The 144,179-nt window shown below is 38.3% G+C and overlaps 9 protein-coding genes and 1 long non-coding RNA gene across 15 annotated transcripts; 2 read left to right on the plus strand and 8 right to left on the minus strand.

Moving 5' to 3' along the window:
* Positions 1-12,498: 12,498 nt before the first annotated feature.
* On the minus strand, positions 12,499-14,910 carry map1lc3c (microtubule-associated protein 1 light chain 3 gamma). The gene is made up of 4 exons (XM_060884909.1): positions 14,750-14,910; positions 14,605-14,660; positions 13,696-13,802; positions 12,499-12,891 (listed from the first exon to the last, which is right to left on the minus strand). Exons 1-4 carry the CDS (start codon positions 14,853-14,855, stop codon positions 12,702-12,704), a joined length of 459 nt encoding a protein of 152 aa, XP_060740892.1. The 5' UTR covers positions 14,856-14,910; the 3' UTR covers positions 12,499-12,701.
* A 2,896-nt stretch (positions 14,911-17,806) lies between these two features.
* strn (striatin, calmodulin binding protein) lies at positions 17,807-69,920 on the plus strand. Its single transcript, XM_060884932.1, has 18 exons — positions 17,807-18,182; positions 44,072-44,175; positions 47,844-47,917; positions 48,171-48,252; positions 52,672-52,848; positions 53,047-53,182; positions 53,300-53,462; positions 55,369-55,476; positions 56,179-56,322; positions 56,514-56,650; positions 57,490-57,665; positions 57,761-57,808; positions 58,764-58,885; positions 58,975-59,142; positions 60,359-60,505; positions 61,306-61,407; positions 63,383-63,469; positions 63,588-69,920. The coding sequence occupies exons 1-18, from the start codon at positions 17,970-17,972 to the stop codon at positions 63,755-63,757; spliced, it is 2,358 nt and encodes a 785-aa protein (XP_060740915.1). The 5' UTR covers positions 17,807-17,969; the 3' UTR covers positions 63,758-69,920.
* Positions 69,921-72,081: 2,161 nt separating this feature from the next.
* Positions 72,082-79,619, minus strand: opn6a (opsin 6, group member a). Its single transcript, XM_060884955.1, has 6 exons — positions 79,165-79,619; positions 78,332-78,537; positions 76,615-76,714; positions 75,848-75,952; positions 74,506-74,729; positions 72,082-73,083 (listed from the first exon to the last, which is right to left on the minus strand). The coding sequence occupies exons 1-6, from the start codon at positions 79,292-79,294 to the stop codon at positions 72,589-72,591; spliced, it is 1,260 nt and encodes a 419-aa protein (XP_060740938.1). The 5' UTR covers positions 79,295-79,619; the 3' UTR covers positions 72,082-72,588.
* Positions 79,620-80,948: 1,329 nt separating this feature from the next.
* eif4a3 (eukaryotic translation initiation factor 4A3) lies at positions 80,949-86,112 on the minus strand. The gene is made up of 12 exons (XM_060884944.1): positions 85,827-86,112; positions 85,146-85,218; positions 84,766-84,832; positions 84,603-84,665; positions 84,396-84,528; positions 84,223-84,303; positions 83,977-84,118; positions 83,338-83,476; positions 82,228-82,343; positions 81,794-81,901; positions 81,275-81,402; positions 80,949-81,135 (listed from the first exon to the last, which is right to left on the minus strand). Exons 1-12 carry the CDS (start codon positions 85,978-85,980, stop codon positions 81,119-81,121), a joined length of 1,221 nt encoding a protein of 406 aa, XP_060740927.1. The 5' UTR covers positions 85,981-86,112; the 3' UTR covers positions 80,949-81,118.
* Positions 86,113-87,811: 1,699 nt separating this feature from the next.
* Positions 87,812-90,722, minus strand: rpl37a (ribosomal protein L37a). The gene is made up of 4 exons (XM_060884968.1): positions 90,566-90,722; positions 89,329-89,457; positions 88,078-88,160; positions 87,812-87,977 (listed from the first exon to the last, which is right to left on the minus strand). Exons 1-4 carry the CDS (start codon positions 90,566-90,568, stop codon positions 87,914-87,916), a joined length of 279 nt encoding a protein of 92 aa, XP_060740951.1. The 5' UTR covers positions 90,569-90,722; the 3' UTR covers positions 87,812-87,913.
* A 774-nt stretch (positions 90,723-91,496) lies between these two features.
* On the minus strand, positions 91,497-104,357 carry pfklb (phosphofructokinase, liver b). The gene is made up of 22 exons (XM_060884982.1): positions 104,181-104,357; positions 102,275-102,348; positions 102,086-102,163; positions 100,978-101,167; positions 100,045-100,210; positions 99,543-99,587; positions 99,196-99,304; positions 98,951-99,046; positions 98,776-98,868; positions 98,283-98,408; positions 97,556-97,620; positions 97,413-97,476; positions 97,005-97,151; positions 96,846-96,916; positions 96,666-96,753; positions 96,413-96,565; positions 95,891-96,055; positions 95,643-95,704; positions 94,020-94,131; positions 93,697-93,796; positions 92,484-92,589; positions 91,497-92,359 (listed from the first exon to the last, which is right to left on the minus strand). The coding sequence occupies exons 1-22, from the start codon at positions 104,260-104,262 to the stop codon at positions 92,212-92,214; spliced, it is 2,340 nt and encodes a 779-aa protein (XP_060740965.1). The 5' UTR covers positions 104,263-104,357; the 3' UTR covers positions 91,497-92,211.
* Positions 104,358-105,224: 867 nt separating this feature from the next.
* cfap410 (cilia and flagella associated protein 410) lies at positions 105,225-109,026 on the plus strand. The gene is made up of 7 exons (XM_060885010.1): positions 105,225-105,390; positions 105,629-105,647; positions 105,742-105,788; positions 105,917-106,146; positions 106,222-106,369; positions 107,391-107,478; positions 107,661-109,026. The coding sequence occupies exons 1-7, from the start codon at positions 105,314-105,316 to the stop codon at positions 107,796-107,798; spliced, it is 747 nt and encodes a 248-aa protein (XP_060740993.1). The 5' UTR covers positions 105,225-105,313; the 3' UTR covers positions 107,799-109,026.
* Positions 109,001-116,286, minus strand: orc2 (origin recognition complex, subunit 2). 2 transcript variants are annotated; one of them, XM_060884994.1, is made up of 17 exons: positions 116,084-116,286; positions 115,857-115,962; positions 114,494-114,643; positions 114,274-114,360; positions 113,227-113,319; positions 113,087-113,115; positions 112,934-112,991; positions 112,605-112,795; positions 112,363-112,461; positions 112,158-112,267; positions 111,930-112,062; positions 110,961-111,057; positions 110,677-110,823; positions 110,336-110,507; positions 109,784-109,845; positions 109,514-109,632; positions 109,001-109,329 (listed from the first exon to the last, which is right to left on the minus strand). In XM_060884994.1, exons 2-17 carry the CDS (start codon positions 115,951-115,953, stop codon positions 109,246-109,248), a joined length of 1,728 nt encoding a protein of 575 aa, XP_060740977.1. In that variant the 5' UTR covers positions 115,954-115,962; positions 116,084-116,286; the 3' UTR covers positions 109,001-109,245. The 2 variants fall into 2 exon arrangements, with proteins under 2 accessions (XP_060740977.1, XP_060740982.1); XM_060884999.1 differs by having other exon boundaries at positions 116,046-116,286.
* A 2,509-nt stretch (positions 116,287-118,795) lies between these two features.
* Positions 118,796-141,711, minus strand: ldb1b (LIM-domain binding 1b). 5 transcript variants are annotated; one of them, XM_060885030.1, is made up of 11 exons: positions 141,245-141,711; positions 124,148-124,250; positions 123,456-123,500; positions 123,276-123,360; positions 122,522-122,624; positions 122,211-122,383; positions 121,629-121,751; positions 121,424-121,507; positions 120,999-121,122; positions 120,513-120,661; positions 118,796-120,375 (listed from the first exon to the last, which is right to left on the minus strand). In XM_060885030.1, exons 1-11 carry the CDS (start codon positions 141,270-141,272, stop codon positions 120,145-120,147), a joined length of 1,248 nt encoding a protein of 415 aa, XP_060741013.1. In that variant the 5' UTR covers positions 141,273-141,711; the 3' UTR covers positions 118,796-120,144. The 5 variants fall into 5 exon arrangements, with proteins under 5 accessions (XP_060741013.1, XP_060741021.1, XP_060741029.1 ...); XM_060885038.1 differs by lacking the exon at positions 141,245-141,711 and adding an exon at positions 133,170-133,328; XM_060885046.1 differs by lacking the exon at positions 141,245-141,711 and adding an exon at positions 128,908-129,305.
* LOC132855831 (uncharacterized) lies at positions 140,117-141,238 on the minus strand. The gene is made up of 2 exons (XR_009649378.1): positions 140,671-141,238; positions 140,117-140,554 (listed from the first exon to the last, which is right to left on the minus strand). It is a non-coding gene; the product is annotated as an uncharacterized LOC132855831 (long non-coding RNA).
* Positions 141,712-144,179: the final 2,468 nt, after the last annotated feature.

Raw genomic sequence — 144,179 nt, forward strand, 5'->3', positions numbered from 1 at the left:
CCTAGAAATAAAATCCACCATGATTCATGCACAGCTGTCATACTGCACCATGTGACTTCTGCATGCCTGTTTCAGCTCTCTGCCTGTTCCAAAACCTCTGAAACCCAATCTCCACAGAGAGTGTAGGAGAGGAAGTATGCAGTGTATGTGTGTGTGTGTGTGTGTGTGTGTGTGTGTGTGTGTGTGTGTGTGTGCGTGCGTGTGTGTGTCACAGAGAATGAGAGAGGAGGGGGTGCCCATTGAGAGCTTTGGGCTGAACTGGAAGACAAGGGCAGCCTTTGTAAAGGTGAAACATGTGAAGCTAAAGACTAGCCAGAAGCTTCCCCCTTTTTTCAGAGTGAATTAGAATGTAACCCAGAACTGAACCATGGCCATTCTTAGAAAAACAGCCAAATTAGAGCAGCATGAAAGACTAATGCCTAGCAGAATCTCTGAGGATTCACTATCCCTGCTGATAGCAAGGCCATTACGTGCGTACAGAACAGTTCAGAGCAGTCATGGCTGACATTAAGGTCAGATTTCCCTCTTTCTAAACTCGGCATGTCCTAAAAAGCATGTCTCCCAGTGGAGCTACTGACCTGGTTTGCAGTATCTCTTGATGTTTCGTGTGAGGAAAGAAACGCGATGTGACTGGTAAAAAAAACTAACCAGTCGTATATGTTCTTGATGCACTATGCTAACCTAAGCAGCGAGAAGCTGATGTGTTGTTATCTTTGACATTACAAGGGAAATAGGATGAGGGAGCAGGAAGTGCACACAGACACATTTACGAGCCCCTTGACTTGACAAACACAACACTGTGTTAATAGAGATTTCCCTTCTTCCTTTTGTAAGACTGGAGTCTATGTGTTTTGAATCAAAGTTTGGTTGAAATTACTTCATCAAATGCATGTGTAACCATGTTTGTATGTGCATGTGTGTTTTATTGTGAATAAATAGCATAAACTGTATCTGAGTTTGTTAAATGTGGATGTGGTTGTCCTCCGGTGACTTCGTTTATTCTTGTATATATATGACTCATTTTCTGAGTTTGTTCATTTTGCTCTGTTTGTTTGTGGCTGTGCACATGTGTGTTTATCTTTGTGGCTATGAATGCGTACAGGAGTGTATGCAAGCACTATGGCAAGTTTATTCCCCCCTGTTTGTGTGGGCGGGTGAGATTTTTGTCAGCACGATCTCTTTGCACGGTCCGGGCTAAACCTGAGCTGTTGAACCTCCAGACTGCAGTGAAAAACTCAGACGACTCAGTGTTTTCTTTCTTGGCATCTGCAACACGTCTGATTACACAATTATGTTTTTTTCTTTTCTTTCTTCTCTCTTGCATCATTGATGTGGCTCAGCGAGTCAAGCACCAGGACAGATTCTGTTTCTTGATCATCATGGCAGTCTCTCCCTGAGCTCAACTGATTCAATTAAAAGCTCTAAATAATTGAGCTAATGGCGAAACTGAAGCACTGCCTCGTGGGAAGCGCATGACATCATAAGTTACAGAAGAGAAATAGGACACGGTTGTCCCGGAGACCCAGCTGCCTGTTTATGTCCCGGTCAGTTCGTCGTATCTGATTACCTAACAACCCTTGCTCCCTTTGCCTCCTCCCTTTCTCAACTCATCTCCTGCCTTGCAGAAAAATAGTGCCCCAAATGTGGGCAGAAAAAGAGTGCTCTGCTATGCTGGCTGCATAAGAAATGTTTTCTGGCAGCCAGGTTATAATCAACAAGGCTGTAATTATCATGGTTTAAGCCCCCAGGTGATATTTACAACTTACATCACAACAAACAAGCAATATCATAATGCTGTGTTCAAATCTGATGTGAACATTTCTCCTTATGTCCCTTTTGGTTTTGGCTTCATTCCACTGTCACCATGATTTTGCCTTTTCTGCATTATAGACTTAAATGCTACATGCTAATTAGACAAAATTATTACTTGAGGTGTAGCTAGTCATACATAGTTTTACCTTAGTAATTCACCAACACATGACATTCTTGTCTTGTTCAAGCTTTAAATTTCCTTGTCTGTAAACAAAAAGCCTTACAATGCTAGCTTATAACTAGCTAAATCAATATCTTTAGTTATTATCAAGTCATTATCCATATTTCCCAGTGTTCTCATTACAGTGTATTCCTACACTATGTTTTCTAAGTGATTTACTAGCAATTCTGAGTTAAATTTTTATGTTTAACATTTTCTATGTGTTTTATGTCTATGTGTTTATATTTACTGAAAACGATACATGCTAGCTGGACAAAATTGCTAGCTTCAGTCATTAATTCTTGTTGCCCATAACAACAGTGAAATTCCAGTGTAACTGTTGTTATCAAGTCTTAGTAATTTACCAGCACGTCTGAGGTAAATGTTGACATTCCAGAAATGTTTGTCCTGTTTAAATATTAACTATGCTGCTGCATTGTCTGAACAAAGCTAACTAGTAACTACTAGCTAAATCATGAGCCTCAATCATTATCTAGCTCATGCTTGCTTTCTATAATATATAGTAGTTGTATATTATATAAAATACTATCGTGTAGTATTTTCCTATTAATTTAACAATACATCTGAGGTAAATGTTGATTTTCCTACACATTCTGTGCTGTTAACTTGTTTGTATACCTTGTTATGTTTAAAAGGCTAGCTTATAACTAGCTAGATTTTTAGCCTCAGATATGGTCCTAATATTAATATCAGTTTCAATATCAAATTTCCATTGCTATCGTGACTTTAAGCTGTTAAATGTCTGTTCCCATTTCCAAAGCATAAAATTTAATGAGCTACATTTGAAAGCCCCACACTTAACAGATATCTTTAATATGACATAATACATAACACACTGTTTGTTAGCATTTACATTTAAATACTTGACACTTTCTTTGTTGGTAAAGGGTAAAATTAAAGCCATCCTTGACCTCTGACCAGTGAGGAAAACCTACACGAACATAATGACCTCATTATGAATGGAGGTAGTTCTGACTCCTCGCTTCCCCCCTTTGATGTCCATCCTTTTATTTTCTTTTTTTTTTTCTTTTTCTCTTGCAACAAGGAGAAAAGCAGCCATTCAGTATTACATCCTCTCATATCCTGCTGACTATTCAACCTGGTACATTAATATAGAGTAGTTTTATTATCTACAAACACAGAATGTCGGGTATAGTGAGGTGTGGATGACGTTAGCGCTAATGTTAATTATAGACATGTGTTAGGACTAGAACTTTGATACAGACCTATATTATTGTGTTAGACTGTGCTCTATTCATTAGCCAACCGAGGGGATTCAATAGGCACCATTAACCAAGCTTGAAGAGTTGAACAAGGGAAGGATTGTGTGTTTGTGTGTATGTATGTTTGTGTGCAAGGCCTTTACCTGTAGCTTCTAAGCCAACATGACAGACCATTAAAAATTTGTTATACAACCAAACCATTAGTCATATTTCCACATCTACAGTCCTCTCCTTTTCCCACAACCTAAAAAAATTAAGATAAGAGGTTCAGGGTTCAATCTTACACCCCAGACCCATAAGATCACCCTTTGAGTATATTCATAAAGTTCAAGCTTCTGAGTCCTTAGATGTGCACTTTTACAGGAGAGCTACATCCATTAACCTAATGCTTTAGCCACGGGTATTAGCATGTTAGGCCTGTAAGCGCCAATGGCGCCCAGTGAGACACACTGCTTTCATTTTCTCTGAGGGTTTGATGACATGGGGAGAGATTTGTCACTGCTGAGGCCCATATCATGTGGGAAGCTTCGGGTTTACTGTAGCCACTAACATGTGACCAGAGCAACTGAGACAAAGGGCCTCCTCTGAGGTCAGCATATGCAACACAGCTTTCACATGCAATGCCTCTTGGTGAAATTTAATATCAGGGGAAAACCTAACGTTACACCCACACATGCACAGAGAGATAGAAAGTATAAACCTTATCCGTGTGCCTTTTTCTTTTTTTTTCTTTTTTTTTTTTTTTTGCTTGTGCTTGGAACAACATTGCCCCCTCGAGGTGGACTCCCAGCCAATTTGTTTTCCTCATTCTTCCTGTTTAACATGCTTTTGACCACAGAACTGGTTTTGTTCACTTCCTAAAGCCTATGGCAAAGTCTATGGTGACTAAACTGTCACTGGATGAGTGAGTATGTGCCTGTGACACTGTGTGAATGGATGACACATTGTTCAGCTATGGCACACACTCCAGATTTTTCTCTTCTATCCTTTTTTTTTTTTTTTTTTTTTTTAGGCTTTTGCAGTGTCCCAATTCCAAAAGCTATAAAAGTTCAGGCAGCCTTTCGGTGGCTTTTTCTCATTTTGAGCTTTATTGAATTTCCTTTCACACTTACTAATGCTTTAGGCATGGGTGGTTATGTTTAGACACCATCCATAATTACACGGAAAGCGACTCTGTCAGGAAGGTGCAATTACCAGTGTCATCTGTGCATACAGTGATTATAATACAAAGGTGAGTATAAATAGCACAGTGCCTTACTAATACTCACTCTGAGGGCTTAAAAACAGAACTGATAAGACCCACCTCCAGAGAGAGTCTCATTTAACCCCGGCATCCATTAAATAATCATGTGTTCCTTCTATAGTCCTTGAGGGAAGATTATGAAATATTCATCTTTGTTCTACACAGGTGATTTGTCAGGAAAAAAAAGGGGGAAGACAAAGAGAGCGCTAATCTCATTGTGATGTTGATCAGACTGAAATAAGCAATTATTTCCCAATGTCTATGGTTAATCAATTTTTAATATTGCAAATAATGTCACCAGAGGTTGAATATCTAAAACAATGTGTAGAAATATGTTGTTTGTGGTTACACCTGCTGTCTGTTCGTCTGAACAGTGCTGACAAAGCTGAGCGATATAAGGATATTAAACAGATCAAACCTCACAGGTGCCCTGCGATGGGTTGGCACTCTGTCCAGGGTGTATCCTGCCCAATGACGCCTGAGATAGGCACAGGCTCCCCGTGACCCAAGGTAGTTCGGATAAAGCGGTAGAAGATGAATGAATGAATGAACCTCACAGGTATCATCTGTTCTTTTATAACTTTGTCTTCTGAGCCTTTGAACCAGTTGTTTTTTCTGTGGTAATTCATTAAATTCATTAAAACTCTGAACTGAAAATGTTTTCTGGAGGTTGTAGTTAGTGTCCAGTATTTTGTTTCAATAGCTAACAAATTGAAAAAATGGGTGTGATCATTTTGGCTATTAAATTAATATCGAAATCCTCTTCATGTCGACGTGGGATTGTTTATGAGCAGTTAGCTAATGGTAGATAGAAGTCACTTGCGAATTACAACTACTAATGCAGTACTGTACTGTAGACAAGTCAGCATTATAACATGAGCAAGGCAATGAGAAAAGTCTCAAACGCAGTTTATTCAGGTAGGAAGCTGAGAAAATGACAAGCTATGTCGTGGTGGTGGATGTGTTTGTATCCCACATTATAAACCAACTAGCACAAAATAGTCTACTGTCCTGTGGAGAGAAGCTCAACCACTGTTCTCATGGCAAACAGTCAAACAAAGGTGCATATTCCAACAGATATATTCCCCATTAGCTTATTTAGTGAATTACATGTTTTTATTAATTTGTGTGTTGTGTGATGGTTTGTTTGTTTATTGGTTGGTTGGGTGGTTGATATGTTGATTGGTTAGTTGGTTGTTTTGTTGGTTTATTGAGTGGTGGGTAGGTTGATTGATTGGTTAAATGGTTGATTGGATGGTTCATCAATTATTTTGTTAAATAGTCAGTTGGTTGTTTGTTTGGTTGATTAATTGGTTAGTTGGTTGGTGCGATGAGTTGGCTGTGACTGTTGTACCAGTGCCATGTTTTTGAAGATATGGGCATTAGGATATTTACACCATATTGTCTACTCCTAAAAAGGTAAGACAGGTAAGTATTTTATAAAATTAACTTTGCATCATAAATGGCCATACAAGTTATTAAAAGCAAGAGGGTATCTATCCCAAACTAATATATAATTTTATAAACATTTCTTGTAAGATCAGTGAAGAATATAAACAAAGAGAATAAGCGTAGAGTACACGTAAAGTCAGTATAATCCTCAGTTATAATAAATGTTTACATGCACAAATTATTTTATATCATTATTTCTTTGAAATTGAAAGATATTATCTGCTGGAATAATGTGGTAATGTCAGTAAGTGCACTCACCAGGCCTTGGCACACCACACTTCCTGTTCACACTACAGGAAGCAAGGCCTGGGAAGAATTGTCATGTTTGATGGATGGATGTGAAATGTGAATGGAGGACAGAACCACAAAAGATATTCTCAACCTAAAGTATTAAATAAATTATTACTGATGAAGGGATTCTTTTCCATCTGGTGTTTGTACAGGTCTTCAGCTACTTTAAAAGAATTCTACTATCACTTAAAATCCAGTAATAATTCTGTACTAGAACAAATTCCTCGTTTGTGAAAACATACTTGGCAATAAAGATCTTTCTGATTCTGATTCTGATTCTAAATTCGCAAGCAAAAGCAATTCAGCAACAAATAATACTTTATAGCATTCGCAAAAAGGAACTGCATTAAATTTAAAGGAAGACCTGAATCATTATACTCTGTGTCATATAAAAGATTTTAAAAGCTATAATAAGCTAAATGAAGCTATAATATAATTAAAGTTGTATAACAAATGCTAACATTAAAGTCATTTTAATGCAAAATTTTCTTATTTAATAGACACAAAGTATTATCATTATATTTTAGATAAACGTTAAAATGTCACTTGCCCTCTTAGCAGGATTATTCAAAATTAACTAATTATGTGGAATTGTGGTAATCTACTTAAATTCACTTAATTAGCATTATCTTTTATATCCAACTGTCCAACAACTAGCAGTGGAAATTAAAATATCACTGCATCCACCTCAGTGTTATGAAGCCTTGCAATTAACAGTTGTTTTAATATAAAAGACTCTTAAAAGTCTTAATATTTGATTGTTTACATTATACATTTGTACATTATTTTACTTAGATTACTAATACGTGTGTAGAAATTATTAATTTTCCTTGCTAATAACAATCAAGGAACATATAACATCAGGATTCATACAGTTAACAGACGAAACAGTGTGATTGAATGATTCATTATTTCAATTGTCTGAAGGATTCCTAGTCTTATCAGTCTTTCACCTCAAAGCTAACACTAGATAATTAGCATTCTAGATAATGTGTGAATTTTAAAATGTGGAAATGTTTAATTAGCATTTTTTTGGTAACAGCCAGAAGTAAAGCTGTTCCTTAATGATAGAAGGTTTCTAGTTTCTAGACATGGCAAACTTTTTTTTGTCTTACTAGATTTAAAAAATATGACTGTTTATTGCTGTTAAGCTATTAGAGATAACAGCAAACACACAACATTCAGCAATCAACAAACATTTAACATAACAAATAAATAAAAAGCATGATGTATTATTCTTTAATTTAATTTGTAATTAAAAAGATTTTGCTGTGGTCTAAAACAAACAAAACATTCATGGATAATAATCACAACACCCTGTTGAATTTTGGGTCACTTTGTAATATCCATTGAAATTCATTTGGATTCTTGTCTTGGAGCTGAATCCATTGTTTGCGTGTTGTGAGACACAGATGTTTTCCTCATTGTTGAGTTTGAGAAAACTAAATATACTTTGATTCCCAAAACACACTGAGTCATTTCCAGACATCAAGGCAGGATTGTGACTAGCTATTACTGAATCAGAGCATGGCATTTGAGTCACCAACTCTCTTTTCTGTGGAAGCCTGCTGAAAAAAGTGACATAGTCCAGGCAAGAATGCAATTAAGCTGATGTACGGCAGGCAGCTTGATTATATTCAGGATCTGTTCCAGCGGCTTGAGAGGGCGTTTTTATGCTCCTGCCAAAGAAGGCACCCCAAAAGAAAGAGCTCTAATGAGAGCTAATGTTTTTGCCAGGTCCAGCTGAAGCACAGAGGCTTCATGAATGACCATGCACACAGATCTACTGGTCTACTGCCACAGGTCTATAACTATAACTAAACTCCACACACAAATTACAACTACTTATTAATTACATCTTCAGCTCATTTTTTTCCCTCTCGCCTGCTGAGAGGCCTAAGTGAGTCACCTTAGTAATGCATATCCTGTTGGATTCTCAACAGAGTATTCTCACAAGCTTCCTGAGAATAGTCAGTTATTTTTAGCTGGACAGTTTGAGTTTGTTGTAGCACTGCATACGAATCCATGAAATAACTGTCAGTGTACTCTCTGCCCCTGGTTTGAAGGGTTGGCATTACTGTGCTGGCAGCCTGTTAATTATGGCACTGTGTGTGCATGGCTGGCACCCGGGACAATTAAGTGTTTGTCTTCAGACTGGCACATGGGGGGCAGCAGGTTTCCCTTCACCTGTCAGAATGCTATTAGCAGCCCATACACTCTCAGGGCAGAGCTAAGCAGAGCCAGAGGACATGGAGGGTGAATACAGCAACACCACTGATTAGCATGACATGTTTGAGACTATTATTAGCACTCGACATATGCCATTGACATCGAATTCAAAACTTGTGTGTAAATGTATTCTGTGTATTTATACATATTTTTGCGTCAAATAAATGTTATCTGTCATTGTCCTGGCACTGCAGTGGGAGTAATGGAAGGATTACGCTACTTTCTCGAAGATGGCTGACACCTGCTACAAGTTTCAATATATCCTTTGTGAATAATGCAGGAAGACTTTGCAATATTCTGGCTATGCAGTACAAAAACACAATTTTCCACAAATAGGACAAGAAAAAATGCCAAAAGACATTTACTTCTTAAGATTTTGTATTTTCTTCTTAAGATTTTGCTTTAAAGCTTTGAGGCTGATGTAGCTAAGAACTAAAGGGGCTTTTAACATTAGTTTCAGTAAACAGCAGAACAAAAATACAAATTAGACAGCATTACAATCATTACAATACATCTATAATTTACTAACAAATACATTAAAATGTGAAATTCTGACTTTTCTTAACAGATTTTGGCCTGAGGTTTGTACTTATGGTGTGTGATATATGTCTAGTGTCTATTGCCTGTTAGCAACACATTCACATCAATAGCAAGACAAATCTGTTAGGGTAAGGTCATGTATTATAAGATGAATGATAAGTGTTCAAAATTCTTGATGTCCTACTGCATTCAAGCCAGTAAAACCTTTCTTTCATTTCCGCAAGGAAACAAACACACACACAATCACTTTCTGCTTCTGTTGTCTGTCTCTATGTGTAATATGTACTTTGATTAGATAGTGTGTGCTTAGAATATAAATGTTTAGTTTCTTCCCCGGAGCCATATTTGGAAGAAAAAAAAAAAGGATGATAGTGAATAATTCACCTTGTTCACATTCAGTAATGTATTTACTGCATAACATTACAATCACTGTTGACTTATTTATGGATGTGTCTCTACAGCAGACTAATATTCAATTCAATTAAATTCAACTTGTTTGTATAGTGCTTTTAACCACTCACATTCAGTATAGAAACAGAATACAAATTTAAAGTTTAAAGTTTAAAATTAAGTCTTTTTAATGTTTAAAATTAAGACTCTATCCCTATTGAACAAGCTGGAGGCGATGTTGGTAAGGAAAAACTCCCTGAGATGATATTAGGAATAAACCTTGAGAGGAACCAGACTGAGAAATGAACCTCATCCTCATTTGGGTGACACTGGAGAGTAAATAATGTCAGTGAAAATAATGTCCTTTCTACAACAGTTTGTAGTTGAGTCAAATTAAACAACCAAGAGCTCCTGAGGAACTAACAGGTCAGTGTAGTTTAGAGGATCCACAGACCCAACACTGATTCCTTCCTGACAAAGTCTTCAAAGGATTGCTGATGAAGACCCAACCATAAAGCTGACTAACAGAAGAGTGGTTGAGTCATTTGAGCTACTAAGAAGGCGTGACAGTCTGTATCACAGCTGTACTCATGCTGTAGGAATCTATAAGCTGAGTAAGAAAGAAATCAGCTCTAGTCTTCCATCTTCTTCATATTTTTTTTACCACCAGTTGTGGTGCTGTTACACAACACAAATTGAGTCAAAAATTCTCCGCCTTATGATAATATGTTGAATGGCAAAAACTTCATACTTAGGCTTAGCTCTCTGTGCTATTTTTTATACTAGCTGCCTTTGGATCTAGTGCATAGTTAAAGAAGCAAACCTCAAACTTGTCTTAGCTCCACTAGTTTTGGGTTAAGTGGAAAATGGTGTTCAATTTATTTTTTGGCTAAAATGTCACCTTAAATCTTGTCTGTTGGTGCAGTTTTCAGAGGTGCATTAAACTGTGATCACCTCATCATTACACAACCAGACCTAACCATCTCAGTATTGACTCACTGGTCTTTGGCTCCCGCATGGCACCACTCTAAACACACCCGCTGCAAGACGGGGCTCATTTTGGCTGAGGATAATGCTGACATGGCCTTGAATATGTTGCTGGGTCAGCAGGAGTCCTGTGGAATACTGTTGATAACAGGAAATACGGCGCAAGGCAACAGACACGGCTATGTCACGCTGGTTTAAGCTGGACACATGGCATTAAAAGTGGAAGTTTTAATAAGTGATTTACTTATAATATATACACAACAACAAATGTGTACTACAAACATGTTCTATAAGCTTATAGGTATACATATGACTGGAGTATTTTCCTGAGGACACATTACAGGTGTTTGTGTAAAACAGAGATGCCTTTCACTAGTATTGAAGCCAAATCATCACCACCATCCTCTTCACAGGGAGTTTTATTGCGACGCAACAGCGCCACCTGCAGGGTTTTGAATTCACTCACAAATTGTCACAAATAAATCAATAAAGGAGCAAGTAGTATTTTAAAAGCTGCAATTAGAAGGTTTGTCTCAATTCCTTAGACAGACTCCTTCATTTTTTCCAATAGAAATATTACACACAAATCAAATGATATTAACTACAGATAGATATAAAGAAGACCACAGCAACCCGCTTTATTATAAAAATCACTACCAGGTTTGGTGAATTTATGTTCGGTTCAATTCAATTCTATTTACTGTCTATAGCACATTTAAAAAGACTAACTCAAAGTAGCATGACAGAAATCCAGATGTAGTTTTAGATCTTGAATAAATAAAAACATGGTAGCAGTAAGCAAAAGCTCACTGAGGTTTCTCTGAGAGGAACCAGAATCAAAAGGCCATCTTCTTCTGAGATTAGAAATCATTTAGCCAGTAATGATTATAGGAAAGATAAGTGTGTGTGTGTGTTTATTTTTTCTTCGCTCTTGGTCTTTTGAGGGAAAATGTAGAAGAGAAAATCTTGCTGAATGTGGTACTGGCTATGATGAAACTCAGGCTGTTAAACAAGCAACCTTAGCACAGGTAATTGCAAAATTACTAAATATGCTGACATCCACATAGATAAAGCTGAAGGGAAATAAGGTGCTGAAAAATATCACTGCTGTGGTTTTGCCATATTCATATTTATTTGTTGAAGCATTTCAAGCAATGTATCATTCAATAAAAGAAAAAAAAAAAATAACCGTGTTACTGCTTAGCAGACTGAATATGGTTTAAACAACACTATTTTGAATATATTATATACGTTTTCTGAGAAACTGAGGATTTATTAGTCACCATAAACTCAAAATGCTTACATTTCAGTCCCTTTAGCAAAATTAATTCAAATGCACAGACTGATGTGAGTGCGCAAGTTCTTTCATGAAACAAATTTCTGGAAATTGAAATCCCTAAGTGATCATGTAGAGTTAGACATCTTTGCAACTTACATTTATGCATTTCTTGATGCAAGTGAAGTGTAGACATGTCTCTGCCTTTTCAGTTATCCAAGATGTTATTTGACATGCAATTTACTATTCATTTTTATAGACATTATGATTGAAAGGTGAAAAAGTTCATTTAAGCTCAGAAACTTCGTGTTTTAAAAATACACCTTGTAGCTTTGCTTATTCCTCATGAATTCTCAAGACATTTCTTCCATCCAAACATGCTGAGCCCTTCTGTACCTGCATTTCAGTTTAACATGTTATGGGAGTCTAAATGTTTTATTTATATATATAGTTAAAATCAACACTACTCTCATGAGTGACAAGCGCATGGAGAAAAGGCTTTTTGGGTCTTGTAAGCCCTAAATCTAGCTCTTCCATTACCGTATTTCTTTTTGTTTGATAGATTCAATTTAGTTTAACAGTTAACTAGCCAGTGGTCCAAGCTCACCATCAAGAGGGATAAATAAGATGGTGTATTTTCCATCCATTTAAGATGCTAGAAAGATCTGGGGATGTCTCAGATGCGTCCTCATGCATATTCAGCCAACCCAGCACTTTTAATATGGGCACAGATGTTCCTGCACCTTTAGAGTTTTAAATTTAAATACCCACACAAAAAAATAAAAACACATGTGGGTTTTTAAAAAAAAAAAAAAAAAAAAAAAAAAAAAGCTGTGTGGATGGAGACTCAGTTTGACACAAAGCTTCACTCTAGTTACTGACACAAGAATGACAAAATTTATTATTGTTAATTAAAATACATTCTCATGTACACACTGGCAAATTACAGAATTTTTAAAACTATACAAAAAAAAAAAAAAAAACCTCAACATTATGTACAAGCATTCTTAAATAGTTACCAGATTTTTTTTTTGTTTTTAAACACTGTCCCTTACCCCCCCACAACACGTCTGGTTATCATCTTGAGAGCTGATGCAACCTTTCACATTGTCCGAACATTTCTTGAGAGGCATAGGTCATGTAGAGAAATCCGTCCTCATCCTTGTGGTCCTTGTACACCTGTGCCATAGTGAGAGACATGCTAGCGATGCCTGCGTTGTTGATCAGCAGGTAAAAAGCCTGACTAGGCATGAGGGTCATCCTGTTTCTGAAAAAGGAGAAGCAGTAAAATGGCAGATCTGCAATGGAAAGACTGCTTAAATTTTTCAGACATGCCATTACTGTCAGATTTTTCACTTAGCAAAGAAAATAGAGCTTTAATAAAAACATATGGATAAAATTAAAATCAGAAGCATTGTTTTTTCGGCCCCTGAATGAACCTAAACATTTTTGGCATGAACAGGGCACAGACTGATCGAACAGAAAGGTTATTTAAAATTAATATATCTTCTGCTCTTTTCGAACTGTACAGCACCACTGACCAAATACCAGTTCCCTCAAGGGCTTAGACAAAATCCAAATGAATTGATAAAAGTAACAGCAAGCTGCACATGACAGGAATTTTTCCATGAGGACAATGCTAGATAAATGATGGCACTAATTCCAAGTAGCTTTTATACATGATAATTCCATAAAGCAGCATCCCTGTGTTTAGTTGCTCAAGAGTATCAGGAGTCATCTAATGTTTTGATTACCTACTGTGGAGATAAAAACTTAAATACACCATTACATACATTAAGTAAAAGGGGACAGGCCTTAATTTAACACATTCCCACAGAAACTCAAATCTACACTGTCCTTTATGCAACCCAAATTCCTCAGGTTCTTAATCATAAGCACTGGCATGATACCAAAGCTGCTGTGGGTGACTGGAGCTTTATATCTTACCAACGGATCCAAGGTTACAAGTATTCAAAACTCTCAAGGTTGGACAAAACTAATAAGCCTTTGAAAGAATTTAATTTATAAAAGAAGGGAAAATAAATAAATAAAAAAAAAAGAAACACCACACCTGATTATGGTGACAAACTGCGTCATGGTGAGCTCTTGTGGAACAAGAAACTTTGTTTTGTCCAGCAGCGGAAGGTATTTTTCACGATGATATCGTTCTATAATCACCTGAAAACAGCACAGCACTCATTTCAAATACACCAAAGGACAAGGACACACCCCCCCCACCACTACCTTTACATTTCTATTAAGTGACTTCAATATGCAGCTTTCTAAACTATAGGGTATTTATAGAAAATTTATTAAAAGAAATTCCTACCAGCCCTGAATATTCTAAAAACTAACCTGTCCCAAACATTTCACATTAGTAGCACAAATTCTGTAGCGAGAGCTCAAGCATAATCACTTGTGTTTGATGTACCTGTATAAATGCAGAAATTTCAAGACCTGGTTGAATTTGTTATTCAACATCTACAATAGAGAGGCTCAAAATGTACATTAAGCCTCTTTTCACATAACTTGATTTAAATATATAAATAAAAGGTCAGTGATCCAAAAGTGGCACAGATGGTCCTTTTGATGGCACCACCCCAGAAACAATGAGATTTACAGTTTGGTACCTTAAATCTCCAAAACAAAGTGTAGTGTGCTATAAAAAAGGTAGTGTACTCTTTAGTAAGTATCCTTTAAATGAAAATGTGGGTATAACGTGCCATAAAACTGGACCTGAAGGTTTGCTAATGCTCATTTAAAAGCTTTAAACATTAAGCTAATTGAAGAGACATAAAAACATGGCCTATAGTAAAAATGATTTTTTTATATATATATATATGCCTTTAATTACACCTAAACTTTGGTAAGAACTTAAAAAAAAGGTAGAGAAATGAAGGGAAAAACCAACAAAAAAAAAACCAAAACAAACAAACAAAAAAATAGGCTATTGATAAACAGACATCTATCATGACCTTACCGGAACTTTGGTTGGAAATTTGGTCCTGATTCCAGCCACTTCCTGTTTCCTCGTTGCTGTTGATCAAAAAAATATAAACAAATAAAGAGTCAAAAAGAGGCTACAGATCCGTGAGACAAATTAAGACGTGATAGATGCAGGTTACCAAAGCTTTTCCTCTGTTTGAAAGGCTTAGGGTGCTGGGCTTTCTCAAACGGAGCCATGGTGGATGTTTTCCCACGGCCTCTGATCCGCTCACACTGATTGCTCATGAAGCTGTAGCTAATTAAATAGCGCACATCAGGTGACGCAGCTGTACCTGATCCTTCCCTATTGCTCGGCTCCCTGCTGTCTTATGAGCTTGGATGATTTGTGAAAAAAAGATCTAAACCAGGAAGTAAAAAACAAACTGAAGTGTCCACCAATTATAAGTGTCTACCAATTACTAATTTCTAGTGTTGTTTACCAATTATGTTATAGTTTGCACTTGCGTCAGTTACGTTTTGTATTACGACAGTGTTGTTGGGATTTGCCTTATTTGTTGGTTAATTTATTTGTTTGTGGTGTTCCTGTGAAATATTTAGCTGTGTGCTAGCTGTGTGCTAACACCCTTTTATTAAACACCATTTTACAGAAATTATTCATTTTTTTATAGTGGCCACACCATCATCTTGCATGTTATTGGGAAGTGGGAGGAAACTAGAGAACCCAGAGAAAACCCATACAGACATGAGAAGCTTTTCAAAGACAGGAGCATAGTAAAGTTTTGAACCACAGAACACTGGATCAGAGAGGGGGCAATACCACCTATTGCTCCACCATGCACAAGTCAAGTCAAGTCAAGAAGCTTTTATTGTCATTTTAAACATATATAGCTTTTACAGTACACAGTGAAATGTGACAATGTTTTTCCAGGATCATGGTGCTACATAAAACAAAGACAGAGCTAAGGACTTAGTAAGTAGTCCTAGCCACATAAAGTGCAACTGTGTGATCTGGTGCAAACAGTGCAGGACAAGACAGAAAGACAGTGCATGTCAAGACAAAAAGACGGAAAGACAGTGCAGGACAAGACAAAAATACAGAAAGACAGTGCAGGACAAGACAAAAAGACATAAAGACAGTGCAGGACAAGACAAAAAGACAAAGACAGTGCAGGTCAAGACAAAAAGACAGTGCAGGACAAGAAAAAAGACAGAAAGTGCAGGACAAGGCATAAAGACAGTGCAGGACAAGACAAAAAGGCAGTGCAGTACAAAAGACAAAAAATACACACAGTGCAAAGGAAAAAATACAAGACATTACACAAAAGTCAATACACAAAAACAGCATTGACCAGTGTAAATACTGTATGTTTAATCAATTCTGTGTGTGCAGAAATACTGGAATGAACACAGTATTATAAAAGTAGTTGCATGAGGTAATGTAAAGTATTGTGCAAAACAGCAATCAACTGAAATGTGAGACAGCAAATGTGAGATTGCTATATTAATGAGAACTTCATCGAAGGAGTTATTTATGAGATGATGACTATGATGGTGTTGATGGCAGCATTACCAGGAATAAAGATTTGGAGCATTCTCTGTTTGAGCAGGGTGTACAGATGTAACAAATTCAACTTGCCCTTTCATTATAACACATCTAACATAGCACTGAATATCATATGTAAATTCTGATTATTCAATATGCAGATAATTCAGTGTGTATTTTTTCCCTTAATGCTAACAAACACTATTATGAAAAGAGTCTTATATTTTAGTGCAGATATGTACATATGTGGTAATAATGATGTATAAAATTTCTGCCCTATTGATCACAAGATTCTTTTGGACCTAGAATCAAAGGAGTCATTTATGAGATGATGACTATGATGGTGTTGATAGCAGCATTACCAGGAATAAAGATTTGGAGCATTCTGTGAGCTTTGATTCGATGTCCAAAAGAATCTTGTAATCATCAGTGACTATATTTTGGAAATTTAAGCTGTAGTCTAATTATATAAATCTATTGCCAGTACATGGGGAGCACGGTGGCTTAGTGGTTCGCACGTTCGCCTCACACCTCCAGGGTTGGGGGTTCGATTCCCACCTCCGCCTTTTGTGTGTGGAGTTTTCATGTTTTCCCTGTGCCTCGGGGGTTTCCTCCGGGTACTCCGGTTTCCTCCCCCGGTCCAAAGACATGCATGGTAGGTTGATTGGCATCTCTGGAAAATTGTCCGTAGTGTGTGATTGCGTGAGTGAATGAGAGTGTGTGTGTGCCCTGCGATGGGTTGGCACTCCGTCCAGGGTGTATCCTCCCTTGAGGCCCAATGATGCCTGAGATAGGCACAGGCTCCCCGTGACCCGAGGTAGTTCGGATGAGCGGTAGAAAATGTGTGAGTGAGTATTGCCAGTACATCACACATTGATATGTACGCCCAATAAAATATTATGCAATATTTACTCAGAGGCCAATTTATTAGATATACCTAGAGTGTAGGTAGTTAAATAAAATATGTGATTAAGACTCGAGTTTCTGGTTTCATCCTTAGTGAAGATTAACTAGTTACTGAAGATAAATGAACTCTTATGCAGTCATACAGTTGCACTTTGTGTAAAAATACAGTTGCTGAGTATCTGTTGAAGTAGAAAAATTTGCCAACACACTCTGTTGTGCCCTTTAAATTGACCTTTACCAGTTTTTTCCATTAATTCTTAATTTCTATAATCTTGGAATATAATGATTAGATTATCATATAATAATTTTTAAATTCAATAAATAAATTCATTTATTTTCCTTTATGTATTTATTTATTTGTTTGTTTGTTTGTTTATTAAGAAATAATACGCGGTATATTTTACTTTTGACTTTAAAAAGAAAAGAAAAGAAAAGAAAAGAAAAGAAAAGAAAAGAAAAAAAAGAAAAAACAAAAAACAAAACAAAACAAAACAAAAAAAACACTTAAATTTGAATGTCCAATCCGCATGCCCCATCATGCAAACAAGTGCATTCACCTTCGATTGGCTGTTTACGATCGAAATGATTTATGACCACCAATCAGAGCGGAGTATGTTGACAGATCTACGCTTCTGTTTTGTGTGCGTGAGGTCGCTTGCGAATTACCAAAACAACACTCTGTTATGCACTACGTAGGGCGCAGGAATTAGTTTATCATCCACACTAGGAAGTGCACTTATGTAGGGAGCAGGGGGGCGTTTGTGATGTAGCCAAGCGGACTCCTGGGTTCGAGTTGTCCAGTAGAGAGAGCTGTTTGTGTCGGTAGTGTGTTTTTCCTCTCTGCTTAGCTGAAAGCGGATATTGTAAAGTAAAGTGAGAGACAGAGAGAAGCTATAAGACGGAGTTGTCGTGTCAATCTGGGTGAACGGATCTCCCTTCCCGGCCTGGCCATGGACGAACAGGCGGGTCCCGGTGTGTTTTTTAACAATAACAATAACTCGGCTTTGGCCGGTGGAGTCAAAGCAGTTCAGCCGGGCGACGGAGGCGGAGAGGCGGCGAGGGCGCAATACAGTATCCCGGGGATCCTGCACTTTCTGCAGCACGAATGGGCCCGTTTCGAGGTGGAGAGAGCGCAGTGGGATGTAGAACGGGCCGAATTACAGGTAATTCTCTTCAGGATATATGTCTGAATCTGTTTTGTTTTATTATTATTATTATTATTATTTTGCGCAATGATTCCGTGCTCGTTTGTTTGTGTGTCTGCACTCATCAGCACCTTCCTCTCAGGCTAGCGTTAGCTCGGGGAATGACAGCAAAACGCAGCACACCTTCACACAGCACTGAACTTTACATCTGCCAGCTTAATGCGTGGTGTTTCACTGTCAGACATCAAGCCTGGATGATGAAAAGGCACGAATGAAATCGAGTTGCTCACATGCAGAATTAGGCCTTGTAGAACTTCTCATAAGAGCTGTGAGATGGAAGAGCTGTTGCTGTTCTACAATTCAGAGTCCAATGGGATTCTCAGAATCAGAGTGATGTCTGATAGAGAAGTATGAATATTGACACAGATGTGATCATTTGCTCCTAAATAACAACCTCCAATACCACATGATTCTATGTGAACTAAGCTGAGTGTACATTATCAGCATGAACTGGACATGTACACACTATCATAGAGATATCTGACATTTCCCTGCACAATAAGTAACCCATATATATGAGTCTAAGGATGGCTGACCTGCCCTGTCGTTAGAAATGACTGCAAGGTGCTATGAACTCCACACACACACACGCACACAAAACTATTGTTATGTCACAGCAAAGCAGTTGTCAAAGAGCACTTCAGTCCTTCAGGCACTGAGATACACACCTTCCTGTTCCCCAGAGTATACGCTTTTCTCACAGTGCAATTCACTTCACCTTGTGCTCATTCGCTCTCGAGTGTCTGTCCTTGCGCTCTTTATTAAAGTCAATTTAATTTCTGTGACTGCTTAAGTATAAATCTCAGATGGAGGAGCGCATTGATTGCAGCACACGCAACAACTAACATCAACGACTAATTACAGCCGTTCATAACAAAGTATTAAAAATTCGTACTTCTGCTCTGTCTGTAATGCATATCTACAATTTGTTACAAAGTTCACATAGCTAAAGGCCTGGCTATCTGTCCACTTGGATGTCAACCCATCACAGGGCACAATCTAACACACACACACATGTATATACTCAAAAACATACAGTCAGTTTAGAGATGCCAGTCAGCTGACAGTGCATGTCTTCGGACTGAGGGTGGAAGCCCATTGAAAACATGCCAGCTACACACACACACACACACACACACACACACACACACACACACACACAGTGCAGAGGCGGGAATCGAACCTCTCAACCCCGGAGATTTGATACAACCATACTAACCACTAAGCCTCCATGCCTTGTTATATAAATATATATAATGTGAGTAAATACTCAGCATGGCTTAGTTCCGCATTCATCCCAGAGGCATAACTGATGGGGTGTGGTTTGGGTTGGAACCTCCACTAAACTATTTCATGCTAGTTTCAAGGTTTATTCACAGGTGCTTAGCATAATATGCAAATCGCTGTTGGTTGTGTTGGTGTTTTGCGACTGTAGACGTCAAACCAGCACGTTATCAGTTACAGCCTACTGTGGTGAGAATCTCTCTGAGCCAATCAGGATTAGAGAATTTGTTTTCCTGTTTCTGTTTGAAAGCTGCTAGCTACACTCTAAACTCTGTAAAAATACTTAAGGAGGAGAGAAAGAAGCGCATATCTCAGTCCCTCCTGGATTTCACAAAATCAAACAAACTGCAATATTTGGCAAAGCGCTCAATTTTTTCAAAATGACACGTGTCTCTTCACTGCTAAGAGTTATTTGCAGTTTCACAAGGTCACTGTAAAATAAAAACTCCAAGCTGCATCACAAATTCTGAAGGGAAAAAACCTGCAAAAGCATTTTTAGCTGCAGCAAGCACAGAAAATTTCCGGAGGATTCTGATATCTGTTTTTTAATAAAAGCATGTTATGTTAATCATTTTCTGTGGAAATGCAGTAAGGTATTTTGTTTCATACACAATTAACAATTAATTAATTAACATGACATAAAGACCCAGAACTCCATCACGCACCCAATCAACATAATCGTGCCATTTTTCCTTATCAGAGTTCAAAAATATTCCTCGCTATGCCACCTGATGGATGATTTTTTTTTTTTCCTTTGTTTTTTCTCCTAATCTCAGTACGTTGATAATATCAGCGGTCTGACTGTCAGACCAGGTGACGCTCTGCACCGAACAGATAACGATTTCAACCGTGTAAGCGAGTCCTCCATGTTTACACGTGTCCGGTGTGTTCGTGACATAAAAGACGCCTGAGGGTGGGATCACTGACTGTCAGCTCTGCACTGATACCACACCAGAGTTAGTTAGGTGATTATTTCACACCGAAGCTTCAGAGATGTTGAATTACTGCCATGTAGGGAGCGTTTAAGCTGCAACCTTCCCAGTAAATGTGTTTTATGCCTGTAGTCACAGGCAACGGTTCTCTGCATGTCTGCAGCTGCATCTTGTTCTGTACTGCAGCTGTATCTGACGTTCTGATGTAAAGTCCAAATGTTTATTCAACGCTGAATTAATCACGTGTTTTAAGCACATCAGTGACCTTCAGGATTTATTATTATTATTATTTTTAATCATTCTACAAGGGAAGGAGGAGCTACAGTTACAATTGGAAATTGCTTTAAGTCCATGCAGACTGTTTTTATCCACCTCACTCTAGATTAAGTAACACTTGTCCGTCCCCCCGACAAATTCCAGATGATCACGACAAGAAACGGACAGCAGGCTGCTTTCTCCTGTGTGTGTGTGCACGAGAGATATGTGCCAGCGCGTTTGAACCCCCGCCCACTCGCCCACAAGAGCAGTTTGCTCTGTCAGGGGGGAGCCTTCGATTTTCTCATTCGGTGTGAAAGATGTCACTTAATCACTTATAACTCTGAAACCATTACTACATCTGCTCTTTCCAGAGCTGCGTGTTCTCCACACTATACGCTGGTTATTATGGGACGAATAGCTTTAACCCTGACTACATGTTCGTGATTGTCTGGCCAGAGGATTATTGATCTAGACGTGACGTTATTTTATATGGCATTTAGATCTACAGAGCATCGGTCAGATCAGATCAAATCAGATGAGAGAGAGAGAGACTGACTCGCTTTGTTTAGATTATTTTAGTGCTTTTTGTATGGAGATATGCACCAGGAGTTTCAGGATTGACTCTGCAGCAGAGGATGGTCTCAGGTCTCGGTGGTGACTCATCCTCCAGCACTGCACTGCCTCTTTCACTCCCTCTCTCCCCCTCACACGCTCGCTGCCTTTCTCTCCAGTACATGTGCGCCGATAATCAGTTACTGTACATGATGCATCGTGATCCGTAGGGAATAAAAGACACCGGGACATGCTATTCAAGGAAAATCATCAACGATGTGGAGGTGAGGCCCAAACATTAGAGAAGTCTTATCCCTTTATGAGCAGGTCCTCCTTTCCTCGTCCAGTGACAGAGGGAGAGAAAGGAAAAAGGACGAACAATGCAGGACAGAAAGCAAAGGTGAATTCATAAATAGCACAGTGACCCAAACTCATCCCCTGTGAATTAAAACCTCAGTCAGGACTTAGTAAATGAAAATATTATGTAGAATGATCTAAGTGCCACTTAAAAAAAAAAAAACTGACATATTCTCAAGAAAATCTATCAGGAAGAGACAAGTTATGTTCCTGATGATGCCACAGCTGTCCAAGAGAGCAGAATTGGTGGAGTCTGAACCCCTGAGGTACATTTACGTCATTTGGCAGACTCCCTTATCTAGAGCGACTTCTGTTTTACCTCATTTTTTAAATACAACTAAGCAAATGAGGGTTTAAGGGCCTTGCTCAATGGCCCAGTGGTGGCAGCTTAGTGGACCTGGGATTCAAACTCACAACCTTTAAACATTTACGAACTTCATCAAGATTTGTTGTTGTGCATTCTGAGCTGCTTTTCTCTCACCATGGCTGTAAATAGTGATTATTTAGGTAATTTTATGCTTCTTGTCTGCTCAAATTTGTCTGCTTGTTCTCCTCTGATCATCTGATCTTTGTCAAGTTGAGAGAGGGTAAAAAAAAAATAAAAGTTCAACAGAAACATTGAAACCAGCTTGTCTGGAGCCAGCAACCATGCATGGTATTAGAGGGAGAGAGAGCGAGAGGTCAGATGTGAACAGATCTGTATCTGCATGTTTTTTTTTTGTTTTTTTTTTTGCATCACACTACTGCCACACGATCAGCTGATTAGATAACTGCATGAACGTGTGAGTATATTAGAGTTCCTAATTAAGTGGCCGGTGTGCAGACAGGTCACATGACGCTGAAACTCAATTCATGTGCCAGTGATGTAAAGTTCTCTGTCTCTCAGAGCAGTGTGATCTGTGCAGTGTTGTGGTGATGTTGTTGCTGCAGGCATGACTAACTCTCTCCTTCTCTAATGAGAGTTCCAGCCTTTGGAAAAGTTTGTTTTTCACGTTTGTGGGTGTGTGTAATGCGTACCTGCTCCAACAGGTTTCTCTCTCCCTCTCTCACACACTCACTCTCTCTTTTTTCCGTCTCTATCTCACTTTCTCTATCTTACATTCTCGATCACTCTTTCAATTTTGCGCTCTCTCTCTCTCTCTCTCTCTCTTACTTGTTTACTTCCCTTCCTCCTGTGTATAAACCTGTACTCTTTAACCCCTGTTGATTATATAGTGCCACATTTTTTGTCTTGTTTAGCCATAAAGTAGGTGCAGTAACTTGGACTGTAAAGCCATATCTATAGCAGGAATCTTTGTAAAATTTGAAAAACGCCTTCTGGTCTAGACAACACGACTGAACCAACAAGTGCCTTTTAACACACAGATCAGCCATAACACAACAACAAACCACTTACAGGTTATGTGAATGATCTCGATCCAATAGCAACTGACAAGGCAGCAAGGAAACAGTCAGTTCTCAAAGCAGGAATATGGGCAAGCCTACGAATCGGAGCGACTTTGACTAGAGCCTAATTGCGCTGGCTAGACGACTGGACCAGAGCATGTCCTACATGGCAGGTCTTGTGGGCTGGGAGAGTGTTCAGTGCGCATGTGTGACATTAGCAGAAAGCGGTTTTAACATTGACATGGAGGATAAAAACAAAGAAAGAAAGTGAAGAAAGGCTTACGATAAGGCAAGAAGCAGGACCCGTGTTAATATAGGATCAGCTTTCAACTGAAGGAGCGGGAAGCTGGCCGCATATTCACAGACTGGAGTTTCCCGAGTCAATAACTCCTGAGCTAAACGTTGTTACTACACAAATAACACCTCTTTTCTATCGTATTAATGTAGAGAGGCAGCCACAACCCAATTTTGTTAGTAACAGCGTTTAGCTCAGGAGTTATTGACTAGGGATACTCCAATCTGTCAATATGCGGCCAAATGAGCGCTGCAACGAGCGAGGTAATCAGCTTGCCAGCATTTTTTGGATATTATAAGTCTGACTGTAGTCAGACCAACGTCATCTGCAAATTATGCAATAGCACTAAACTTGCAGTAAATTCTCAGGTTTCTCTATGTTTATATTTAACACTTTGCACTATTTTATTACACTTTATTAAGCATTTCTTACATTTTCTTTTATTTTGCACCTTAAATGTTAAGAGATAATTGTTAAGTGTTCATTGTGACTTTAGACTTATGTTTACGTTTAATTATTTGAGTTTTCCTGGTTGTTGACATTTCTGTCTTAATAACTGAGGGGGGATTATCAACAGAGGAAGGTTAAGTTTAAAATAAAAATGTTTAAATGTAATATATTTTTCTCCTGGTCCTTATTTTAAATGGATCATAAAAATATCAATAATTTTCGATATCGACCGATATGAAACACCTGATATCGTGATACAGTTTTCAGCAATATCGCCCAGCCCTATTGTAAGGTGTGTATGATGCTGGAATAATCACATTCCCAAACACTACTTCTATGTATGCTCGAATGATAACACTACAGCACGAATGATGGATTACTATGATTACATGATATTATCATAATAATAATAATAATAATAATAATAATAAAATAGATTTTAAAAGTGTATTTGAAGCGCAGTTGTGTATGCAGTGATGGTTTTTGTCAGAAGTCTTCAGGACAGACGAGTTTATGCTTTCCGGTTTCTCAGTAAAATCACAAGCTCCTTTTTTTTTTGGTTTCTCGCAGTCGTAAAATAAAAGCTAGAACAGGAACTAACTTGTCGCTTGGACGATTCACAACATTAAATCTACATTAAATCTAACTCAAAAACCCTTACAATTAAATGTTGTAATCCTTGGCGGGTGTAAAGCTGTGGTATAAGTGGAATAACACTCTTGTATAACTCTTATATAAACACGATGCTCCTTAGGGTTTGGCACAGCGGCATTGTTCCTCCGACATGTTTTTATTTTATTTTTTTTCATTTAACCACACAGTCTGTTTTAATATCCCTTTTTATCTCATACAGCGTCGAGCCCTGGTGGTTTAGCTTTGAAAGGTAAGCAGCAAAACAGGTTCTATTTGAGTTGGATTAAACTTTAATGGCAGGTAACAGCAGGTGTCACAGCCAGTAACATTACCGTCTAACAGCTCCAGGATTTGATCCTGAGCTTCGCTTACTGTCTGTATTGAGTTTCACATGTAGGCTTCTTCAGGTCCTTTGGTTTCTTTTTTATCTCTCAGAAAACATGAGTTCATATATTTCTGCCACAGCTTTAATGCTCTCAGGATAGACTTCACATGCTGCACAACTCTGACTGAGTAACTCTTATTCAAGAGGTTTGAACTAATGTGTTTATTAAAAAACAGTCATAAAGACCACCGATCTAAAGCGTTAAACAAACTCAGAAATGGATCCTGCAGGAAGCTTTTCTAACTCATCACTTCTGGAGTGGAGAACTGATCCTCCTCAGCTTTCACTGGGACCATGAGCTTAGAAGACAATCCACTGGATCAATATTGCTTTGCCTGTTTAAAATAGCATCCGATTCTGTGCTCCTGCTCTAGCTAGCTTCCCACGAACAGTTGACGCATATGGTACACAGAACTGGAAACACTTCAGGAGTTTTTAAAATCGTCCTCTGATTTGGATTTTACAAGATTTCTGGGTGAAGTGTGTTTTTTAAGCTTGTGTGTGTGTGTGTGTGTGTGTGTGTGTGTGTGTGCGCGAGAGTGAGTGAGTGTGTGTGCGCGAGAGTGAGTGAGTGTGTGTGCGCGAGAGTGAGTGAGTGTGTGTGCACGCGAGAGTGAGTGAGTGTGTGTGCACGCGAGAGTGAGTGAGTGTGTGTGCACGCGAGAGTGAGTGAGTGTGTGCACGCGAGAGTGAGTGAGTGTGTGTACGCGAGAGTGAGTGAGTGTGTGTACGCGAGAGTGAGTGAGTGTGTGTACGCGAGAGTGAGTGAGTGTGTGTACGCGAGAGTGAGTGAGTGTGTGTACGCGAGAGTGAGTGAGTGTGTGTACGCGAGAGTGAGTGAGTGTGTGTACGCGAGAGTGAGTGAGTGTGTGTACGCGAGAGTGAGTGAGTGTGTGTACGCGAGAGTGAGTGAGTGTGTGTACGCGAGAGTGAGTGAGTGTGTGTACGCGAGAGTGAGTGAGTGTGTGTACGCGAGAGTGAGTGAGTGTGTGTACGCGAGAGTGAGTGAGTGTGTGTACGCGAGAGTGAGTGAGTGTGTGTACGCGAGAGTGAGTGAGTGTGTGTACGCGAGAGTGAGTGAGTGTGTGTACGCGAGAGTGAGTGAGTGTGTGTACGCGAGAGTGAGTGAGTGTGTGTACGCGAGAGTGAGTGAGTGTGTGTACGCGGGAGTGAGTGAGTGTGTGTACGCGGGAGTGAGTGAGTGTGTGTAGGCGGGAGTGAGTGAGTGTGTGTAGGCGGGAGTGAGTGAGTGTGTGTAGGCGGGAGTGAGTGAGTGTGTGTAGGCGGGAGTGAGTGAGTGTGTGTAGGCGGGAGTGAGTGAGTGTGTGTAGGCGGGAGTGAGTGAGTGTGTGTAGGCGGGAGTGAGTGAGTGTGTGTAGGCGGGAGTGAGTGAGTGTGTGTAGGCGGGAGTGAGTGAGTGTGTGTAGGCGGGAGTGAGTGTGTGTGTGTGCGCGGGAGTGAGTGAGTGTGTGTGCGCGGGAGTGAGTGAGTGTGTGTGCGCGGGAGTGAGTGAGTGTGTGTGCGCGGGAGTGATTGAGTGTGTGTGCGCGGGAGTGATTGAGTGTGTGTGCGCGGGAGTGATTGAGTGTGTGTGCGCGGGAGTGATTGAGTGTGTGTGCACGGGAGTGATTGAGTGTGTGTGCGCGGGAGTGATTGAGTGTGTGTGCGCGGGAGTGATTGAGTGTGTGTGCGCGGGAGAGTGAGTGAGTGTGTGTGTGCGCGCGAGAGTGAGTGAGTGTGTGTGTGTGTGCGCGCGAGAGTGAGTGAGAGTGAGTGAGTGTGTGTGCGCGAGAGTGAGTGAGTGTGTGTGCGCGAGAGTGAGTGAGTGTGTGTGCGCGAGAGTGAGTGAGTGTGTGTGCGCGCGAGAGTGAGTGCACAATTGTTTTGAGTTTTTTGTTTGTTTTAGTTTTCAGCAGCACACCAAAATGTATCACATGCAACACAAACCACTCTAAAGCATGTTCCTTCAAATTACTGTCTGCTAGAAATGTGTATTTTATCCAGATGAAACGTTCATCGCGTCTGGATCACACACACACACACACACACACACACACACACACACACAAACCCTTGAGATCTGCTGCTGATTTTCCTCAGACAGAGTTGAGACAGTTCAGAGTTATTTGCCTATTTGTGGTTTTGCTTTTGTTGAGCTCAGTTGCAGCTCTTCTTCAGGCCAGAGGACAGGAGGTCAGATGACTGTTGTAAAAACATGGAAAGAAAACAGCTGTGGTTGTGTGGATGACGGTAGACCAGGGACATAACATCCTCTTGCATTGTGCTTCGTTAGATCAAATTGACCGAGACATGAAGAATCTTTAAAGGCTTTTTTAAAATCCCTGCCTATAAAAATCACTATTTAAAAAGTCCTGCATGTTTGAAATAACATTTTAAGCGCTTGGCAGTCCCGCGTCAGCAGCCGCTTCTTGATGTCTCGCGTGGGCACCGTCTTCAAAGGTGTGATTCATTTAACACTTCAATGTTGATTTGAATTGCAAACCTGAACCATATCCTACAGATTCTTATTTTCTTGTTGCATATTTAAAAAGATGACACATTGGGACGCTTCCTACGCATTAAAGTACCAGACCCCAGAGCATCCACTTCCACAGAGACTGTAACCCAATCCAAACAAGCAGTTTAGGGTTTCTGGCTCTAATTTGTACGCTATTAACTGAAGATCCTTTAGAGATATGATCTAAGCCATTAGCAGGTGTGTGGTACAGTGTGCAACATGTAGAAATATCTGCATTATTTAAAAAGGAATTGTGTACAAGTCAGCCTCCTGGCTATAATAACAGTTTACATGTTTGATTTTTCTAGTGGCATTGGTTAGGTTGTAGAATTCAAAACCTGATCTTGTTGTCTAAAAGGACTGATGTTTAGTTGTATAACGCGTGTTGGTCATTGCAATCCAGATCTCTCAGTATATCGGTGTTCACAAGTGCAGGTGATCTTGCAAATGATCTTACATGAAACATTAACGTGTTAACAGCAAGCTAACCAGCTAACTATCTTTTCTATTCTCTAATGCTGATGAACTTCTTAAAACAAGGATTAGTATGGCCAGTGTTATAGATACAGAAGTACTGAGTCTATAACCTCATTTTAAACAGGAATGGTAGTTTAGTGAATAGGACGCTGGACTGTGAATTGAAAGGTTGTGTGTTCAAAACCCATCCCTGATACGAACCCTGGGTCACTAAGCAAGGCACTTAACCCTGACCTGCTCAGTTGTATAAAATAAGATGTACACAATTCTGTAAAACTGTCAATAAAACTGTCATTTTAAGCTGGGAGAATTTGCTCTGTTCACAGAGTGAGCAGCCATATTGGTTTGACTGATCAGGGAAGGGCTTGTTGACTACGCTAAGTCCACCAGTTGAAATGGGCCGTTTCGCTGGATTGTAAGCAGGGAATTACAAGCTGTAATGTCAGTTCGCATGCAGCATTGTACGGGTTGTGCAGATTTGGACCTCTGGTATTCCAACAGTGCAGCTGTATTACATACATAATTTACACATTGTCTTAGGGCCTTTTTACACCTGGTCACTTCATGTGTTTTCTCTGATCCGATAGCTATCTGAATTGTTAAAACTGTTCCATTTACATTAGGCCACATACAGTAAATGCGTCTTGGCGAATCGGATATCAATCCGATCTTTCTACTCCCGCCCAAAATGCAAATATATTTGACCTCATTTTTGGGGTAATTAAAATGGAACACGCTTTGGTGTATGCGGTTTTCAAAATACAATCAAAAAGAAGACGAAAAAACTTGTTACGACGGTTATGCTACAAAAAACAGCGTTTACTTTTTTTTTTTTTTTTGCTGTGTTTTCGCTGGTGACAGCAGTGCATTTTAAGACCCAACGAGACACCTGGGTGAAAGATCACTTGCGAGTGACGTACTTCTGTTTGGGAGGAGTAGAGCGCAGACGTATGTAGCTTGAACAACCACATTCATTTACACCTGTCCAGTTTCATCTAAAATGCGTCCCAGACCACCTGCTGATGTGGTTTGAACGATCGGATTTATATCCGTCTCGAAATCGTTTCGGAGGGCATTTAGACCTGGTCTTTTTACGATCGGATAGCTATCGGATTACAGAAAACACATGAAGTGACCAGGTGTAAGAAGCCCCATAGTTTTGCATGTATTATTAAACCCATACTGGGTGTATTTATATTATATGCATGAAGTGGGAAAAAATCTGATTTTGTGCTCACATGAGAATTTTTAACGTATCAGTGTTGAGCAGTTCAAGACTGGATGAATCATTTCTTTTCTCTTTTAACATCAATCTCTACTTTTCCAGCTTGATTTCCAGTTAATTATTTTCCAGTAAAAGTATATCAAATGTGTTTTTATTCCTTTTATTATTATTTTATCCTTTTATTTCTTCCACTTATTATTCATTTATTCCTCTTATCATTCCTTTAATCCTCTTACTGAAAGCAGAACATTCTGGGTTTTTTTATGCTGTCACGCTTTTTATTATAGTTATATTTTACAAAACAAGTTAGTTATTACTTAAATTATAACCAGTTGTTACCTTCACATGACTTAGAAATGACAAAGGGCAAATTTCACAGTCCTGAAGGGTCCAACTGTACACTAACTAAACATTTCCTTAAAGAAAGCCTATCCATAGCAACAGTTACGTATTTCATTCTTAATAAAACGATAATTAAAAATAATCCGTCTTTTCTCTCATGCACTTTTGAGTTAATGAAGAAACTATAATGTATTAGAACAAGTGCATTTCTATAAACTCATGCTTTGCCTTGCAGTTACATCTGTTAGCTTCGCTGTTCCACTTAATTAATGATCACTTCAGGTTAAAGACTTTCCCCAGTGCTGTGGTGTAATGTTTAATATCAGAACAAACCTGTTGTGAGGGAATACATCTGGATCCTTTAAGAAAAAAGTTGGAGCAACGTCTAAAATGCAGACAGTAATTGGATGGAGTGGAGGGCTGCTGTCTGTATGGGGTCTGTAAACTTCACACTAAAGTGTCCTAAAGTGGAGATAATAGTGGTTTGAGGGTGTAATTTGGCCTCCAACTTGATGTGCTGAAAATGCTACTCACAGTAGTCTCCAGCTGGAAACAGAGCTCTTGTGAAAGACTTAAATCTAGTAGCTAGTTATGTGCTCACTGATCGTTTTAGCATCTGCTCTACACCTGTTTCAAATGTGTGGACATCCTGTGTGTACTGACGAGGACTTGGCCCAGTTGTATGTTTTCCTGCATGTTCATTGTAGGAGGTATGTATGTACTTGGATGCTTTTGCAGCATGCCGTTGGTCCATTTTTCCACCTGAGAGAAACTGGCAGCTCTGAAAGAAGCTCTGATTGTTCTGTAATGACTATTGGTGAGTCTCCAGAAAAACCCTGGTTGGTGAAACCTTCAGGCTATAAGATCCTTTTTCTCCAGATCACAACAACACACTTTAATGTGACTGTAATTCTGGCTGTAAATCAAATGATCATTCATGTGGTTTAGTGAAGTTTTGTATAAGGAGACATTTGCTTATGGAAGGAGTCTCCAGTGCCTGTGTTTTGTAGCAGTCAAGTTTTTCAAAATTGGAGGCAGGTGTACATCAATACCCTTCTCTGTTCTGGTACCGAGGTGGTGGAGTGAACTTCCCCTAGACTTCAGAACAGCCAAGTCACCGTCTTCAAACCACAGGTGAAGACCTACTTTTTCCTGAAGCAATTAAACTAGTGCTAACTAACTTTTCCTGTTTGTTTAGTTATTTTTTAATTGCTTTTTTCTCCTTAACAAATTTTTAGACTCATGCTTTCCTTAGTCTGAAGTAGCGAACCAGTCATTGATGAATTCAATGATGGAGGCTTCAAAGCACTTTTGTATGTTACTCTGTATAAGAGTAAATGCCATAAATGTAAATGTTATTGAGGAAGCAGTGTCGGGGTTTCGTTGTGTTTGTTGCTGTTGTTTTGTCATTTGGTCTTGTTAAGAAACAACTATATATCTGCTATTACATAAGCAATAACCGGAGTGAACTTTTGTGGACGTTCCAGAGCATTAACTATAATTTATGGATTAAAAGTACACCGTTTTGTTCATTTATATGAAAAAAGTGTACACTAGACATCAGGATATGCATCACCATTTCTAGCATAAACTCCTGATAGTTTTCTGACTGTCAGGAAGATAATTTAGGGGCAGTCAGAGTCACAGCTGGTACAGAATACTGAGCAGGATATGACCAAAATATGCGCTACCCTACAGTGTGAACATGTGAAGTTGGAACGTTCTACCAGCGATTCGTTTCTATCGTAATACCACCAGAGATTATAACGTCTTCCTCCTGATAGAGTTTCATTCTCTGGTTGTAGTAGAAGGTCCAGTAGTAGTATTAATATCTTATACACATTCAATGGATGAAAACCTCAGTGGATCTGCTCAATAGCCAGTGAAAACTGAGATCATGATGAAATGGATAGAAATGCAAGAAGATTTTTACCAGAAGGCAAAAAATGGAATTTGCACCTGTTTTGTGTGCACATGTTCAGCATTGAAAAGGTAATGTCATGTCTACTTATAAAGGAACACTCTGGGCTTTGAGAATTTGTAGTTTTTCGTAAGTATTTCTGTTTTTCCTTCTGGGGCAAAATTTTCATAGGAAAGTTTATAAAGAAATAAAAACTGGGCTACTGTAAATTGTAAAATGAAACCCATTCCCAAGATGCTAGGTGCTTGGTCCTAACCCTCTAAAATAATAAGATTTATTTTAATTAAGGTGAAGTCTTAAATTTAAAAAGAAAAAATCAACAGTGTCCTGACTCATTTTATGTCAGACTTGCATGGATCAAATAATTAATTTGTTTATACTGTTTGAAACTGATTTTTTTGTACTGGTTAAAAAAAAAACAAACAAACAAACATGTTGGCCAGGAGTCTTTATTATAGCAAATCAAAAGCATTTACATGGACAAGGAGAAAAGCTGGGTTGCATTTGCCTTACAGATTGAACCAATCAGGTGTAACCTTTACATTTGTTCTGCTGTCATCATATCCTAGTAACGCTGTGTTTTCATGCAGGTATGGACTTAGCAAATGACTTATTATTCTAGTGGTAGGAAGCGTTTCTGCTTATTTGACGATCGTTATTATTTTCCAGCTCTTCTAAAGAAGCATCCTTGTTAACACCTGCAAAGAAAATGGATATTGCTATTATGCTATTAAGCAACATTTAATTAAAATGCTTTAGGCCAACAGGGTGGATGAGATTCTTTTCTGTCTCTGAACTGTTTCCAATTAGCTAAAGAAGTCTCATTTGACACATTATCATTGTTTCTTTCTTGTTTTTGTTTTGCATGTTGTGACATGCTGTTGTTGCGTTGTGTTGTGTTCAATTCAGAAGGATAAAAGTTGTTTTGCATTAAAAAAAACTGCTTTGTTAGCATTCACTCTTTTCATTTAGCCCACACATTTTAATCAGATATGAAAAGAACATGCTTTGTAATTGACACAGATAGTATCGGTGAACAAACCCTTGTCACTCTTGTCAGCTTCACCTCTCTGTTTTCTGTTGGTGGAATCCATATGGATAGACTAGTTCTTGAACTGCTAAAAGTGATTGAATCCATCATAACCAACATAACTAAAGACCTCAGAGCCAGAACATTTCCAGCGATAGCAATTTGACCGCATGCTTAATTTCAAACCAGCTTCTTTTAGCTACTATGGCTAAAGGTAAGTAGCTAAGTAGCTAACTAAGTTGATATGACCATGTAATAAGCTAATTTATTTACTTTAATTGACTAATATGACTGGCTGCTAGAGTTAATTTCACTGTTGGAATTAGAATCAGATATTTATAGTTTAAATAATAATAATAATATTAATGAAATAATAGTGAAAAAACCCCCTGCATGAAGGCTAGACCTTTTTAAATACAGTTATGCCTCGAGATACGGGTTTAATTCGTTCCGTGACCTTGCTCGTATCTCAAATTGCTCGTATCTCAAAGCAATTTTCCCCATTTAAATTAATTGAAATCCCATTAATCCGTTACAGCTCGCAAAATTCCACTCCAGTTGTTTTGTTTGTGTTTTGAATATGAAAAATGTACAGTACCTGTATTTATAAATGACAAATATTGTATAAAACTGGTTTTACTTTACGGAAGATGCACACGGAGGTTGAGGGAGGAGTAAACAGGCGGAGGAGTTAGGAGGAATTTTGTCTCGTACGTACACTTTCACTTTTGTTCACTTGCTCGCTACTGTACACTTTTTGTACAAAAATTTGTTCGTATATCAAGGCAAAAATTTGGTCAAATCACAGCTCGTATCTCAAAAAATTCGTATGTCAAAGCACTCGTATCTCGAGGCATCACTGTATATTTATTGCAGAAGAAAAATTGAAAATAGCACCACAGGGGCATAAGAAATGTAGATACATATTAGCACATGTTATTAAGTGTTACATAGAACTGCTTTCTGCACTAAAATCAAACAAAAATCCCTGAAGTGTGTATGTGAAGCACATTTAGCTTTCTCTTATTTTGCAGTATTACCCTAGCTAACGCTATCTAAACACAACACTGCTAAGTGTTGTTTTCTCTTCTCAAGTAGCTGTTTTGCTTTAATACCTAGCCACATTTGCTAACAATGAGCATTAGATAACTTTAGGCTGTTTATTTATTTGTTTAGACCAGTAAACAAGGTTGCTAGCATGTTAGTATTGAACTTTGTAAACCTGTAGCCAGGGTTGCTAGCGTGCTAATATTAGACTAAGTACGTCAATAAAATTGAATGCATATAGTGTCACCCAAGACAAGAAACCAAGAAATATGGGTGAATAAAAATTAGAAATAAAATATAAAATCTCTTTAATGTTGCCACTGTGTGCCCATTAGATGGTGGTTAATATTTTCTAACATTTATCGTTAACATATTTTCAGTTCTTTAGACCTTTTCTTGAAGTCTGCTTTACCTTAAAACTGAAAGAACCTCAAGATCAGTTGCAATAAATCAGGCTTGCAATTCAAAATAGCAAACTAGCTGACAGTCTGTGAGTTATTCAAGCCCCTCTACCCACAACTTGTTCCAGTTCTCCACTTTACTAACTCCCATACCCACATCATGTCTGCAGTCGATCAACACCCTCCCTGTGCCATGTTGCTTTTGGAATAAGTCCCTTTTTCCCTTCCACACAGTGGAGCGCTGTGTGTACACACCTCACCTCATCACGTCTCTCTAAATACTTACACAGTAAACCACACACACACACCAATGACCATTTATTGATGAGTTTGAGATGTAAGATGGCATGTGGATGTGACACAGCCACATAAACAAACACCTGTTGGAACAAACGATTGCATTTTAGCATTTAACTGCAAGCGGTTTCAGTTGAAGGGGCTCGTTTATACGAGATGCTACCCAAACGTACAGGGCAGATGTGCTGTGGATTTCATCAAACACACTCTCAATAGTAGAAGTGTGTTTGGATTCTGACATAGATCCAAAGTATTGCGTCTTTTGTTTACCTGCCCCGCTTTTTACCTTGTTTACATTGTACTCACAGCAGCATTTTTTGTTGGGCTGAAGCTCTGACTGGTGGATCTGCTTTATTTTACTCTTCAGTATAGAACTTTACTGTTAAGAACATTTCTACAATCAGCATTACTACAATTACAGAAATGATGTTACTGTTGAGGGGGCAGGTGGCTTAGTGGTTAGCACGTTCGCCTCACACCTCCAGGGTCGGGGTTCGATTCCCGCCTCCACCTTGTGTGTGTGGAGTTTGCATGTTCTCCCCATGCCTCGGGGGTTTCCTCCGGGTACTCAGGTTTCCTCCCCCGGTCCAAAGACATGCATGGTAGGTTGATTGGCATCTCTGGAAAATTGTCCCTAGAGTGTGATTGCGTGAGTGAATGAGAGTGTGTGTGTGCCCTGCGATAGGTTGGCACTCCGTCCAGGGTGTATCCTGCCTTGACGCCTGAGATAGGCACAGGCTCCCTGTGACCCGAGGTAGTTCGGATAAGCGGTAGAAGATGAAGGAATGAATGTTACTGTTGAATTCTCAAATCTGATTGGGCAAAAGTCGTTTCAACTGCGAGGCCAATCAGAGTTATCGTTTCTATAGTTACAGCTAACACATGGCTTGTAACGGCTATTTTATTATTTTAACCTTCTATTTTACAAAGAAAACTATAATCGTTGACACGGTAACATTTTCTATAAGGAAATCATTTATTTATTTAAACTTTAGAACAAAAATACTGACATTGAGGACTCCTTCCATAATCAGAGATACAGCTGTTGTTTTCTGTTTATTTTTCCATTGTTTGTGTGTTTGGTGGACTACTTGTCAGGCAGCCACATTACAAATATGTGAAGCTTTGTGAATCATTGCTAACTTGTTGGTACTACAGGGGTGGCAGGGCTGAGGGGTATACAGGGGAAAACAACATACCTGTCAGGTTTGCTGTCATCTACAGGAGCTGGGTTGTTTCTTGACCTGCTTCAGTATCGGACTGTTAAATCAGTAGTGATGTCTGGAGATGTCTGAAGGCAAGATGACCACTCCTTTAAGGAGAATTGAACTTGAGTGGCTTGTTCAGTTGACCAAAATAGACACACGGTGCACGACTGATACAAATGTCACATGTACTATTCTTCTGGCATGTGTTTTTTTTTATCAGCTAATTCCAGTTTTCCATCCATTAAATCCTTATTATTTGACAGCTATCCACCTGAGAGGGTGAAGGCTAGCAAATGCCTCTGTTCGATACATGTGAAGCTAGCCAATCATATCATTTCAACCTGCTGCTCATCCTGCACCACATTGTAGCATTACCCACTCTATATTGTATTCATCCCCTTCCGCATGTTGTTCAGTTCAGTTCAGTAATTCCTCGGTTGGGTGTGATCGACATGCAAGAATCCATCCCTTCCACCCAGGCAATGTGGCCTACTTTTCCCCTTTGGTTCTCTGCCATGGATGGCTGTGGCAATGTCTGGAGTTAATCTCACCCAATCTCACAGCAATGAGAAAAACAATTTTCTCTTTCCCCCCATTCAGGAGAGCAAAAATCTCTGCTCTCAGTATGTTCCTGTATTCATCTTCGGTAAATACTTTATTCTGGTCAGGGGTGCACCGGACTGGGAGTCTGTCCCAGTAACACTGTGAGGCAAAAATACACTCTAAAACACTATATAGGGCTCTACGTCATTTTTACACTGCTTTACACTTCGGGTCATGTAGAGTTTCCAGTTTACCGTACAATATGTTTTTGAAAGGTGGTAGGCAACCCAAGATCATTGAGGATACCCAAGAATGCTGAGGAGCCTCAAGAACATGGAGGTGATCCAATAATGCTGTAAAGACATAGAAATGCTGTGGAAACCCAGGAGCTCCGAGGAGACCCATGAACGCTAAGGTGACCAAGGAACTCAAAGGAAATCCAAGAACATGGAGTAGACCCACACCTCCTAATTTGAGGATTGGTCAGAATTAAGAAAATGAAATGAAATTTTAGTCGTCAGATATCAGGCCACTGACTTTGACCTGATGGTTGTGTCTGAGTAGCAGCGCTATAATCAGACAGGGAATTTCTTCCTTGTTTTGCCTTGTCTCTGGTGGAGCCTCCTCTTCTATCCCAGAGATTCTGTTATGTCTGTGTCTGCTTTAAGACTTTCCCCTCTAAGCCTGTCAGAGATATTCTCATGGGATGTGCGTGGGTTTGGACTACGTCACTGTGCTATTCCTGTTGCTGAATTTACCCATGTTGTTTCTTTCTCATCTCTCAAATCTTTTTTCACTTTCTCTATTCCTCAGTCAATTCAAAGGGAAGGCATTCTCTAATCTGCATGCTGCTCCTCATCCTCCTCCTCCTTCAGCTATTAGTGCAAGTCTGTGATCAAATAGCTATTTTAAGGCATGTATTGTGAACGTTGTTATTGCAGTAGATACTCCTGCTGTATTTGTGTGGGATTTTTATCAGCTTGTGCTTTTATATGTATTGGACTGTAATTAGCTCGTTTTCTCTGGATCATTGAGAGAGAGGATTTTTTTTAGAGCTCTTTGATTCTTTTTCAAGTGAAATGTAGACAGACAGACAGAGAGACACAGACAGACAGAGAGACACAGACAGACAGAGAGACACAGACAGACAGAGAGACACAGACAGACAGAGAGACACAGACAGACAGAGAGACACAGACAGACAGAGAGACACAGACAGACAGAGAGACACAGACAGACACAGACAGACAGAGAGACACAGACAGACAGAGAGACACAGACAGACAGAGAGACACAGACAGACAGAGAGACACAGACAGACAGAGAGACACAGACAGACAGAGAGACACAGACACAGACAGACAGAGAGACACAGACACAGACAGACAGAGAGACACAGACACAGACAGACAGAGAGACACAGACAGACAGAGAGACACAGACACAGACAGAGAGACACAGACACAGACAGACAGAGAGACACAGAGAGACATAGACAGACAGAGAGACACAGACAGACAGAGAGACAGAGAGACACAGACAGACAGAGAGACACAGACAGACAGAGAGACACAGAGAGACACAGACAGACAGAGAGACACAGACAGACAGAGAGACACAGACAGACAGAGAGACACAGACAGACAGAGAGACACAGACAGACAGAGAGACACAGACAGACAGAGAGACACAGAGAGACACAGACAGACAGACAGACAGTGAGACACAGATAGAGAGTGAGACACAGATAGAGAGTGAGAGACAGAGAGTGAGAGACACAGAGACAGAGAGTGAGAGACAGAGAGTGAGAGACAGAGAGTGAGAGACAGAGAGTGAGAGACAGAGAGTGAGAGACAGAGAGTGAGAGACAGAGAGTGAGAGACAGAGAGTGAGAGACAGAGACAGAGAGACAGAGAGTGAGAGACAGAGACAGGCAGACAGACAGTAAAGGAAACAAAGAAAGCCAGATGGTGAGAAATGCCCATAGATGGACAGTAAGACAGAGACAGATGGACATACAGGCAGGCAGACAGACAGAAAGACGAACATAGCTGGACAAAGTAATGCAGATAGAGAGGAAAAAGAAGCAAAGGATAGATGTAGGAACGAAAAGACAGACATGCAGACAGAGAGAGGGACACAATCACAGAGGCAGATAGAGAAAAATGTGCATAGACAGACAAAAAGATTCAAGAAAGAGACTTAGATTGGGTAGAGACAGACAGACAGAAACAGAGAGAGAGGCAGATCATTGAACAGCAGTATTATTGAGGTCCTCTAAACTCATCTCTACTCATGAGTGGAGATGCAAATGATTTAGCAGGTAATTTCTTCAGAGGGAACTTTGGGGAATTTGAACGTGTCCAGTGCATTATTGCACACACGTGTGTGCGTGTGTGTGAGAGGCTTTGGAGGCTGTATTAAGAATCTGTGATGCTGTTTCTTGAGATCCAGTGCTCCACACACACAAGTTGGCATGTTAACAACCACTTGTGTGCTGCTTTCTCCCCATTGACCAGACGTTCAGCCTGTCAGCAGGAGAACTCGTGGAGTATGAAACATAATCCTTACGGGAAAGCATTTCTGATTGCTCTAATGTTGTCTGCTTGTTTTACAATGCGAACATTAAAGGTGCAGTTTGTCATTTTTAGAGCCTTCAGCTGCCTGCAGAGCGAATCATCATGCAGTGAAAACATTGAGAATCCTTCCCATTTCTCTCAGAATGAAGTCATCCATCTTCTGGTGCTGCTTCAGCCTCATGTGGTGGTGTTTTTGATAAGAATAAGAGTTTTGCCTAGAGCAGTAGCTAGTATTCTATATATATGTGTGTGTGTGTGTGTGTGTGCGCGCACACATTCACACACAAATTCACATACATACATATAATACATATATGTGTGTGTGTGTGTGTATATATATATATATATATATATACGGAATACGGAAACCTCATACAGTATGTCCAAATTTTGTCAATTTCATATTTTTTCACATATCGATGCTATTGGTCAGTCCCCACGTGGGTCTGTTATTTTTACAAGTTATTAACCAATCTAAAGTCTTGAAAATAGCTTGCATTGAAAATAAAGTGCATTGCAGGTAAGGTACGGCGTTTTTTAATTTCCTGAAAAATAACGGTTTTGGAGATACGAGGATTCCGCCTGACAGCGACGAGATATATATACGTATATATATATATATATATATATATATATATATATATATATATATATATATATATATATATATACACGTGTGTATGTATATATATATATATATATATATATATATATATATATATATATATATATATATATATATATATATATATATATATATATATATATATATTAGTGTGTATACATGTGTATTTATAGAAAAGACAAAAAAGACCCAAGTAGCCACATAGTTGTTTGTTTACTCTTAACAAGTTAGTTATTTTTAAAATGATAATTTTATGTTGATAAAATGAAAATGATATTTTACAATGATAATGATAATTATTGTTTAGAAGTTCTCATATGTTTAAATGAGTTTCCTTTGTCATGTGGAAAACACGTCTATGACAAAGCATCGACACATCCGAGCCTTTCCTGACCTTGTAAAAACAGCTATAGACATGTTTTCCAACCTTGAGCAGGTGTAGCATGCAGCACTTAATTGATTTGTTCCCCTGAAATAGACTTGTAGCCCCCTCTTCACTGGTGGAGATATAAGACAGATATAAGTCTCTTATAATGCAGTGCAACTTGTATCCTGGAGAACAAAGCAGTGACTCCAGAAATAAACGAGTCATCTGTATTCAAGTATACATTCATTTATACAGTACAGTTTATGTTGTAGTGAGAATTATGTTATCAAGAAGGAAATCTAGTTTTGTGCTTTTTTACACACCCCTATCTTTTTATAGAGCAGCACAGAAGAATTAAAGTGAGAACTGGAGTGGATCATTTGGGTTACCCAGTTTCCTCTGCATCTAGGCCACTGTTCATCCTGGAGGTTCCCTTTGAAATGCCTTCTGATTTCATCATTTACTCTCTCTCTCTGTCTGTGTCTGTGTGTGTCTGTGTGTGTCTGTGTGTGTCTGTGTGTGTGTCTGTGTGTGTCTGTGTGTGTGTCTGTGTGTGTGTCTGTGTGTGTGTGTGTGTGTGTGTCTGTGTGTGTGTGTGTGTAATGCATCTTAAATAACCACTTGCAATAATTTCTGCTCAAGGAAGGACATCAAGGACATTTATTACATCTGTCTTCTGCCACATTTCTTTCAGACAGGAATGTTTCCTGAATCGTACATTTTGTACATGTTATTTCAATCATGCTGTCTGCTAACAAAACCTATAGATGCACAGGCAGCGAAATCGCAATAGATGCAACTGCTCTCAAAGTGTGACCTTTATTTGTTAGCCCAGTGGTACAGAGTTCTACCATTTAGTCTACTAACTCTCTCTATATTTTCCAGCTAGGGCAGTGAAGCAGGCAATTCTTTGCTGTCCAAGACATCATATCATGGCACTTTCAACTGCGATGCTTGTTAATACACGGCATGAACAGCACCATAGTCACTGGACTGTTGAAAGTTTATCCTATTTTTAAAATTTAGAGTTTTGATTGATGCAGATAGTACTGAGTTAAACCAAATAACCTCATATGTCTGCTGAAAGGGTTCCAAATGTCTGCATGTTGGTCGTCTGCCATGTCAGTCACCTTCTGGGAAGTAGGTGGTTCTTGGCTGTGTTTATTCATGTAGCTCAAAAGAAGTCTGGCTTGTAAGTCTAAGCCTCATCTAATATAATAATACATAATATATAAAAAGGTATAATTATTCTTTATTCATATTTAAAATACCACAGCATTGATTCAGCCATTTTGTGAACACTGCACAACACTTAACATTTCACATGATACAACAGTTTCATTGTGCATATGAGCCTGTATTCCTTCAAACATTCATCTTTAAATGAAGGACGTCTTTTCATGCACGAATGCTATTATTAAAACGGAAGGTATGAACAGAATTAGATTAACAAATAAATGCACTGCCAAATAGATGATTTTTTTATTTGAATTGGGAACTCATTATTTAATCCAGAGTAGATTGAGAGCAGCATTAGCTAAATTTGGCTAAGCTCATCAATATTGCATCTGATTATATTTAATTAAATAAGAAAGTTTGATCGTGATCAAAATGCATTCATCTTGCAGTCCTAATGGGATGAGACTTATTCACGTTCAGCGTTGTGAGTGTATGATGCCAGCAAAGTGGACAATCATAGTGTTTGAATCTGAGTGTAACACAACTGAAATGGAAGAAAGATGGAGGGACAAAGACGTTTTTATGAATACAATATAGACTTCCCTGTTGCATATAGATACCTGTACAGCTATAAATCAGAGATGGAGGTAGCAGAGATGAGTATGATGAGGTTCTCTTTAGGAGTGACGAGGATGGACAGGATTAGGAATGAGCACATCACAGGGACAGCTCAGGTTGGCTGTGTTGGGGACAAGGTCAGAGAGGCTAGATTGAGATGGTTTGGACATGTACAGAGGAGGGAGATGGTTATATTGGTAGAAGGATGTTGGAGATGGAGCTGCCAGGTAAGAGGTAAAGAGGAAGACCAAAGAGGAGATATATGGATGTGTTAAATGAGGACATGAAGTTAATTGGTGTGAGAGTAGAGGATGCAGAGGAAAGAGTTAGGTGCAAACCGATGATTCCCTGTGGCAACCCCTACCGGGAAAAGCCGACAGAAGAAGAAGACCTGTACAGCAATAGCATGAAACATCAGAATGGAATAACGTGATCTCTGTGACTTTGAACGTGATATGGTTGTTTGGTTTGGTTTCAAAAACTGATAATCTCTTGGCAAAACTTTTACTCAGTCTTTTAAAAAGCCTTCAGCTGTGCAGTTAAGGTTTTATTATTGTTCTTGGCAGACCGGAATGGAACCCGAAGTGATCTGCTTTTTAGGTTGAGATGCTTTTCTGTTCATCATGGCTGCAAAGACAGGTTATTTGAGCTAATGTAAGTTTCCTGTCTGTTCATTCTTCTCTAACTGATATACTGTATATAATACAGTAAAACAGACTAACTCATTAACACCGCAGCCATTTGAATTAGCTTTTATCTCATTGACTGATGAACGATGTGGCAACTCTTCCAGTATTCTAGTGAAAGAAACTTATTTATTTTTTTTTTTAAATCAGTCAAATGTCAGTTAGTTCTGAAACAGTGAATCAGTAATACTCTCTGTGGCACTACACATGATGGAAATTAACTTCTAACCTTCTCTCCTCCCTTCTAAACTGTTTTCCACACAGATTTAGACAAAGATAAATCTGCGCTCCTATGAGATGATATGATAGAGAGTGAGAGAGAGAGAGAACAAGACTTGACACCAATAATGGTGTTTCATGGCGAGCTTTCCTGTTATCCCATTATTTTTTACACTAAATATATCATAAAAGTGATCTAGACTATTTTAATTTCTGTCAGGGTGCAAATATACGTGTTACGTAAGTGGTGGGGGAGTTTTTCACGCACTGAGGTGCTCTTGTTTTGGTGCTTGTCAAAGCGTGTGTATTGAATTGTCCACCAAGACATTTTTAACCACAACGTAGTTATCGCTTCCCATCCCATCTCCCTGACACGTGTAAGCGTGCATGTTTGTATGTCAAGGTGATTTATTTTTTCTCCCCTTGATGCACTCACATAGACTCCTAAGCACTCCGAAGTAATATCGCTGAATAACAGACTGTTCAGGGGGAATGAACTCTCTATGATCAAGTCCATTAACATAAAAAAGCAATAATCATCATAGATCATTGTGTTGCTGTGCAATTTTTTTTTAAATTAAAATAACGGAGAGAGACGTGCCAGGGCTTGGTGGTCTTGAATAGCTTGCCCTTTCACAGTCATGGTTTTCTATGCGTCCATTTACTGTAGTGCTCATCCTGTACATGGGGCCCTGGTGTCTGTCCCAGGAGATTTGGTGATGCACAGTGACGCACCCATTCATGCACTATGGACAATTTAGATATGCCAGATGCCATGTCTTTGGACTGGGAAAGAAACTGGAGTACCTGGAGGTAAACCCGGAAGGGGCAGGAATCAAATCCCCCAACCATATTTTCATATTTTTTTTGTAGAAATCTTTAATGAATGTTTCAATATAAAACTGATATTTGTAAATGCAAATAAGTGCCTGGGCCCAAAAGCCACATTAGTGCAGATCACAAAGACAAGAAAGCATAGAAATGGGCTTTAGCTTATTCCAGCAGCTCATTCAGTTACGTTTGTGTAACATGCAGTTCAGGATTGTAAAGATCATTTATGGGGTCTTTCTGGTGAGTTATTTTTCCAGTCCCAAAGATTTTTCCACCAAACACAGACTGACTACTAATGGTTTCTTTTGGATGTGGTGAGGATTTTGTTTGTTTTCACAAAATGGAATTATTGGACCTTGGTGTTTCGGATAGCAGTACAAATGGTACCACTTGTTATGTCCTGTTACAATAAAGCCATCATTTTTAAAAGAGCACTTCTGGATTTTTGTTATTTGAAAATACAGGAAAGGGAATTGTGAAACAATATGAAGATGGAGAAGCTAGTATATTATTTGACCGAATGTCACTTGGACACTTGTTAAACATCACATTCCAGATGTATTCTCCCTTTTGCTGTAATAACAACAAGCTCCACTCTTCTGGGACAGCTTTCCAGTGGATGTTGGAGGATTTGTGTTCATTCAAGAGCATTAGTGAGATCATGCACTGATGTTGTTTGAGGAGGCCTGGTGTGCAGTCGATCTGTGAGTTTTTCCACTCCAAACTAGACCAGACATGTCTTCATGGAGCTCGCTTTGTGCACAGGGGCATTGTCATGCTGGAACAGTGTTGGGTCTCTTAGTTCCAGTGAAGGGAAATTGTAATGCTACAGCATAGGAAAACATTATAGGCAAGTATGTGCTTTCAGCTTTGTGGCAGCAGATTGGGGAAGAACCACACCTGGGTGTGATGGACAAATGAAGGCAAAAAGATCTCAAAAAATTCCAGCATACAGTGAATAGGATAAACCCAGACTGGTCCAGATTAGTGCTAATTACAAATGTGGACATCAACATCACAAACACAGAGTCATAGTTTTAAACCCATGTCAGTTTCTCAAATTGCCAGTTTGGACCAGTTCTTTCATATTTATTATAAATCTGTCCTTTTTATTTGCGAATGCAAATTCACAACTTGAATGTACTGTAGTTGCCTGCATATGGTGTAAGTGCTAACAGTGTTATGCGTTTGTGTGTTTTCAGGCTCAGATTGCCTTCCTACAGGGTGAACGGAAAGGCCAGGAGAACCTGAAGAAGGATTTGGTGAGGAGGATCAAGATGCTGGAGTATGCTCTGAAGCAGGAAAGGTCTGAACACGACTCATGCTCACTCACATCCCCAGTGTCTAAGTTTGTATGTTGACTGAATAATGTGTTATAATAACTACAGCATGTAACTTTTTTGTTGTTGAAAATTTGTTGTTCAAATTAGCATTGGAGCTGTGATTAAATAATAATATGCTCCAGTGTTGCTGTAAGTCATCCCGACCTTTGGGACTTTTGGCTACTGCTCACAAGAGTGCGAGTCACAGCACTGTCTCTGTTGGGTCCCTTAACAAGACCCTTGTCTCTCTGCAGATATACTTGTATCCTGTCTTAGGGCCATTTTACACCTGGTCACTGCATGTGTTTTCTCTGATCCGATAGCTATCTGATTTGTTAAAACTTTTCCATTTACATTAGGCGACATAAATGCGTCTTGGCGAATCGGATATCGATCAGATCTTTCTACTCCCGCCCAAAATGCAAATAAACTTTTACTTTTTAATTTTTTTTACTAAACTTTCAGTTTGTGCTATTTCTGAAGTTTAAAATCTACCCCAAATATTTATTTTGTGGAGTATTTTGATTATTATATGTATATGAAGGTGAATGTAAATTCGTAGGATTTAATTTGATGCTCAGCTCATGACAGCAATCACAACGACGGCAGATGATTTTAACGGTTTAACAGAACACAGACGTCTAAATAAAATCGCTAAATGATGTGTAGTTTGACTTAAAAAGCAGACAAACAGGGACGTGCTGACTGACGCACCATCTAGTGATTTTTACATTTAATTATGCAGATGTACATAAAGTATGAAGACAATGGAAAGGGTGTGTGTTGAGGTGTCTGTGTGTGTGCGAGTTGCTTCATGTTTTGTTTAGATTTAGACTTGCACAGAAGGGTGATTTGAGCACAGATGCATGGATGTGCCTGTGGTATTAGTGCTGGGATATTGTACACATCCACCACGTTCAAGCACACTGTAATGTCTCTCAATATTCATCAACTTCCTGAGACTCCAGTGCTGCCTTAAAGCAGACCACAACCATTGATTTGACCATAGTCATTGCTTTTATATTTATTTATTTATTTATTTATTTATTTTATTTATTTATTTGCCCATATGTTAGCATATTGACTTGTGAATAGTGGGAAAAACAGCAAGCTTTTTATTACACTGTCTTTTATTTTTATTTTTTCTTTTATGAATGTGGTGTAATTTAATTGGTGGTGATGTGCTTTGTTTGAGGTTTGTGATTTATTTATCTTTTTTCTCTCCCCTCTGTGGATTAGTTCTCTTGTTCACTCGGCCTCTATAGTTATTTTTCTTTTCACATTGTTTTCAGGAGAGAATGAGTCATTCTTCCTCCCAGGTCAGGCTGAAATTATATATGTTCTCTATGATTCAAAGTTTGAACCAGGAAAAACGGTGACCACAGAGACCAAGCTCATGTAACAGGGCCTGCTGTGAAAATGGAAACACACTGCTCCTCAATGCTCTTACCGTCTATTTAGTATACTCTTGTTTCTCAGTTCTGTATCTGGCAACTCAACTCTTTGCACAGGACCCGTCCACATGCATAAAGCTATATGTGGTTTTCACTCCTGTCTACACGAACAGTGTAAAATTTCTCTTTTTACGATAACAAAAAAGCAATAAGTCTGTCAGGGACTGTACTGTTAGGTCAGACTGCTTAAGGATAACGTTTAATAGCAGGTGAATTGAATGGTGGAGGAGATGTTAAACTGAGTATCATTTTTATACTAAAAAAACAAGCACACGCTGTTCATACTGTATTTGTTGACTGGAATTAAAGTGGATCTACTGATTACTGTTACAGTTAATACAAAGTGTTTGTCTGGATCTTAGCAAAAATCTTAAACGTGGTAGATTCTGGTGTGACCCGATGGATGAATGGATGTGATGATGGATTGATGGATGGATGCATTGAATGGATGGATAGATGAATTACAGTAATGTCTGTATATATGTGGACATACCTTGGTGTTTCCTTGTTCTCCACAAACCTGACCCAAGTAATGGATGGAGAGCTTAACAAATAATTTGTGCATATACTCTCTGAAGTGCTCCATTGCTATGGCACAGGTCTCTAAGCTGTGGTAAAGAAGCTTTGGCTGGATCTGCTAATGTGCTGACTCTGGACTCCAAACACCCAGGTGTTCACATCTGTATGCAGCCACTTAATGTGAAGTTTTACAACGTTGAAAATAAAACACACAACGTGGGCAAATTTGTCTACCATAATGTTGTCGGTCATCTTGAACATTTTTTTTCTAGTCAAGTGTCAGCACCTGGTAGCCTTCTTCTGCAACATAAGCAAAACTGTGAGCATTGAGTGAGAGCATGAAGTGTCCAATAGGACACATATCGTCCTGAACAGCCTGAAAAAAAATGGTGTAGATTCGTGCAGCAATGTGTGCAGTGATTTGGGACGAACATTATTTCGTTAATAATCAGGGTTTGTACTCAACATCAGGCCAAATATCATCTTATAAAGAACACAAATATAACCTGAATAATGATATCATGAAAAAAATAGCTTAACTAATTATTCAACTCACTCACAATGCAACTTCCAGTCTCCTCTTAATGGCATTCGGATCTATTAGTTAGCAGTTACTGTCATTTAGTATTTCAGTACAGAGTTGAATTTTGAGAGCAATGTGCCATCACTTTTGCTTAATTCTTTAAGAAATAACATCAGCTGCCTTTTTTCACCACATCCATGATATTGGTGATACATATGCTGTGATTTAGTTACCAGCTGGCCTTCATGGAAATGAGATTATTGTAGTTTGGGTAGGAAGGTGAACGCTGGAGAGCATACCTGGTTGTAAATACAGTAAATAACATTTAATTGACGTAAATTAATTTTTTTAAACAATCATACACCACCCTGTCATTGCTTATTGTCCTGTTTTTATAGTTTGGCATCTAAAAGTGTGCCCTGTCATGTTTTAATCTTTATATCACTTAAAATCACTTTAAACAGTCATGAAATTTCTGTTTCTTTGATGTTCCTTTTTCTTCAAAGTTCTGTTAAGCTGCTGAGTAAATCTGCAGTGATGTATTTTATCCTATAATTAGCTGGAAGATGCTGTGATGTATAGGTTTTTACATAATCTGCTGAATCAGCTGCCAGAGACGGTGGTGCTTAAGGTTCTGGTCAGGCAAACAGAAGGTTAGACCCTTGAGTAAGACTTACTCCTTAACTGCTCAGCTCAGTTGCTCTAGATAAAAGGGTTTGCCAGATGAGTATGTGGTCCAAAGTCAAGTTGATATTTGATTTGTAAATGTGTGTAAATTCTTAGCAAGGAATGTGTTCAGTCATGAGCAGGTTTTTGCGTTCGGTCTAGTCCTGTCTAGTGTCTCAGTTCTGTCTAGTGTTCTGTTGCTCCTCTGCGGTCTGAAAGTTAGTCATCCCATTAACCACCAGCCGAAAGCCACAGACTCAATTTAATTAAACGTATATAAGTAGGTGCCATTATTTTTACACATTATTCATGTATAGATTTGTAAAATGACTTATCTAATGAGCACCGGTTGCTTTCCAACTGGGTTACACCGAGGTGCCATGAGTGTCACATTATATCTGCAATTTATAGATTCAGTCAGCTTGGGATACAAGTTAACACAAAGGTAACTTTTTTTTAACGTTTTTTCTTTCTTTCTTTCTTTCCCCAGGGCAAAATACCACAAGCTAAAGTATGGGACTGAACTCCTGCAGGGAGACATGAAAGCACCAAGCTATGATTCAGGTAGACTTGAACAATTGCACTGCTTTCACACACCACATGGGTATTTTTGTCCCCCAGGGACAACACCTGAGAGAAAGGAATCCAACAATATAAGAGGAACAACAGAGGAGTGTTCTTTATTTTCCTCTTTCAATTTCATAACTGGAATTGCTGATAGAAAAGCGATTCTTTGCGATACAAAATCCAACACATTAGTGAGACTGAGCTTGTGTTTGAGTTTTGCTTTTGTTTTTGTTTGTCTTTTTCCCTTCAGATGATGGCAATGAGAATGAGGCTCTTCCAGAACCACCTAACAGCCAGCTGAGCTGGAAACAAGGAAGGCAGCTTCTGAGGCAGTGAGTGATGCATACATAGATAAAACCCACACAGAAAAACAAGGAAGGCTGTCACTGAGACAGTAGTCTACACTCGCTTACATACAGACCCAGGCACATAGTGTAAGTCCACTCCCACGTAGAAGCATGCAGAGCATCGCACATACGCCTACACACACTCTGAAACGCACTTGGGTGTAGGCAGGGCTTCAGCAAACAGCCTCGATCTGGGTAGGCAGTTAAAGCAATTCACTCGTTATATAATGACGAGTGTCGATTGTTCCCATTCTTAAGCACTGTCATGCCTATGGAGTGTAAATTCTCTTTCACATCAAACAAATTATACAAAAATAACCTTTAGTGGAAAGGCTGCTAGAATATCTGATGAATAGCAGACAAAATGCGGTATCAACGTACAAAAAGCACATGTGCCAATGGTATGTGTCCTGTCTTTTTGGATACGATAAGCCATGCCTCCTCATCCAGACACTGCTAGGAACAAAGTCCACACCTTCTTTCCTGACACTGACATGCACAGAGGGTCTGTTCTACGTTACTGGACGCGATATGTACAGAGGACTGACAGACAGAGAGGCTGCACTTCCTATACTGAGACTAACCGGCCCAGTGGTCACATCTCCTTCACTGGCACTGACAGACACAGAGACCATTTCAATAGAGACAGAAAAAGACCGACTGACCGGCTCAGAGGCTCTAGATCCTTTACTGGTAGTAGCAGGTACAGAGGCCACACCTCCTTTACTGGTAGTAGCAGGTACAGAGGCCACACCTCTTTTACTCTTATTGGCAGGTACAGAGGCCACACCTCCTTTACTAGTATTGGCAGGCACAGAGGCCACACCCCCTTTACTGGTAGCAAGTACAGAGGCCACACTTCCTTTACAGGTAATGGCAGGCACAAAAACCATGCCATTTCCCGGGGACCGACAGATACAAAGGACACACGTCCTCCATTAGGACTGACAGGCACAGAGTTTACAACTTTTTTACTGGGACAGACACAGAAACCATGCCTCTTCCCTTGGGCCCTCCTTCACTTAGACTTACAGACTCCGAGGCCTTGCTTTCACCGAATCTGTTACACTACATTAGTCTATACTTCTGTTAAAAATAATTTTTTTCACTCTCTCTTTCTGTGAGAAGCCGTGTCTCACAGAAAGAGAGAGATTTCAAAAACGCCATAAAAGAATTGATATATTATACAATGTGTGCAGGAAAGAAAATAAATTTGTCCCCTACACTGACACTGGGTCCCAGCTGGATGTCTCAGTCCTAATAGCGCATCTGTATGCCTGCTGGCTAACTGATTAATATCTTTCAAGTAAGAAGAAAAAACACACACACACTCATAGAAAGTAAAGACAGCATAGCAAATAAAAACTGCATCATCACGTTTGGTCAGTTTAATCTGTCTGTATAACAAGGACGTTTCCCAGAGACAGCATGGGAATGCCCTTCACCACTGTCCGTCACGGACCACTGTCGAGCAACACAGTGAACATTAATCCAGGGGTTACAGCCTGCTGGTTTTATTAGTGCACACACGCACCGATATCTTGTTCTGGGTCAGAGAAGCTTCTAGTATCGTGGTTAATCTAACATGAACGAGTGCATTAGAGGAACGGCTCAATGTGTTTCACTGTGCGAGCCGGCATAGAGAGCAAACAACAGCATGTTCTATTCCCTTATCTCTTTCTTGTTGTGTGTCTGTGATACATGATATGCAGTGACAAGATTAATGCAGCAAAGCACAATGACATACCAACTGCACAATACACAAACAAACAATGATAAGCTTATAACAGGGCTGGTACAGTGACTTTGATGTTTTCACCATCAATCAGGCGTCGTCGAGCATCTTCATGGAAAATATTTCCTGAAACAAGAAAAGCTGCCAAACACCTCAGTGGCTGACCAAGGGAAACGGCCGACATTGGGGCACTCAGCGTTATCAGGAGCTAGCAAGTGAAACCAAACACTTTGAAAACTTTTATACTCGTAACTGCTGCTTATTCCGACTCTCAAAATGCACTCGAGGGATCCGCTTGGCACCATTAACTTCACATGGAGTGAAATAAACAATTATTAAACACAAGTTAAATAATATATATCAATACAAGTCATAACATCATTGCACAACTTGTACAGTTTGTACAAAGAAAGCTCTGTCAGAAACGACAGAAAACTCTGAATCACAAATCAGCAATAAATAATTAATCTCACAATAATGACTTATAATTGCTCAGAGAAGAGAGTAGACTGTGTTAGATAGGGTCATGAAGGGCAGTTCCATTATTGCTGTACAGCAAGTGTGTGTGTCTATGAGAGAAAACACAGTTCGAGAGACAGTGAAGGAGGATGAATGGTGGATTGTGTTGGGGCATTCAGCCTTCCTGTGCCCGGAGTGACTGGTACAGCAAGAGACGGAATGCTTCCCTTTCTCCTCCTTTTCTTTCACTTTTTTTTCAGCTTTTTCTCTCTTAAAGCCAGCTCTTAAAGATTCCGATCAAATTCCTCAGAGATGCACATCAAGCTGGAAGTTTAAGAGAGGTTTGTGTAGTTGGATGTTTTTGGATTGTTGCTAAAGCCATCTGAAGGTATGATGTGATGAGATTTCATTAAGGGAAATATAATGAATGGATTAAATCTCATTCTGATTCACATTTGTACTGTGTGTGGATGTTGTAGATGGTATATTGTTGCATGGGAACTTTGCAAGTGAGATGGTGCCTTCATCTTTTTCAGCAGTTTAGCGTTCTCTCTCTTTCTCTCTCGCTCTCTCACGCCCTCGCGCTCCTTCGTGGTTCTGTGACCTACATGTTCATAAAAGGTTATTGATCCTATGATAATAAATTAGTACCATATCAGCATTACAGCAAGATAAACAAATGTTTTGTGACTTATAGATAAAAGCTTAATGTTATATTTGTTTTTGACCATGATTATTGTGGTAGTTGAGGTAAAGGTGGTGGTGGGGTTTTCAAAAGTGTTGTGAAAACACAGCTGTGATAAATTAGTTTCCTGATTGATCAGAAGGTATTGATTATCAGCTTCTTTGTTTCTACGGAAACATCTTACACAGGGTCTTGTGGAAGACACTTGTAATTATTGTTATGGTGATGTTTTCTGTCAAGACTTGTTTTTGGAAGAGGTCTCCAGTGTCAGTTTTTTTTTTAACCGTCAGATGTAAAGCTGTTCTTTAAAGTTCTCCAGACCTGGAATCTCTTCAGGATAGACAACATCTGACTAGCTGTAGTTTTATCTTATTAACTTCAAGATGACACAGAGATACCGGTGAGAGAATGGCAGATTATTTAACAGACTGACCTGTTTGAAGCGATAACAGAAACTGACTTGTTTTTACAGGAATTTCACAATATCAAATGTAACTAGAAATGGATAAAGATATTTTTTTCATTCAATTTATTTGTGTAGCACTTTTGAACATAGTCTCAAAGCAGCTTTAGAAAAATAGAGAAACAGAATAAAAATCATAAATTTAAATCAAATTAAATTAACATTTATGCAGTGTTAAAAGAAGAATAAAAAAATTGGAGATGCCACAATGAATTCCCTGTAACAGCATGTCCTGTTGAGTTTTAGATACATTTCTTACACAGATATGACAATCACAGATGAATCACAGATTTTTTAGCTTTAACTTTATAAATATACTTTCATGAACAAGAAGTATGATGTCCTGCATTAAGGGGAAAATAACAGCAGAGAACCTGTTTAGCTCACTTACAAATGTCTGTGGGGCGGTTGTTGGGGCAGTCAGTATGGGCACAATGCCAAATATATTTTGTTGAACTCAATATTAAATTCAGACAAAGCTGTTTCTAACAAATTCTAACACATTATATGTTAGTCAGCAAAAGTAAATTTGGAAGGTTAAGTAAATGTAACTGGAACAACTCTATTCTTATATTGTTCAAGTGTTGGAAATTTGTAAGAAATTGATAAGAAAAAAGAGAAAATATTGGATAGACTTTCTTCAATTCTTCCATTTTAGACCATCAATATCTGTAGTCATGTATAGAGAACTTATTACTGTTTAATTTCAGAGACACCTGCCTTCATATTAAATTTTGTTTTTGTTTAGTTTATTAGAGCAGGTACAGGTAAAATTTCAAAACCACACAGAAATAGTGTATACATACATACATACATACATACATACATACATACATACATATACACTGTTGAAAACTGTTGAAAAGTTATCCTTCAGTGTCACTCACAACAAAGTGAGTGATAAATATATATCGACTTTATTTGTGTGTCTCTTTCATTATTATAGTTTTATTTATGTTGTTTCTTAGCACAGCCTACAAAATGTAGTGACTGTCACTTTAACCAAACGTTAAAAAAACAACTAGAACCAATCATGCATCAGAACACTATCTTTGTTGTTAGGTACCTTCAGGAGGTGGGCTACACGGACACTATCCTTGATGTGAAGTCTCAGAGGGTGAAGGCATTGCTGGGGCTGACGGGAGACAGTGTGGAGCGATCTGGAGACCGTAAGACCGAGCCCATGGTGAACGGCACAGAGCCTTCATCTCTGAAGGAAAGCACCACCAACATGATGGGGTGAGAGAGAGAAAGGCAGAAGTGATTCATACAAAAGTCCAAGAGGACCACGAATGGCAGAATGTTGTGGACTGTATAGTAGTGTTAAGAGGAAAATAAATCTAAATAAATAGTTCTAACCCTGGACCAGTAGCTTTATATAGAGATGAAGGCTTAATAAGGTGAAGTCATCTTCTATGTTTGAATTTGTCTTCTCAGGAAACCGGAAATGTCTGATTCTGCGACGGTTCTGGAGGCCTTCAAGTTCATTGAGAGCGCAGCTGCAGAGTTCAGTGATGAGGAGGATGACGAGGACAGTGATGGGAGGGAAAAAACCATCATTGACTTAGCAACAGTGCGTCTACACTGAGGACACTGCAAAGAGAGACATAATTATTATCTCATTACATAACCCAACAACCCACTCCCCTTCACTTTCTACCCCTCTCTTTTTTCTTTCTTTATTTGGCAGATGATGAGGAAGAAAGTGTCCCCATCTCCATCTTCTTCCTCGGCTGAGCTCAGTGATGACCCGGATACTGAGGAGGCTCTGAAGGGGTTTGACTTCCTTGCCAGCAGTGAGGACATGGAGGGCTCACCAGAATCTCCCGCCACCGGAGATGTGGTTGATTGGGGTAAGACTTCGACACGTGTCCTTGGAAGTTATCAGTAAATATCCATTCATTTTGCAAGTAAAGTGTGTTGTAAAGATAGTTTGCGATTCTTTTCTCAGAGCAGAAATGGCTGTATTTGGTTTGGTCAGACAGTTAATCATAACAAAGCTAATTACCTCAGCAAACTCACACTGAAGTGATTTATTCACATTCCTCAGCAATTTCCCGTTAATTTTTTTTTTTTAACTGTTTTACTGATAACACTTCTGTGTGTTTAGAGGTTCAGATATTTTCTGAAAGATCAGATTTAGCTATAATGCATATGCATTTCTGAACCTAATGTTATTGTGGGTATTGTGTATGGAGAACTTGGGTGATGTTCTTTCATGTGTGTCTGTTATAAGAGTAGAGTGTTGTTTTCCACAAGCTGTGTATTTTTGCTGTGACATGGCTCAGATACAGTAAAGTCTCTTGCTCTATCCCTTCAGTCTATAAGAGCCCTGAACTGAATTTCCTCATAGTCTACAGTCTCCCCACAGAAACTGTAGTGCCTTAGATAAAGAAAAAGCTGAGCCTGTATAAAGTGCAGCTTAATAATAATAATAATATTAAAAATTAATCTGTCTGAGATTGTCATGTGATGGCTTGGTGTTGCACTTTGTCAGGTAACAGCAGTGCTTTCGGTCATAGGAACATAAACAAGGTTGTGAGACTCAAATCGGAGTCACTGATTCAACTGAATCTTCTTCTAACAGCGCATCCCAAATAGTCGTATTCCTCCGACACGACAGCAGTTTTCCCATGATGCCATTTTCAAAATTAAAAAACATCATAATACGTAATACTTATTGTTTTCATTAATATCTACATTTAAGCTTTATCTCTGTTATTCTGACACTGGAGACTCCTTCTTTACTGTAAGTGTTAAGGGGCATCTAGAAGTTTTTCTCTTTTAAATAACAATTTTTTTTAATCTGTTTATTATTAGGCTGCATTCTAACATATGCTGATTTTATCACTATCAAGTCACCAGTCGCTGCACATTGACGTCTCCGGTAAACCTTCTTGGAGCTGGTTTCCATAGTAATAATGGTTATCAGCAGGTGGAGCAACTATTATTCTATATTAGTTCCAGAGAGAGTGTTTGTATTTCATCCCAGATGAAGGAGAAGCAGTGTGTGTTCGCACCAAGTCACTTCATATTATATAAGGTTAAGCTTTTCTCATCTCTGGATATGCAAATTTCTAGGCACCAGCAGCAGGAAGTCACCAGCTCTCATTGGAAATAAATGAGTCACTGCACGTGTGAACGGAGTTAGAATACGTCGTGTTCTCACTGTACAAGAGCCTGTTACTATAGAAACAATAATATGAGAATAAGCACCTTTTTATAGATTTGAATTGCAAATCAAATCAGAAGTCAGTACCTTCTGATACATGAAAATTAAAAATTCAGCTACTCTGTGCTATAACCTTTAGATAATTGCTTGTATCCAGTTATCCTGTATCCAGCTCTGTTTTATCCTCCTAGTTCTCTCGTCAGCTGTAGTATGTGTCAGATAATCTCGCTAAGACTCAGACTTCTGGGAAGGTTGACTACTTGTTGATATGGCAACTGGCAAGTTAGTTCTGATGAGGTGCAATTTTCATCTAACTTTTAAAAAAAAAAAAAAGGGGGGGGGGGGGGGCATTTAGACCAGGTTATTGCAGATAGAGCACCTGATATAGCTTGTGTCCCCAAAAATATGGTCCTGTCATCCATTATTTCTTTTCAGCTTTTTCCTGTCTCAGTGATTCTACATCCAGAACATTACTGTACTTCACCTTAATTAAATGTGAAGCTGTTTGGAGGTGTACACGCTGCCAGTCGCCTCCAGCTCTGGTGTTTGTGCTCTGAGACTGAATGCTGTCTCCATCCTCCATGTAGAGAAGGAGCCAAACGCCATGACAGAGGCCTGGGAGGTGGACCAGAGCCTGATCTCCAAACTCAAGGAGCAGTACAGGAAGGAGCGAAAGGGCAAAAAGGGGGTGAAGAGTAAGTGTGGTCAGATCTCTGATAACCTCATATTAGTGGGATTTTGTTTTAGATTTCATCTATTCATCAGTACATACAATCATGCTGTTTTATTTTCTTTTCCCTTTGTGCTTATTTTATCCTTTTCCATTTTCCCTTCCTTCTTCCTTTCTTTGTTTTCCTTTTTTTCTTCTTTTTGTTGTCTTGCCTTTTATATTTCCTCATTTTCTCTTTCCTCTTATATTCTCTCTTAAATTTTCTTTCTATTCTGTTGTCGCGCTTTTCGTGCCTCGTGCTTTTCTGTCCTTGCTGTTCTTTCCTTTCCCAGTGACTGTACAGCTTTTGCACATCAACACAATAAAAAAAAACTCATTTATTATTTTGAGAATAAGATGGAGGTCATAACAATCACATCATAAATTTACTGCTGTAAAAACCAAAGCGTGAGCTGCAACACTTCTTCACTTCACTTCCTTGTGATATTTTTCTCCAGTTTCCTGCTGTTGACTTCATCTTTTAACCATTTTTCCCTTGTGGGATCAATAAATTATATCTATCTGTCTTCCTATTGTATGTTCCTGTTTTTTATCTTCCTAATATGAATCTATAAGTTTTCTGTTGTTCCCTTGGTAACTTCAACTTGTATCTCTCTCTCTCTCTCTCTCTCTCTCTCTCTCATTCTTTCTTTGTGTCTCTGTCATCAACTCTTATTTTTGTCTGCAGGGCCAAACAAGTCTAAGCTGCAGGACATGTTGGCTAATCTGAGAGACGCAGAAGATCTTCCCTCCATGCAGCCGCCTGTGGCTCCCCCGTCCAGACCAAGCTTACCCCGCCTAAACGAGCATGATCTCAGCCGTGCTGATGAAGGTGTGATCACCCACCTACCTTACCCCTACCTAATAAATAAATAAATGCCTCTACAGCATAACAGAGGCACTGACTTTCCCTTAATTCTCACCTATCTGTACATATGCTCATTTGCATAGTGATAATCATCTCTCTCCCCAAGCATGAACTTACAAACCTGTCCGTTTGTGTCTGGTCTGTGTGTGTTGCAGTGGAAGCTCTTACATTCCCTCCATCCACTGGTAAATCGTTTATAATGGGAGCGGATGAGGCTCTGGAGAACGAGCTGGGACTGGGAGAGTTGGCTGGACTGACTGTAGCTAATGAAGCAGAAAGTCTGGCCTACGATGTAAGTACCACCTTTTATTAATCTAGAAATATTACTGCACATCAATACACAACGAAATACAGCTTTTAAATAAAAGAGCATAAGAGTTCAGAACAGCCTGTGGAAAGTTACACTGCTTCATTTAGAAATGTCATTAAACACTCAGGGCTTTTCATCAGGACGCGACTGCAGTTGTTTACTTGCTCTACAAACACACACACAGACACACACAATCATCCACTTAATTTCTGTCTCTGATTTAATGAATGTATACACATCATGATTTATTTTTTTTGCTATACAGTGGGGAAAATAATATTTTTGATGATTTTGTAAGTTTACCCATTACAAAGAAATTAACGGTTAAAAAAAGGTTATAAATTAATTAGTGTTTGAACGAGCCAAATAAGTATTTGATTCCATACCATAATATTGGTCATTCACTTCACCGTAATGTATTAGATCCTGCAGTGCCCGCAGGGTCCCCTTGCTCAAGAAGGAACATGTACAGGCCTGTCTGAAGTTTACAAATGAACACCTGAATTATTCAGGGAAGGCTTGGGAGACATGAGACCAAAATTGAGCTCTTTGGAATCAACTTTACTCGCCGTGTTTTTTTTTACAGCGGGGATGGTGTTCTTGGGGTCATATTCAGCAGAGAAATAAATTTTAAAAAAATCTGCTTTAGGGCTGTTTCTCTGCTAAGGGGACAGGAAGACATCACCGCATTGGGAGGCCGATGAATGGGCCATGTAAAGTGTAAAGAACCTCCTGGCCTCAGCCAGAACACTAAAGATAATCAGCAGGGCATCAAATAATTATTTCTCCCACTGTAGCTGATGTATTTTGCTTCCTCATAGATCACCAACAACAAAGACGCTTTGAGGAAGACGTGGAACCCCAAGTTCACTCTGAGAAGCCATTTTGACTCCATCCGCAGTCTGGCGTTCCACCCTCAAGAGCCAGTGCTGGTCACAGCTTCAGAGGATCACACACTGAAGATGTGGAACCTGCAGAAAACAGCTCCTGCCAAAAAGTATGAGTCAAAGGACCACAGCTGGCCATTTGAGTTAATGTAACATGACGGATACAGAGATATTTACATCGTCTCTCTCCTGTCTCTCTGTTCAGGTGTGCTGCTCTTGATGTGGAGCCCATTTACACATTCCGAGCTCACAGGTGAGACACACATGGTTGAGTCAAGCATCTTTTCAGCTCATCATACTCACTGTGCCTTGTTGTTTCCAGCAGCATTGTGCACATGAATAAGTATGAATAGGTAAAACCAGTAACCCAGTGTGTGTTTATCAGCCTGCTTTTAATCACAAGTTGCTGAGAGGCTTTGTCCATAAGAACAGAAACTTTATGACTAATTATTTGTCCAGCTGTTAATGTTGCTTGTTTGATTTTAATATTGAGAGGACAGGGTTTGCTTTTGGCACTCTAACATGTTTCACGTTAAATAGCATCTTAAATAGCAGTTTTAGCTTTTTCAGTACAAATGGGTAGTAATTCATACACAATGCAGGCATCATTTGTCTAAGAAAATGTATCCACCGCAGCAAGATTTTAATACATGTATATTGTGATCAGAGAATTGTAATCGAAGTCAAAAATCTTTCCTCTGATTAATAATCATGTTTTCTTGGATCAACTGAAACTGCTTAAACCGATAATCAAGTGAAAGGCATTACTTCCAAATGTTTTTTGGTGGTATGTGTGCATTATTTCCAGTGCTGCAAAAAACACTGAGCATGCAGCTATTAGGACAAGAGAAAAATATGTCCACTGTATTTTTTTTCCAAATCGCTCTTATAAAGGTATTATATGTGAATGCAAGAGGTCAACTTTATTATTGTCACATATACATTACACTTATACACTTTGAAATTATTTCTTTGCATATCTCAAATTTGGAAGTTAGTGTTTGTGCGCAAGGTCAACAATGATGCAGTGCCCCTGGAGTGGGGAGGGCTGAGGGCCTTGATCAGGGGCCCAACAGTGGTAGCTTTGGGGCTGCTTGAACCTTGATCATCAACCTAAAGCATTAACCACTTGAACTACCACTGCTCCAGCATGCTTGTTTTGTTCTAGGTGTGTAGTTTTAGAGGTAACACATTGTTCATCTGTATAGGGGTGCAGTTCTGTGTGTGGTTATGAGCAATAACGGAGAGCAGTGTTTCAGTGGAGGAGTTGACGGGACCATCCAGAGCTGGAACACTCCTAATCCCAATATTGACCCCTATGACTCATATGGTACGTTCCATTCTTGCACCTTTCAAGCTTTAGGAATATCAGACTGTTGATTTCTCTCTAAATGATATGTCTGTCTCTGGCTGTGACAGAGCCATCTGTGCTGAGGGGGGCGCTGTGTGGTCACACTGATGCAGTGTGGGGTTTAGTCTACAGTTCAGCCCACCAGAGGCTGCTGTCCTGTTCGGCAGACGGGACGGTGCGACTTTGGAATGCTGCAGACACCTCGCCCGCGCTTGCCATCTTTAACGAGGACACGGGTAACGGCAAAAATCTCAAATCTCATCCTCATTCACACATACAGAATTTGTCATTAAGAGCACTTCATGTATACACATTAATCCTCATCAATTCTCATTCTGTATCATGGCTCAGTAATACCTCATTAAAATATTCTCATTGTGGAATACAATGTAATGTATCTTCAGATTAAAAAAAAAACACTCATTATTAATGATGCCTCAGTAAAATATCCCCAAAAGTAGAACACCTTAATTCTATATGCAGCATTTACTGCATTAATAAGTCATTGTAATTCTAGAACAAGTTCTTTTTGTCTTTTTAATAAAACTGATATTAAAACGTCATCCTTCTAGAATACATACATTTTAATGAGTTAATACCCAATTGAAACATCTTCATTCTCACACGACCTTTTGCCTCATCTATGATAAATCCTTGAAGTATCCAAGTTTTCGTGTCATTAAACCGTGTGAGTAGTGTGTTCACACTGAAAATTTCAACAAGACATAGTGCACTTCAAGTAGAATGGTGAACACTTCATGCACTCAACAGTCGAAGCTTTGCTTACAGTATGTAGCGAATGAGGGGGGTACCGAGCGCTGACGAAGAACAAGAAACATTTTCCAGAAGGTTGACACCATTCTGGTAGACAAGACATCTTAGAAAATTGTTTGCCCACATTGTGTGATTTCTTTTTCATCATTATAAAAACATTTACAGTATTCCGCTAAAGCTAGCTGTGTCACATTACACACAGTTGATGTCATTTGCCATCGATAGAGAAATGTTTTTTTTCCTGTTGGTAAAAGCATTTGAGATATTACCCTTCTAAAACTATATAGTGCATAGTGTAAGTTCATAATGTATACTACATCATTTGTGACAAAACTTCTGTCTCTTTAATACTTCCATAAAACTCCTGTGTTCTAGAACACATGCTCTGTGACTTAAAAAAAAGATTAATGAAACAAGTCTGTCAAATAACTCAATCAAATATTCTCATTCTAGACCAAACACAACATTTCATGAAGAACACTGTGCCTCACTGAAACATTTAACCAGACATATGGTGCACTATATAGGTTCTCCAGTGCTTTTCTGATATCCACCAGGTACTGAACATATGGATGGAGTTTTATAGAACATGGGATTCATGTTCTATATATTGGACTGTCAATATTTGACTGTCAGTTTGTGCTCATATCTCACTGAATCTGTTCGTGTGTGTAATAGAGTTTGGCATCCCTTCCTCTGTGGATCTGGTGTGCAGTGAGCCAGCTTACATGGTGACAGCCTTTAGCAATGGCAGGACAGGTATCTTCAACATGGAGACGCAGCAGCTGGTGCTGGAGCTGGAGTCTCAGAACGCTGGGGAGCCAGGTACATACACACACACATACACACACCTGTGCTGAAATTTTTTATTTTTTTTTAATCCACTTGGTACTGCCTTGAACTTCTGCTCTTAAAATACACTTTGCGTGGAAACGAGGTGGACTGAGACTTGAGAGTGGGCGGGTTTTACTTTAATACCGGAGCTCAGATACGAAGCTCGCAGGGCAAAAGTTTAGCTGTTCGGAAACCTCAGGAGCATTCAGTTCTGTGTTTTCATAAACTGGTTTATTAAATCTAAAATCTGTTAGATAATATATCTTTAAGATATAATAGGTAAATATAATAACTGTGAGCTCAAATTTATTAAAGCTTTCGTTATGAGTTTAACATTTCCGTTCATTATTTCTCTGTCAAGCATTTCTCTGAAGGAGTAAAGTTTAATTGCTGTGAAAATAATTATACAGTAACCTTTTGTTTATTCACAGTTAACCAAGTGTTTGCTTATTACCTCCTACAGATATTGGGATATTAAAATTATAAATCTGTATCAGATGAATAAAGCACATTGCTGTGGAACTCGTATTACGGCTTTTAACTTGTGGATCTTCTGAAATAGCTAACAAAGTTAGAAACAATAGAATACTGAATTAATATTCAGCAGTGCATCATGCACAACTCACAATCATCTGGTAAAGCCGTGATCAAGGCAAATGAAGTGAACTGTGATGCAGTTTGGTTACCATACTTTACTTTTTCTTATTGTTGCTACACACGGCAGCATGTATGCATTGACTTAACAGCTGAATATATGTCTGTGTGTGTGTGTTTGTGTGTGTGTTCTTCAGATGCCCCTTGTCAGATTAACAAAGTGCTGAGCCACCCGACACTGCCCATCACCATCACGGCACAGGAAGACCGCCACATTCGCTTCTTCGACAACAACACAGGTGTGTGTGTAAGTTAGACAAGAGGTATTCAAACTGTGTTGTGTGGGTGGAATGGAAAATGCCACCATTTATATGTGTTAAGTACAAGCTCTGCATTTTAACAACAGAAGATAAAGATACACCAAAATAGAAGTCAACGTTACAATGTTAATAACAATGACAGATACAGTGCATTCAGAAAGTGTTCAAACCTTCACTTTTTTCAGTTTTGTTATTTTGCAACCCGATACTACAATTGTTCATTTGTACAATTGTCCCCATAATGAAAAAAGTGAAAGCAGAATTCTAGAAATGTCTGTACATTTATTAGAAAGATTTTTTTACTAAATGTATCCGTCTGTCTGTCTATCTATATTAATTTTTTAATTAATATCTATTTTTTTTAAAAGGTATATCACATGTACATAAGTATCCAGACTCATTACTCAGTACTTAGTTGAAGCACCTTTGGCAGCAAATATAGCCTTGAGTCTTTTTGGGTATTGACCTGGACTGGGGGATTTTTTCTATTCTTGCCACTTCTGGACATTCACGGAGTTGTCGTTGTTGTGATGTTGGAACGTGAACCTTCAGCCCAGTCTAAGGTCCTGAGTGCTGTGAGTTTTTATTGAGGATGTCTCTGTATGTTGCTTTCCCTCAACCCTGACCAGTCTCCCAGTATGAGGATGCTTTCTGTAACATGCATGACAGGTATTGGACAGGTGATGAGTGGTGCCAGGGTTCCTCTAGACATAACTTTAAGAATTGAGGCCAAACAGTTCAATCTGCAGTGTCAGAGTGACCTTCTGGTTCTTGGTCACCTCTCTTACTAAGGTCCTTAAACCCAGATTGCTCATTTCTTGAATCAAAGAGTTGATTTGTGCCAAACTGCTTCCAATTATGGAGGCCACTGTGCCATTGGGAATCTTCACTGCATAAGAAATTCTTTTGTAGCCTTTCCCAGATCTGTGCCTTACAACAATCCTGTCTTCAAGCTCTGCATGCAGTTCCTCAATGACCTCATGGCTTTTAATATTTCTGCTCTGATGTGCATTGTCAGCTGTGAGGCATTCTATAAAGAGTTTTGTGCCTTTCCAAATCATGTCCAATCAATTTAATTTACCACAGGTTGATTTAATTTAACAATCAAGGTGTAGAAACATCTCAGCAATGATCCAGAGAAATGGGAGGCACCTAAGCTAAATTTCAAGTGTTGGTGTTAAGGGTCTGAACTAGTGATGCGGGTCCCGCTTTTATGAAATTATTATTATGAAAACACTGTAGGTATAGAGTCGGAATGACTGACAGCTGAGCAGGTGCTTTTAGTTCTTTTTTTTTTTTTGAGAGCTGATGCATCACCTATTGATTCTCGCTCACTGAAGAGAGACTCATCAGTGAAGAAGTAAAATAAGTCCAATACAGATGATCAGACTTTCATGGCCTTGACAAGAGCATTGTTGGAGTTGTAATTGTAGTAGTTGGAGTTGTTAAAGTAGTAATTATTGTTGTAGTAGTTTTAGTTGAAATTTGTCTTCCTCATTTCAAGTATAGTTCATACTCCCAACACGTTTCATTTATTATTCTAAATTATTGCCTCATTTAGATGCCTCGTTCATTATTTATTCCCACATTCTCATTCTCAACACACCCAAGTCTCATTAATAACTTATTAAAGCATCATCATTGTAGAACACATGCATGGTGCACGAACATCATCTTCAGACCTTCTAGAACACACATTACGCCTCATTAATGCTTTAATAAAGCATAATCATTGCAGAACATGCACATAAGGCTTCAGTAATACTCATCATAAACTCATTCTAATTCCTGTATAAAATTTCGTTTTCTTCCATTTTCATTCACAAATGTTATTTATGCTCCTTTTTCAAATAAGTGTTTCTTTAACTATTCCCCTGAATTTATAATGGACTGTTATTGCCTGAACTAAGTCATGTCTGCTGTATAAATCCTGTCTATTATTGTTCATCCTTAGGTAAACTTATTCACTCCATGGTGGCTCACCTGGACGCTGTGACCAGCTTAGCAGTGGATCCTAACGGCCTCTACCTGATGTCTGGAAGTAAGTATTCACGGCTGAGTGTAGGATATTTGTCCTGATGTCCAGCCTCTGCTACGACTGCAAGACTTTTTAGATCAGTTTGGTTGGAGTACAAAAGTCAAATCTCTTTGTGTGTCAGGTCACGACTGCTCCATCCGTCTCTGGAACATGGAGAGCAAGACGTGCATTCAGGAGTTCACCGCTCACAGGAAGAAGTTTGAGGAGTCGATTAACGATGTGGCGTTCCACCCCACCAAGTGCTACATTGGCAGTGCCGGAGCCGACGCCCTCGCCAAAGTCTTCGTATGACCTCTGACCTCTGTGGCCTTGAGGAAGGGAAATGGACCCTAATGGCAAAGACAAGAGTTGCCTTTTAGACAGAGGCTTTCCCTTCATGCTTTGGCATTCGTTATGATGAATAAAAGAGAACGTTTGTCAGGTGGCCATCACTCCAGCCCTCTTTACCCACAAACTCCCTGTCTGAAACGTATAACCCCTCGTCCAGGCAGGCCTGGGTGGGGGAATAGGACGGCGCAACAACACTTGCAGCTCGGTACAAACAGTCTCTTTGAGAAGTCCAGACACCAACCCTGCTGGAGAGAACCTCTTTATAGAAGTGTGTATGTGTGTCTGTGTCTGTGTGTGCGCATGCATTCACTGCTCTCCAGCATGACCGGGTTGCCCACAGAGCTGTCCTGCTTTGCCAACCTCACAGGAAGTCGGGTGCTTCCCACACCGTTTGTTTTTCTTCTTCCTTTCTTTTTCGGCTTCCTGAAAAGAGAAAGTGAAAAAGTCAAGGCTCCTAGCCTCCATGGTCTGTGTGATGTTCTCTCAGTGTAAACTGTTTGATGACGATGTGCCTTTGTTTCGAACACAGTCTCGGTAAACAGCGGTAACTTCATAGGTCTAAGTCAAGCTCAGGCTGGAGGGAGTTGTCCCGGTTTATCAGCTCTTCACTCCCAGAGGGCCGTGCTGTAACATAATAATCATCATTCCTTGTTTCTTAGTTTTATGACACCGTGGGCTTTCCACAGATTCGTCTCAACAAGTTGCTACAGTAGGGGTAGGGAACAAATTTTTTCATGAGCGTTATAATTTGGATCTCCATGCTGATAGAAAATGTTCTTTTCCTCAAAATGTTAATGGCTTTGACATAAGAAAAGTTGAGACTTTAAAGGAATACATCAGAGTTTTTCATCCTCATTACAGTCCACCAGGTCAGTAGCATATGTGCAGATTTCAAGGGATAAGATTTTGACTTGGGTCACGTAGGACTAAGGGCAAATTAAAAGTCATTAATAAAGGGGAAGAAATCAAGTCGCAAAAGATGCAAATTGTTAGTACATTCTAACACCAAAGGTCTTATCAAAGCTGTCACTTTCAAATCCAGTGTAATTTACTGGAACTGAATCATGGACATCATGGACTAAAGAAATCATTAAATACAGCAATGTGCAAAACACCAACATTCTCCATAAAAGTGAAATATTCAAATAAGATTTTTATTTGTTCTTTTGCCTTTCTTTTAAAAGAAATTGAAGCAAAGGTCATTCTAAAGCTCTTGGAGAACCAGCTATCACATCTATCACATTTTGATAGCTAAATTTCTCAAACATTGAGGCATGCAAACTAAAATGTACTTATTTCTGAGAAGATATACCTAGAAGAAATATTTAACAAAACATAAAAACTGTAATGTGTCTAGGACTTTTAGGTATCAGTTTATTTAGCATAAATGAATTATTTATTGATTGATTACAACAACTGCCCTTTTGTAAATGTTTTTATAGACTTCCTTTGTAAATGTCTTTATGATATATGGTTCTTTTTCTCAGTACAGTTAAATAATTTAAAGCCTGTGGTAATCACATATACTGCAGGTTTGGTGGATAAGTGCTACATGAAAAAAAAAAAAACTCTTAAGTATTCCTTTAAGTGTGAACTCCTCTTATATTCTGTAGACGTCAAAATGATCAAATCACATGGCTTTTAAAAATCCAATCCACAAGCCGAGGTTTCTGCCGTTTCTCACTCTCGAGTGTATGTGATGTGAAGATTTGGACTCAGTTCAGATTCGCTGCTTGTCTTTAAAGCTGGAGGCTCGGAGCTCTGAGGTTCTGTGATTCAATCCCTCAATGAGTTTCACCTGATTTCTGTTTTCTGCTCCATGTTTTTAAATGTTTCTTTTCGTTTGCATTGTGCTCTCTTCTGAAGACATTTTGAAAAATAAGAGTAATAAATATTGATTTATAATATAATACAATATAATATAATAATATACTGTTATTGTATTATATTATGATATTTGAATATTCGTCATAGTTTGGTTCATCCAGGACTCGACTTGTACATAGAACGACTTTAAAGTAAATTATTTATTGAACCTTTTACGGCATTTCTCTGTGGCTTGACATCTAAAAACGAATGGGTTTTTATTGTGTTGTGTCTAATTTCTAAAGCACCTTTAAATAGCTAGATAAACTCCCCCAAATTCTGTATGATCTAATTGTTCTATAGTTTTATAGCCATTTATATTACAGTATTTATTGGAAGCATTAGGTTGTGATATCTAAGCTTGTTTTAGTTGTAACCGTGTCCTCGTTCATGAAGAGGACCTCCAGCTGATCCGATCTGATGTAATAGAATTGTATGTTTTGTGCAGCGGCTACAGTATACTCGTTTACTTTACAAGGTTTTGTTTTGTTATAGTCAGACGCTTCTGCAGGGTTTTTCCTTTTTCCGTCCACAGAGAACGCGAGGCGTCACTATCATGTAACGCAAATGTCGTAACGTTTCAACAGAAGTAGTGAAGTCTGATTCGATCCTTTTTCATGTGAATGATTAACTAGCCTAGAATTAGATTAGATGTTGCATTAACGGATGATACTCGAGAAAGGGTGCGAAATAGAGAGATCTTTTTTTTCGCACTGTGTTTAAACGAACCTCAGACAAGCTGTACCAGAACTGCAGTGATTCAGCTTAGCTTTTAAATGTTTAAGGGATTTTGTTCCTTTTATTTAAAAAAAAAAAAACGTTTTCTTTCTGTTATTTATATATTAATAGCCTATTTTTGTTTTGTTTAAGCCAAATGGATGATGATTATTTAAGCCACCTGCAGTGGGGACATGTGGGTTAATCTGTGGCTTTGGATGATCAGGAGTTTTTGGGAATTTATGATGTGTGTCTGAAGTCAGAGAACAAAAGGCTTTTGACACTCCGAACTTTGCACACTCCTGCTTTGACGCTCTGATCTACCTGAAGGGATGGCTCTGTAATGAGTTGAAATATATATTTTATATAGAGTTACGTGGAACAAATACTAGTTATTTTTATTTACTTCTTGTACAGATGGTGACGGAGGCTGCAAATGAATCTTAAGCCAGATGTGATGCAGATTGTTAGATTAATATTAAGTTTTTTTTTTGTTTGTTTGTTTTTGGGGGGGGGTCTGTGATTACTTGAAACATGTTGGAGTGTTTCTCTGAGGGTGCCTGTCTAAAATCCTTTGTTGTTGATGGGTAAAGATGCTCATTTTACACAGATTTTATGCCTTTTCTTTGATGACGTGAGCAAAAGAAAAGAAAGTTTATCTTATGTGCTTTTGCTGTCTTTAGTTTCAGGACTTTCGATTTTAAATAATGGAAATTAAAGGGTTTGTTTTTTGGCTGCTTCACCAAATGGAGACTAGTATTAGGTAGATGGCAGGGGTGTGTGTGTGTGCGCGCATGTATACATGTGTGTTCTGTACTTCTACAGTAAATAATTTTTTGATCCTTTTGTTCTATCAGGTGCAGAATAATTTTAGAAATTCACTGTGTATAGTTTTTAAGTGTTTGCAAACAGACTATTTATGAACACGAAATGCAGTGTACATTGAAGTGCAAAAAATAAAAAATAAATGTTACGCAGTGATGCAAAGTTTTAAAGGAACAGTTCAGCCAAAAAGTGAAATGTACACCATTTTTTAATTGTACCAAAACATACTTGGCCAGCCAGGATGTAGTTTGCACCTTAAAAAAAATAAGAAGAGGAGGACAACGCTTCTCCAGAATTTGATCCTTCACTTCAGTCTGTTGTTAACAATAATGTTAAACAACAATATTCCAGTAATGAAGTTCTTCATTTTAAACTAATATTTCTAACTTGAAATGATAAATTGCAGCACAATTTTTCTTGGGATAGAGAACTATTAAAGGTTCCATCTAATATATAAGCTAAGAAGTGAACAGGTGTGAGTAAGTAATAAACATTAAAATTAAACAATAACATTAATGGACAATAAGGTGGTCCCTGAAACTGCCTGCATTCTCATGGGCTTTGTGTGGGATCTGTTTTTTGCCCCCTCTTGATTTAAATGCCTGTAGTCGAAACAACAACTCTAAATTGCCCCTACATGTGAATAGGTGTGTATGATGCAGAGTGCGTCCCACCTCGTACCTTAGTGTTCCTCACACAGGTTTCACAGCCATCACGACAACATTTATGACCATCTTGGATAAAGATCTTATTGCACTGATCCACTGACTGTGTTAGAGTGAGGACTAAATTTATTTCGTTTTGTCAGAGCTGTTCCTTTAAACTTAATAGAATATAAACGGTCTTAAAGGACAACTCTGATGTCTGCGGTTCCATCGGTTTACCCGATCATGAAAGCAACAAAGAATCAAGATTAAAGATTTGTTTGTTGTCATCTTGGACAGAATTTACAGTACTGCTTTAATCAGTGCCACATTAATTCGGTTAAAATAAAACAAATATGAATATGGAATATAATTATATCAAATCTTATTCCATTTTAATCCTTTAAACAATTCATATTTTTCATATTTCAACAAAATAAATTCCAGGTTTGTGTGCTGCTTTTAGCAAAACCCCAAATAAAGCAGTCAGACATAATACAGACGTTGTTTTTTTCCCCTTTAGTTTGCACTGGAGCTACTGTATGTAGATAATGTAGTAAATAAGTATGAGGTGCTTATAGGTGTTAGTTCAGCATCATGCAGATTCCATGTCAAAATCATTACACACTTGTCTCAAACCATGTTGAGTTGTTCAGGGTCTCTGAATTTGTCACAGAGCTAAAACATTGTATACGTCCACAGCCTTGGTGAATTCTCAATTCTGATTGGTGGAAATTGTTGATTTACCTTTCTATAACCGCAGCTCTAACAAGTTTCAGTGCACTCCTTCTATGCAGGTCTTACACAGGGACTTGCATGATGCTCCAAGTAAACAGATTTTATGCTGAAGTTTTCCTTGAAGGAGTCTCCAGTGTCCGCACTGTTACGCTTATAACGCAAGTGACATCACGAACTAAGTGTTTTCACACAACATTAAATGTAATTATTAATGGATAAAACTATGCTCTGGTGTTCTTTAATTGGTCATTTAAAAATAATAATTGCTGTGGTATAACACTAAATGTGCTGTTATAAGGAAAAGAATCAATAAGCATCGCATCACTCCATCATTGATTATGTGCTTATAACTGCATGACTCCAGTAGTTTTATTTTTTGACATGATACACAATTATTTGGCTTTTCAGTTGTTTTATGGGGTTAAAGACTTCATGAATCATGTGTGTCAATACTGCAGGTTTAGACTTTTTACTTCTAGCTCCAGTGCAAAATATTTCTCCTAATGATAAATTTTCTCATATTGACTAAGTTACTACATTTATGATAATGAGGTAAAATATCTAACATATTGTTTTTATTGCTCACATTTGTACTTTCCTGTATGTCAAACCGATGAAACTACATTTTCAGACATCGGAGTCGTTTTTAAATTAAATTCAGGAATTGTCGATTGACAAGAACTGCGCCTCCTGCTGGTCAGAGATGGGGAATTTATTGGCTGATTTGGTGAAATAGGTTAAATGTGAATGTACCTTCAGACTCGAGTGCTGGTGGTTTTAACCGAATCAAAATAATCCACATCATAAAGCAGCATTATTACACTGCCAGTGAGCGACCCCAGTAAGGCAGTGTGGACTTTAAACTCCCTCCAGTTCCTGCATTGCTTCATCTGAGCATTCAGGTGATCTGTTTATTATTAGGCCACAGGTTTAAACAGTGACAGATGACCTGTTTCCATCCTGCCACGTCTCCTGTGTGGTGTCCTGTGATTCGAAGCAGTGCTCGGTGAAATGCCTATTTTTATGGTGTTTAGGAAGAAGTTTGTTGTGAACATGCTGATCAAGATCGGCTCTGTTTGCATTTCATTCACTACAGAGATTATAATATGAAACAGGGTTCTGTGTACTGATTCGAGCGAGTTTTTGGAACATGTGAAGCACCAGATTTGAAATTCTAACCCATGTGATGTAAAGAGAGATTATACAAATTGGATAAATATGTGAATTCACTTGTACATATTTATAGTTTATTCTTTTCCATGTTGTATTTTCTTTCTTTTTTGCAGATGGAAGACATTTATCAATATAATACAATAATAAAAGAGAATGTTGTATTTGTTGTTGTTGTGGTTAAACACACATCAGTGGATTTATCGCATTAATTTAGAGTCCGTATTATGAACACAGTGTCCTCCAAAAGTATTGGAACAACAAAGCCTTTCCTTTGTGCTATAACTGAAAACATTAGGGTTAGCGATCATGAGTAGATCCTTTCTTCTTCCACACTTTGGCCTTCCCAACACTCTGGTCTCTATATTTCTGCTTTTGAAGTCCTCTTCAAACGCTGGATTGTGATGCATTGTGGAGGTTGATGTCACTTGTTTAGGCTTTTTTTCTTCACAGCTCTCATCAACTGCTGTTGTTTTCCTTGGCTGAGCTTTTCACTGCCTGTTGTTAGAACAACACCGGTTTCTTTCTTTTTCAGTACATTCTGAATTGTATATATCGGTGTCCCTTTTCCCCCCTCTTCTCCAAAAGACAGCTTACTGGTCTTCATGTTGGTTTATACTTTTTAACTAGAATTGCACTCTACAAAAGAAACCAAGAGCAAGCAGTTATTTAAGCACCTTATTTAATTGTTGCACACCTGGCAATAATATATACTTCCCACTCACATGTTCCAGTATTTTTGGTGGTCAAAAAAAATGAAAGCAGAAATTCTGATTTTCATATTCTGATTTAAATAAGTAAATAAATACACACGGTCTCGGACATTCCAATACTTTTGGAGGGAGCTGTGTTTGTAGAAGTCTGGGAAATCCATATATGTGGTGACATTATCACCACAGCACACATCTTTATTTTTTAACACACATTTTCTACTGTTTACGATTTCCCGAACTGAAACATGCTCCGGTTTTGAATGAACATCTAATATATACAACTGCAAACCAAATTTAAATGGAAACAAATATCTTACAGTCTTGAGCCTCTATAGGAAACATTAGGGCTATACATTCATATATAAGATAATATATTCACATTAGATAATACAGAACAAGTGCATGCAGGTTCCATTTCCTGAAAGGTTTCTAAAGGTATTAACCATTCAAAAATTCCTGTGGATTATTTCTGCCACTAGAGGGCGTTTCGAGCATGTCTAAACTCAACCAAAGAAAATTACTTTCCAGATTTTGGTTTAAACATTTCACAGTTCTAAATATAATGGTCAATAAACACCTCAACAAATAATATGCTCAGGTCTGTGTGTTTCATCCATGTGCCATGACGTTTTCCGAAGGACACACAGATATTCAATTAAGTTAAATCTTGTGTGTGTGTGTGTGTGTGTGTATATAATATCTTACATACTTTTTAAGGCGACACTCTGTTGCAGCGGACTCCACACTGTAATGGCTCAAGTGGTTAAGGCTCTGGGTTGTTGATCAGAGGATAAGAGTTCAAGTCCCAATACATCCAAGCTGCCACCATTGGGCCCTTGAGCAAGGCCCTTAACCCTCCCTGCTCCAGTGGCACTATATCATATCTGGCCCTGTACTCTGACCCAAATTTCCAAAGTTGGGATATGTGAAGAGAGAATTTCACTGTGCACTAATGTGTATGTGAAAAATAAAGGCTTCTATTATATGCTTCAAGTTTGACATGCTAGCTAAGCAGATTGCATTGCCTCCTACGCTCACTGCTTACTGACAGTTAAGTGGACAGCAGTGAAAACCTGGGTTTCTGATAGTAAATTGTTCTAAGCTGTGGTTAGATTGCAGTTCTTCTGCAAGCAGACAGAAGGTGCTACTGAGCCAAGTGAGTGTCAGTATAGACACTAGTTTGTCGCTGGTTGGTGTCAGTGCACAGCAGAAGTGGTGTCAAAAGTGGTGTCATAGCAGCACAAATGACCACATGCAAATTGTGCAAAAGGTTTTACCTTTGAGTTATAATTAAAACATCAATGTTTTTGGTCAGAAAAAACACAGAAGTTGTGTTAGACTGAATACTTCACATACTGTTTTCATTCAGTCACGCAACCTAAATCCAGCTGATGAAAGATGCTCTCTAAATACACAAATTATCCTGTTACGTAACAACATAAGAAACCTGAGAGAATAAGCTATTTAAAGGAACATGAAATACATTAAATATGTTTGTTAATGATTCTGAAATGTATTTGTCAGTGCTGTTTTTTCATAATTCCTGTGAACAGATAGCAGTAATCACATACACTGACGTCACAGTAGTACACTTCTAGAAAAATATCTACATTCTCAAACATAAGGATGTTTAAAAGTGACATGTTTTCCTAAAAATCGCTTGTTTTCTCACTCACTATTTTCCAGCAACATTCAATGTCCACGTCAGCTATTTAGCAATCTACCAGGTGATGTGCATGTTGGCACTGACTGAGGAATCAACTTTAAAGTTAAAGCTTTGAAAGATCTGCTTGCACAGTGTGCATGAACAAGACAGTGATAGAGGAGCACTAAAAGATAAATGTTCTGCTGCATCTCTCTTTAAGTAGAAATAAATTTAGGGCTAAATACCATTGGCACAGTTATCCACAGGTGATCAAACTGCATTGTGTGTATATAATAAATAGGTATATTGATGAAGAGAAAGTAAAAACAGATGGATCAAATGTTTTAAGTTTCTTTTTTTTTTAAATCACTTACATATAGTACAGTACATATAGAAAATATCTTTTCAGTCTTTCTGGTCATTTTTTTATGGTTTAAAATTCAAAGCAATAGTTACAGAATGATTCACTACATTCTACAGTCTGTCAGACTCATATTCAAGGGATTCCGATGTTTGGGGCATCTGAATGAGATGCACCTGCTGGCTGAGTGGAGGAGGAGTGCGGGGATGGCTGCACACCCCAGAGTCAGGGTTGTGTATGGGGTTAATAGGTTCTCTTCCTGTCTGGGGCTCCTTCATGGCTTGTTGGTAAGCAGGAATACACACATCCTTTTCTTCAGCTCTGTACCTGTGAAACTCATCTCCTTTGGCCTTCATGTGTGTGTAGCGTTTGAGTTTGACTGCATTGCTGCGATGCTGGGTGCAGGGCAGCAGCACAGCAACATCTTTTCGAAATTTTGAGCTAAGGCCGAAGTAGATGAGCGGGTTGTAGAAGCTTGCAGACTTGGCGAAGAGCCGGGTAAAGATGCTGGTCAGACTGGGAACATGGAAGCCGCACGCCGACCAAATGGACACCACGGCGTACGGAGACCAGGCCAGGATGAACGCTGTACAGATGACTATTGAAACCTTAGACACAGACAGAACAACAGCTTTGAATTTGAGTTGTTGGGATTTTTTGATGGGTCATCATCAAGGCAGTGTATAAAATATATCCAATAATTACAAATAATAATGGTAAAACAAGGACAAGAAGAATACCATGTATTCAACCTCAGAATTTAAAAAAATTATATTTTCAAGAAAATTTGTCTGCATTTATTATTAATAAACACCCAGGTTAAAGCTCCTGTTTTCCTTTCCTGCATTCCTATGCAAATTAGGAGCGCAGAGTCAACTTGGCCTTGTCTGTTTTGACTGCTTATAAAAAATGAAGTATATATGATAGCCATTTTTTTTCACCTTTTTAGTCTAACTTGTTTCCAACATATTAACATATATTTTGTAAATCTTTTTGTAATATTTGGTATAATAAACCTCATTAATATGCAAAAATGCCTCATTTTCTAGGTTGATGCACAATTACAGGCTGGTATATTTCAAAGCCAAGAGATTGTTTTGAAACCATTTTGACAATTTTTAATGTCAGTACAAAAATAAAACCTGTTTTTTCCAGGTCAAATTGACTTGAATGCTTATAAATCAAAAATGATACAATTATCACCATTCTGTTTGATAAGCCTTACATTTGTGAACATTTTACACTTGTAATGTCTATTTTGTCTGTGTCTGTGTGTGTGTGTGTGTGTGTGTGTGTGTGTGTGTAAAGCTTGTTGGTAGAGAAGATATTTCCCCCAGCTGGACAAATGCAAATTCCAAGTGCAAAGTATTTACAAATAAGTAGCTTTTGCTTTTTGGGAGGCCCAATGAATTGCAATGTGTGTGTGTGTGTGTGTGTGTGTGTGTGTGTGTAGCATCATTTCGCTAGATCATATTTTGCCCTCTGCTAGGCAAAGGCATATCAAAAGTGTGAAAAATTTACAAATATGTAGCTTTTTTTTTCTGGAGGCCTAATGCAATGCAATGCCCAATTTGTGTATGTGTTTGTGTGCGTGTGTGTGTGTGTGTTTGTGTGTGTGTGTGTGTGTGTGTGAGCGCGCGCATGTGTGTGTGTGTGTTCGTGTGGTGTGTGAGTGTGTGTTTTGGGTGCGTGTGTTAGTGTGCATTTTTGTGTCTGTATGTATGTTCATTGCGCTGAAAAGGGCAAAAGTGTGACCTATTGCCCCACTAAATGTGGCGAGGTCAAATTGACCTCGGAGGACAAAAGTTGCACATTGTTTATTGGTACAAACACATAGTTCAACGAAAATAGACAAAATTAATTTTACATGCAAAGTTCAAAATTTGAAACAATCCTGTTAAATTTCAGGCAAATATGTGGAAGAAACCCCAAGTTAAACATTAAACTTTCCAGCGGAGGTAAAATTGTCCTGAGGAAAATAAGAAAGGTTAAGATGGGAATACATTCTGCAGAAATCAAACCCCACTTACTATGGTGACATCTCTCTCGATCTTTCTCTGTCTGTCAGACAAGTCTCTGTCTGCTGACATGGCGTTTCCTCTCTTCACAGTGTTGATGATGGACACATAGCAGAACAGCATGATCAACACAGGAACAAAGAAACAAAGGATCAGGATGGTGATGATGTAGGATTTGTGGATGGTGGAGTAATTCGCTTTGGCCCAGTCGATTTCACAGGTACCATACCCTCGATCTGTAGAAACAGAAACACTCATTTTAACAGACGCACAGATAACTTTAACAGAAAGGTATTAAAAAAGTGTTTTCAGTATCATTAAATAGGAGTAGTTAATTGATTAAAACCTGCCAGTGGTTTAGAAAGTAAATCTGTAGAACCTTTCTGCGTGGTTCAATGTAAATCTATAGTACCTTCTCTTGCGTGGTTCAATGTGCCACCTATATAAACTATATGGCCAAATATTTGTGGATATTGGAACATCACCCCCATTTGTGCATGTTGCACACATAATAGATTTAGTGTCTGTAACAGCCTCCACACTTCTGGAAATGCTGGAAATGTTGAACAGTGGCTCTAATATTGAATCTCAATAATCAGATTTCAGTATAAACACATTGCACTATATGCCATCTGCCATCTTATCTTATTATTCTACTAATTATTCTAGCCTTCTCCCTGTGTGTGTTTTTTTCTTTTTTTTTACGTTTTATCTACTTTTATCTGGTTATTTGTATTTCGTTTTTGTCTGGGTTTCTACTCTTAATTACAAATCATATACAAATTCTACCTCTGCTTAATTGTCCTTCAGCTGTGAGTTTCTTTTTGCTCAAATCATGATTAAATTTCTTTAAACCAATTTAATGTTTTGAAACCCAGATTTCTCTCATGACTTCACAGAAGCGAACAATATGCAGTGAACTTTGCAACTCTGAGCAATGCAGAAAAAAAGAAGTGCATTACATTTCACCATTGAACATTAAATGTAAGTGTGGGTTAATCTGTATAGTGGACTTTATAACGAAAAAATCAAAATCAAAATATTAGTTTCTATCATCACTACCCTGTGTCTTGTGTAAGAGAAATACATTACCGAAGCTCTTAATTCTTCGCATTTGACATTTCCATATGATGTAGTGGTTATGAGTTTAAACTGAATCATGTATTATTTACGTACAACAAGCTCAACGTTCGAGCAGCAATTAAGGAAAGAAACCAGAAGAAAATGAAATAAAAAACAAGGGGCTGGGCTAGACCAATAACAGGTTAGAGCTGCAACTGAACAAGCTTTAACAAACATACAGAAATCCAGAGAGTGTTATATGAACACATGTATGAGATTTCATCCTACTGACCTGTGTAACTTCCCCAGCCCACCAGTGGAGCTGTAGACCAAAACACAGCTGAAATCCATATAAACACGATACTCATTCCTACAGTGGTCTTTGTGATACAGTGAGCTGTGAAGAGAAATAAACTACTATAATTTAAAAGGTATAAAACACAAACATTTGCGTTTTCTCTATGAATTTCGTCATGAAACATATTTCATAGAGAAATTTTACAATACATATAGATGTATATACATTTACGACATTTGGCAGACGTTCTGGATAAGGGCGTCTGCCAAATGTCGTAAATGTATATACATCTATATGTATTGTAAAACCAAACACCATAACCACTAGGCTTGCCATCATATGTGATATATATATATATCACATATATACATCTATATGTGATGTAAAATTTCTCTATGAAATATGTTGCTATCTTGCACATTTATAAAAATAATTTATAATTCTCCAAGCCCTGTCTAATTAAATCAAGGTAGCTAGGTTAATAAAATGAATGTACATCTTGTATCATTTGTAGTTTGTTGCTACGCTTCAGGCTATCTTACTAGCAGATTAGCAAAGAAAACTAATTGTATTAGCACCACACATTCACAAAAGGCACCAACTATCACTGTTACTTCATTCCAGACTTTGTTTTTCATTACATTTTTCTTTGTAATGACTATATATACAATTTTAATGAAAGATTGTTAATGACAAGATAACATGGTTGTATCTTGGTTTGTCGCATGCTGATGTGAATGTAGGCTAATCCTTTATTTTACCTTTGCTTGGGTAACATCCCTTTATGTAACGAGTGACACTGATGGCACTTAACGTGGTAATGCTACCCAGGCCAAAAAGGAGAGTAAAGAATCCGTCCACCTAAAAGAGCAACAATGAGAGATGACGCATCTGTGTTCCAGTCATCAACTGATTCATAGTCTGATTACTAACACAATCATCATCATCATCATCAGGTTACAATGGAAAAGATTTAATATGATAGCAAGATGAAAGAAAACTCTTTGATGAAAGAAATCCTTTTGTATAAAGGAACAACCATTTGTTCAGTTTGTCATTTGTGTTATAAATTGATGCACTGAACACTTGAGTCACTTGAGTGATTCGTGCTATACTGACAGTGGTGCATGTCTGACTCCTGATTAGCAAAGTTTCTGAAAACCTGTCCATTTTAACATAATAAAAATGACTATCCTCTAAAATTCAAACCAAAGTTAAATAGCATTTAAGATGACTGCATTTCAATAATTATTTCTGTGTAGTAATATATTTACAGACTGCCTATTAATAACCTCCTGCTAACTAGGTTTTATGGTAAAATATTCTGGTATTTAGCTGAATTCATCATGGCATGATTAAATCCCCTGAATTAGCCACAAGCACCTATCCAGTTTCTCTTTCTTTCTTTCTTTCTGTACTTAATTTGACTGTAGTGTTGGAAAGTTATCGGCACTATAAAGTGTGTTTGTTGTTTGTTTGTTATCAATGTGACTACATTATGCACAGCTGATTTGCGCATTACATTATACACAGCTGATTTATATATATCTTGAATTTTTATTATATTAATTCTTTATATTTCTCCTTATGTTTACCTTCTGTTCTATGTTTGTTCTGTAAAGCTGCTTTGAGACAATGTCCATTGTAAAAAGCGCTATACAAATAAACTTGAATTGAATTTGTGATCATGATTTCCACCTAATATTGTGGAACATTAATTTTATCGTATTTTATTGGCCAAACAGTATTCCGGTACAAATCTGGTATCATTAGAAGCATACGTGAATCAGAATACTGTCAAGACTGTTAATGACAGATTGACTGGTCATCCCTGCTAAATATATCCTCTCCCTGTCTAACATGTGTTGTCTAAATCAGCTGTCTAAGTCTGTATTTACAACAAAATCCTACTTAATTACACACACGCATACATACACACTGGCAGATACAACAGGGAGTGTTATAGCATGTTGAACTGTTTCTGCAGGAAAAACCTTAATGTTTTTGTAACCGTAAAGGAACAATAGGAAAATAAATCCAGTGTAGTTGCTGCAACATAGTTTACTGAAGCTGAAAAACCAGCTGGAGTCTTTTTAATGATACAAAAAGCCATAGACATATGGGTATGAATCAGCTGCAGACAGTCTGAAGACACACTGAAGCAGTGTCATCTCTGTGCTATTCACAGACCTGTAATCTTTTTGTATATTTCACTGAGCATTAATGGGACAGTAATCAATTTGCTTTTAACAGGATCAGGGTGTGACATTAGGACTCGTTATGGATGCTAACTTCACACCTTGAGCTCTGAGGGGCATCTGACAGGTCTGACTGTGTTAATGGACTTTATACAAGGACACATATTGCCTCTTTTATGACAAGCACAACCTTTATGTAACGCCATCCTTTAGAGGGAAATAATGTTTCTCCCCTTTTCCCCTCTCCTCAACCTTTACAATGCAGCACACACTCCTGTACCTGGCAGGTCCACACTGAGGTGATGAGGTATCCGTTATCCTGAAACACATTAAAGATCTCGAGGATGCCGCGGGAGTATCCGAACACGGAGATGCTGGCGTCTGATAAGGCCAGGTTAAGTGTGAGGTAATCTGTAGGTTGCAGAGTCGCCCTCTGCTTCAACAGGACAAAGATCACTATACTGTTTCCAAACCATGACAGCCAACCTGTATAATTAAACACACACTCTGTAATATTTATAATAAGAATACATGCACTATAGAGTTAAATATATATTTATGATGTATGCCATCATGATCAAAAAAGTAAACCTTGCAGGATATTTCAACCACACAAAAATGACTAACATGTTTGTTTAGTGATGTGTTTCCAAGCCCGCTAGATAATCATAAGATGGGTTAAGATATAATTACACTAAATACTCAGCTGGAAAGCACAAGACAGAGCTACATGAAGAAAACTTACCACACGGTCTGTTTCAGACAGACAGACAGACAGACAGATAGATAGATGAAGTCCGTTATAGGGTTTTATATGGAGACTACAAGGCTTTCATAAGAGGACCAACGACAAGAGACAATCACCTTCAATACCAATAAATTACAATAGATTTTTTTCTGAACTGAACATTGTGAGATTATAAATTATTTTTTCATTTATGAATTAAAAAATAATGCAAACAATCTATTAATTTACCTAATGTGAACAGTGTTGTAACTGTCTGTAGTAAAGAAACACCTTTTATTATTATTAATAATAGTAATAATAATAATTTAAAAAAGAGAAAACATGAAATGGTTCACTGAAGAAAGAAATTAGACTAAATGTGTTACCGAGCAGCAGCAGGTAAACTCCGATGATGGTGTCTCCCTGGTCAGATAGCGGAGCATCTTTACTGAGCAGGCTGAAGTTGTTGTTCCTCCACAGGATGTTCACCGCCTCTAGAGCTCCAGCAGAGGACATGACTAAAGATTCTTAGGCTTCAGTGCTCTGGATAAAAGAAGGAAAGACCCCCTGCTGATGTTCCCACTGAGAAACCAGAGGGTTAAACCAAATCCGTATATTACTTAAGGTTACTAAATAACATACCTAAACACTCAAGCACCCGCAGTAGTGTGCAGATCTGACTCTTTCTCTGCCCCTCATTCATCCTCTCTCTCTTTCTCTATCTCTCTCTGTGTTCCCATTTCTCTCTTTTTTGTCCCTCTCCTTATCTCTCTCTCTCCGTGTTCCTATTTCTCTTTTTGTCCCTCTCCTTATCTCTCTGTCTCTCTCTCTCTGTGTTCCTATCCCTCTCTCTTTGTCTCTCTCCTTATCTCTGTCTCTCTCTCTTCACACAACCTTAATTTTTTCCATAAGTTTCATTAAACTTATACCACAGCATTTATCTATTTATAGATACATTTAATTTTGTGAAAGTTATGAACATCTTCAGCCTCACTTTTTTCTATCTCTGTTGAATTTAATAGTGTATATTTTCCAAATTTAGCTTTTGATGCAAGTGAGAAACTGTAAAACTGTAAAATTACTCCATCTGGAAGATTACTCACTGTTACACAGTGGAAACTGTATAAACTGGAGTCCTTCAAAAGATTTTACTCATTTACAGGGTCACCACAGGTGATCATCTGATCCACAGGTTTTGATTTAGGCCCAGGTTTTACATCAACGCCCTATCTGACGCAGCCCATCTGGGATTTTTATTACATAAATTAATCAAGCTTAGTCTTTGTAGTTCTGTTTAAAATAGTTATATCGTCAGATTCAAGTGGACCCCAACTATGTCAGCTTTATATTGACACATTCACAGGTTTTCAACATGCAGTGTTTGTTAGCTATAATACATCTGGAGTTGAGTACTGAGATATAAACACAACAAATGTGAAAGACAACAAAAGGACACTGGCTTTTTATTTTGAGGTCATTGCTTTGGTCAGCGGCAGCCCTGCGCTGTTTCTGTCCGTAATGGGATCTCAGACCTAATAGGATCTGAAGGAAGGGCTTTCAGGATAATCCTTAAGATGCACCCGATTCCTTAAGGGAGAGCTGTCGAAGACAACATTCTTTAGGAACTTGCTTCATTTTTTTGCTAGGAACTATTTCTATATCTATTATTTCTATATTACTTGACTATGGACACTATGAGGCCATTATAAGTTTAAAATTGGTGCATTGGAGCAAGAAAACTGGGGATGAATAGAGATATACTGATATGATACTGAATCAGGTTATCAGAACTAAATTAATACTAAAATGTCAATTTGGTATCAGATCAGAACTGTAAAACATTGGTGTCTGTTAGAACATTATATTCTCACAGTCTGACCTGAGACCTTGCTGAGGTAAATACCTACATTCATTCTCCCAGTCTCACCACATTGTAACAGGGATAAACAGCATATTGTCTGTGAACACAAGTTTAAACTGACAGTGTGTTCTTCACATGGACCCGGCTGAGGATTAGACTTTAAGAAGGATTAAACTTCTTTTCTGATCAGCATACTGGTTGTCATTTGCCTGTTGTGGATGAAGCCAAGAGATTTCCTGCTGTGAGATTTTGAAGATGGCATGCATGGAGGAAGCAGGTAAAGCTTAGAGATGAGTGGAGAGGTGAAGGTTTCCAACAAAGATTCTTTATTTACAAACTGAATAGCTACTTGGAGCAGCTCATCCATCAACAACTAGTAACTTGTGCTACATTAACAGACAACAGTAAATAAAAAAGAAAAACAAAAAGAACTGTAAATTAAAAGGGTTTGGATCCTGTGTGTCACTTCCATAAAAGCTTCAGATCAGATCAGCCACTGGGGAAAAAAAATATATATATACACATCACAAAATGACAGGCTAAAATTAATAAGAAAGCTTGGCATCATTAAGAATCTGCAAGACAGCCAGATACACGATACTTTCTGAAGTATATGTTTAAACGTATATACATACCGTTCATTGGCATTTCATCAATCTGTGTGGAATAGTACTGCTCAATATCACGGAGGATACGGATGTCGTCGTTCTTTACAAAGTTGATGGCCACACCCTTACGGCCATAACGACCTGATCGTCCAATTCTGCAGAGAAGGAAACACCCGTTACACCCCGGGTTTGCACCTCACTCGTTTTCACAGTGCATGAAGCAAGACTGAGTCCTGTACTATTTTTAAAATGAAATTTAATTAAAAGTAAAGTGATGTCAAATAATAAGTGTCAGAGATATAATAATGTTATAATAAAATAATTTCAAAAAGGTTGTGTGATGCAAGTGATTTTCATAACAGACCGAGCTGTAACAGATGATTAAATCAACAGCTTCTGGCCAATCAGGACCGAGCATTCTTCAGCACTGTGGTGTAATGTATAGTAATAAAACAATGGAAGCAGGCATCCCATGGCCAAGTCTCTCAACATAAGGTGATTTAATACTCGATTAAGAGCTCAAATAGTTTTTGATTAAGACCATACCTGTGGATGTACAATTCTCTGTTGTTGGGCAGATCGTAGTTGATGATAAGAGAGACCTGTGGTACGTCCAACCCTCTAGCCCACACATCTGTCGAGATCAGCACTCGGCTAACGCAACAAACAAATACAAAGTCTTTACTGTGTATACAGCGATACTATACTACAGTTTCTAAAACAACCCTTCTTTGATTATGCTGTTGGTCGTTCTAATTATTTTGTGTGAGCTAAAAGTTGTCGTCTGCTCATCATTCCACATGTCTTTGTTCCACAGTTTTGTGTGTATGGTATTCCAACAGTGTTCCAAGTCCTGCCCTCAACTATAATTAATTAGTTATATTTGTTTATTATATTAGGCTCTTGGTAGACTTAACTTCATTTTCCTTTCTAATATATGGGTTAGCTTCAGACAAGACATTAAACACTGATTTAATCACCTTGCTCCAGATCGGAACTCCTTCATAATGGACTCTCTTTCTTTCTGGGGCATGTCTCCATGCATAGAGGCCACGGTGAAATTTGCCTCCCTCATCTTTTCAGTCAGCCAGTCCACCTACACAGAATAAAAGCAGATGTGAAGTCACTGTGGGAATAGGGATTAAACACGGCAGGCAAAAACAATCATTTAGGCAAATTATACCCCTTTTCCACCAAAAAGAACCGGGTGCTGGATCAGAGCTAGTGCTGGTGCAAAGTTGGTTCCACTGGCGAACCTTCTAAGAACCAGTTTGCCTTTCCATCGGCTAGAGAGCCATCACAGAGCCGAGTCTGACGTCACTGTATACGTGTCACGTTTCCCAGCAACTTTAGCACAGCTTAAGGTACATTATCAAATACGCTAACCGTAGCTCCGCCCCCAGCCCCTGACACAAGCGGTTCTTAAGTCTAAACCAGCAATGTTTTGGTGATACTTAAGAACCACTTTTCCTGGTTCAGAGCCGGTGCTTTGGCTGTCGAAAAAGAAAGAACTTGTTCTAAATTAGGCTCTGGCTCCGAACCAGCACTCAAACTGCCTCAGTAGAAAAGGGGCATTAGTAGCTAAACAACAACATGGCAACTGGCAATGGATTTGTGGGATGGTTTCCTGCAATTGTGAACCATTATCTGTGCTTTTTTCCCCCCACGGTACACCCGTTCCTTCTCAGAGCTCCTGAACCAGTGCTTCTGTGCTTTAAACAGACCAGGGTCTCTCTGTGTGCCTTCCCTATCTAGGTACATCCTTGTATCAAATGTAGGCAGAAATTGTGAACAGCAAAATTCATGAAGGTAATAGAGATGCATTCTGAAATTAGTTCTCAATTATGCAAAATCACAGAATCTTTTTATATACAAGAATTTTTCATTTAGCATTGGATTACTAGTGAAATGGGTGGTTTAGAATAACTTCTGTTATATTTTCAATTATAACAGTGTGGCCCTACCAATTGAAACATGTCACAGGCAATGTTATTAATAACTGGCAACAAATAGCAAACAAACATGTGACTGCTGTTGTGAGCACAACATTGTTTAATGATTGCTTGAGTGTGTGGGAATGTGATACTGACCTTTCGCTTGGTGTTGCAGAAGATGACGGCTTGCGTGATGGTCAGTGTGTCGTACAGATCACACAGTGTGTCGAACTTCCACTCTTCTCTCTCCACAGCCACAAAGAACTGCTTTATGCCCTCCAGTGTCAACTCATCACTACACATAGAAACAGCAAATAAATTTATTCCTCTCAAAAAAGTAGACAAGGAAAAAAATAATAGAAATTAGGATGGGGAACTATTACAAAAATATAATCCACAAGGTAGATACCCAGCATTAAAAAACAAAAAGATAATAACTAACTAAAATAAAACCATTGCTATTTTAGATTCAAGCTGCTTCCAGTTGGTTTTATTTTACATTTTTTGTTTATTTAGTAGAAAGAGATCACAACAATGCATCACCACTCAAACTTTTACTGATTCTCCTAGAATCAGTAGGAAATTTCACATTTAGCCGTAAATGCTCTGTACTATAAACAATTTTACACTCAATAGCATATAGACACTGGTAAAATCCAAAAGACAAGCAGTTATGCTGTGTGTAACCTTCGAAAGCCAATAAAGCACAAGCAATTGCAAATATTGTTTTTTTGCTTTAGTATGGAATCATGGTTATAGTTTAGGCATTCAGCTTAATACTACTCTCTTCCTCACCGCTTGACCAAGATGCGAATGGGGTCTGTCATGAATTTGTTGGTCATCTCCAGGATCTCATGTGGTAAGGTGGCACTGATTAGAACCACCTGAGTAGCAGGAGGCAGGTATCGGTAGACATCATAAATCTGCTCCTTGAAACCTGCACATAAAGATTACACAAAAGTTCCACAGAGGTCCATTACAGACAGACAGACAGACAGACAGACGAGATTCCAGCCCAGATGAACCCTCTACCAAGCCTACCTTTGTTAAGCATTTCATCAGCTTCATCCAGAACCAACATCTTGATGGCACGTGTCCTCAGACTTCTCCGACGGATCATATCTGCAGGAGAAAATTAAAGTGTTTATATTCACCATCTTGACTCAAACTATATCTAAAGCACTAAATACTACAATACATATAAGTACAATTACCAAAAACTCTGCCCGGGGTTCCTGCTACAACATGTTGGCCATAGTCAAGTTTCCTGATGTCCTCACCCACATTCGTGCCACCTATACAGGCATGGCACTGGACGTTCATGTAGTCACCCAGAGCAAGGAGAACCTTTAAAACAGGATCAACATTAAACACTGCAAAACCGAGACATGTTAACAGCTAATATATTTAAATCTATTTACCTTTTGAATTTGCCCAGCCAACTCTCTGGTTGGAGCCAAAATTAGCGCCTGGGTCTCACGCACCTATTCATTCAGGAGAAACCAGCATGAGCAACAGAGAAAGCAGTGCATCTGAGCGTCTCATAAGTAAAAGACTACAATGAAGCAGAGCATGATTAAATACCTGAATGTCCAGACACTGCAGCACTGATACACAAAATGTGGCTGTTTTTCCAGTACCAGACTGTGACCTGAGGGGGAGGACAAATCAAAGGCTTGAGATGAAGCAGAATTCAAATTAAGTACAAAAGTCTGCATACCTTTACCTTAAAATGGTGAGGGCAATAAGACATTTAATAGGAATTAAATCAAGCAACAAAATAGTGGAAAAATAAATGTACATGGAGATATTAAAATTAGTAATAGATATTAGTAAAATTCTCAAAAGTAAAACATTTTTATTCTAGTTTTATTCTAAGATCTTTTCAACTGTATGAGCTTAAAGTGTGGAAAGCATTATTTCTTATTTTAGACAAAGCAAAAAGATAGCAAACAGAAACTCACTGAGCAATGACATCTCTCCCCTTTATGATCTGTTTAATGGCTCTCTGCTGAATAGCTGATGGTTTTTCAAAACCTAAAAAAGGAGAGGATTGCACTTTTAGATTAGACCTCGAAAAAGAATAGTAAACGTGCATTTAATCTTTGTGGCAGACACCAAAATTTAGCACAGTCGCCTACAGGAAAACAGAAATAAAACATGTCCAAGTATCACAATAATGACCAGACAAACAAAATCCACAATGATCATTTAACACGGAGTATACTTAAAAACACTGTGTGTGTGTGTGTGTGTGAAAGAAAGAAAGGAGAAAAAGAGAGAGAAAGAAAGAAAGAAAGAGGGAACACACTATTAGCTTCTGTTTGAATAGCAGGTCTGCTAACGACATCAGAATGAAGCTTTTTTTCCCCACCTGTATTCCCAAAAACGCCGCTTAGGGTGTAATTAACCGGTAGCTGTCTCAATACGGGTACGAAAAAAAATACGCCATCTTAACTCGCTAAACTAGCCAACTAGCAACTTCGCATTTCTGTCAGTAAACACGGTGTTTAAACGGATTTAAATGATCGGGCTAAGCGTTACATTACCACTACAACATGCAGAAAATAAACCTTTTATTCAGCGTTTTGTTTTTATATAAATAACTAAGTTAGCGAGCGCCGCTCAGGCCCCAGTGTCTGTACCGTAAGCGTAGATCCCACGGAGTAAATCCTCCCTCAGGCCCATCGTATCAAACGTCGGCGTCACATCGACCTCCTCACTGGTCTCAAACTCCACTTTAGTCATATCTTCTTCCTTCAGGAGTCGCTTCCTCCCACTTACAGGTGCCGCTGCCATGACTGTGAAACGAAGCTGTTAAACTTTAATAAATATAAATGATATAAAACGCGCTGGTCCGCGATAAACACGCAGAAGCCTGAGAAAAGGAAACCCCGCGTGTAAGTATCACGGAAGTGACGCACAAAGTACGCGACAGGCACGATAACGACGTGTGTGGCAGTAAATGACGAACAAATCATGAGACTATGTTAAACGATTCAATTTAGATTTGTTATTGTGACAAATCCCAAGCGTCTTGGCCAACACTGCTATAGTAAAACTCTCTTCCTTACGGCAGTTTTGTAATTGTAGTAAAATCATTGTAATGGTAATTAAATAAAAACACATCTGAAAGGCTGAGAAGTCGTAAACAAATGACTGACATTTGCCTCATATGGAAGCCCAGTGGTGTAAAATACACGATATGGTGTGTACAGACAATTCTGAGGTTAGTGTTAACTAGTGCGGTATTGATTCTTTTAATCAATTAAATGTAAATAGTAAATATTAGGCAAATCTACCCAGTAGCTACACAAGTAGGTGTTCATTCTTTTATCTTCAGCTATTTCTTTAAGATAAGAGATAAGATATACTTTATTCGTCCCACAATGGGGAAATTTCTCTGTTACAGCAGCAAAGAAAAAGAAATGCAAATATATAAAAAGAATAGAGACATATAATATACAGTATATACAAAACACAATGTATAAATACAGAGAAGAAAAAAGAGACCACGATTAAGTAGTTACACTAACAGACATTGCACACAGGTAATATTGCAGGTTTTTCCCAAAATTTCTGTTATTGCGCGTGTTGTTTAAAATACTTTGTTATTGTTATTACAGGTAAACAGTAATAACAGTGTGTAATTATGATGACTGGTTCACTGGGAGCAGATTTGATTGTAAAGTCTAATAGCAGCAGGGAGAAAAGACCGTCTGTATCGCTCCTTTAGACACTTAGGACGTAACAGTCTGTCACTGAAGGAGCTGCTCAGAGCTGAAACCGTTTCATACAGGGGGTGAGAGTCGTTCTCCAGCAGTGATGATAGTTTTGCTACCATTCTCCTTTCTCCCACCTCCTGTACAGTGTCCAGAGGAATCCCCAAGACTGAGCTGACCTTCCTGATCAGCTTGTCCAGTCTCTTCCTCTCTGCAGTAGAGATGCTGCTGCACCAGAATACCACACCATAGAATATGGCTGAGGCCACCACAGAGTCTGAGGTGTTCAGGGTCATGAGCCTAGAACCTATACAATAAACACATCTATCACAAGGTGCCATGCATATGCCCTTCCTTACCTCCATAAGTAGACAGCCTACATTCAAGTTACATTGTCGTTTTTTAAGAATAAAACTCTGTATTTAGACTTTTAAATAACTCCAAATAAATTGCTTAATGCGCCTGACTGAACTGGAAGAATTAATGCCATCTGTACATTTGATGCTAAATTTACAATGTTTTTTTTAAAGAGACTGACATTGCACTGTAACTGTCATGATTCACTGTTAAACTTGGAGCAAACTAGATTATTTATCCCAATGGGAACACCTTCTCTTGTTGTAGAACATATTAGCAATTAAACAAACCTTGACATAGTAAAAGTAACTGAATATAAAGGTAGAATCTGAAAGCACTGCAAGTTAAAGTACTTTTAACTAACACCTTCAACTAATTTATTATATAAAATTAGATTTCTGCAAACAGCTAATTAATTTTAATCAACATAAGCGTCCAATATTTATCCATCATTCTACATCACCATTGTGACTAGGAACCTGTTGGCTTAAAATTAGGACAATTCTGGTCCTTTATGGATTTAATACAGAACAAAAGAATCAGAAGCAAAATCCCGCTCAAGACAAATTTATTGTGGGATGTTCCAACGAGCCACATTGAAAATGCAGAGTCCGAGACAAGGTGGATTTGATCTGTACAAAAACAGTCCAAGTTTACTGGTCCTTCATCTCCTTCAGTCTCTTGATGGCAGACTTGACTGTGACAGCAGACGTTGTGCTGTGGGGAAGTACAAATGTTTTAATCAGAAGACAATTACAATACCAATTACTGTTAATTCTATAAGCCGTGTTTAATGAGAAACAAGGCACATTCTTACTTGTATGTCCAGGCACCTCCAGCAACAGTTTTCATGCAGGACCCACAGTGCCAGATGCCAACAGCTCGTCTCTTCATCTTGGTCTAAAATGAGAGGGAAAAAAAGCCACATCATTAATTCTGCATATTTCAGGTGTCAAAATTTGACTTGCACTCAGCTACACTAAAGCAATGTTAATCCAGGTTGGAAATAAAAACATTAATTTATTCACACTTCTGGTAGCAGATACCATAAATATCCTTGTTGATTCTTGCCTTTGTATTGCACCAAACACTCAAAATCAGACTGCAGTATTGCTTGAGCAGCTGAGTAAAGAAGTGTAAAATATTACAAAATAAACAATTCCAAGACGCACTGCAAGAACCTCAATGAGCAGCAATCTGTAACTAGTGCAAGCAGATCATAAGCTGTGCATGATAAGTGTTCCAGAACATATTTCCTTTGACATGCAGGAACAAGGTAGCAATTCAATACCAAAACAATCTAAACAGTCCAAAAATATACACGTTTCAAGAGCCTCCAGTTCTGCAGGCCTGATTTAAAAGAGAACAATGCAGGACAAAAATTGGCCAATCTAGCACTCCTGGAAACTTTGATATTTAAAATAGTTTCTGTATTACTCACATTTGCCCTTTTTTTATTAGGAGCGACCAAAAAAGAACATGTGAAACCTAAAGCAATGTTTTGGTTGGATAAATTGGATTTAATTTACAATCAATTATATTGTTTCAAACATGTTCATAACATGTCAACATAAGTACACCATAGTACTCAATACTGGCCAATAATGCTAGATCAGTAATGAGCCAGCACTGATGTACATTTTGATGCAATAGTGCACAATACTGACAACACAAACAGAGATACAAGAAAAGAATGGTCACTGAAAACCATCACCACCACAAAACCATCACCTTTTTGTTGGAAACTAATGCTGTCTTCAAGACTAGTTAAAATATCTGCATCACTAGATTAACCTCAATGAAGACCAGCTTCACTCTGCTCACTCTTGTAATTTCTAGGCAGAAACTATTCGAAATGTTTTTCCCCAACTGACAAGCACAAATTTGAACACAGCATTTATGACGTCAATCTCAAAAGAAGTATCCAGTCTTTAAAATACTCATCAGTAGTTACAAGGGATTGGTGAAGCCTGGATTTGTGCATTTGAATTCCATCCTGTTCCAGCCCCTAAGCTCTGACTAAGAACCAGCCAAGGAATTATTCTTGGAGTCCTCTTTGGTCACTCACCTTGCCACAGAAGGAGCAGGTGTACTTGGCGTGCTGACTGATCTCAATCTTTTTCACCATCTTCCTGAGGGAGGCACCATAACGAGTACCATATTTCCCAACAATTCCCACCTTCTTGGTGCGTTTGGCCTGCAGACAGAAGAATCAAAGAAAAGGGACACGTTTATGTAGCTAAGTCACTATCAAGACCCCTGGTGTAGATACAAGTCATTTAAAGTCAAAGATTTTTGGGAATTGATAACTGGACAATTAGAGTACTAGTTAGCAAGTAAAGACAAATTTGTTTTCAGGTTTTGACCACAAGTGCGAAGCATACCTTCTTACTATGAAAATAAATCTCTCATGTATTTTTAAATACTATTTTAAATGTATTACTTGACATGCTATGCGTATTATCTTGCTGACCATTAAACAACACAAACACTCGAGACTCCTTTCATAAACGTTAACCACTGCCTTACAGCTAACTTCAAAACTGACTTTTCAGTCTTCTTTATTATAGAACAATTTTATTAGTCTTAGATCGTGTAACCTGTGTAAATGTTCTTTCTATAAAAACGATTAGAACAAGCGTTCACATAAAGCTGCGATTTGCTTCACAACTCAAACAACTTTTCAGTGATGCTGTTGTTGAATATTATCCGACTACACATTACAGCTCTGGGGTATAAAATAAACACCTTCACCTTTTACTCAGTCAGCTGTCTGACCCAAAGTGTTTAGCCAACATACATAAAGTTTGGAAAACGGTGTTGGCTATATGGTATGTTAGGGTGAATATTTGTTAGGTATTCATCCACAATACAAGCAGCCGAAAAGTCATGGAGACATTAATTAATTCACCCAGCAACCTTGCTAGCTAAATTAGCATGCTAGCTAGATTAGCATGCTAGCTGTACATAGCTAAGACGAACCTAGCAAACACAAGATAACTAGCTGGATATAAATGCCCCCATAGGCACCTTCCAAATGATACACGGACCTAAAGACACATGTTAATAATATATTTGAACAGAATTCAGTCTGATTTCATGGTCATAAACTCGCACCTAGCAACGATAAGAGCTCAAAGAGCGGAAAAGTACAAAATATGAAGGAAAAATCTCTCTTTAGTAAGAACTATCGGCCTGAACGCATTCCGCACACTTTGTAGATCAGGGGAATGAATGAATGAGAGACATGATCAAAACGATGGATCAGATTTAGGTGGATTATTACACCGGAGACACAAACTCACCATTTTAGTTTGAAGAGGTGCGAAGCCAAAGAGGGAGGATTAAGTGCGCATGCGCGATTTACCCCATACACGACCGCTTGGGATTCTGGGATATTGAAGGACAGACTAGTTAGGAATGAACTGGGAAAATGTGTACTTTTGTATTTTAGACTAAATCTGTGAACGTTAATAAAAGCTACCAAAAAGATCGTACAGGCTTCAGCAAGTTGCAAAAATATGTAAATTTGCATAAAAAACAAAACAAACAAAAAAAAGAAAGAAAAGGAGTAGATATATTTGTCCCTTTCATCACTTTTTCAAAGTCAATATTTAACTGAGACTATATATCTATATATCTATATCTATATCTATCTATATCTATATATATATATATATATATATATATATATATATATATATATATATATGGAAATCACAGCACAAATATTAAAGTTATTATGCTAATGTAAGTTGGAATCATGTTTTGTGTGTGGAAAGTTAATTAAAATAAACCCTCTCAGGCTCCAGTAAATAACTAGAATATTACTGTATACATTGAAATATTAACAATATGATTATTTTGTTTATATAAACCTGACTGTTTATTAACATTTATTTAACAGGTAAAGGGATCCCTGACTCAGTGCACAATGTAGATGTCATGTAATCTAGATGAATAAATGACATTTAAGTGTATACTGTATACATGTTAACTACAAAACTGAAAGTATAATTAAGGCATAATTAAATGTATTAGGTTTTGTTAAAGGATCATATGAACTGCTTAATTTAAATCTAGTTGAAATTTAGGCCCGATTCTTTTAGTTGTTAGCTCAGTGCTTATCAAATCAAATCCAGAATACAGGAAAAATCAATAATTAATGCAATTAACATTGCTACAAAATATTGAAATAACAGAGAAAAAGGACATCTAATCATTCTTTTAGTGCCATCAAATAAGTTTTATTTAAGCAATACTACAACAACCATCAATAATTAAACAAACTATTATCAGCATATCTTCAGTTGCATTTTAGCATTCGTAGACTCTATAACCCAAAACAACATTTCAAATTTCAAAAGTTGATTTCACTCGGCAAACTAACTTTACTTTTCTCTAGAAGGCTGATGGATTCATTTTGAAATGAGATTTGGTGCTTCACAGTGAATCTAGTGAATAAGAAAAATGTTATAAATTACTTTTAATTCATTCACAATTAAGAAAAGCAAAAACCTCCTGTGATCTAATTTTATTTTGCAGCATTTTAATTACAAGCTTTGTGAATATGACAAGTCATGATTAAAGTGTTAAAGTTATGCATGTGGAATACCACGAAACACAATACAACACAGGAATCCAGGATTAAACCTGCAATAAATACTACAAAGTGCAAATGTACTATTACAGCATTTAATACTAAATGGACATCAGAGATACCAACAATCAACACCTCCATTTGGGAAATCTGTGACTAAAGGAAACAAATGCAGTGTTTAAGATTACAAAATGTGATGAAGCATGTCAGGAGAGTACAAAACAACAGTAAGCTTCTGAGGTAAGCACTGTTTTAATAGTGGTTACTGGATTTATTAACTTAGAGGGATGAATCTGGGGTACACTGTAATCAGTATAGTCATGGTTATTACTGGTGCCTGGTTTCAGCTCTTCAGAATCCTGTCTCTATACTGAGGCTCCTGCGAGTCACGTGCTCTATGTCCCCTGTAACATACTCCTCAAAGTGAGTCTGGTACTTGGCTAACATTTTCAGCATGACACGCAGATTTAGCCACCACTGCTCTTTTGGCATCCTGTGTCTGTAGAGACACAAAGCAAGAAGACATTGTAAAATGGCTCGATCTCATTCACTGAAATATAAACTTATGAATTACGTATTGTGACACACATTAGTACTAAGTGTAGGAGAATGTAGTGACTCACTCAAAGTCTGTATGATCTTTGAGCTCTGTGACAGGGCTAAAGGACATTGTTTTTCTGTTCATGCCGATAACACATGCTGTGTCTGGCGCGTTTGCAAACACACGACCTAGGAATGAGATGGAACATAAATAGATTAAAATGTATGCACTGCATTTCCCAACACTCAAACATGTATTCCACTTTCATTGCATTTCTGTTCATTTTATTTATGAATTTAATGTGCAGATTGTATGAACTGTAATAGATTCTATGACCTGTAAAAGATGAATATGGAATAAAGATGAAAAATGGAAGACACATGACTGTTTACAAATCTCTGTTTTATATAACAGAATAATTCATTTAATAAGACATAATAATTCATAAATGATTTATTTATATAAAAATAATTTATTTAAGTCTCTAGATGTCTCTGTACTACTATACTACAATAGGGATACAATGAATTGTGATGGTTCTCTACTAACTGATCTGTTTGATTTATTTACATAATAAAAACCTTTAAAGATTTGGTCAATTAATTTAACTTGAATTTGTTTGCTAGCTTTTGTAATTATTTTACTCATATTTAGGCAATAATTTCACTCCATAAACAGAAAAAATTAAACATCTAAAATGTAATAAAGTGTAACCTCCTTACCAACCTGTAAATTCTGAAAGGTCTGAATCTTCCACTAACATTCTGGTTTGCTAGTTTTTCTTTATGTTTGTGGCATTAGAGAGAACACTGAATAGTAGGGCTGCACATGTCTGTATTCTTAATTTATAAGCAGTCAGGCACTTTAAGCTAACCTTTGACAAAATGGCAGGTGAAGTCTAATGAACACCATACTATTTTTTTTCTGTTTCTATACTTCTGTAAAGCTGCTTTTAGACAATGTGAATTGTTAAATGTGCTATACAAATAAGTTAATTTATTTAATATTTTATATAAATTAATTGAATAATAAAGCATCATAATCACATTTATAAACAAGTCCTTTTCTTAGATTTCCACATCTGGCCTAGTTTAGTATAGTGTTCATAATGGTACAACATACTTTATTTGTATTTCCTTAAATAATAAACACGAGAGCATCCATTGCTAGATTTTTAATTGCCTTTACTCACAAGCACCACATGATCTCTGTATGACTAGTGTAATTTCTGAGAAGAATAATTTTTTGTAAAAATCTAAATCTGGTAGATTAAAATAATGTTTAGTTTCCCTTACCTTGTCTGTAGGTCTCTTTCATTTTCTCAGTGAGCCACAACACAGATTTAACACCCATTTTAGTGCCAAAGTTTCTGTCAAAGGGTGTTGGGACCCCACCCTGAAGTAAAATATATGTCAGTTTATTCTACTATTTAACAAATATTTCAATTCTATGAACTTAATTTATATCACATATATGGTCATTGATTCATTTTCTACAAAAGCATAGCTCTGGCAGCAAGTATATAAATATTCAGTGCTTATAGACAGTGTTTGGTTAAATATGATTGTGCTGTTCACATGGCCACACTAACTGTTTAACATATTAACTCTTTCCTTACCTGCTGCAAATGTCCAAGTACATTAACCCTACAGTCGAATATACCCTTCCCCTCGGCTGAGTACAAGTTGTGGATGAATTCTGTTGTGTAGTGTTTGTGGCACTTCTCATTCCTACACAGAAGAAGACCAAGATAAATCCCTCAAATGTCCACTTAAATAACAGATCATGATATAATCAAGCTGGAGTATGTTTGGTATATGAATAATTGATTGGTATACCGGATTAAAGTAGTTATCAGACAAAGGAAATAAGAGAAAAATAGATGATTTTTACCCCAGTAATCAGGTTATTCTAAAAAATTTAACCCAATAAAAATGGCTAAAATCCACAAGCAGTGAAAACCACACCTTTAAAGTAATATACAGTGATACCTCGAGATACGAGTTTAATTCGTTCCGTGACCTTGCTCGTATCTCAAAGCAATTTTTCCCCATTTAAATTAATTGAAATCCCATTAATCAGTTCCACTCCACTCAAAATTCCACTCCAGTTGTTTTGTATGTGTTTTGAATATGAAAAATGTACAGTACCTGTATTTATAAATGACAAATATTGTATAAAAACATGCAGTAATAAAAGAGAATGTTAAAAAAAAAACTGAGATTTACCGTTTTACTTTACGGGAGATGCGCACGGAGGTGTTGAGGGAGGAGTAAACAGGCGGAGGAGTTAGGAGGAATCACACTTTTACTTTTGTTCACTTACTCGCTACTGTACACTCTTAATGCTTAACTTTACACTTAAATGGAACATAACTAAACTTCATTTAGAGCAGGGAGAGCAGCAACTAGAAAATAGAATAGACCCCCGTATAACAGAACCATTAATCATGCATAGAGTTAAAAATAGGAAAGGAAAGGAAAATAATAAATGAATAAATGGATAAATAAATAAATAATTAGAGAGAAAGAGGGAGAGAGAGAGAAAAATATGTGGAGATTTATGATGTAAACTGGTACAACGAACACAGGTTCCGGCATGGTGGAGTCGGGGTTGGAGGAGGGAGTTTAAATCGCAGTAGCAGCGAAGCGCTAGAGCGGCTCAATGAATGGGAATTTAAATGGCCGGGTAATATGGATGTCGTAACCGGATTGGTGCGCATTGTGGACAGCTGATTAACAGCTGATGCACGCTTGACAAGTGGCCTGCCAGAACTAACGCTATGCTTGATTTCTCTTAACTTAACTGAACTTAATTGCTACAATTTCTGTTTTCTTTACATTAATTTTGCTTAATTTTCTTCATTGCTTTTCTCTTCACTTGTTTTTGCCTTTTTTGTCACTCTCCGACTCTCCATAGGAAATGAATGACTTCCAGTTTATCGGCCGTCGTTTGTTGTGTGCAGTGGAAAGGCGGCTTTAACCGAGTGAGACGCGGGAAGCTGAGGCAGGGGAAACAGAGCACACGTGGTTGTTGGGGATCTTTGTTTCGGAGGCGGCGGCTCGGATGCTCGTATATCAAAAATTTGCTCGTATCTCAAGCCAAAAATATGGTCGAATCACAGCTCGTATCTCAAAAAATGTGTATGTCAAAGCACTTGTATCTCGAGGTATCACTGTAAATGAATTTATAAATATTTAAATGTTGACTATTATGATGCATTTTACAGTCAAAATCTCACCTCAGCACTAAACCTCGCTGAATATCATTCTTCATCTTCTCCGTTAAATGCTCCACATTCATCTGACAAAATTAAAACGTAATAATTTTTAACTTGATCATAGCTTCAAAGTCTTAAATACTTGACTAATTGCAGTAAAGTATTACTTTCAGCAATACAGTGAGGGGTTTACAGTGAGGGGAACAGGACTAACCTGCACATTATATTACACTGCTAGGTTTGAGAGAATATTGGAACGATGTACTGACCTTTAAGTCATGGATACTGAACGATTCTTCAAAGATGTAAGCTGCATCTGCCCCAACAGCAATGCCTGTGGTGGTTGCCAGATATCCACAAAAGCCACCCATAGTTTCTACAACGAAGACACGCCTTTTGGTTCCAGATGCAGACTGCTTGATTTTGTCACAGCTCTGGGGAAACAGGTAATACATGCTTTATAATCAATTATTACTGGGAAATAGTTGTGTGAAAGTTAAGAACTGCAGAGACAACCTTGAAAAAAAATATATGCACATTGAAAATTGAACTGAAGAAACAAAAAAAATTTTCATTTTTGACTATTTTTCAAAACTTGGGCTAAGCCACAGGTTTTCTCAGACTAAAATGCAACCATGGTATACAGTTCTGTTCATGCATTACACTTTATGCAAAGACCACAACTGGTCACCTTATTCATACAAACAAAATTAGAAATTCATCCTGTTCAAAACATATACTGTATATATATGTGTGTGTGTGTGTGTGTGTGTGCATATGATTGTTCAGACCTCCATAGCAGCATTGACAGCTGTGTCTGCTCCAATACTGAAGTGTGTCCCTGGTACATTGTTACTTATAGTGGCAGGAATCACACACATGACAATGCAGAGTTCATCATAACGTCCCCGTGCCTCCACCAACTGGAGAACACCCTCGTAAGCCTGTGAAGATTAGAAACAGACTGTGCAAGGTGGCAAGAGACACATATGTACACATGCACACACATACACACTTCAAATTAGTTTTTTCGAGTATTTATACCTCAAATCCACCAATAACCAAAAGAGACCGGATGTTGTACTTTCCAATATTTTCCACAATTTTTTCCATGCAAGAGTTTGGTAGGGTTCTAAAATTAAGAGCAGTCAAATACAATGTTACCTGATCATTACCTACTTCATAAACAATGAAAAAAGCAATACTCAGAGGGAAGAAGCGAACCTTTTAGTACCGAGCAGTGAACCTCCCTGGCCGGTCCAGCCTGCTACATCGTGCCAGTGCACTTCAGTCACCTGCAGGTTAAACCCAGATCCATTTTACATGCCTATAAATTAAATGAAATGGAACCCAAATGTGGCCTTTGTGCACTCCAGAGCTTACCATATCTTTGGCCAGGCCTTCAAAGCCATCATTGACCGTGTAAACTCTGAGACCCTGGGCAAGGCCCACTCTGACCGCCGACCTCACGGCTGCATTCATCCCAGCTGCAGGGGCGCCTACATTTAAAATGGCCATGGAGTGTGCACTCTGAGCCACGGGTGAAGAAGAGTGAGATGGAGGTTACTTTTTAATAATAAAAGATTTTTAGATTTTATATATATTTGATAAATATATATAAAAAAAAATAAAAACCAACTCACAAATAATGGAAATAGAAAAAAATCAGAAATACAACTTTATACTTTATACATACAGATTTATACTTTTTCTTTCGTGCACTAATTAATTTGTGGATTTTATCTGATTTTTTTATTGTAGGAAATTTAGTTAGGGTTAGCAAAAAAAAACCTTTGACTGAGCTGGTTTCTGGTGAGCCAGCAGTTTGTAGGTGTTCCAGTTGTTCTCAAAGCTCCTGCAACAAGTAAATGAGACATTAGGAAACATTCAGAGATTCACCTCTAGACAAAAATATGTACATTCACAGCACTCACTTTCCACGCAGCTGAATGGCTTCATCAAATCGTTTCTCATTCATGGCTTTCTGCACCTCCTTAGTCTAAACACAGAGTAGAAGCATGAGATGAGAGAGAGACAGCAAATGTGTCTAGATATGTTATGTTAGATTTATTAGACCTGGGCTTTTTATCAGTTTACAGTTACATTAATGGTGTGAAACATATAAAAAAATAGTTTGTATCTGTCAGTTACAGAGAAACTGCAAAAAGCTTCCATTCTGAAGACTTACTGACAGTTACACAAGTGCTGACACTGGAGACTCCTTCCATAAATATTAAATAAATATCCCCTGACAAAAAACTATCACCATATTAACAATGTCATTTTGATGAATTAAATAACGGCATGCTTTTCAATCGGTTTATAACTATCCTTAGATTACGTAGAGCATCCACCATACAAGTCCATGTGAAGTACGTATTAAAACAAACGCATCAATTTAACCCTGTGATTTGAATTACAACCAGCCTACTGTCATGATGCTGCTACTTATAAACAGAATTAATAGACAAATAGAATTTGTAGTTTTAGCATTAACTCTCCACTCACTGGAGTCTTGTTATAACTAGCCATAGTTATTAGTGTATAAGGTTTACTAAACTAGGAACATGTAGTAATCAACCCAGACTTTTAAAAGTTGGACTGAATGATGCCCACTGTTGTAGATTTATAGAGATAATGAGTATTAGACATGCGACTCACCATAATGACACATTCCATAAGAGGAAGACGCATGGCCTGGTTACCAGACAGTCCGATCACACACGCCGGAGTGTCTGGAGTCGCCTCCAGCAGGGCCACAACTGCCTCGACCCCCAACTTACTGCTCTATGGAGAAACATATACAGGCAGAAAAATACCTCATCATCATCGCTTTGATGACTTATTTTTAGGGTTTCAGCTATTCTCTTTTCAACTGTTCATTAGACATGATGCCATTAAACAGGGATTTTTAATAGAGCTATAAGGATAATAAAAATCTTACAAGAAATGAACTTGAAAGACATATAGAGCAAATAAATGTCCACTGTGTTAGTGACATTAGTACATAAGTGAAGTTATAGTGCACAGTTAAAACAGCACCTGTTAACCAGTGTGCTGTATAAAGGGGAATATACAGGTCCAAACCTGTCTCATCAGTTTGTTTATTGCGTTTTGATGCCATATCAGTAACTAGACTAGTTTCGTAACTCACCAGCACCCGGTCGAACGCAGAGGGTGTTCCTCCTCTCTGTACATGCCCCAGTACAGTGACCCGAGTGTCATAACCTAGCCTGTTCACTACAAGCTAAAAATCCAGAAAGGAAAAAATACTGAGAATAATATTTAAACACTAACAATAGTTATTTGAAGAAACAACTCAGACCTACATCCTTCACATAGTTGGAGGTTATGGGCTCGCCATGTTTATCAATAGCTCCTTCAGCAATGATGACAATGTTGAGACGGGATCCTTTACTGCGGCTCTGTGGGAAAATAACCACACACAAAAACTTACTTTATATACACAGGATACAGAAAAAGACACTTGTGTTCTCCTTTGAACCTTGATTACTTGAGTAATTCTTTCAAATCTGAATGTTACATACAAAATCCTGCTGTTCTCCTGCCTCACCTCTCCTAGACGGGCACACATGTGGTCCTCCCACCCTTCCTCTGGAGGAGCCTCAGGTATAAAGACCCAGTCAGCTCCAGATGCCAGAGCAGACACGACGGCTAGGTACCTGCCAACCACAACACATCAAAATACAGCCCCATAGCGCCATCAAGAATAAACAGTCAACCCCTCAAATGGAAAACCTTCCAGCAGCAGCAGATAAGCAAAACGCATCATGTATACAATGTGATGAATCTTCTGCAGTGCATGTACACTAACAATGGAGTGAATAATAATCCAAAAAGTGAGTAATTCATTTCTATGAAAATAAATGCGTGTAAAACAATTGAAAAAATAGGGTTTACCCGCAATGCCGTCCCATCACTTCCAGCACAAATGTCCTCTGATGACTGCAGAAATTAAACACAGCTTTATCTTACAACAGATACAGTATAATGCTAGTATGTTCCTACTGTAGCAAAAACAGTGTATAAGGTCTTAACAGTATTCATTTAATTCAAATGAAATAAATTTTATTTAATAGTGCTTTAAAAATAAACATTATCTAAAAACTACTTGACATAAAAAGCTGAATGTAAAATTCAGAAATAAAATGATAAAAGTTATATTTATCCCTAATGAGAGGCAACAACAGAAAGGAAAACCTCCCTGACACGATATAGAAGAAGAAACCTTGAGAGGAACCAGACTCAGAGGGGAACCATCCTCATCTGGGTGAGTGGGATTATAAATAATTTCCTATCTACAACTGTATATAGTCAAGTGGAATTGTGTAATCAGGAGCAACTTATAAGTATGAGCATCTGAGTAATTTCTGAGGTCACAATTATTGTTAAGTCATTTCACCTCTGTGCAGTAGTGGTGATTGCATCGATGACCTCCATGATGCGATGCAAGGCAGAATCAGCACCGATGGTCATGTCTGTTCCACAGAAGTCGTTATCAATAGAACCCACAAGACCTACAATGTTTAGATGAGTGTACTGCTGAGCCAATGAGTCTGTGATTCTCCCTTAAACAAAAAGGAAAACAAATCTAGTTACATTCCCATGTTCAGCTACAGTAATGTGAAAGTTTACAAGACAGTAGTACAGACTATTACACATCACACAGTATTCGGGTCACTCCAAGGCTTCAGACCGTGCTAACCTGAATGATATAACAGGCTGAGGCAGCTCATGACGTGTTCCCATTTTACGGACACAAATGTGGTTCGAGTTTAAAGTTCAGCTCATCAGATTCCTTGAGATCTTCGGAACAGATCAGTACTAAAATTTTTTTACTGCTTGTGAAAATGCTGACGTGAAAGGGCCATGTATTTGAGTACAGCCTGTATTACTGAGAAGACAAGGCAGCCATTGATGTGGATTCATTCAAGTAACTGGAGCGGAAGCTACACAATAGTAGGAAAGGAGGACATTTGTAAGGAGCCATCGATTACAGGGAGAGAAGAAGAGAGCTGTTTGTCTCACCGTGACTTTCCCAAATCAGCTGCGGTGTTAGGGTTATTTAAATGTTGAAGCTTTTATTTAATCTCCTAGATATTTAATGACAGTCTAACAATATAAAAGGTCTACAATGATGCATAATTTTTCCTGATCTTTACCCTTTGCAATTTTTACTATTTTAAAATAAGGCTGCCTTTGCAAGTAACAAAATAAGACAATTCATAGTATTATGAATACTACCATATTAGGTCCAATGTGAGGAAGGAGCTCCTCTGAGAAAAAGTGTAAATTGTCTGCTTGTCTTTCTTCTGGGAATTTGCATAAACGCTACCTTCCTTGACTAGCTGTGCCAGAAGCTCACTCCACTCATTGCGAAAGATGTTGGCTCCAGTGAGGCTGCCATCTCCACCACAGACACACAGATTAGTGATGCCACGCTGCACCAAGTGGAAGGCAGCTGCCAGACGACCCTCTCTCGTGGTAAAATCTTTACAGCGAGCACTGCCAATAATTGTGCCACCCTGAAAGACAACATTAAAAACTCTTTCTGGGATTGAGCTTACACAGAAAAACTAGCAAACACATGCCAGTAGGGTAATTTGCTAGTATAAACTGTTCCTTGGGGTGAATGTGGGTGTAAGAGTGAGTGAGTGAGTGAGTGAGTGAGTGAGTGAGTGTGTGTGTGTGTGTTTGTGATGCCTGATGATGGATAGGCATAGCATCCAGTGTATATTCCTGCCTCATGCTCAGTGTTCCTGTGATGGGGTCAGATCTATAAAATGAGGTTACCACAAATGAATAAATGATCATTTATTTATAAAATTTAAGTGAATATATTCTTACTGTACTTTAATTTTAGTGAATACATTCATTTGTGTAAAAGAATTATAATACTTTAACTGAATAATACACAAATTATAATTTTTTCATAGCTTCAGTAATGTACAGAAAAATTTATTCTTACTCCATGAGAAACATTAATGGCAATCGTTAACCTTGTTCTTGTTACATTTTGGGTATAGAAACCTCGTTTTCAGACATTTTTTCAATACTTTATGAGGTTTCTGTATAAACAAAGCATCTTCTCCACACAAAAAATTAGAGCTCATGTTATTAACCTAACCATAACCGCCAGCTCTAAATATAACTCCACACTTCTTTATTACACCCTGTCTTTTGCAGCAGTATATAAACGTTGTGTATATGTTCACATTCTTTATGTCCTATTTTTCTGTTGTAGAGAACAAGAAGCGGACCATGCTGAGGATCATGTCGTAATCTCACAGATTTAATCCCTTCACTCAGCATTCCCTTTTATAATCTCAATCCCATCCTCTCAGTGCAGTGAGTAATGACCTTCAGTGGGGCAGCATACAGCTTTGGATAGAGGGATGCAATGTACTAAAATCTTCAAAGATATATAAAAAAAGCAGACCTACCAGTTGAATGATGTTGCTCACACTTTGCCAGTTAGCAGGTTTGATGTTGTCACCTCCATCCACAAGCCCTTGATAGCCCTTAGAGAAAATACATGTTACAATCTGTTACTAAAACCATTTGATAATGTGAATACATAAAACATTGTAGGTGTGTGAAGAAATATTCATTGTGTTCTGTAAATTTGTTACCTCATAGATCAGGTAGACTTTGGCGCCAACATAAATGCCCATTCGTGTTACAGCACGAACAGCTGCGTTCATTCCTATATATCACATACACACAAACACACATTACTGAATATCTTTAACTAGTATTTCTGTTTGCTAATAAATAGTCAGGAAACATGAGTGAGTATAATTCTATTTTAATACACTTCATTCAATACATTCTGATAGGAGGAATTACTGTGAGACTCAGGTTTTAATTTATGTTTTTGGGTGCTAAATATGTATCTGAAGCCGTTATCAAGACTGTCCTCTCGTGAATTGAGTTTTTAAACGAGCTTTTCAAAACCAGTAATGCCTTCGGAAAAACGCAATGTTTAGTTGCCATCATTATGGTGAATAGAATGTTCTGATTGCTCTGATCTGGGTTCCTCCCATATTAAAGAAACCATGCCAGTAGGTGGCCTGACTATGCTAAATTGCACCTAGTTGTGAAAAAGTGTGTGAATCTGACTGGCATCCATTCCAGGCTGCTCTCAGTGTTTCCTGGATAGGCTCCATCTTTACTGTGATCATGGCCATAGGCCACTGCTGAAGATCAATATATCAATAAATGAATGTAGTGTTTTGTCACATTGTGGTAAAAAAAACAGGAAGATGAAAATATTGGTAGCCAATTGTGGTTGTTGATACATCTCAATGCTGATGAATTCCTGAATTTTTGCTCTTCCAGGTTCTCAATAACATGACAAGCTTTGATATTTAACAATGTAAAAAGGTTTAAAAAAAAAGGAGAAGCAGGTAAAAAAAAACATTCATAGCTTAAGTGATTCTACAGGAACTAAAATGTCATGCCAACATTACACAAAGTTACATGTAACTAGAAATGTTTAAAATCATTGTCTTTTTTTTCCAGATGCATATAAGACTTCAGGTCACTAGGTCACAAATTTGCTTAATGGAAAATAATCTTCGGTGTGGTAACAGTGACACTGCGTCATGTTGCACTGTATCACACCATCATTGATGATTTAACAGCTCATCTGATCAGGATTTATTCCTTATCATGTTCTATATATTTGTAAATATAAATAATGCAGATTGGAAAAGGACGCTTTCCTAATTTTCATACTCATAGATATGGATTATTTGATGATGCTAAATTTCTTGCTGGCTATTTATATAATATGTAAAATCACCACATGATACGAGTTGCTATCTACAGTAACATGTACATACATTTAGATGGATTAAAGGTGTGTTGTCACTCTCACACACACACACACACACACACACACACACACACACACACACTGCAATGAAAGTTCTTTGCATATGTTTACTATTGCCCCATAGCCTTATTTGCTCATTCAAACTACCACGTATTTCTTATTCAAATTGATTCAAATATGATTGAAGACGTGGTGGAGTGAATATCAGATGAATAAATATAAAAAAAGGATCCTGGTGCACGTGAGACACTCCCACTGCACGTGCACAACTGTAGTACGTGACATTTCACGCGTTGCGTCACACTTCCCCCAATCCTGCATTCTTACACAATTCATCCTGTAATTTCTCAAATTAGGATATAACTCTTCGACTGAGGTTCAGACATCGGTATGTATTAATGCATTAGGTTATAGCAATCGCTGTAAATAAATGCGACTCGAAATGCATCAACGTGGACAATGAAATAAACTGAATCCACAGATTCTTACAATGCAACCTGTCTGATAAAAGTTCATACAAGTTCACCAACACTGAGATGAATTCCAGTGGCTGAGTGGGCGAATATGCATAGCAAATTTCTAGAGAAAACCCAATGATCAACACGATGATGATGATCTGTTCCTGGAGTGAATCCAGCGTAATCACTGCTCCTCTACTGAGACACTGTAACATGTTTAATACAATCATTAGATGTTACCTTGTGCATCTCCACCGCTTGTGAGGACAGCAATGGCTTTCCCAGTTCCTCTCATGCGCAGCTTCTCAAAATCCACCAGCATGATGCACTGATTTCTGCACACAAACCGATGATGTTTATTTCCCAGATCCGGAGGCCACAGCAATATTTACTGTGCTTTTAATCTTTTACATATAAAATCTACCTCTCTTTCAAACCACTGTGTGTCGTGTAAGTGACCCTTTTAGCATTCACCAGACACTGGTGTGTTCCCTGCTGCTCCGCCTCTTTATTTGCACTCTGCACGTTTGTTTAAGGGCCAGAGATTTTTTTCAGTGCATGGCTTAATGCCTTAAATATAAACCAACTCTAGAATATATTCTGTATGTTTTTTTTGCAATGCATCTAAATATAAAATTGTTTACACATTGCAAACCTGAAAATCAGTATAGTTTCTACAGTAGGAAGGGTCGTCACGTGGATTATCTGACAAATAGTGGACTGATTGTGGATCAGAAATGCAGCCACCCTTTCAGATGAAGTGGTTGTGGAATTTTAAGTGGGATGCAGCAACAGAGCCTTTTATGAACAGCAAACACACTTCCAGGCTCCTCTGGGACTGCTTATGCATGAACCTTTACTCCTGTGAAAAAGCACTAAGTGCAGTTATTAAAAGAAGGGAAAAGTCATTATTTTTGTATAGCTAGAAAAGATCAAGTGACCGGATATGGACTGAACAAGGTTGCCTCTGTTTAAGCCATGATACAAATAAGTGCGTGTGAAATGTCTCCCTCTAGCGGTTCTGTTACGTGTTGCAGTCGCAAGTAACGCAAAATGTCATGATAGATACCAAGCAAGCTAGAAATTAATTCAAGTGACGTGAAATACCACACTTTACCAGTCTACGTATTTTCTACGTAATTCCTTAAACAATTTCTACGATTGTTTAAGGAATTGTAGCGTTGTCGATGTATCTTACGAAATGTTGTGAAATGTCTCTATCTAACGGTTATGTTTGGTATTGCAGCCGGGAGTTCAGGTGCATGCGCAATGTTGCTTGTTTGACAGCAGCGCTAAGTGACGTGATGGCTACCGAGCCAGTTTATCTTTAGGATTTCTACGGACCGCTTGGGTTAATACGGTGCAACTTCAAAATGAAATTAACTCGGAGCCTTGTTCTCTCACGGGCCAAAGCGTCGGACCTTGAAAGCATAAAAAAGTTTAATTGCTGGTACGTTGTGCTTGATTTATGGAGTTTGTGTTAACTTAACTAGCTGCGTAGCTAACACAGGCTTGCTAGCTTGCAGCACAAGTAAGTTTAGCATCAGCATCCAGTCTAAAGATAAGGCCAAAAACTGTGGTTTATTTAGTTATACACATGGATAGGGTGCAGTTTTGGCAACTTTTTCATATCTTAAGGCTAAGATAACATTTTCATGCTACTCAAATATATCATTTTTGTGTTGTAGGGGCTGCAACCTGACAGATGTAAGTGCTTTTTTTCAGAGTAACTCGTTTTATAATATTTATTTTCGTTCCTTATTTCTTACTGAAATGATCGTGTGATGATGTGAATCCTCAGATCTCAATATTCACTGAAATGCCAAATGTTGAAGTCTTAACATTAAGGTAAGATTGTTAAGGAGTTACTGTTGTTGATGTGTTACTGTAGGAGATATATTTTGCTGCATGCTTATTTGTTGTGTCATTAGTCCATGTTTAATAGTCATTTCTCTCTTTTTTTTTTTTTTTTTTAGTGCCAATAATATATCCACTCTGGAGCACATTGCCAGTTGCCAGAATCTGAGCGAGCTCTACCTGAGGCGGAACAACATCAAGAGTCTCTCAGAGCTGAGCCATCTTAAAAATCTCACCTGTCTCAAAGTCCTGTGGCTGGCAGAGAACCCATGCTGTGGCATAGACCCCATAAAGTATCGTTTGACTGTGCTGAGGAACCTGCCTGGTCTGCAAAAACTAGACAACCAGGGTGCGTAAAAGTGAGGCAAAATAAGAACAATTAACTCGCTGTACTAAGAATTTCTTTAATGGTATTTCTTTTTAGTTGTGACTGAAGAAGAACTTGCTCTTGCTTTGGAAGACAGAGAGGAAGCGATCAATCCTCCAGGTCCTGCCACCGCCAGTTCTTCCAATGGCCTCCCAGATGCAGAGTCAGAATACGACCATCTCAATTACAGCATGGAGGAGACAGAGTGAGTCGATACTGCTATTTTAGTCTGTGTTTCAGATTTCTTACACAAGCCACCATTAACCACTATATAAAATACGAAAACACATCAGTACAGTTAGAGCAGAGTAGAGCAGTGTAGGGCATTTTTGCTTTTGCTTTATGGCTTGGATTTCACTAGATATTAGAAAGAATCTTCAGATTTTTTAGCTGCAACTTTATGCATCAAATCTTTGATTCTACCACTTCCCAAAATGTGTTCTAAAGGATCCAGTGACTTGGCAGGCCACTGAACAACACAGAATTCATTGTCATGGTCAAGAAACAAGTCTGTGATGACTTTTTCTTTGTGAGCTGGTGCTTTATTATGCTGAATGTGTCCATATGGCCATGGTTAAGCACATAGTCAGCAACAATTGTCAAATTGTCTGTGGCATTCATGTGATGATTGGTTGGTATTTACAGGCCCAAAGAAAAGAAGAAAACATTCCCTACTCCATTACACCACCTCCACTAGGATAGACTGTTGACACAAGGCAAGTTGGGTCCCTGAAGTTATGCTGTTGGTGTCAAATTCAGACCCTGCTATCTGTGCACTTCAGCATAAATTGAGAATGATCAGAACAGTCTATAGTTCTCCGGTCTTCAACTGTCCAGTACTGGAGAGCCTGTGCCCACTAAAGCCTCAGCTTTCTGTTCTTGGCCATCAGAAATGGAACCTGACATGAACCTTCTCTTGCAGCCCATCCACTTTGACACATGTATCCTGAGATGCACCACAATTGTTCAGAGTGTTTTTCTGAGTTAGTGTAGTCTTTCTAATAGCTCATTACACAGTAAAATAAATAAATAAGATTACTTTTTTGGCTAATTAGATCATTTCTTGAACGGTAAGGTGTATAGATGTTCCTAATATGCTTCGTGAGTATATATTACTGTCTTTCTCTAAGCCAAGTTAAACAACAATCCTTCAGGCCAGGCTCAGGTTAATTTGCTGCTATTATAACATTTTCAGGTGCTTGATGTTTGCTTTTTTTTGTCCTTAGTAAAAACGCTGCACAGCTTGGGATGAAGCCAGTGTCTGGAGATAAATTTTCACCTTCACGAGAATCAGTTACCTCCCTGAAAAAAAAGGTTAGTTTCTATTTAACATTATATCTATTTTTATTATCTATCCTTTAGTCTTTTAGCTAAGATCCAGGCAGGTATACAGCTTCAATGAATAGTATTAGCACTGATTCACAATAAATATGTATAATTAGCATTAAAGATTTCAGTGTAGTTTCAAACATCCCAATGTGTGTGTGTGTGTATAGAGTCACACTCTGGAGGCTGTGTTGCTCCTGCTGAAGGACCTGGATGTGGAGGAGCTGAAAACTGTTCAGTGTGCCACAGAGAACAAACTCAGGGCTCACAGTAGGCAGAAAGAGAAAAAAACAATTGTTCAGCACTGAAACAAGAGCTAATTATTACTTCATGCAGAACTACAGACATTGTTGACAGGGTATAATATTTACAGACATTGTTTACAGGGTATTAAAAAACACCCTGCTCAGCAACAAATGCAAGACAGGTAAAAAAAAATAAGTGGAAAAACAACATGAAGTTAGATAGTAATCCATCAAACATTAAGTAATAGCCTTGGTGTTGCACAGGAAGGATGAACACCATTTGTCTAAAAGATCAATTCAGTTGGTGTCATGATGATCGTGGTGGAGTCTCACACATTACCACAAAGTCATATAAAAGACATAAGTGTTCACCTGGGTTCAGATCGGACAAGCATGAAGGCTACAGTATGTGATTCAAATCATTTTCATACCCACCAACCTTTCAGTGCCCTGTGATTGGAAGTGGGCTCCTCCTGAAACAGACCAGTCCCATTAAGATAGAAATGATTCTTCATTTCTAAAGGTGATTAGTCAGAAAAGGGTGAAATGGACAAACCATGCCTACACAAATAATTAAAAACCTACACAACATGGGAGAGTCACTGTTAATATGTCAGTAATGTGTATGTATAGCTACACTCTATGGCCATAATTATGTGGACATAAGACCACCCCATATATGCCTGCTGAATATCCCATTCCAGATTTAGATTAAGCTCCACTCTTCTGAGAATGGCTTTACTCTAGATTTTGGAGTGTGGATGTTGACATTTAGTCATTCAGCCAGAAGAGCTTTAGTGAGGTCAGATGCTGATGTAGAATGAGTCCTGGGCTCTGTGCAGGAATTTGTGTCTCTCGCTCCATTGTAGGAAAACTGTAATGCTACAATACACAAAATGCATCCTATGCAGTTGTGTGTGTTTCCAACTTTGAGGCAGAAATTTGAGGGGAAATTCTGGGTGTGATGTCAGGTGTCCTCAGATGTTTGGCCATATTGTGTAAGGTATTTAGGTTTAAAACTAGTTTCTAAGAAACTGCTGTTTTACAGGCATGATCAGTGTAAGAAAACAATTCTAGCTTCTGCATTACTGTTAATTTAGCATTTCCTGTACCTGCCAAACATATTTAAGCTTATATATTGTATTGGGGTCTGATTAGCATCTGATTGTTACCAGATTACTTGCTTGTGTATTATTCTGATATTGTAGGAAAACCCTGTGAATGGAAATGTAAATTTACTGAACATATTTTTGTATAGAAATAAATTGCAATGCATCACATTTATTACATATCTATATATGGTACATACAGTTTACAAAACATGTTCATGATTACATTTTAGTTGGACTTCTACAGTGCATGAAAACTGAATCACATCTGGTTTTGTCCTACTGAACCTCTGAACTATACAGCTTCCTGTTCACAGTAAATAGAACAGGTGCAGTAAACAGTGCCCCGGTGACAGGTATCCAGTCATCCAACAGTACTTGTAATCTTTTTTCTGCCCCGATTACTCAGCATCCTCTTTCTCTAGGAAGTCTGTGAGAGTTCCTGCATCCACGGGGATCAGAAGGTACTCTATCCCATCAGCACCCTGCAAAGAGAAAATAATGAAAAGAAAAACCTTTTAACAGCTTGCATTGATTTATTATAATAAAGCATCTACTGTTTCAATGGAGACTAAAAAAATATACATTTAGCTCACATGCTGCTTCATGCAAATAGACAGTGACACTCTGTAAATTCAGAACAAATCCCATATAGGTGTACTGGTTTACCTTCTTGGTACGGATCAGCTTGTGATCCCTGAACTCTGTCAGCTGAGTCCTCAGCGTGATGTCACTGTTTACCAGGAAGGCCTCACGACAACGCTGGTAAAAATCTTGAAAAGACAAACCTGAACACAAATCATAACAGAAGCATGAATAGAAAATCCCGTTAGCAAAGTAAAGGAAAAAAAATTATGATGTTAGGGCTCATTTGGGAAAATTGTGATTTTTTTTTTTTTTAAGCAAGAATGAGAACATTGAGGACTGAGTGAGTTTTACCTGTATACGAGGGATTGTCTTTGTTCTCCAGCTGGAATTCAGCCAGAAGTCTGAAGATCCCCCTGTGAACAGAGAATACAGGATCATCATTTGAGACCAAAACCCATCCTTGTGAAAGAACAATAATGAACGGTCAACACACTAATGTTTGCAAATTGCCAATGAGATACAGCAAAGAATACAATTGATAAATTTCTGTGAATTTCTTAGACTCTTTACAAACATTGCTTGACATCTAGTCAGTTACAGCTCACAACTTTAGTCCATAAAATAATCGTGTTGACTAACACTCTATAAACTCACTTCAAAAGTTCTTCAGTGTTTACAATGCTTAATCTATAAATGTCACCGTCTATAACTGAATTGACAGTATGATTGATTTTCCTGTCAAAATCTAAAAACCTACATAGACAGGTCACGGACAGTTACAGCATCACTCACTGCATGCTGATGAAGAAACAAACTTGGAGAATTATCAGTGACTTATATAATTGTTTGCTATAACTATAATTGTGTGGTGTTGTCTGTAAATGTGCATGTGTACGTCTGTACCTGGCGTTTGGTGTGAGACTGCGTAGGACGTGTGTGAGTGAGCTAAGAGCCAGTGCTCCTGTCTGCTGCACCAAAAGAGAGTTCTCATATGATGTTTCTTCCGTGTATGGCAGGAAGGTAGTCGTTTCATACCACAGCCAGTTAAACACACACATCTTCGAGTGGTCCCACACTGAACGGTAACACAGTCAAAGAAACAGTGAATGTCTAAAATACACTACTGAACTGGTAAATAAGTCAATAATCAAGACTGTTAAATTCAGCATAAAAAGGAGTGACCTGTTGGACATAATTCTGAAAAAAAAGGAAAAAATAATTACTAGATAAGTGTGAAAACTAACCAAGAGGGGCATTGATGTGGTCTATGGAGGCGAGCAGGTGCATGTTGGGAATGGAGGCCAGCTGCCCAAGGGCTTGCTGGTTCTTCTCACCACGCAACATTGGGCCATCAATGTTGTGGATGATCAAGTAGATGTGGTTGTCCGGGTCTATTAAGGAGTCAAAAAAAACAATGTCAGCACAATGACAATTTACAAAATGATGGATTGAGAATTAATGGTGTTATGTAAAGGCTATACACAATGTGCATTTGATTTTTTTGTGTAAAAGAATATTTGAAGAGAACCTTTTTTAAGGGTTTTCACAATGAATTCTATTTGGTCCATTGGGGTACGAAAACTCCCATCATGCTCCAGCATCTCACTGGTGATGGCATTTAGGATCTGTCAAAGTGGAATAATATAAGGTTAGAAAAATATTTAGGCACAGTATTACACATCAAAATGCTCAGTCAGGTCAAATGAATGTGATTACTGAATATACATCAGCTATTCCAGTTCTGGAGGAATAATGTTTACCAAAAAAAAAATCTAAATTATAGATTCTATTGGACAAGGATTTCTTATTTCGTAGGATTTCTTTCTTGCGTTTCTTAATTGCAAAGCATTAATTAAAAGTCAAATATAAATTCTGTTTATATCTATCACTATATAGAGGAACCCAAAAATATTGCCCAACCTTGAGGGTTCACCAATTTGTGAAAAAATATATTGTATGAGAAATGCTATGTCTCAGGAAACATGAAGCACACAGCACATGTGACATTACTCTCTTTTGGATCATGGGGATGTAGGTCTCCTTTTCCTTGACATGACCTTAAAGGTTTAAAGACTCACATTTGTGTGTTGAAATGCTATCATCATAGCTTTATTCCATCAGTTAAATTGTGCAATTGATTTTTCATCATTTTGTTCTGCGTATTTTAACATTCTGGGTATTATGCTAAAGCTTGCAACGTCCTATTACACGTTTGAAATGTCCTATTGACATTTGACATCGACTGGAAAACAGCTCATACTTCCGGTTAGTAAAAAAAAAAAAAAAAAAAAGACTGTACCATCTGATATGATATTACACTTCAAAAACTCATACACTAGAGGCTAGTGTACATAGCGCATAGTGTACAGTACGTCATTCAGGACACATCTTAATATTTATAAATGAGCTGTGTTAAAACCAAAAAACTAAATCACACCACCTTGCTTAACATTTCTATCTGAAATAATAGAGTTGTGTTTTTAAAGCTGAAACGGACCGATTTGAGGGTGATGCTTGGGAAAAAGCCGTTGACCACCAAGTGCAGGGAATCTGACAGCATTATAGAGCGGAACTTCTCCAGTAAAAGCTTCTTCGAGCCCAGGCCATACAGCAGTATGTTGAAGCCCATCCTGTTAACGTTTATACGGAACGGTTTTAATACAAGTTATTTCCACACAACAACAACAACACATGCTCGCATACACATCTGGATTTTCAACTCAACTGTAACTGCAGCATCCATTTGCTGAAATTCTTCTCATGTTTTTTATTGAGCTGAGTGATCTCATCTGTATAACAGGAGGGCTTTCCACCCAGCAACCTTAAAAGAGTTTCCTACAAGACACAGTTAAAATTACAAACATATCTAACAAAGATATCCAACAGCTCTTAGCAGCTAGGTTAACTGTACACAGCTGAACAGGACTGACCCGATCCAGTTTTGGGGTCTGGAGCTTTTGAAGGGTTCGGTCTGATGTGAGAACCTTCGAGCTGCTGTGAGCTTCAAAGTACTCCTCCACCAGGTTTGGCTAGAAAACGACAAGGTTACAGATTTGTACTCAGCATGTTTAGTGGCATTTTGACAAATGATTTGTAATGCATGAAATTATAGTGTCAATATTTAGGATGTACAGCTCTTCATATTTAGCAAAGAGCATCAAAAGAATCCTACCTCAGGCACTTTCTTGCACTTCTTGGCTGGTGTCTTGTAAAGTGCTGCATCTGCTGTAGACGACTTGCTTGGGGTTTTTGGCTGAGCTTCGCTCTTTTCTCCTTTTTCCTCCTCATCTTCATGTTCGTCCTCCTCCTCCTCAGAGTTTGAGGGGGAGAAATCACTGTCACTGTCTGACTTCAGATTAGGAGCTTAACAAATAGAAACCAAAAAGAAAACACATTAAAGACTTAAATTCTAAAATATTCAATTTTCACATAAATGTTTGGTTGTCAGTCTAGCTTTTTTCCCTTATTTAACTAATCCTGTTTTAAGTGATTTAACCACACCTGATATTCTCTTTCTCAGTCTGTGTGGGGTCGTGGAAACAAACTGTACTTTCTTCCCCTGAAAAGACAATAGCCAATAAATAGTAAATAAAATACAGAACACAAAATAAACATGTTATTGCATATAGCTGAAAGAAATCAATTAAGCATTACCTTTTGAGGCGTTTTGTTTTGAGTCACCTCTAGAAGTAAGAAGCATACAACAGAATCATCAGAAATATGAAAATTAAAGAGGAAAATAAAGAGTGATCATTGCAGACAAAAAGAGAAGTTAAAATTAGTGGAGGGCTCACTCTTGGATGCAGGAGCAGGACTAGGTGACTCCTCTGGACTATCCGGAGTGCTAAACGTTACACTTTTTCCAGGAGTGCGTGCCCATTCTGATGCTGAAGTGCAAAAAGGAGAGTGATTATCACAGTAATTCACACAGATTATTACAGTAATTCACCCAGATATGATGCGATACATAGGGTGTCATGATATATAGGTTTGCTAACAAACTGCCAAGTTCAGTGATACTTCAACACCAAACACATCGGACATTTTTTTAACAGAAATTGCACCACCAAATTAGCAATCAAATTCATCCATCCATTTTCTGTAGTGCTCATCCTACACAGGATCACAAAAATCCTGGAGCCTATCCCGGGAGACTCAGGGCACCCTAAACCTGTCAACCCATTGCATCACACAATCACACTCTACGCACAATTTACAGATGCTAATCAACATACAACGCATTTCTTTGGACTGGGGAGGCAATTGGGTTACCTGAAGAAATCCTTGTATGGACTGGGAGAAAATGCCTACTCTGGGCACACAGGCTGAAGGTGCAAGACAAACATGCTAAACAGAAGCCACCATGTCCCCAACTGCTAAAAAATCATTTTCATAAAAACAGACAAAACAAACAAATAAAAACAAAAACACAACCATGCCACAGCTATCTTCTTCCCTGATGTCTCTAAGCTCCTCTTTATTGAACCTCCTGCCCCCGTCCCACCATCGCCACAGGACATCCATCTTCTCTGAAGGACTTGTTCACATTAGATAATGACCCCCTCCCTTTATCGCTGTACTCATGTCACTCAACAGGCCATGTTTCCTTATTACAGAGCTCCAACCACCTACAAGAGTTCACTTGTCAGGGCTCAAATTCTTTAAGAGTGATACAGTGTTTAAAACCAGATTGTTTTCACTCTTCATGCCATAATGCCTAACTTTGTTTACACCATAGATTCCCTTATAAATTTTAAGTTTTGATGAACAAATGATCTAATCAGGGCTGTCGGTTGCAATTGGTATAAAAACAAACTTTCTGTGACCAACTGAGAACTTACCCACTTGTGCCATTTTATTGGCACGTTTAATAGTCTGGAACGTGAACACAGAGGCTCCTGCAGTGGCTGATGCCTTCTCATCTCCATCTGCACAAAATACAAAACATAGGCAACCAACACTCAGCTAGATGAAGCCACAAAATCTACAGACCAACAAACCAAAAAATGCTGGTACAGTACTACATATTAAGTGCACTTCTTTATAGTTTCAACATCTCACCTTGTGTGCAAGTGCCAAGTGCCTCTACATAGTTCTCCTCATTAAAAACACCATCCTCATCCTCTTCCTCTACAGCAGGGCCTGCTGTTGGCTTTCTAGGACTCTTCAAGCTTACAAGAGATTGAATTGAACTCTGTGGGGCTTTTGACCCTAAAAGCAGAACCATGATCATAAAGGTTATGCTCAATACAGCAATCTCAGCCTCTGTTCAGAAGCACAGCCTGAATAAGACCAAAATAGACTGCATAGACATGACATACAGTTTGCGAGCACATATATGATGTGTCAGTAAGACATTTTTATTTGAAGCACCCCGTTACTATGAAATGACATTTCAAACTTCTTCAAACTTCTGCAATTTATTTTTCTATCAGATTTAAAGCTATTTTAAGATTTTGGACCTCCACTGAGATGAGGTTCCTCCTGAGGTGAGGATCCTGAGGCATCTAGAGATCCAACAGCTCCAGATGGACTCTGCTATACTAAAGAGGAGATGCCAACTACATGTGGTCTTAGATTAAAACATTCTCCTCATCAATACAACATTTGTCAGACTGTATATTTATAATCGCACCCTTGAAAGACACCCAAATGAGGATGAGGTTCCCCTTTGAGTCTGGTTCCTCTCAAGGTTTCTTCCTTTACCATTTTAGGGAGTTTTTTCCTCACCACAGTCACCACAATCACCTCAGACTTGCTCAGGGGGGATAAATACAAACACATTTAAATATATCTAATATTAATCTTGAATTTTGTATTATATTAATCTTTATATTATTCTTTATAATAACCTTTTGTTCTATGTTTATGTTCTGTAAAGCTGCTTTGAGACGTTGTCAATTGTAAAAAATAAAAAAAGCTATAGAAATAAATTTGAATTGAACTGAATTGAATATTTATGACATTTGGAGTGGCACAGTGGTTCAACATTTAGCATGTTCAAGCCTGAGCTTAGTTTAGTATGTTCTCACAATGTCCACATAATTCCATAATTCGAAAAAACATGAAAGAGATAAATGGCCATGCTAAATTTCCCCCAAGTGAGATTTGATCCAGAGGTTAGGGTCCAAAACCACCTTGACCCTGACCAGAGATAGATAGATACTGAAGATAGATGACTGAATAAGAGAAAGGGGATGACTGTTCCTGCTTGAATTGCTTCACAGTGCTGTTAGCATTTTCATACATTATTTTCTATGTAATTTGTTTCTGAATGTTGTTTGTGGTAACAAATTGTTGCCATCAATTTGACCACTACTGTAAGTAAAGGTTACGTTAATACACCAAAGTAAATACAAAAATGGAAGTTCTACAGATATATACAATAGGAACTTACAGCTAAAAGCTCGGTTGCTTTTAATACCTTCATGTTTCTCCACAATGTGATCCAGGACATCATTATCTCCAACAAACCGCACTTCTAAAGCTCCTGACTCCACCGTGAGCTTCTGTGGACTCATCTTCGACACCTGACAGTGGAATAAAACATTTAACATAATTTTCCTTCATGGGATACATTATGTAAATAACAGCAGGGCTTTTGATGGGTTACGTTTCTATGGCAATAAGCTGCAACGTGCACGAGCGCACCCGGTCAGTGACAATAATCCCAATTTCATTCAAAAGCAGCAGATTCGGACTCTCCTCTAAGCGTCTTGGAAGTTAAATAATCTCCACAAATAATTTCCAACACGAAGAAGACCTTCATATCAAAGGATTCCACATCTCTGAGTTACACTGACAGCTCATCAACAAGCATGAACTTTCCGCGCCATCTGAAAAGATTCTAACCACGTGACCGGAAACGTCGCCATTTCTGCTGCCGCCATTTTTTTTAAAGCAATAGATCAGAAAGAAAGCAGATGTACGTCACAATGTTGTCCATCGTTAAAACGTGTATAGCGTGTCAAATTCTGCCCCTTTAGAAGCTAGGTTGGCTTGTTGTCCCTCCTGTTGTTGTTTTCTTCAAATACTTTGTTTGCACATCCAACTTTGTTTTTACAATTAGAACTAGTGATGACATTAAAATATGATTATTCCACATATTAAACATTACAGTTACAGTTAAACAATAAATTACATTTGTTTCTGTGCTTCCTATACATAAATATCACCATCTTCAGTGGACCAGAAGTCTATCCATTTACATCTCTGGCATTTAGCAGACTCCCTAATCCAGAGTGACTTACAATTTATGCAACTGAGGATTAAAGGCCTTGTTCAGGGGTCCAGCAGTGGTGGACCAGAGATTTGAACTTATGACCTTCCAATTAGTAGTCCGACGCTTTAATCATTAGGCCACCACATCCCAGAACACTCTTGACGAAACAGGAACGCCACCTGGATCATAGGGCACCATGAGGTCCACCTTGGACCTCCACTGAGATGAGGCCGACTCTGAGAATCCTGAGGCATCTAGAGACCTACCAGCTCCAGTTGGACTCTTCGATACTATAGAGGAGATATGAACTCCGTGTGATCTTTTGAATCAATACAACATTTGTCAGACTGTATATTTATAATCACACCCTCCAGTGTCACCCATATGAGGACGAGACCCCATTGAGTCTGGTTCCTCTCAAGGTTTCTTCCTTTACCATCTAAGGGAGTTTTTCCTCACCACTGCTGCCTGAGTCACCTCAGACTTGCTCGTTGGGGATAAATACATACACAATTAAATATATCTAATATTGATCTTGAATTTTGTATTCTATTAATCTTTATATTATTCTTTATATTAACCTTTTGTTCAATGTTTATGTTCTGTAAAGCTGCTTTGAGACAATGTCAATTGTAAAAAGCGCTATACAAATAAACTTGAATTGAATTGAATTGAACCATGAACACACATTCAAACCTAGGAGCAATTTAGACTAATTATTCATCTACCAGCAGGGAGGAAACCCACAGAGACACATTAACACAAGGAAATTCCACACAGACAGCATCCTGAGCTGAGTCGAGCAGGGGAATTTGGAGCTGTGAGGTGTCAACACTGTAAAATTAGAAATTAACACACTTTTATGACGTGATTGTGAATATGCTTTATGTTTTGAAATTAATGAATCATATCCACATATTATAACATTTGCAGGAAAACTGCTATCATCATACATTTATCATCATACATTTTTAATATAGCTGAGCAACTCCATGACTTATCAGCTACTTACCAGAGCTGAGATTTGCTACTGTGCAGTCATTATTCCCAAAATGTCATGATGATGTCCAGAGTATTCTTTGTGTCTAAATGTCACTGACCAGAACTGAAGGAATACATTCACTTCTTTATTATAAAGAAAACCAAAAACAGTGGGATCAAAGGCTAAATATATTTTGTTTTAACATCCCTACAGGAAGCACTTTGTGTTAATTTTCTACATTTTCTAGCCCTTAGTTCTGTGTTGTCTTACATGGCTCTGTGTCTTCATCTAGCACCAGGGTCCTGGAGGAATGTTGTTATATTTCACTATATACTGAATCAGCTATATAGTATAAGGTGATTTTGACAATAAAATCTTCTTGTGTCTTAAAAAGGTATAATGTTGCATGGATATGTATATGTGGATATGTTGCATGAATAATTGTTAAAAGTTGTTTTTCCCTTCTACAGAATCTAAGTGCCATGGAAATCTTTGCTGCTTATGGTTAAGTCATTTTAACACACATTTCTTGACAATCAAATGCATACCATTTTTTTGTTGTTGCAAATTTTTGCATTTGCTTCATAATTAGGCCATTAATGCCAAAGGCTTTTTGTAGGAATCACTAGTGACGTTTCTTTGAATGTGGCTTTTAAAGCATGATGGCTCTCAACTCTCTAGTGAGAACTGAACCTATGAACCTCTTCTCACAAGTTTAAACCTCAAGCCTATACTGCTTGCCTCAGGCTCTCTAGAACAACCGTTGTCTGGTTACATACAAGCTGAGAACAGATGGCTCCTTCAGATTGCTCTGGAACCTTTCTGACCTGCAGTTACATCACTCATAAAAAGAAAGACGGGGATTGAATATGAGTAAATATGGATATTGAGATGAACAACATTCTGACTGCATTTTTTTGTTCTTTCCCCACAGTATTTCATAGAGAGTAAATACAGAATTGTAATTAGGATGCAGCACATGACATAAAATAGTTCTAATTTTACAGACCATGCAGTTATTTGACATCCCACTAAGGGGGCAGCAGAGCACTGTGTCTTACTTTTCAGATCAAACGCAACTAAACCCTTTAAATATATACACCCAGACACAAACGCTACAGAAAGAAAAAAAAAAAAAGTCAAAACATTCACAAGGCTGTTTTCATTTAAAGTGAAAATTCATATTTTATTGGTACATACATTAATTTAATCAAGGGCAAAAACTAAGAAAAACAAAAAAATAGATATATCAAAGAGAGGGATGTCTACAGGGTTAGAAGAGGGACAGATCACCATTTATTTTCAATTACAAGTGCACGGCTGGCAGAAATCTTACAATTTGAATGTAAATGGATAAAACTGTATAGGGCTTTAAAATCTATATTTGAACATAAACCTGCAGGGCCCAAGGGATTACTGCTTTGGATGGCCTTCAAGTACCAAGTGCACTTGGACCACGTAAGAACAGAGCAATCAGGCATGTGACTGCGCACTATAATTGAATCATTGTTACACAAATTGATAAAATTATAGGAGAAAGGGTAAAGACAGATTCATGAGTTTTTCTTTTCGCTTTTTCTTTTTACACATTAGATTAGAATGGCTTTAGGCAATGCTAAGGAAGAATACATTTTCATACAGTTATACAGAACTTTGCTACTACCTTAAATATACAAGCACAAGTACACAAAATGAAATAAAAGCCCACACTAAATTACTCTGTTTTTGTTAAAAAATAATACAAACAAATATAATTTGAAGGTTGAAATTTGGACCTTGAAAGTCCTCGTAGCTCCTTGGTCTGTAGCTTTCAATGTCGGTAAAAAAAAGGAAAATAAAAACATTCTAGGGAAATAGAGGCTGGTATAAAATGCAGATAAAATTTTCCAAAACGTTTCATTTAAATGCTTGCCATCTCACCTTTTTTTTTTTTTTTTTTTTTTAAAACAATAACAATTCCGGGCTGTTCTACAGCATGGCGGTGGTGTACATGGTTTCAGTCCGAATCTTCCACTAATGGCAGGGAAAGATCTGTAATGATGTGAGTGGGATGAGCAGGTCTTCAGAGCAAACACACCTGACAACATCCTTCACTTTTTGCCATTTTATGAGGGTGTGTGCACTTTGCTGGTGTTTTACACGTCGGCCTTCTCCTCCGAGGACAAAACAACCAACCTCCTTCTTAACTTAAACAAGGGAACTATCTACACCTTCCTCAGAGGAGCATTCGCACAGTAAAACACCAACAACTTCATAGTTACTGTGTTCTTAAAACCCAATACATTTGATTTACACTTCACTTGTTCTTAGTCCTGGCTCTCCTCTGACCCGCGATCTCACTCTTCTCTCTAGCACGTTGAGACGGGGCGAAATGAATGGTCGCCATTTTGTGAAAGTGGATCTGCGTGTAGATGAGCGAGTCGGCCATGTGTCTCCAAACCCCTACTCCCTCTGTGACCTCCTCTCTCTTCCCCAATTCTCCTGTACCCTCCCCTCTTGGCCTGAGTCTCACTGAGAGGCTTGGGAGGTGGGGTTATCGCTCTTACTCTCCTGGCTGGAGGGAGCCTTGTTGTTCCAGGGACTGTTGGAGCCCAAGGCTGGAGAATTGTTGAAGCTGTCCTCGTCATCAATGCCATTGGCTGCGTCAAATTGTGTGTTCTCTAGCCGCGTGATCAGACGCTCGTCTTCATCGCCAAACTCCCCTCCCATTAAAGTGGGCTCACCCACAACCATCACGTCCTACAAAAGAGAACATTAAAACAACCAGTATGATAATTAGCAGCTTTGTAGTGGTATACTTTTATAATATTCAAAATTATTCACATGTTAAGTTTAGAATTAAAATTCAAATGCAGCCTCGTTTAAATCCTGCTTACAGGTACTTGGCTGGAGAGTGGGAAGCTGCCAGCAGGGCTCTTTTTCTTGCTGTTATTGTTGTTGTTGGTGCCTCCTCCTGCACTCATGGTGCTGCCGCCCGAGATCTTACGCTTCCGCCGCTTGTTGGGTGCCTGCCGTGCTGGCTCAGCTGATGAAAGACAAGCCAAAATCAAAGCTTTATGATGAGCAACAGTCTAGTCAGTGCATATAGCACAGACACTTAATCCTAAAGATTAAGAAAAAAAAAAGATATAAACTGGTGCCTTCATTAGTATTACAAAGTAGTGCACTTGCTGAAAAATCCCCTACAATCTACAGACATGTCCAGGACAATATTTAGGTATTTATTGCTCTCCAAGGGGTTTCCTGGGTAATAATGCTGCAAAGAAAACTAATACTTTTGTCTATGAGAAACACATGTCAGAACAGGAAGAATAACAAATCCCAGTTTGATTTAAAAAAAGGAAAAGAGATTATTTGCTTACCAGGAGGAGCTACCATCCTTTGCCACTTCTGAAACAGACAGGTCTTGAGACAGTCCCTGGGGCTCAAACTGTATGTTTTATGCCTGGACATGAGCTCCTGCATTGGCTCCAAGATCACACATAGCTACAGAGGAGAGAGAGATTCTGCTTTATTATGTTTGCCTTGTGCAAGTACAACAATGTGAAGAGTAAAATTTGTTTGAAGGACATACATTCATGTAATTGAATGCGTTATTTCAGTATTTTATAACACTACTCCATTCTCAGAGGTGTAGGTGTTAAAAACAGAACTAAATCAAAATCACTGTCAATATTCAGCAGGTTAGGTGTGATGTGATTTCACACTCTAAGCTGATTTATGACTATACTGCTGCCTCTGTAAGACAGCTGATGCATATGGAGGCATATGATACACGAACACTCACTCGGAGGTAGTTGAGTGTGGAGTTGGAAAGACCGCATCTTGTGATGTTCTTAGACAGCTGGTCGACCATCTGCGGGTCCTGAGCCTGGAACGACAGACATAGGATAAATCAAGCAGTCCTTAAATATTAATGCTATAATATTTTTACAATTAGAAGGATGCTTTTGGCTGAATCTCATGCTATTGGCAGAAGGACTGACACATACGTGCATAGCCAGGATGCTGCGGGGAATGAGCTCTCTGTGCTGCCTTATGCTGAAGTGCCATGTCTTTATTCTCATCATGTCATCAAACATGAACTCCAGGTATAAACGTCCTTCCACGCATACCTGCCGTTTGCATGGCAGAGAGATGTGATATGGTAGGTTAACGCACAATAAAAACATTTATATTAAACTTACATTTATTCATTTAGATTTTTTTTTTTAATTAAGTACGACTTACAAATGAGAAAATACAAGTAAAGCCATACATCAAGTAGAAGACAATACAAGCTGTCTCACTGTACAAGATTTATAATTGAGTGTGAGTGCATTAAAAAAGTTTAAGCTAGTGTCTTGTTTGTTTAATTGGCGACAATAATTTATAGATAATAAATAATGCTACACAATAATTAAAAAATAACAAAATAAATCTAATAACAATAATAAAAAAGAATTTGCCAAAGATTGCCAGAATTTGATTAATCTGACTATCTGTGAATATCAATGTTGCTTGTGTTGTTACACTATAACACTACAACATGTATGGGTGCACAGATGCATACACAATTCTGCATTAATACCTACCTGTGTAAACATGGGCTTGCCGTTCTGAGTGACCATCGTACACTGATCACAGTCCAGAGACACAAAGTTATTGTGGAAAGACTCCTTAGGGTGCTTTAGTACATAGTAGAGCTCTGTTGCACCCCCTTCAAATATACTGCGGAAGTAGCGAGGAATCAGAGTCCGGCCAATTGCTGAAGGGGATGAACACAATTTCCATTAGCAACTAATAGGCACATACTTCTAACATTAAAGTATGGACTACTAGAACCATTACAGAAAAAGATTTCAAATAATTCAAGCATTTATTTCAAACATTGTTTGAGCCTTACTGTATCGCTTAGGGCCGTCCTCTAGACAGAAGGTGATTGTCAGCATGGCATCATCCTCAAAAAACTCTGTGGTGAAGGCGTCCCACCAGAGATTATCACACTCCTGGAGTCAACAATCGTGCAAGAGAATGAGAAACAGTAAGTGAGTGTGTGAGAAAAAGCGAGAGAGGAAAAAGCAAAACAAAGCAAATGCTCCAGCCAGCTCCAGCTTTATTGACACCCTCAGTACAGATGAGTAAAAAAGGTATATATTTAGATATTATTTTCTAAATTCAGAACTTAAAATCTCTACTCAGAAAAAAATATTACAGAGGATTCCTCAAAATAATCTTACTGAATAAACTGTTCTGTAAAATCCTTTCTGTGGAGAGCCTCTTCACAAGAAAACAAGTATTTTAACACTAACATCATCCAAAAAGTAGCTTTCTGATTAATTTCAAATCTTCCCTTCGGATAAAGAAAAAAAACTGTGATAACAGAACCCAGTGGCAAATTTTAATCTTTAAATTAACATATTCACATACATTTGCTCTGATGTTTAGAAACTATCCTAAGCAAGAACTAGTGTTTTTTTATGCATTCATATAACTCTGCAGGGGCTGTGACCAAACAGCAATGTTTAATATTACAAACAAACAAACAATCAATCCAAATAGTTTCTGGCCTGTAAAAACTGGAAATAAAATGGCTGCAGGAACTAAAGCCAAAAAAAGGAAAATCAACCATGATTCCTCAGGTGGTATTGTGACTTTACCTCACTTACCTCTGTCCAGTTTTGTAGCCGTTTGTTAAGCTCAAATATCCTGTAGTCTGTCTGGTTCCCATATGGCGTGTGCCTCCTGGTATGATAAAAAAAAAAGAGATTTGTTATACATGAAACCCCTATATGTATCAACTCTGCGAGAAAAGAAAACAGGAAGTGACTGATACATACCCTATTCCAGGCTCTAGGTATGTGGGGGGATACATGGGCGTCGGGCTGCAGAACAAGACAAAGAAACAAGACAATATTCATGATTACACAGGGCTTTCACAGCAGCCATGTTTTAACAGTCAATTATCAATGATCGTAGACAAAAATAGCCTTTACGTATTGATGTGTTTTATTCACCAACAAGCAAGACTGAAATTTAGTGATGCATATTAGAAGCTGATGATTCAGGATTAAGTTTGATGCCCCTGTGGGTGCAGATTCAGACAGGAAGTGCATTGTTTTCTCCCCAGACAATATTTTTCCTCTTATCTCTACAGTGCAGTGAAGACAGCCAGACACAGTCCCCAGCACTTTTAGTGCCCCCACCCTTTCACTATCCAATCAGAACTGAGGCTGTTGAGTGATGGATCGTTAACCACAGACTCAGGGGGGTCAGACTTGGGGTTCTTGTTCCTCCTTACTACACTATCTCACTCTGGACAAACTGGTGCAGGCTGACTTGGCAAAACCTATGCCAAACAACTGACAATCTTGGTTTCCTGCTTTTATTTTTAAATAAACTATTATGTTGTATTACTGTAAGCAAATCAATAAATGACACACAACACCACATACTGAAAGTGAAAAGAACAGAAACACCCAAACTACATTTATTTAAATCTACTACACTGTGTTAACAGAAAACGACTCACCCCACGTCTCGGTCCAGCATGCTGCCGGGATGGAAAGGGGGGAAAGCACTGCCGTTGGGGGGCTCCTTCGGGGAGTACAGCTTGAATGATTTGGAGGAACAGCCTAAAATAGACGGAATGAGAAAATTAGAACGCTATACTCTACAAAATGTGGGTCTAATATATTTTTTTCTGAGTTCCTAAGTGTCACTTAGACCTCCACAGAAACAACTCTGGACTTGGAATATGGGATATGTTGAATGTTCTGTTTAATTTGTTTAGAAAGTGCTTGAAAATTATAATTACAGTTAATATTAACAGTATTCATAATATCTTCTTCAGCTGTGAGTGGTTCTACATTTTCACTTTTAGAACATTATATGTTAGCATTAGCGGCGCTGTTCATGTAGTAACTACATAATGAGCACTTGGGCTTAGAAAGATATTGACATAATGTTATAATAAAGACATGATTTATATTTTCTAAGACACTTTAAAGGAGGTAAAAAAAAAAATCTTTCCAGTCATCAGAATTCAGTCATGGTATGTCGAAAACTGCAGACATGACTGATTCAGGTGGAAGTCTGTCTGTTGGATCATTTCTCTAAATATCACTTTTAATACACATAAATATATATTTTTTAAAACCTTTCTTTAAAAAGAGATATATTTTTAAATAAGAGATATAAGAAATATATTTCAGAACATGACCGTGAACCTTTTAGACCTGAAGCTACAAAAGCCAGTTGGTCAAAAAAGTTTACAAAATACATTTCAACAGGATAAAATAAGACAGAAACTTAAAATGTTCAAATGAACATCCTTTCAGCACATTTAGTACTATTTGTCTTTACTCTTCTACACTATAACGTTGTACAATCCCTTTCAAGCCTGGTTCCTCTCTCATGTTCACGGCCACCTCTTGCTTGCTCATTAGGGATCTAAAGCTACTTCCAGATTTGATATTGGAGATTATATGATATTTGATGCAATGATACATACATACTGTACATACAATACAAATCAAACTGAATTGAAAATTCAGTGTTAACTATTCCATACACAGTATCAATGAAGATGTAATGGTCAGGTTATCATTAGCCTGATGATTTACATTTAAATTCAGAAATCCTACTGAAGGTGCATGAGAGCAGGGGTTGCTTCAGCATCATCTGGGGCCCAAGCGCATGACTGCTATACAGGGCAATACAGCAGCCCACCCTCATTTCAATCCACTAAACAGGTCAGGAGTGGAGTAGAGCTCATTTGCTTGGTTGCTTACTTGCACGTTCTCTCTCTTTCTCTCTCACTCACAGACATGCACACAGAGGGCAGAAGGGGGTTGTGGATTGCAGGCACACCCCTCACCCTATCCATTCTACCTATTAAAAGGATCTACTGCGTGGCGCATTCAGCCTCGACGGGGTCGTGACCTCCACTGTCACGGGAACGACTCCGCCTAATAATGACCGGCCGTCTCGTCTCGCAAATAAATCTGTGAAATGTCAATGATTCTCACCCGTCATAAAACCACATGCTGGGTTTTACGAGTTTTGTCTTTTGTCAACCTGTGTTATAAGATACAAGATTGGCTAAAGCATAAGAGAACACTCCAATATTGCACTGATTCTGTGCTGTTTTTCAGAGCACAAACTAGCTGACAGGCGCCAAATATGTGACTGGTGTTATGTGACAGTAAATAAATCCAGTCCAGCAACAAGAAAAAATTAAAAACTAAACTTAAAAATAAATTTGTTATATAAACAAAAACAACGTTTTCCATGTCTTCACAGCCCAAATAAAAACAAAAAGTTGAATATCTCAACACATAAAACACAATAGAAAATGTCAAAATTGCTACACGTGAATGAAAATGCAAAATGGTGAATCTTCACACACTTATAGCAAACATCACATCACTATAATCAGTTAGGTGTTACAAAATTACTTACAAATACACAAACCCACGAGTTCAAGTATTTAATGATTAGAAAATCTTGAAAAATGTTAGTTAAGTGTGGCATTAAAAATATGCCTATCCATAAGGAGTGATGAAAAAATAACTGCATTCAATTTGATTTACAGTGGATCAGTTGTGTGCACACACACGTGTGCTTTTCTATTTTGATCGCAGCACATTAGCACCATGGGCAGATTTCTTTATCCATTGTTAACTGTCAATAATAGACCTGTCAATAAAGCAACCAACCAGCCAATGCCTGTGCATTTATCTGAATCGAACTGGCTGACATTCTACCATGGTGGGGATGTGATAAATAGCAATCTAGCAGTTTCTTTCCATTTCGCAAATGCTTTGAGAGGACCCTGTGTAGTACAGCAGGGGACACAGGGTTCATTTGCTCTCCAGGAAATGAATTGAGACCTGGTCATTTCAGGGTGCTCTATCAAAACCGTGTACACCCCCAGTCAATGCTTTGAGCTTTTATCCATCTGCACAGTCTTTTGTTTTTTCTTAATTGTTCCTCTTCATCACACCCAGTTCTTGTGACTTCTTCTCATACAAAGCCACAGAGAGCTCCCTCAAATTTTAGTAATATCAAAAAAGTTACAAAAATGGGTCATTCAGAATATCTCTCATCTCTATTTTACACAAACACACACACACACACACACACACACAAACACATACGAGTGAGATAGGAAAAACACCCAAACACCCTTCCTTCATCGGTTTACTGCCTTCATGAAACATTCATTTGTGACTTTAAATCATTAAAAATTAAGGGTGGGGGACACTGAACACACAGCTGTCCTGTGCAGCAGCACCTCCGCAAAGTGGTCACAATGAAGTGTATTTCCATGCAGCTGTCATAAGTTATCTTTACGGCCCACAGGTCAGTGGCATACACTATTTTTGCCAATAACATAACTTAAAAAATACTATTGCTTATTTAATTTTTTGTTTTACTGGCACTATTATTTCATGGGACTGCTTTAAAATAAAGAAATAATTTAATTAATTAAATAATAACTCTGCAAAATGCCCAAAGTCTACTTCCTACTCAGGCAGCCTACTCCTGAAAGCAGACGTGGTGATGTTAACACAAAAATAGTGTTGTGTAGCATGTTGTATAATCAAGTAGAGGAACTGGCTTGGTTTAGTCTGTAATTGACCATCTACATTAATTCTGATGGTAATCATTAATAATGATCTTACCACTGCCAAAAACCTGATGCTGTGCATTTGTGTAAATTCTTTTAAGAGGGAAGAAGGAAGTCTTTACTCCAAATGACAATTTTCTTCTGAATCGCAACAGCTAATTAAGACTTGTTCCCCCTTCACCAGAAGAGGCAGAAATGACTACCGCATTGCCATTAAGGGCGATAAATAAGTAAATAAATAAATAAGCAACAGTCCATTAGATCTTAAGAGCATACCATTAACAGAGATCACTCAGCTGGTGGTTAATGACTGTCTGTCTAAATCAAATCAAGCAACAAACACTAACTTCCTGTGCTGTAAATTGCTTTCTTCAAAACAACACCTCCCCCTCACTCTGATCACACACAGGGCCTCTTTCCTACACACAGAGAGGCAAAACACATCACACTAAAGGCTAAAATGTGCTGATAATCTAATTCACCTCAAAATGTGCCACATTATGAGTGGTGCTGACAAGACAGAGAGGAAGCAAAAAATGCACTATGGGACCGCAAATTGCAGCAGCCGCAGCGTAGGACATCCATCTTGCCAAACATGATTCATTACTAGAGAGGGGAAAACAACCCAGCATCTCTAATTCTGGGAATAATACTCTTAAGGTTTAATAAAATGTTATGTTTATGAGCTGGTGCTCACAGATGTGGAAATATCAACAAGCCCAATTGCATGATAACATGAACTTTCAAACTAAACTAGCCTTTAGAATTTTTTAAAACAAGTAATTTTTGCATAGGGTTTGTTTATCTGATTCTGGGGCAGAGAGTAAACCATTTCCACTTAAATAATGCCATACATTATATATATATATATATATATATATATATATATATATATATATATATATATATATATATATATATATATGTGTGTGTATATATATATGTGGCATTATTTTTATTAAAAGATAGGTAATAAGTCATAAGTCATAACAAAAGGGAAACTAGATAATGGATTAATCATATGTTTACCTAACATTTAGGAACGTACAAATAATTGTTTTTGATTTTTCAAACATTTGAAAGGTGTGAAATTTCTCCTGGTCACAAGACAGTCTTGAAGCCTTACTAGTCAAGGAAGCTTGCTACACCAGCTACATCTCAAACCGCTCCCGATTGGCCACGAAGTGCACTACATAGGGCGTACAATCCATTATGTCACGCGCCGTGCAGTGCACTCGTGTAGGAAGAAGAAAGCCGTTTGGAAAACAACTTCTCCACTACTGGTTAGCCAACTCGATTTTGTTAGCCTAGCATGATTTAACGTACCAAAACACTTCTGAAAACAGCGCTTAACGTAAACATAAAACATATATATTCTTTTTATTCGCTTTGAGCGGTGTTTTATACCTAATTAAATTAAAACCAACTCTATAGCGATTTCAGACTCCATTCTATCCGAGCTGAATTAGAAAACTGCCCACCTAGCCACCAGCTAGCAGGCTAGCGCAAAACGGCTACAATACATTAAAAAATATTAACCAAGTGTATAACAACGAAGAATGCATAATGTATCTTTTTTTTAAATAAAGTAACACCATTTAAAAAAAACAAACAAAAAAAAACATGCTACATAAAGTGCAAAAAAAACATCATTTTACCTGCAAGAATCGGTTTCCACAAGATTAATGTTTACAAGCTCCAGCGGTAGCACAGTGTAGCTCAGTTCCGGAGCTCGACCTGACTACGGTGGCTACTGTGGAGCAAAACTAAACGTCCCCGGCACAAACTCTACACTACTAACAACTACAAGGTGAAACCATCGAAAATACGACCGATGCGAATAATGAACCGCTAGACTGATGTGAAGGCGACGCCGTTTGCCATTTCCGTAAGCCTGCTAGCTGTGGTGTTGCGGACGGAGCCCGTTATAAGCCCTTTGTTCCAGGGCAGGCATGAACAATAAAGCTGTAGGCCCTCCTCTCTCTCCTTTCACCTCTTTCTCCTCTCTGTCTCTCCCCCACTGGCTTCTCCTTATCATCTCCTCTCTCTTTCTCCCACAATCAAGCTCGGGAGAGAGAAACAGTCCACCGCCCTTCCTCACCCTCCTCCTCCTCCTATTCCTCCTCTCCGGTCTAAGGTTGTTTTTTTTGCATGTAATTCAACACTTATACATGTTTACGTTAAAAAACACAGTTTCTTGCCGTATAGTTATTAATTATGTTAAAAACTATCAAATAATAAAAATAGATCTACACCTTATGATTCTTTTCTTCATTTGGTGGTACTGAATTGGTGGAAAAACAAGAAAACTACGAATTTCGTGTTAGGTTTGTGTATATTATAATAAAGTTACTGAATCTGATTGATCAAATGACATAATCCAATATATAACATAAACACTTTTGCACTATGATATTTATATTTGCCTGTCTGTCTGTCTGTCTGTCTGTCTATCTATCTATGTATCTATGTAATTACAAACTTTCTGCCCTTTACATAATTTACATTTCATTTATTTGTATTCATTCTTTCATCCATTTATTCATCTCCAAGCAATTAAAGTTGACATTATTTACATTTGTTTTTAGTTATTACGATTTAGATTAAGCCCAATAAATTCATCTGACCAGTCAATTAGGTTAACAATAACAACTAAAACAGTTAATAATAAAGGATAGATGATGATCTGCACCACTGCACTATCTACACCATTATTTAAAAATGCGGACCTTGGACCAATAATAAAATCCAATAAAAATACTAAATCTAAAAAAATCTAATTAATCTAATGATGAATCTAAAGGTCATTCAATTTGCTAGCATGGGCTTAATGTAACCCCATTACAGCAGATTATAGGCATCAATTTGTCTAATCAAATCACTGCTGCAATTACACATACAAACACCTCAGCTGCATTAGTCCACTTCATAGCCGAGATCATTTGACTGCCAGGTGACCGATAAAAGACAACACAGCTCTGGGGATTTAAAATGATCAGTTCCCACTGAGGTCGATAGCTGGCCACTTCATGCCATGGCACAAAATCAATAAATGTGGTTTCAGGACATTGCGTGTGGTCCGTTAAAAAAATACTGGAGATATCTCCATCAATAATGGTCTTGCATAACATAAAAGCATTTCAATACGTCAATCATTATTTCCACAGAAAAAATCCAGGTCAATGTCTTTGTACAAAAATGCACACCTAAACATGCTTAGTTTGATTGTTTACTCACAAATGGTGTAATAAATAAAAATAAATAAATAAAGACCAATATATATATATATATATATATATATATATATATATATATATATATATATATATATATATATATATATAAAAACACTTTTATATATATATATATATATATATATATATATATGTAAATCATTGTGTATAACCTCATAATTACTATGTTTTACTTCTGTTATTACAAATTAGTCTTTGACTCATTAATATCTTTTTATTTGCAATTTGTCTGCCTGTATGCGATTAGTTTTTTCAGCACTAACACTTACTCTAAGCCTTATGTTTCATCATGGCTGTCTCTGTTTGTCACACAGCTATCTTGCACTTGTTTCTGGTTAACTGGTGGAAACTTGCATCAATTTTATTACTCCTTTAACTGCTCTGTATTTGCAGCTGGCTTACAAGTCAATAGTGAACAACTGTCAGATCAACAGTATGCTCCACAACTGGGAGCTTTCCAATTTGCACAGTTTAAACCTCTGTGTACATTTAATTTCTTCTACACACTTACAATATAAGTCAATTATAATTGTTTATACTGCAGTAATGTTAAATTCTATATTTTGATTGGTCAGGGGCAGTTGATAGTGTGGTTTATATTAATGCACTGGTTCTAATACATTATACGTTTTAGTAAAAGCTTACATTGGGGCATGCTCAACGTTCCACAAAGAGATTTTTTTTTTAGAAATTGTTAACTGTTAATAAGTTTTCTGTGAGGAGAGGATTTAGCATTTTTGGAAGGAGTCTCCAGTGTCAGCACATTATGACATTAAATCTAAATATTTATGTATAAAACAATATAATGTTCTTTAATAAATACAAAACACTGTTAGTCTTGTCATATTGTTGTGGCATCAAAGGAATAAAACACCTCAGGACAAACAGGTGTTTTTGAGTTATAAACTCATCTTTTGAATAAGCAGATGGGATAAGTAAAAAAATATTCATTAGAATAACAACTAAAGCAAATCTTTTTATTGGTTTAAGCAGTTAGAGGATTTGATGATGAGCAATAAATTAGTGTAAAGATAACCTTTATAATTTTAATCTGCTTTAGAAAATGCATGTCTTGCAATTTTCCTATCAGTTTAGTAGTAGGCAGGTCATTACAGGTTTCTCCCTTATTACCCTCACTAATGTAAACACAACCTGATAGTCTCACCACTGAATAAGGCATGTGTGTACAGCATTTCCAACAATATTTATTTTCCAGTGGGGTACTTGCTTAGACAATGAGACTGTCTGGTGTCCTTAAGCCCTTTATCTATATGCTACACTGTAGAAGTACACTTAGTGATGCCCTTCCTTGGGATCAATTTTAGCTGAATTCAATTCAGTTCAGTTGTATCTGTATAGCACTTTTAACAATACACATTGTTACTGTACAAATCAGCTACACAGAAATATCTATAAGATATATTATAAATATAAGATGTAACACATGCATTCAACGTTCATATGATGAACCAGACTCAAATGGGACCTCATCCACATCTAGGTGTCACCGGATATTGGAAAAATTTTCCTTTTATAACTGTGTACTATATGATCAAAAGATGCAATTATACAAAAATGAAAATTTAAACGAGTTACAACACAAAGTCTGTTTTGGTGAACTAAGTATGTTCAACTGTTCAATGATGGAGACTTGAGTGCAAAATGGTGATTGCAGTGCAAAAGATATCATAGTAATTATCTAAAGTCTTACATAGTTATAAACTCTGTAAGAGTTACAGAGAAACAGTTGAATAAAAACCAACACAAGGAAGTAAATCTACAAGCCTTAGTGATAGCACAAAATAACAACCAAATAAAACACATCGAGCCATTTCCGAATATCGTTAAAAGGCCATCAGTGTATTTCAGTCTAAACACCATCTACTACATCTGAAGTGTATGTCTAATTACCATGAACAAGAATTTGTAATTGTACCAAGTAAGGAACTGTAAACCGGTTGACCTGAAACACACATATAAAAAAAAGCCTAGTGAATTTGGAAAAGATAGGATCAAATAAATATAGTGAACATTGCTAAAAATAAACACGGAAGTGTAAAAGTATTGATTAGCTCGTGCCTGGAAACATAAAGTCATTTGTGTAACAAATTTTTTTTTTCCTCTAGCTTGACAAAGCTTTAAAAGAACATATGCTTTGGTAAGGTTTTTGTTCTATCATAAGATTTTATTGTTAACATTGTTAGGTTCATCTTATGTAGGCTGCATTTTAAACATTAATTTGCAGAATTTGTCTTATGCCCTGAAACCTACATTAATTTAAAGCTTCAAATGTTTTTTTTTTTGGTCTTGGTTGAATTTGTTTTTATGTTAATCACAGATACACTATAGATGTGGTAGACAGAGATTAGGTTAAGAAATACTATCGCTTTAAAAAAAAATCAATATGAACTCAAGTGTGACTGTGTTAGAAACCAGGAGCTTCATATCAGAGAGCCACAGAGCAAAGTGTCATCTGCTCAAGTCTATGACTGGTGTAGACTTTTCTTCATTTGTGAGTCACTCAAACTATGTGCCAAGAGAATAAAAAATAAAACCGTTTGCTTAAGACTGAAACTTGTTCAGAATCTAAGTTTATTAAGAACAGAAGATGTAGATGATATTATCTACATAATATCTACATGAGATGTAGAATGGTTCTTTCTTACCAGGTGTTTCCAGTTGGTCAGTCATGATGTAGTCTCACTGTTCAGTAAAGTTTCGAGCTCCCTAGATTACAAATGAATAACATGGCTTTATGGCTTGTTTTCACTTTTTTTATCCTCTCTCTCTCTCTCTCTCTGTCTGTCTCTCGGTCTCTCTCTGTCTCTCTCTGTCACTCTCTCTCTCTCTCTCTCTCTCTCTCTCTCTCTCTCTCTCGCTCTCTCGGCTGGATATCTCTGGTGCCCAGGCGGCAGGGTGAAGGGGTGTCGTTAAGTGATGGAGGGGGTTGAAGACTCTCTTACCCACCTTCTGTTCACTAGTCAACAGGAAGTCCTGAGGCACACATCTGCCACAAGGCTGATAACAGGCTAAACTGCCCCGTTCCACCAATAGTGCCCCCCACTCTTCTAGCTGTCCGTCTTCTCCTTAGTGCCCATTTGGAGATATGTTAAACTGACATATTGGTGCAGCAAAAACCATGACGATGCATGTTTTCTAAATTATTTCATCACTTTACTTGCAAAATCACTATAAGGACTGTTTTTTATTTTACTTTTTAAAAGAACTCAAATTGTAGTCAATATGCCAAGATGTGGTCAGTGTCCATTGTTTGTTTCTTTTTTTTTTACTTAAAGGAGAATGTAGCTTTTCCCCAAACATATGCCCAATTCTTCACATGACTGCATTAAGCAACCGTGTTAAGCTCATTCCTGTGAATTTATTCTTATATAGATGATTTGGTTAAATAGCAGGTAAAGTCTGTACTGAACAATTTTTTTGACAAATTTTTAAGCCTATGTAATCCTCTTCATAACTTCACACCTTCTGGTAAAAGCTCCACCTTTAACTTTAAGCATTCCTTCTGTGGTCATGTGTTGAATGATACTAGATTATATTTAGGGAAAATGGGATAATCGTACAGATTGTTTAACTACCAATGTTAACCTGTATATTTACATGGGGAGGTTTTCACAATTAGTCCACATCAGTGTCCACATCCGGACATTACTGAAGCACTGGATGTGGTCTAGTGTTTGTCCTAAAATCAACTTGGATGTATAACTTGGAGAATAGTGGAGTTGCATTTCGTGTGATGTTTTTTATTTAATCTAGCTACCACTGAAATAAACACCAAGATGAAGAAATCGTATCGGCTCTGTCATATAGTTCTTCCTCCTCTTCGGTCTCTCTTACTTTCTCTCTCCTTCTGGATTGCTGTTTTTTTTTTTAAACCACATTCTGTCCTGCATAGATAATTCAAGAGAAAGCAAGACAAAATAAAAACAAGCAAACCCCACACAATCTGGTCACGTGCCGTTAATACTCGATTAACCCAGACAGCATGAGAGGTATGTGAGTGATTGACAGGTTTGTGTGTGATTGACAGGTTTCCCCTGGGCTTAGAGTATTTCTGTAATGCTAAGCCTCAGATCAATAATGTTTTGATCATGGAGTATGGATTGGGTATTCTCTGTGCTAGCAAGGATACAGAAGAGCAGAGCTGCTCAGATTTCATCCTTAATGTTGTGATAGGAGATTAGAACAGACGTGAGAGACACCGTCAACCAGGCGCCCTCTTGTGGTCAGAAATGATAAATGCCTACACAATGCATTTGCCAGGTCTATAGAGACAGAACATTGAGCGTTTTTGTGGGGAAGAAGGAGTTCACACAAAGTTTACTGTTTTACAACAATTTGAACTAATCAGGGAAAAAAACAGTAACATGTGCTCCAAGACAAGGGATGAGAACATGTCATTGTGGGTCATTTATAAATACAAAACTACAATACAATTCTGATTTCACTCGAGCACATGTGCATTTCTCTATGCAAACAGAAAGAAGTGCAAATGTTTACATTCTCCTAATGTCTGAGTGAGAAAAATATATAGCTTTGTTTTACTTTTTTTGTCCACAAAACAAAATACCCTGTGCTTTTTATTTGTACTTTTCTATTATGAAAATCTCCAGTTCCGACATGGCCTAAACGTTTCAGTAATTAAGTCCAAGTCACCATCGTTGACCTGCTCTATCTCATTTGTTTGAATGTGCCCAATTACTTAAAACGGTCCACACATTTTACTTTGTTAAAACCTATTAAAAGCGTGAAGAGCTCAAGGAGTCACGTTTGCTTTAAACAGTCTATTTAAAAGTCACTGGGAATCAGGGTGGCAGCTATTTTAAAATGTATAATTTGAAAAAATACTTGTCTTTCAGAAAGTGAAAGTGGGTGATACCATTTACCAGCAGTGAAAAGTGGAAACGGTTGAAAATAAAGAAAAACACCTACTAAAGCAGTAGAATATGACCCTCATAATTATGTCACATTCAGAAACACTGTTTACATTAAAAGTCTCATGGCCTGTAATCATTTGAATTGAGGGTACACAAACTTTTGCATTCAGCTTTATCTTGAAGGAGTACAAAAGAACCCGCAAGGTACGTCCTTATTCTTTTTCTATTGACGTAAAATGTTCTCTCATAAGCTCAGGTTACTCAGGTAATAGAGCTCTATAATCTTTAATCTGTCCATACATTTCTCTCTCTCTCTCTCTCTCTCTCTCTCTCTCTCTCTCTTTCTGTCTCTCTCTCTCTCTCTCTCTCTCTTTCTGTCTGTCTCTCTCTCTCTCTCTCTCTCTCTCTCTCTCTCTCTCTCTCTCTCTCTCTCTCTCTCTCTCACTCTGCACTGGTGCTGCCTGGGGGATGATGGGTAAGTGACATTGCCCTGATGTTGCTGCGTTCTCGGTGCAGGAAGCCATTTTGTTCCAGATCTGTGGCTGCTGGGAGACAGGTTTGATGTGTTAGAGACAGCCTGGCCAATGACAGATCAGTGTGCCAGCCAAACGCACAGTCACACACCAGCTAAGTGATCTCTCTCTCTCACTCTCTCACCCTCCCTTCCTTGCTCTTAATGCTCCCTCGGCCTCCCACTTCTTCTCTGGCTCACTCTCCCTCCCTCTTTAACAACGGTCTTGCTCTCTCTTTCTCTGACACAAACACCCTCATACTGTGCTCCTTGTTTTTTTCTACTCCCTCCATCTCAGACACACATCCTCCTCTACAGACTGCGATTGTGTAACTGCAAGCGCCATGCGTGTGGTTGCCATTTTAGTGCTGCTGCGATTTAAGTGATTTTCCTCTAATCAAGTACACCACGTGACTTTCCGCATGAGAGAGCACCAACCTCTCTTTCTCCTCGTTGCCACAGACATGGTGGGGGGGGGGGGATAAGGGAAATGGAAGAAAAAGATACAAAAAGAGAGGGCAAACTGAAGGAGGGAAAGGAAGGAGAAGACAGCTAGGGAGGAGCTTATGACCTGTGGATGCTGAAGGTGACCACAGATTGCAAATGTTTATATGTTAAAGAAATACTCCCATGTTTCCAAACCTAACCTCAATGCTCTGTGTAGGTAGTTTATGTCTAAGAGTAATTCTTTTTCTGAGATAGGAATGGAATGGAATGGAATGGAAAACCTATTTAATCAAAATTCACTTATAGTTTATTCACAGCCTTTATGAATTCAGCACTTGTTGAATTCCACCAATAAAATTCATAGCTATATACTTTGAATTAAAAACTACACTTTAACCATAAAACTCTTGGATGAGACAGACATGAGAAAGAGTCCAAATCCGTAGAGTTTCCTACACTGGAACAATAGCAGCTACAACAACTTCAGTAGATCTGCTGAGAACTAAAACAAACACACCAACAAGCAAAAACAACAACATTCTGTTTTTGGCTAAGTTCCTCAGTTAACTAGCAAAAGCTGAAACAATTCAAGCTAAGTTCTACAGTATTAAGAAATACAAAGACACATAGCTACATTTAGAAAATCTGTTCCAGATAAAGATAGAATATAATGGCTCATTACCAACAACTAAACCAGAAGGCCACAAGATGAAGCTTGTCTGTAATATATATATATATATATATATATATATATATATATATATATATATATATATATATATATATATATACACACACATACATACTCATGTTTAATACATTACAAAATGTTTGTTGAGGCTGTTAATAAGATTTTTTGTAGTGTACTATCAACAATTTCTGTGATATCATTTGGCATACTTTTGTGGTGAGGGATGCTACTTCGAAATTATTTTTTTCTTATTTATTTATTTATTGTTTTTACATTAATTGATTTTTTTAAGTTTTACTGTTCAGTCGGTTCCCTAATAAACCCCTCAAACAAATAAGGGTAAAGTGTTGACATTTGTATCCAAATAATGTATCCAAATGAATCCAAATAAATCTAGAATAATTTAAAAATGTAATTTTGAGGTCACGTCCCTCACCAAAAAAGTGAGCCAAATTATATCACAGAAATTGTTTAGTACACTACAGAAAAATCTTATTAACTGCCTCAATGACTTCCTTTGTAATGTATTAAATATGAGTTTTAAACAAACAGGTTTTCTGTTCTTTTCTCAGTTGCCTTCTCAGGCAACACTGAAATCTTGTCTGTGTTGATCACACACACGCTACAGCTGACTCAAAATATGGATCTAAATTCTGGCTAAACAAAAACACGTTAATCATCGACATGTTGAGACATACAGTAGATGACTTCATTTTAACAGTACATACTCACACATGCACATACATGTACATGCGCTTGCAACACTCACACGCACCTCCAACCTAGACCACACAAGAAGGGGGTGTATCCCACTGCTCAGCATCACAGAGGAATGTAAACACACTGAGTTTATACTGAGCTAGCCAACTCTCTGTCTCTCTCTCTCTCTAGCTTCGCCTTTCACTCTAGCTCCTACTTGCTCAATACTAACTCACTCACTCTTAAATCTAAGAGTGATCTCACTCTCGCTTTAGTCTATACTAAACACAATCTGCTCTTTCTGACCGCAAGCCATGAACAATGTTCGTTCTCAGACCAAATACACAACCGATGAAACCAATACTCACTAAAAATGCACCATTATAACCACTGATCACATAATAGGGCTGCAGCCACAAGCCATTAACCAGCCACAGTCCCTGTACACAAATTCACACACACACACACACACACACACACACACACACACACACACAGAAGGCACTCTGCAAAACCAAGTCCAGAAAACAATCTATGAGTCGCTCACCTTTCCAAGACCCATTAATAAAACTTGGCTGTTATCATTTACGCTTATAAAAATGTAAATTCACAGCCATATGTGAGTACAAGTCAAATTAAGGCCTTTTTGACTGACAGTCATTGAGATGTCTTGTTCTGAATGATCCAAACACTCAGCAGGTTCTATGCATGCAGGCACTAAACAAATAATTCATATGAACTTATTTAATGGTTCATAAAACTTTATGGATATGATATTGCAACAGAGAGACTGAACAGATGCTCTTGAGAAACAAGCAGGCGTGCTCAACTTTATGACTGGTTTTAAAAAAAGGCCATCTTGTAAATCTACTGGGACACTGTCATAAAACAACAAATGGCACAAAAAAATCTCTGGTTAGAGCTAAAAAGTAGATATACTGATTTATTAATTTATAATCATTATTTGAGCTGTCTGTTTGAATAAAGGAGGAAATTAAGAAATCTGTGCAGCAGGAGCAAAAGCTGATGCGATGGCTATAACAGAGAGATGTCTTACAGAGTAGGATGTGTTATCAGTGCTTGCTTCAGGGCACAAATGTCACAGACGTGCATGAGTGCCTGTTGCTCTGGGCGCCTGAGATGGCATCGCCTGGGTGAGCTCTACAATAACGGAAATCAAACAGATGTCTGTGTGGCAGCACAGTCGTAATCGAAGACATTGTTTGCTCTCTCGCTTTGATATCAGTCCTGATCCTTCATCTCAATTTTTGTTCCTCTTTACACCTCTCTAAACAGAAAGGATCGTTTTGTTTATTTGATTAAACAAAAGTCGCTCAATCACAATGGCCTCTGGTCTTCTCTGTCCCTTCCTTTCGTTCTGTTGAGAGGAAGGCATGAGAGGAGAAGGTCAGGGGGTGTTTGATGGGTCTTCGCTTGGCTGATTGTCACTCTAGCCAATGAGTCTGAGCAACAGAGCAAGGATATCAGCCTGTTACATTAACACTGCAGAGGGACAGAAAACGAATGAGAGAAAGAGATAGGGAGCGAGAGAGAGAGAGAGAGAGAGAGAGAGAGGGAGAGAGAGAGAGAGAGAGAGAGAGCAAACCCTATCAGCAGCAATACACCCAGTCAGAGGTTTAGCCTGATCCCGAAGTTCTCCCAACACTTACAGCCTTTCCACTTCTTATGCGCCTATGTTTTATTCAAGTCTGTTCATGATGTCTAAGCTTTTGTCCCATAGGGAGAGAACACACAGTGATCTCTCAACACATCTTATCTGTACTGAAGTACAAACCAATATTTCGCTTCATTTAAATAAACCATGCTGCTTTGGGCTAAATCAGGGGACGCTAATACCTTCATTATGCCAAGCTGGAGAGATAGCGAATCTTCCAACTACAAACAAACAAGAAAACAAGCACAGGCCGGTTCCAGCTCTGGAACACAAACAAGTCCATCACTGACGTGATATAAAGACCAATGATTTTCAGCCAAGTCTCTATCATCTACATCTGTAGTGTTTGTACAATAACCCTGGAAAAGAATTTCAATATATTTCACCATGCTAGCAAAAGAATAGTAGACATGTTTACTCAAAAGCCACTTTGAATGTAGGCCGAAGGGCAGTTGTTGAGGGAAGCCAGTAAACATTTATGAAAAACATGCTTTTGAAGAACCCTTTAATGAGTTCTTCAGTCAAATGGACTTGTAAATGAAGCTATAACTAAGCTCTACATTTGTATCTATTGTCCTTTCAGAGAAGCAATTACTTTGTCAGAGAGAAAGGTATATGGTTATACCTTACCAAAATAGCAACTGTAGCTATAAGCATGAAGTGAGGATACAACAAAACTTACAGGAAAGAGTAAAAACCTGGGACAACAGCTTTACTAAGATGTCATTTCATGTCTCTTCCATTAATATGCATTATTAGAGTGTACCAATTGCAGTTTTTAATACAGTCACATGATTAAAAAAACAAAAACCAGTCATTCATAATCCAAGTCTATGGTCATTTCTCAGTGCCAGAAAATGTGTTCTTGTCCAATTCTTGTCCGTAGTAATTGTACATGTGTTGTGTTGTTTGAACCTGGTGGAGTTTTGCTTTTAGTAATGAAATAAATAACTAAATAAATAAATAAACCCAAAGCCAGCGTGAAGGGTTGTGGGATACAGCAGTCACTGACACTTGTTGATTTGTGTAGACAGAAATCCCATAATAATCCTGCTGATGCCAGTGTGTGGGCGCATAAAAGTCAGCTCAAAATGGCTAATCACAGAAACACACTCCGCTGGGCCGCTCCATCTCTGACAGGCAGCATCAAACAGACAGATACAAGCACATTAGCAAACAGAAATCAAAAAGAAGAAGTGTTACACATTTGTACAGTGAAACAATTCTAATGGCAAGCAATAACACTTACATGTGCCATGATCGCAAAGGAGACAGCAAGTGCCATGAGAACATCAGCTTGACCTTTAGCTTCATACCAATTTTACCTCAGCAAACTTTCTGCACATCTGGCTTCCGACAGAAAATTTGCTAGTTAAAAATACTCATTTCCCATTCCACAGCCTGTTTAGAATTAAGACTCCAAAATGATCAACAACAACAAGAGCCACAACAAGGCAACCCGAGTCTGGACCATGAAGCGCTTCACGGCAGTCACCAATGCAAACCATCTGTGTGGGAAAAAAAGAAAAACACCACCAAACTCTTCCAATTTCTCCCTTCCTCAATCTGCTTTTGAGTCTGCCCTGAAACAAAACTCTAACACATACACAAACACACACACATGCACACACACACACACACAGCTCCACAGAGTACAACAGGGGGCAGCCATGTTTCCCCAAACGTGTTCCTCCTGTGCCTTCCCCTGTCATTGCAACAAAGCCCTCGGGCCACGTCCTCTCGCCACGCCGACGCACTTGACAACACACTCTATCTCCCTCAGCAACCGGGTGGTAGTCACGGCGACAGCAGAGGGCTCTTACCCGGACACGCGCAGCCGCCCACGGACATCTTCTCACATGCCCGTTCCTGACGCTGCTCCGAGCTGATGGTGGAACGCTCTGACGAGACGCTTCGCTTATTCTACTCTTCTGCTTCTTCTCCTTCACTCCGCTCTGCTTCTGTTGCTGCTGCTCACATGGGCGTCTGTTTTTCCAAAGGTCCACACATGCACGTATACACCGAGGAAAGAGAGAGAGAGAGAGAGAGAGAGAGAGAGAGGGAGAGGGAGAGGGAGAGTATGAGAACGTGGAGGGAGGGAAAGGTTAAAAAAAGAACAAGAGCACAAAGGAGTAAAAGCAGAGAAAGAAAGAGAAAAAAAGAAAGAGAAAGAGAGAAGCAGAGAGTTGCAATGATCCTGCTGCCTTGACTGTACCCTTGTGCTTATTAGTGTGCTGATAGCTATGCAGGTGGGAGGAGAGAGTAAGACAGAAAGAGAGTAAGAGAGTGAGCGAGACAGAAAGAGAGAGGGAGTGATTATGTGTGTGTAGGGCGAGAGAGTGTGTTAGAGCGAGCGAGGGAGGGAAAAAGAATGGGAGGGTGAACAAGAGGGCTGTCAAAGTGACCTGAGCAGCAGATCTCAGAGAATAACAACCATGTGATGTGGCTCTCTCTTTTTTTTGCTTTTAAAGATGTACACACTGTTTTCCTACCCCGTGCCCACCTTTGGCACCCTGTGCCCCTGCTGCATCCACATAAGTGCTCTCATGGTGGGGTTTGGATAGCTGGCAGGCGATGAGTTAGAGGAGCAGGGCACACTGTCTGAGTGGCTCGTTACCATCCGCGGCAAACAAGTGAGGGAGGGTGTGTGTGGTCATCTGACATCTTTCTGCTCATTCTCTCGCTGTGTCTTTTGCACTCCTGGCTGCCTGCCTGCCTTCACTCCATTAGTCGCCAAACCTGTCTTTTATTTTTCTCCCATTCCATCACACACTCGGTCTTACACAACAAAGTGATAGAGTGGAGAGAGAAGAGGAAGTTACCTTGGCTAATTCTGCCCCTCCATGCTCCATTCACCTAAATGCTGAGGAGCATTGGAATGCATAGTGTATGGAGGGGTACACTTTTAGCCTGCAATCCTCCTCTTATTTCCTCTATATGAACCTCTGCAGCTCAACAAAGAGCTATTTAGAACCTCACAGCAGGAGGCTGCAAGCATGCAAGTGTGTGTGTGCGCGCGTGTGTTCAGGAGGTCAAATATGTTTCTGTGTGAACTGGCTCTTTCTTTTCAGTTCTATAATAATGGAGAACATGTCAAATATTTGTTCTTATTGCAGGTTTAACGCTGTTATTGACAAGCTCCACTGTTACTGTGGATGTGGCGATAAGATTATTGGTATCAGGCATGAAGAACTTCCGATATAATCCACTGAGATATTTTATGCTGGACATTTGTGTGTTGACCGGGATTACACAGAAGTGACACAGATTGTCTAATAAATTATTATTATTATTATTATTATTATTATTATTATTTTCACATAACGTGCCAACCTAATTTGAGGCTTGCAGAGAGAAATACAGATGTAAAGAAACAGAAAAAGCATATAATTTAGTATGCAAACTAATCTTACACTGACCGCTTCAAGTTATCAATCTATTTCTATTAACATTCTGCACTTTCACTTACCTGACTAATTTCACTATTATAAATCATTTATAATAGTGATAGAGTCATTGTGTTACATCATCTTAGCATCTTTTCATTCATACTTTTTGTTCTACTCCTTTCTGCTATCCATAATGAATCATTATGAGAAACTTTGATTCTTGATTCTTTACTCACAAGTGAACAGTATGTTATTAAATATGTTTAAAAATAGATACATATTTTTTGTTTGGTTTCAGTAATCAAAATGTTGTGGTCTTGAATTACAAAAAATCACAAATAATGAGTGGTAATTTGTGTGCAAGGGGATGAGCTTCAATCAAATTGTGGGCATATTGCAAGTGATTTACAAAGAACAAAGCTAAGGGAAGGACACTGTATGTAAATTAGTGTTTTGTTTGTGCTATTTGTTTTTGCTCTGGATTTAAAAAGACTCCAAAAACAGTGAACAGAAATGCTTTACATGCTTTTTTGCATGTTTATTATGACACAGATTAAAAGCTGCGAGACAGGCTGAAAGTTGTCTGTTCAAAATATGTAAACATGTGGTGATTATTTGTTATGAAACCAAAATTAACCTACATCGTCTAATCATTATAAGACATTAAGGTGCATTATTAATAACTTCCCATTATTATAACCTACCAAATCTTACCGTACAAGGTAAGGCTTGAAGCTTCGTCACAAGACACTCGGAAGCTCCACAACATCATCTCTTCTCTACTCAACCCCCCGGCTCCACCTTCTTCATCATCCCTGACTGCAGAAGACTTTGCTTCTTTCTACCATGGGAAGATTGAGGAAATCTGCAGGACCTTCTATTCTGCCCTGACTGCATTTACATCTCACAGTCTGGATTCCCCCACTCCTTTGTTGTCGCATTTCTCAACTGTAGCAGCAGAAGAGATTTTACATCTCATCCAGTCTTGCAATCCTACCACCTGCCCATTGGATCCACTCCCTTCCACTATGCTCCAGACCATCTTGCAAGACCTTCTGCCCTTCATTACCACTATCATCAATAGATTCATAGCATCTGGTCAGGTACCAACTACTTTCAAGAGAGCAAGGGTTATTCCTATCCTAAAAAAACCTGCTCTGGATCCATCAGACATCAGTAACTACAGACCGGTATCACTTCTCTCGCTTTTTACAAAAATTCTATAATCAGCTGTCTGTCTATCTCTCACAGAACAACCTCCAATATCCCAACCAGTCTGTCTTTAAAGCAGCTCATTCCACAGAGACAGCCCTTTTGGATGTCTCTGAGAAATTACATGTTGCTAGATCAGCCAAACTATCATCCATCC

The sequence above is a fragment of the Tachysurus vachellii genome, chromosome 1 (assembly GCF_030014155.1).
Source record: "Tachysurus vachellii isolate PV-2020 chromosome 1, HZAU_Pvac_v1, whole genome shotgun sequence".
NCBI lineage: Eukaryota > Metazoa > Chordata > Actinopteri > Siluriformes > Bagridae > Tachysurus > Tachysurus vachellii.

Coding starts and splice junctions, on each gene's coding strand:
- map1lc3c (XM_060884909.1), bottom strand. CDS start 14,855: ATGAGCAATCAGTGTGAGCGGATCAGAGGCCGTGGGAAAACATCCACC. Junction 13,803..14,604: donor AATTTCCAACCAAAGTTCCG/GTAAGGTCATGA, acceptor TGCTGTTTTCAG/GTGATTATAGAACGATATCA. Junction 12,892..13,695: donor CAGTTTGTCACCATAATCAG/GTGTGGTGTTTC, acceptor CTCCTTTTTCAG/AAACAGGATGACCCTCATGC.
- strn (XM_060884932.1), top strand. CDS start 17,970: ATGGACGAACAGGCGGGTCCCGGTGTGTTTTTTAACAATAACAATAAC. Junction 55,477..56,178: donor GGGCAAAAAGGGGGTGAAGA/GTAAGTGTGGTC, acceptor TTTTGTCTGCAG/GGCCAAACAAGTCTAAGCTG. Junction 63,470..63,587: donor CCTCTACCTGATGTCTGGAA/GTAAGTATTCAC, acceptor TTTGTGTGTCAG/GTCACGACTGCTCCATCCGT.
- opn6a (XM_060884955.1), bottom strand. CDS start 79,294: ATGTCCTCTGCTGGAGCTCTAGAGGCGGTGAACATCCTGTGGAGGAAC. Junction 75,953..76,614: donor GGGATGTTACCCAAGCAAAG/GTAAAATAAAGG, acceptor TTCTCTTCACAG/CTCACTGTATCACAAAGACC. Junction 73,084..74,505: donor TCGAGAGAGATGTCACCATA/GTAAGTGGGGTT, acceptor TCTGTGTCTAAG/GTTTCAATAGTCATCTGTAC.
- eif4a3 (XM_060884944.1), bottom strand. CDS start 85,980: ATGGCAGCGGCACCTGTAAGTGGGAGGAAGCGACTCCTGAAGGAAGAA. Junction 84,833..85,145: donor GGGAGAGATGTCATTGCTCA/GTGAGTTTCTGT, acceptor CCTCCCCCTCAG/GTCACAGTCTGGTACTGGAA. Junction 84,529..84,602: donor TGGCTGGGCAAATTCAAAAG/GTAAATAGATTT, acceptor CCTGTTTTAAAG/GTTCTCCTTGCTCTGGGTGA.
- rpl37a (XM_060884968.1), bottom strand. Junction 88,161..89,328: donor CCTGCTCCTTCTGTGGCAAG/GTGAGTGACCAA, acceptor CTCTCATTTTAG/ACCAAGATGAAGAGACGAGC. Junction 87,978..88,077: donor GGAGGTGCCTGGACATACAA/GTAAGAATGTGC, acceptor ACTTCCCCACAG/CACAACGTCTGCTGTCACAG.
- pfklb (XM_060884982.1), bottom strand. CDS start 104,262: ATGCTGGTGGATTTTGAGAAGCTGCGCATGAGAGGAACTGGGAAAGCC. Junction 96,566..96,665: donor TGGTTATTGGTGGATTTGAG/GTATAAATACTC, acceptor TAATCTTCACAG/GCTTACGAGGGTGTTCTCCA. Junction 96,056..96,412: donor CTGTCAATGCTGCTATGGAG/GTCTGAACAATC, acceptor CTGTTTCCCCAG/AGCTGTGACAAAATCAAGCA.
- cfap410 (XM_060885010.1), top strand. CDS start 105,314: ATGAAATTAACTCGGAGCCTTGTTCTCTCACGGGCCAAAGCGTCGGAC. Junction 105,789..105,916: donor GTTGAAGTCTTAACATTAAG/GTAAGATTGTTA, acceptor TTTTTTTTTTAG/TGCCAATAATATATCCACTC. Junction 107,479..107,660: donor TTACCTCCCTGAAAAAAAAG/GTTAGTTTCTAT, acceptor GTGTGTGTATAG/AGTCACACTCTGGAGGCTGT.
- orc2 (XM_060884994.1), bottom strand. CDS start 115,953: ATGAGTCCACAGAAGCTCACGGTGGAGTCAGGAGCTTTAGAAGTGCGG. Junction 112,268..112,362: donor AGACCCCAAAACTGGATCGG/GTCAGTCCTGTT, acceptor TGTGTCTTGTAG/GAAACTCTTTTAAGGTTGCT. Junction 109,633..109,783: donor AGACAATCCCTCGTATACAG/GTAAAACTCACT, acceptor ATTTGTGTTCAG/GTTTGTCTTTTCAAGATTTT.
- ldb1b (XM_060885030.1), bottom strand. CDS start 141,272: ATGTCCGTGGGCGGCTGCGCGTGTCCGG. Junction 124,251..141,244: donor GGGCGGCTGCGCGTGTCCGG/GTAAGAGCCCTC, acceptor CGTCTATTTTAG/GCTGTTCCTCCAAATCATTC. Junction 123,361..123,455: donor TACCTAGAGCCTGGAATAGG/GTATGTATCAGT, acceptor TTATCATACCAG/GAGGCACACGCCATATGGGA.